At 40.8% G+C, this 137,402-nt stretch overlaps 5 protein-coding genes across 6 annotated transcripts; 4 read left to right on the forward strand and 1 right to left on the reverse strand.

Moving 5' to 3' along the window:
• The first annotated feature begins 4,259 nt into the window (after positions 1–4,259).
• LOC129718531 (uncharacterized) lies at positions 4,260–53,516 on the forward strand. 2 transcript variants are annotated; one of them, XM_055669399.1, is made up of 2 exons: positions 4,260–4,343; positions 52,174–53,285. In XM_055669399.1, the coding sequence occupies exons 1-2, from the start codon at positions 4,329–4,331 to the stop codon at positions 52,765–52,767; spliced, it is 609 nt and encodes a 202-aa protein (XP_055525374.1). In that variant the 5' UTR covers positions 4,260–4,328; the 3' UTR covers positions 52,768–53,285. The 2 variants fall into 2 exon arrangements, with proteins under 2 accessions (XP_055525374.1, XP_055525373.1); XM_055669398.1 differs by lacking the exon at positions 4,260–4,343 and adding an exon at positions 5,000–5,140 and having other exon boundaries at positions 52,174–53,516.
• Positions 53,517–57,244: 3,728 nt separating this feature from the next.
• LOC129717233 (uncharacterized) lies at positions 57,245–61,319 on the forward strand. Its single transcript, XM_055667089.1, has 2 exons — positions 57,245–57,286; positions 60,726–61,319. Exons 1-2 carry the CDS (start codon positions 57,245–57,247, stop codon positions 61,317–61,319), a joined length of 636 nt encoding a protein of 211 aa, XP_055523064.1.
• A 3,303-nt stretch (positions 61,320–64,622) lies between these two features.
• LOC129717234 (uncharacterized) lies at positions 64,623–112,690 on the reverse strand. The gene is made up of 3 exons (XM_055667090.1): positions 112,555–112,690; positions 69,494–69,627; positions 64,623–64,733 (listed from the first exon to the last, which is right to left on the reverse strand). Exons 1-3 carry the CDS (start codon positions 112,688–112,690, stop codon positions 64,623–64,625), a joined length of 381 nt encoding a protein of 126 aa, XP_055523065.1.
• Positions 69,605–105,877, forward strand: LOC129718528 (uncharacterized). Its single transcript, XM_055669388.1, has 7 exons — positions 69,605–69,959; positions 70,035–70,192; positions 78,914–78,982; positions 79,117–79,215; positions 79,281–79,441; positions 79,612–79,717; positions 104,431–105,877. The coding sequence occupies exons 1-7, from the start codon at positions 69,875–69,877 to the stop codon at positions 105,871–105,873; spliced, it is 2,121 nt and encodes a 706-aa protein (XP_055525363.1). The 5' UTR covers positions 69,605–69,874; the 3' UTR covers positions 105,874–105,877.
• A 2,570-nt stretch (positions 112,691–115,260) lies between the features above and the next one.
• Positions 115,261–120,795, forward strand: LOC129718529 (alkaline phosphatase-like). The gene is made up of 3 exons (XM_055669389.1): positions 115,261–115,669; positions 115,885–116,566; positions 120,143–120,795. Exons 1-3 carry the CDS (start codon positions 115,286–115,288, stop codon positions 120,757–120,759), a joined length of 1,683 nt encoding a protein of 560 aa, XP_055525364.1. The 5' UTR covers positions 115,261–115,285; the 3' UTR covers positions 120,760–120,795.
• Positions 120,796–137,402: the final 16,607 nt, after the last annotated feature.

A 137,402-nucleotide genomic window follows, 5' to 3' on the forward strand; every position in this document is an offset into this window, starting at 1 on the left:
TGTATTTTTTCTTAAATTATAAGCAAAAACATTGAAAACTTTGAGTAGAACCGGGATATTCACGATGTCAGAATTGCTAGTTGTTTCTTATAAAAAAAAACTCTAAAAATCGTTCAATGATAATTTTAATGTGATAATTTAAATATTTTTTTCAATCTAAATCGGTTATTTTTGAAGATAAAAAAAAATTCTGCAAAGTTGCTAAAAATTAGCGGAGCTATAACATTGTAGAACAACTTTTGATTCTATCTAAAACGATAAAAAAGTTAGATACCTGATTTCATCGAAAATTTCGGTCACCTCAATTTTTGATAATTTCTTACCAAGCACTTTATTGTATGTTATAACTTTGTAGAAGAAAGTATTTCTCTAAATTATTGCTATTGAGCTCTAAACCCGAATTGTCCCCTAAATTCGGTTTCAAGACCATTGTGCATAGCCCAACAAACGATAGGCACAATGAGTGGTGTTTGGCAAATGTAAATGTACTCAGTGGTATTTTCCGTTACGAGTAAAATGCAGGAACGCGGGAGAAGAAAGCAAGAAAATAACATTGGGAGCAGCACACACTGTTTGATGGTCGACGTTTTGTATGAAAATTTGTGTAGCTCTGTCTGCAGTGGGGTGAATTCCAGTGCTGAATGTTTTTTCTTCGAACAAATCATACAGACTGAATTACTTACATCTCTGAGAAGAGCTCCAATCTAATGAGTTGGCAATGATCGGTGTCTTGTGGGAGAATAATTGGATCGTTCCACGGAAGATCGCGCAAAACAAGTTGTAACTTTTTTTTGTATACACTGTATTATGAAAATCCATGTCACTTATATAAATCAAATAAATCCCAACACAGAAAATGCTTTTGTGGTGAAGATTCCAATGTGTTCAATGAATTTAAGTTTTGAATTAATAGTAACTCCCAGATCGCAGATAAATTGCACTCAGTCGAGACCCTCAAAATGCCAATTTTCAATCGACTCGTTGCAGCGAATGAAGGATATGATTTTGCATGTTAACACGAATGCCATTGTTATGACAGCAAATCATCAGAATGTTCAAATCTTCTTGCAACATCTCATAGTCTGCCAAGGATGAGATGACACAAAAGAGTTTCAACTGATCAGTGAAAGATGATTTGCTCGATGACATCAGAGCGTACAGATCATTAACGAATATATTGAATATATTTGGGCCAAACAAGCTGCTTTGAGGTACGCCGATTGCAATGTGGAAAATGTGAGAATGGGTGGATACGTATGCAGGATGATTGGTTAGATTGGAAAATAGCCATTCCGTGAAGCATTCCAGTATATCATCAAAACATGTGATGCATTTTCAGACCTTTTTGTGGCTCCCAGTTTGAAGCATGTACGTTTGCTAGAGCTGCTGTCTAAATACAGAACGTGGCGCGAATACTGTAGCTGATGGTGCTAGTGTTACTTACGTAAACTACTGTTAACATCCATTAACATTTGCTCAAAGTGTTAGTGTCTGTTAGTCAGTCAGTTAATCGTTTTCATTCAAACAACTTGATATTTTTCAATGATTTTATTCGGAACAGTCGTCTGTTTTCTTGATACCTGTAGTTTTTCACTTCCGAAAACTGCTCTCCGAAACTAAATTTGGATTATTGTATGAGGGGCTCTATTGATATCCTGTTCAACGACGGCCCACAGGAAACAGTCCAGAAGATAAAAGTCAAGATTTTTTTCCATAAACTATTGTTGTTTTCTTAGTTTGTTTCGTCTGTATTACCTGACTGATAAGATCTCGACTAGCTGACAAGATTTATTATTCCATAGCCACATATAGACCATTTCACGAACTGACAGCAGTGATGGAAACGAAACGAATATGATGCAATCATCGTTTAATCTCCACCTGTACTCATCATGAAGTGTTACAGACCGCGACTAAACTTGAATCCTCTCAACACATAATGAAATGATGATATGGTGCGTAGGTTTCTGGGAGAAAATAAACACATGACTAGACTACATCTGCTCTGAGAAGCGGTTCGCTCGTTGCGTTTGTCTCTCCATACAAACAAAGAATAGTAGCAGAAGAATATCATGTCGCTTGAGCAGCAGCAGAGGTGTGGTGCGGTGAGAAGGAAAGTGTGGGGGAAGGGACTACTTCGGCAGCGGTTGACTTGAGCGAGAGTAGGAGAGCATACATTGTCATTTTCTTTCTTTTTCTGCAAAAAAACTTATTCATGGGTAATAACATAACAAAATCTGATCGCTCTGTGTAACAGAGACGAATAACTTCATATACCGAGTTGTGCACATTGAGAGCCATATGTTGTGGTGTACGCTAACGACAAGCAATAGGGCTTATGCTACACATACATGCACAGCATCTGTTGGGCACACATTGCAAATTTACCATTTGTTTCCGTTGTGGCGACTCAAGATTTAATCATCGATTACTTGACGGATTTTTATCTTTTTATACGGTAAAAAATTTCGAATATCTACAATTAGTGAAAATTATCATTTTATTATTTCATTTTGTAAAAAAAATCCCTAGAACGTATGCACTTTTTGGCGATCACGAAACGGCCGAGTCTAGCGAAAAACATCTAATTTTTAGATATTCTAAACTAATAAGATAGAAAGTGAATTACGAATTACCAAGATTAACTACTTTTTGGGCGTAAAAAATCAATATTGATCAATATTTTATCCGAAAGAAAGCAAAACAAAATCCGAACACAACGTTTTTATAAACCAGCATTTTTAAATTCATCTTAACTTTTTAAAACCTTCATACAATTTACAAGGTACGTCTCTTATAGCAATATATTCTGCAACAACGGAAATGTAATAATTTTTGGTAAATGTATTGTTTAATATTCGCGCCACTTCGGTTAGCCTGGGTCACAACTTGAAAATTTCCCAGGTTTACCGCATACCGAATTTAATTACTTATAACAATTTTTCTATGTCATAGGCAAACATGTTAGCTTGTGAAAATAAATTTTCATTGCGTGATTTTCGTGTTGAATATTCTAAAATAATCAATTGAATTAAGTTGCCGGTCCATGCTTATCATATGGAGCTGTCACTTTTGCCTGCCCAACAGATGACTAATACATATGCACTGTGCATATGCCCTATATATCGTAAAAAGGAAAGCAAAGAGAGTGAACCAACACCGATACTTTGTTATTCGCATACTGACGACGATGTCAACGCATCTTAGGCTTCCTTTATATGTATTCAAAATCGCTAGAGGTGATTTTTTTCCATCGCTGACTGAGAGGTGTCACGGACCCTGCTAATGTTGATGATGCTTTTATGAGTGTTATGTCAGCGGTTCCGTGCTTTCCGTCAAAATTAAATGCATTAATTAGGTTTAGAAACGTCTCGAAAAATGGTCTATTCTGGCGCGTAGAAACTTGACAACCGAGAAGCGAATAGTCTCATATATTATCATCTGTTTATATTTGACAGTTGTCTTATATTTCACAGACATCTATAAACATTTGCTTTATAGTGTTACCAAATATGATTATCGTGCTTCGCCAGGATTAAGTATAGCGGTTTGAAATTCACTCCAGATATATCAAACGGACCCTGTACATCAAATAAGTTTGAAGTGGATTTTACAGTTCATCTGAATACCAATACGAGCAAACGCACGGCGATGCTATTATCGTTAAACAACGTGTTATTGAAATAGTTTAAGCAAATCAGAACATCGACACATTAGGATTTTTCGGTTGATTGAAGTTTTGTTATAGCTTCCGTTACATTGAATTCAATGGTTGTCTATATTTCCAGTGGCAAAATTTTTCATCACTGTTGTCGAAAACAATCCCAATGAATTGATAATTTAAATTATCGCAAAAATCTTTTCAGCAAAAAAGCAGTGCTGCCAAAATAAACAAACCGCAGGCCTGCCATGCCCGTAGTGCACAATTGGTCAGGTTTCCCTCCGCATCGCCAATCGATTGTCAACTTCGACATATAATCGTACGTACTCTCATTGATATTCAGGCGCCGTTGAGTTGTATCAGACGATTGGCTGGCTGTTTTTTATTCGTCACTCGCAATTGCATCGAATTTTGGATCCCTCCGTCATCGGAGATTGTCCGGTGGGGGCTTATCAAATGACAATTGTGGTGGTGTTTCTGGCAAATTAATTGGTCGATATAAAAGCAAATTGGTTTCTCAAAAGTGCAGTTACTATTTCCATTGATTCGCGCCGTGTACGATCTGTATCTATTTTGCCGGGTTGTCAGTTGCTTTCTATTCTCGATATTTCCGGACGTGCTTATCCTGTACGAGAGGTTAATTTTTTCGGTCGACTTGTAGAGCACCATGAAATCGCTTTCGGTGAGTTTATTACCCAATCCTGCGGTGTAGTTTTTTATTCATTGGAGGAAAAAAATACCAGATTTTACAGTTCCTCTGAATACCAATACGAGCAAACGCACGGCGATGCTATTTTCGTTAAACAACGTGTTATTGAAATAGTTTAAGCAAATCAGAACATCGACACATTAGGATTTTTCGGTTGATTGAAGTTTTGTTACAGCTTCCGTTACATTGAATTCAATGGTTGTCTATATTTCCAGTGGCAAAATTTTTCATCTCAGTTGTCGAAAACAATCCCAATGAATTGACAATTTAAATTATCGCAAAAATCTTTTCAGCAAAAAAGCAGTGCTGCCAAAATAAACAAACCGCAGGCCTGCCATGCCCGTCGTGCTCAATTGGTCAGGTTTCCCTCCGCATCGCCAATCGATTGTCAACTTCGACATATAATCGTACGTACTCTCATTGATATTCAGGCGCCGTTTAGTTGTATCAGACGATTGGCTGGCTGTTTTTTATTCGTCACTCGCAATTGCATCGAATTTTGGATCCCTCCGTCATCGGAGATTGTCCGGTGGGGGCTTATCAAATGACAATTGTGGGGGTGTTTCTGGCAAATTAATTGGTCGATATAAAAGCAAATTGGTTTCTCAAAAGTGCAGTCACTATTTCCATTGATTCGCGCCGTGTACGATCTGTATCTATTTTGCCGGGTTGTCAGTTGCTTTCTATTCTCGATATTTCCGGACGTGCTTATCCTGTTAGAGAGGTTACTTTTTTCGGTCGACTTGTAGAGCACCATGAAATCGCTTTCGGTGAGTTTATTACCCAATCCTGCGGTGTAGTTTTTTATTCATTGGAGGAAAAAAATACCAGAGCGAGTTCGAGATTAATCCTTAATGGACTCCATCATGCAGTAATACAAACCGTGCATAGTGAAATACGTAGGAAAAACATTATTGAAAATCCTACCTGGGCCAGTGAGATAGTGATGGGAAAATAAAGAGAGATAGAGAAAGAGGGAAAATATTTTCGACCTCATAGAAAAAAAGATGAGTTCAATCAAACCGGAAGCTGGTGCAGAACACCGCAACGAAACAGCAAAAATAGAAAAAAATGCATCTCTCAAAAATTGCTTTCCAACGCGACGAGGCGGCCGGGCCGCCCGCTGTGCAAATATCAAACACAAAAATATCAATATATAAACATGGAATCAATGAAATTTTTAACGTCCTCCGTTATTCCGTCATACGTGCGGGGAGCCGTTGCCGGGTGGACCACGGATAGGCGTTTTGCTCAAGCGTGCGCGTTGGTTCAATAAATCAGAGTGGATTGAAACTGGGCGGTACCTATTAAACTGCTTGGTCCTGCGATTCGGTCGCTTATTTTCCGACCTGGATAGCGGCGAGCGACAGAAAGTTTGTGTTATATTTTCCATGTAAGCGAGAGCGTTGCATTGAAGATTTCACTTTGATGAAATATTTGAACGCAAGAACTAAAATTATGTAGGCTGCTACATGGGGGTACTTGGTACGGTAGCTTACAAAAGGAACCAATAAGCATAGTGAATTGATGCTTTTTTCCATTGAGTTTTTCGCTCTGATTGTCCGACTTTTTTATTTTTGCTGTTACGGTGTTTGGTTGTGATTTAAATTTTAGATGAAAGTTTTTTTTTTACTTTGGGTCCGCTCCAGTTAGGTTTATTGAAAATCCGTTGAAATCTAATCCAATCAAGATATATGATGTGTTTAGGTCGATTGGCGATGAATAATAATCAATTAAAGTACAAGTTTTGTGCACCCTGCATAAGCGACTGCGTATCACGGGATGAAATTCTATATGGTCCAAGATACGCAAAAAACCGTAGCATCTAGTTGGTGGCATATGTCGTACTCCAACCGTCCAACGCCCACAAAAAATAGATTTTAGTTGATGAAGTGTGAGGATCGCATCCATCATCCCGACATCTCTATATAAAGTATGTCTCCCCATTGAATAGTTCTGGACGCAAGAAGGACGGCAACTGTTGTAAAATTGCATAGATTATTCCACAGTTTGCGGCTGATGCAATTTTTCTTCTGTTGTATGTTCGTTGGCGAGTGGTTGCGAATGCATGATGAACAGCAAACTATTTTTTCTCGTTTGAACCTTATTTCGAACAAAGCATATATCGAACTACTTAACATCAGTTGAAGTTCAAGAGTTCAACTAATGAAGGATTATTGCTTTTGAATTATTTTCACCGGGTTCGTCTCTTCTACGTTTGCTAGCCTCCTTTCACGTCCACGATTCATGTCCGTAGAGCGCTACCGGGAGGATCAGGATCTTATAGAGCGCAAATTTCGTACGAATCTGTAGGCTACGGGACCTAATCTGGCTACGAAATTTGTAAAAAGCCCTATTCGCTGTCGCAATCGTCTCTTCATCTCGTTGTCACATGTCACGAAAGTACCAAGATAAACAAATTCGTCGACCAGTACTGGACGTGTTTGGTGATCGGTCCGATAGAGTATAAAACAAAAGACGTGTGAACAAGTGTTGGCATTGTTTGCCTGGTCGAGTGAAATAAATCCGGGTTCAAGGTCGTTCCTTTGTGCAACTGTTTCGCATCGTGACTGCCAGCTGGTGCGTAAGCCGATTTGGCTGCTGGCTGGATTGTGCTACAGCAGTGGACGAGACACAAACGAGGAAAAAGAAGAAGCCATCAGTGTCAGCGAGTCGTATCGCTGTGTGGAGTGATCTCACACCTGGCTCGCTGCTGGTGGCTGTTTGGTGCTGCTGTATTGGTGCTGCTGGCTGTAACGGCTGCTACTTCGAACGATCGGACAACCAACCTTACTGGAAGGGAGAAATAAAAAGGTACGCGTTCTTGTCAGCGCTAGTGCGCTAAACATAGCGCGATGGATGTAGATCCCTCGCCTCCCGCGCCACCATCCCCGAACCCCTCTGACCCTGACCCTTCTGTTACCCCCTCCCCTGTTCATTCTTCAGTCCCCCCTCGCCCCAGGCTTTACCCAGACGGAGCCCAGGGCAGCTATACTGTTTATTTTCGGCCAAAGGCAGGACCGAAATCGAAAAAGTTGAACCTCTTGCAGATTTCTAAAGACCTGACGAAGGAGTACAAGGGCGTGACCGAAATTTCCAAGGTCCGGCCTAACAAGCTCCGTGTCGTGGTCGGTAACCTGAAAGAGGCCAACGATATAGCTTGCTCTGAGCTCTTCACACGCGAGTACCGCGTTTACATACCCGCACGAGACGTGGAGATCGACGGTGTCATAACCGATTCGAGTCTGTCCGTCGAGTGTATACTGCAAAGTGCCAAAGGGTGCTTTAAGAACAAAACGTGTCCCGAAGTAAAGGTGCTCGACTGCAAGCAATTGCGGTCAGCATCGATCATCGGTGGCAAAACAGTATACACTCCGTCAGACTCGTTTCGAGTTACGTTCGCCGGGTCTGCACTACCGAGCCACGTCTCGATCCACCGGGTTCGTCTCCCTGTGAGGCTCTACGTGCCCCGCGTCATGAACTGCCTGAATTGCAAGCAGTTAGGCCATACAGCCGCCTACTGCTGCAATAAGGCACGTTGTGGCAAGTGTGGGGAGTCTCATGCGGAAGATTCTTGCAGTGTTAACGCTGAAAAGTGTATTCACTGCGGAGAAAGTCTGCATGAGCTCTCGACATGTGCGGTGTACATGCAGCGCAGGGATAAAATAAAACGGTCTCTCAAAGAGCGTTCAAAGCGTTCCTACGCTGACATGCTGAAGAAGACCGTTACCACTTCTCCCGTTACTTCGAACCCCTTCGATCTGTTGCCCTCTGAGGAAACCGATTCTGACGATTCACCAGCGGGAGCATCTTACGCCAATCCTGGGGAGTCTAGAAAGAGGAAAAGTGTTTCCTCTCCTAAACTTCCCAGAAAAGGTCCTAAGATTTCTCAAAGTGAAATGAAGGTTACAAACAAACCAAACAGTGCTGCGGAAAAACCGAAGCAAACTCCTCCTGGGCTGGCAAATTTAAAGTCCCAGAAGGAGTTCCCAGCACTGCCAGGAACATCTAAAACCCCAGTTGCTCCTTTTACACTCCCAGTTGATGAAACAAACTCTGGATTAGTGAAATTTTCTGACATTGTGGACTGGATTTTTGAAACTTTCAATGTACCCGATCCAATTAAAATTTTTCTTACAGCATTCCTCCCAACAGTTAGATCATTTTTGAAGCAGTTGACTGCCCAATGGCCTCTCCTTGCAGCGATTGTATCCTTCGATGCCTAATTCAACTGCGTATATGAAGGATTCTATCTCTGTCTTACAGTGGAATTGTAGAAGTATTTTACCAAAAATTGATTCGTTTAAAGTTTTGATAAATAAAAACAAATGCGATGCATTTTCCCTTTGTGAAACTTGGCTTACTTCAAATATTGATCTCAACTTCCATGATTTTAATATTATTCGCCTCGATCGAGACACCCCATATGGAGGAGTACTTTTAGGGATTAAAAAGTGCTATTCTTTCTATCGTATTAACCTCCCCTCGATTCCAGGCATCGAAGTTGTCGCATGTCAAATGACAATACAAGGTAAAGAGCTTTGTATTGCCTCAATATATATTCCCCCCAGAGCACAGGTTGGGCAACGGCTGCTCTTTGATTTAATAGAACTTCTTCCCTCGCCACGTTTGATTTTGGGAGACTTCAACTCTCATGGCGTGGCTTGGGGTTCCCCATACAATGATAACCGCTCCTCTTTAATCTATAACCTTTGCGATGACTTCGACATGACTATTTTAAACAACGGTGAAATGACACGTATCCCGAAACCTCCAGCGCGCCCAAGCGCTTTGGATCTATCCTTATGTTCGACGTCGCTACGGTTGGATTGCACATGGAAGGTAATCCTCGATCCTCACGGTAGCGACCATCTGCCTATTCTTATTTCATTTACTAACGGGTCAACTCGCATGCGACCAATTGACATTCCGTATGACCTCACACGGAATGTCGATTGGAAGTTATACGAGGAAATGATTTCAAAAGCGGTCGAGTCGATTCAACATCATTCACCACTTGAAGAATACAACCTCCTCGCGGGCTTGATTCTCGACGCCGCGTTGCAAGCCCAAACGAAGAAATATCCCGGCGTAACGATCAAAGAACGGCCTCCCACTCCGTGGTGGGACCAAGAGTGCTCCGATGTCTACACGCAAAGATCCGACGCGTTTAAGGCCTACCAGACGGGAGGTATACCTGGCGACTATTTACGGTATTCGGAGCTTGATACCAAGCTTAAAAGCTTGGCTAAAGCAAAGAAACGTGGATATTGGCGTCGGTTCGTGAACGAGACGTCGAGGGAGACATCGATGAGCACTCTTTGGAACACAGCCCGAAGAATGCGGAATCGCGTAACGGTCAACGAAAGCGAGGAGTCTTCAAGTAGGTGGATATTTGATTTTGCCAGGAAAGTATGTCCGGACTCTGTTCCTGAGCAAAATATTGTTCGCGATGCGTCTCCGGGCCACGACGCGATAGAATCACCTTTTACGATGGCAGAATTTTCAGTTGCCCTCCTGTCCTGTAACAATAACGCGCCTGGATTAGATAGAATCAAATTCAACTTGTTGAAGAATCTACCCGGCAATGCCAAGAGGCGCTTGTTGAACTTGTTCAATAAGTTCCTGGAGCAAAACATTGTACCGCAGGATTGGAGGCAAGCGAAGGTGATCGCCATCCAAAAACCAGGGAAACCAGCTTCTAATCACAACTCTTATAGGCCGATTGCAATGCTATCCTGTATCCGGAAATTGATGGAAAAAATGATACTCCGTCGTTTAGACCACTGGGTCGAATCAAATGGTCTACTATCAGAAACTCAATTTGGCTTCCGCCGTGCCAAAGGGACGAATGATTGTCTTGCGTTGCTTTCAACAGATATTCAGCTGGCGTATGCTCGTAAAGAACAAATGGCGTCTGCGTTCTTGGACATTAAGGGGGCTTTTGATTCCGTTTCTATTGACATTCTTTCGGGTAAACTTCACCGACAAGGATTTTCTCCAATTTTGAACAATTTTTTGCACAATTTGTTGTCCGAAAAGCACATGCATTTTACGCATGGCGATTTGGCAACTTTTCGCATTAGCTACATGGGTCTTCCCCAGGGCTCATGTTTAAGCCCCCTTCTTTACAACTTTTATGTAAATGACATCGACGAATGTCTGGCAAATTCATGCACGATAAGACAACTTGCAGACGACAGTGTAATCTCTGTTACAGGAGCCAAAGCTGCCGATTTGCAAGGACCATTGCAAGATACCTTGGACAATTTGTCTGCTTGGGCTTTACAGCTAGGTATCGAATTCTCTCCGGAGAAGACTGAGATTGTAGTTTTTTCTAGGAAGCATGAACCTGCTCAGCTTCAAACACAATTAATGGGTAAAACGATTTCTCAGGTTTTGGTACACAAATATCTTGGTGTCTGGTTCGACTCTAAAGGCACCTGGGGTTGTCACGTGAGGTATCTGATGAAAAAATGTCAACAAAGAGTGAATTTTCTTCGTACAATAACCGGACAATGGTGGGGAGCCCATCCAGGAGACCTTATAAGGCTTTACCAAACAACGATATTGTCTGTTATTGAATACGGGTGTTTCTGCTTCCGCTCCGCAGCAAACACACATTTGATCAAACTGGAGCGAATACAATATCGTTGTTTGCGTATCGCCTTAGGTTGCATGCAGTCGACCCATACGATGAGTTTGGAGGTTTTAGCTGGAGTACTACCATTGAAAAACCGCTTCTGGAGCCTGTCTTCTCGTATTCTAATCAAATGTGAGGTCTTGAACCGTCCCGTGATTGAAAATTTTGAAAGGTTAATCGAACTTAATTCTCAAACCCGTTTTATGACATTGTATTTCAATCACATGTCCCAAAATATTAACCCTTCTTCGAATATTCCAAATCGTGTCGACTTATCAAATACTTCTGATTCTACTGTGTTTTTCGATACATCCATGATAGAAGAAACTCGTGGAATCCCGGATCATTTACGCGTGCAGCAGATCCCTAAAATTTTTTCCAATAAATATCGAAACATCAACTGCGACAATATGTACTACACTGACGGATCACTTCTTGATGGGTCCACTGGCTTCGGTATCTTCAATAACAATTTAACCGTCTCCCATAAGCTCGATAATCCTGCTTCTGTTTACGTCGCAGAATTAGCTGCAATTCAGTACACCCTAGGGATTATCGAAAAAATGCCCACGGACCATTATTTCATCTTTACGGACAGTCTCAGTTCCATTGAGGCTCTCCGATCGATGAAAGATGTTAAGCACTCTCCGTATTTCCTGGGGAAAATACGGGAACATCTGAGTGCTTTATCCGAAAAATCTACTCAGATTACCTTAGCGTGGGTCCCTTCTCACTGCTCGATACCGGGTAATGAGAAAGCGGACTCTTTGGCTAAGGTGGGCGCAACAAACGGTGATATTTATGAAAGACCAATTGCCTTTAATGAATTTTTCGCACTTGTACGTCAGAATACGATCATCAGTTGGCAAAATGCTTGGACCAGAGGGGAATTGGGAAGGTGGTTACATTCCATAATCCCCAAAGTATCGACGAACCCGTGGTTCAAGGGGTTGGATGTAGGTCGGGATTTCATTTGCGTGATGTCCCGGCTTATGTCCAATCACTATAGATTTGACGCGCTCCTCCGTCGTGTTGGGCTCGGGGAAAGTGGTATCTGTGCCTGTGGTGAAGGTTATCACGACATAGAGCATGTGGTTTGGTCATGCCCTGTACACCGTGACGCCAGGTCTAAATTAATAGCTTCCCTGCAGGCCGAGGGTAGACAGCCGGCTGTTCCTGTTCGTGATGTCTTGGCGAGCCGTGACCTATCCTACATGTCCCTTATATACGTTTTCCTGAAATCCATCCACGCCCCAGTTTAGTCCTATCCCCTCCGTCTACACCCAACAAAACGACAAGAACACGTTTGAACCTTAAGCACAAAACCAGCAACCAGACCCCGCACAACAGAACCAGGACCCAAGGACTACGAGCCTCTGTCCCAACTCACGACATCGTGGCTCAGCAGAACGAATCCATACATGCCATTCGACGATTATCAGACGACCATTGAACAACAAAACACTGATTGGAAATCCCATGCTAGTTTTAAGTTAGACTTAATTTCAGCTCGTAGTCGGCAGCGAGGATAAAAAATTTGCTTTAGTTTTTAAGTCATCAGATATAATTGGCGCCGTTAAACATTAAATTGTATTTGTGCCGTGTCAAATAAATGTTATGTGAAGAAAAAAAAATTCGTCGACCACTTCGAAAGTATCCCCATCCATCCCCACTGCAGCACCAACACCCGCAGAATTACCACGCTTTTTGCCAGCCACCATGTACTTCGTTTTGGCAGTGTTTATGGTGAGTCCAATTCTCGCAGCTTCCCTTCTGTGAGCCGTGAAGGCCTCCTCAACTGTTCTACGGCTACCCGCCCTAAAGTCAATGAATGATGTGTATGCAAGTTGTGCTCACGACACTTGTCGAGGATCTGTCTCAAGGTGAACACCTGGTCCGTTTTAGATCGTCCCACTCGAAAACCGCATTGGTATTCTTCAACAAAGGCTTCCTGCAAACGCCCTCAGTCGCTGGAACAGGATACGGGAGAGAATTTTGTAAGCGGAATTGAGGAGGGTTATGCCTTTTTTTTTCAAAGGTGGCGGGGAAATCTGCAAACAGACACCTGAGAAGAGAACTCAGGGTGTGGGGATGAGACTAGGGGAGAGATGCTGGGGTAGTTACACTCTCCCAGACACCTACTGATCCCTGTTCCGACCCACTAAAACCCCTCCAGTCTCCAGCCCTGGTCTTCCCGGAACTACGGTTAAGTATTACGTCGGGAAGTAGCTTTTGTGCATGATGCACCCTCTTTACTCTTATAACCTCCTAGCTGACTACCTAGAGACTGGTAGTTAGCTACTACTGGCGTGTTGGTGATTGACCCGCCACACACGTTGTAGCTCCAGGACAATCTGGGAGGCGGCCGCACAGGCCGCGTTCCAGATGTCCGGGTCGTCGCACATCCTCCGAACAAGATTGTCCGAAGTAGTGCCAGGCCCGCTCACAGCCATCATGTTGCTCCTCGCTCTTACGAAAAGGGGACATACGCAGAAGACATGCTCTGCAGTCTCCTCCTCTTCCACGCACTCGGGACACATGGGGGACCCCGCGTGCCCGAACCTGTGCAGATATTGCCTGAAGCAACCATGGCCTGACAGGATCTGTGTCAGGTGGAAGTTCACCTCGCCATGTTCACCACTTGACCCAGCCGGATATCTCCGGTATAAGTCGGTGCGTCCATCTGCCCTTTGTGGAATTAGACCATTCCCTCTGCCAACGGAGCATCGAGAATGACCATGCCTCGTATGCTTCACGTGTCACGTTGGTCGAAACACTCTCTGTCCTCCTTGATGGCGATGCTGATAGGCATCATGCCGGACAAGACACAGATTGCATCGTATGACACCGTACGATACGCACTCACAACTATCAGGCACATGAGCCTGTAGGTACTTTCCAGTTTACCGCGGTAACTGTTAGTACCTAGCGCTCTGGACCATACTGGCCCACCATACTTAAGTATGGACGAAACCACGCTGGCAAGAAGTCTTCGCTTGCTGCCATAGACCGCTGAGCTATTGGACATCATACGAGATAGTGCTGCAATAGCCGATGAGGCCCTCTTACAGGCATAGTCGACGTGGCTCCCGAACGTGAGCTTGTCGTCGACCATAACTCCCAAGAGCTTCAACGATCGCTTTGAGGTGATGGTGCAGTCTCCGACTCTGACCACCGCCTGTTGCTCTGATTTACGGTTGTTCACAACCGTGACCTCCGTCTTATGGTGCGCGAGCTCCAGTTTCCTGGAGCGCATCCAGTCCTCGACCTTCCTTATGCAATGCGCAGCCGTCAACTCGACCTCTTCGATCGACTCGCCGTGAACCTCTAGCGTTATATCGTCTGCAAAGCCGACGATCACAACCCCTACAGGAAACTTTAGTTTCAACACCCCGTCATACATGACGTTCCACAACACCGGACCCAGGATTGAACCTTGCGGAACCCCGGCGGTGATTGGGACGCACTTCTGACCCTCCTCTGTGTTGTAAACCAGTACTCGATTCTGGAAGTAGTTTTCCAGAATCTTGTACAGCGACACCGGTACGTGGATGCTCCTGAGCGCGAGCGCTATGGAGTCCCAACTGGCGCTATTGAACGCATTCTTCACGTCAAGCGTGATGATTGCGCAATAGCGTATTCCCCTTCTCTTGCACTGGGGCGCTATCTCCGCCGTCTTGGTGACGAAGGCGATGGCATCCAGCGTGGACCTGCCCTTCCGGAAGCCGAACTGGTTGCTTGCCAGACCGCTTACACCCTCTGTGTACCTCACCAGTCTGTTGAGGATAATCCCGTCGTGTCTAGCAGGCAGATAGGCCTATATGCCGATGGGTCACCTGGTGGTTTCCCAGCCTTCGGTAGTCGGACCAATTTCTGCCGCTTCCACCTATCCGGAAAGAGGCAGTCATCCAGGCACCTCTGCATGACTACTCGAAACAGCCCGGGGGCCGTTTTTATCGCCAGCCTGATTGCCAGGTTAGGGATGCCATCCGGTCCCGGTGCCTTGCTCACCTTTAGAGAGTTGGCGATCACAATGAGTTCCTTATTCGTAACCCTTGCCTCCTCCTAAACCTCTACACGGCTGTCGTCGCCCACGGATTGGATGCTCGGTAGGTTGGCCGACCATCCCTGGTCTGTGTCTGAGATACTGGAACGTCGCACGTGGGACTCGACCGCCGGAGGCCAAGGACTTGGCTCGTGGCGCGGAAAGAGTCCCACGATGATTCGCTCCACCATCGCTGGTGATCGCTCTGCAGGTGCCAGCGCGCCTTTGGTCTTGGCCATTACGATCCTGTAGGCGTCACCCCACGGGTTCGTATTGGCACTCGCGCATAGCCTATCGAAACAGGCCCTCTTGCTGGCCTTAATCGCACTCTTCAGCGTCGATCTGGCAGAACTGAATGCTGCGCGGCGCTCTGTCCTCTGTTCGTCTGTTCACGCACGCTGCATCCTCCGTCTCGCACGGAGGCACGCACTGCGAAGGTCCGCTATCTCGTCAGTCCACCAGTAGACCGGTGGCTTCCCATTCCTAGGTTGGCGAGTCCTAGGCATGGTGGCGTCGCACGCCCGAGATAGCATAGCAATTAGTTGGTCAGGCGTCGGGCGAAGCCGACTGCCCCCCTCGCGCTCTCGTCTAATTGCCTCTTCAAATACCTCGGCATCAAAATGCGATGTCTTCCACCCACGGGCGAACGGAGTGTTGGCCCTACTCGTCGCTTGCCACCTCTCGTTGTTGTCTACACTATAACAGACCGCCTGGTGGTCGCTATTAATGTAGCCATCGTCTACCCTCCAGTTCTTGATCAGTCTTGGGCTGGAGAACGTCACGTCGATGATCGACTCCGCGCCATTTCTGCTAAATGTACTTTTGTTTCCAACGTTGGCCAGATCTAGGTTGAGCTTTGCCAAAGCCTTCAACAAGATCTGGCCCCTCTGGTTCGTGAAATGACTTCCCCACTCAACAGCCCAAGCGTTGAAGTCGCCCGCCACCACCAACGGCGTTAGGCCCGTTAGCTCCATGGATAGGAGTTTGACCATCAGAGTGAACCTTTCGGTAGACCAACGTGGCGGAGCATAGCAACTGCAGTAGAACACTCCGTTCACCTTAGCAACTACGTACCCTTCTTCTGAGGTTGAGACAACCTCCTGAACCTGGAACTTGCCCTTCGTACATATGGCCGCCATACTGGACTTATCTGCAACCCAGTTACCGTTTCCGGGAGGGATGCGGTAGGGGTCCGATATGATGGCGATGTCCGACAACGACTCAGTGGCTGCTTAGTGTAGCAGCTGCTGAGCCGCGAAGCAATGGTTCAGGTTCAGTTGCGTCACCCTTACGCCCGTGGTTTCGCAGCCGGCTCACCGGCTGGGCACCTGGGGCCTCCCATAAAGTGTTTGGCGTCCCGTTTCCCGGAACATACCTTACACTTGGGAGACTCCCCACAGTCCTTCGCTTTATGGCCTGCACCTCCACATCGCCTGCACAACTGGCTCCTATCGGGACCCTTGCAGGTCCAGGACTTATGTCCACCATCAAAGCACCGGAAGCAAATGTCTATGCAAATGTATGCCCAGAGGACATACAGACCAGCCGACCTTCAACTTGCCTTCTTTCAGGGCCAGGTTAGCAACCGCCGACGGTAGTCGGAAGGTAGCTATCTGGGTCCCCGCCAGACCTTTGCGGAGGCGGATTGACTCCTTAGCCACCTCCACCCCGCACTTCGCTTTGAGGGCTTGTGCAATTTCGCTCCTCTCGGTGATTTCGTCCAGGTTTTTAAGCTGGAGTCACCTCTGAGGTGAGTGCCCGCACTTGCACCTCCTTCCCTAGGACCTTTTCAGCCACCGTTTTATAGGTAGCCCCCTTGTTCTTGGCGTCCTTCCGGAGCTCAAGTATCATCTCGCCAGTGCGAGATCGGCGGATACTCCGCACATCCGCCCCCAGATCCTTGAGCTGGGTTTCCCCCTCATCTTCTTCAAGACTTCTGAGCATTTCGACCCGTCCGTCTTGAGTATGAGGGCATCACCCCTACTCCGCACCTTTTTGACCTTTTTCGGTCCTCTGGCCACTCCGCCGTCTTGGCGCGTCGCACCTTCCCGACGCCTCCTACCCTCTACAGTAGTCCAAGGGTTGCCCGTAGCCTCCACTTGTGCTATGCCTCGATAATTACTACAGTCGAGTCTATGTCCCCTCTTGTAGAGAGGGCATATGAGTCCTTCTAACCAGTCCGTAGGTAGTTGTTCTTCGGACTATACGCTTAGGATAATCTGGCGAATTGCGCTACACAGCCGCTTTTCAGCGGCTTTGTTCTTCAGCTCTTTGCAAGCATTCTCCACCTCATCCAATGTTGGTGGGTCCGCAGCTCATTCGTCTTCCCAAATTTCTATCCTGTTTCTCTCGACGGTTCTTCATCCTTACCGTTCAACACCACTTCAAAATATTGCTTCCAACACCTGGCCACCTTCGATTTCTTGGTAATCAGGTACCCCTTCCTTTCATTACACATGGCAGATACTGGCATGGTCCGGTTCGTGATTCCATTGATCGTTCTATTCAAGTTTCTCGTGTCGTGCCTGGTGAAGTATGATGATGTGTCCGCGAGGACGCGATCGTAGTGCTCACGTTTCTTACGGCGATGAAGCCTCCAGCTCCTGCCTCCTGGTATTTCTCCCACATCTGACGCGTCACAAGATTACCTGACCATAAATGTGCTTCCGCTGCTCGTTCAGGTCCACCCCAGCCGGTATACCGAGTCGTCTATTAACTTTCCGGGTATACTCTGCAGTAACTCCTTCCTCTGATAACTGATAAGCCGGGCGCGAATCTTGCCTAACACGAGATAGTGATCCGCGTCAATGTTTGGCCCTCGGAAGGACCGCACTTCTTTGACATCTGAAAAGTGCCGGCCGTCGATCAGCATGTGGTCGATCTGGGAGCAGGCCTCTCTATTGGCTGCTCTCCAGGTGTGCTTTCGAATGATCAGACGTCCGAAACGGGTACTACAGATGGCCATTCCTCCAGCAGCGGTGAAGTTTACCTACCTCAAGCCATTGTCGTTGGTGGTAGAGTGAAGGTTTTTCCTACCAATAACGGGGCGAAAAAACTCCTTTCGCCCGACTTGTGCGTTCATATCTCCGATGAAAATCTTTTTGTCGTGTTGTGAGCACTCTCCATAAGTTTTCTCGAAGAGCTCATAAAACTCCTCCTTTACGTCATCGGTTTTCTCGTTTATCGACACGTTAGTTGATAAGGCTGCAATTGAAAAATTTGTCCTTGATTCTCAATACGCATAGACGGTCATTAATAGGCCTCGACCTAATGACACGCTTCATTTGGTTTCCTAGTACATAGCACAAAACCGCTGCCCCGTTCCGCTCTGTCTCCGGCACTGTAGTGGTTGTGGTACTTGAAAGAAGTGCCCGCGGCCAGATTAACCGCCCGGAATTCACGTTTTCCTAGAAGCAACGCACCCGGAAAGCAATTACTCTGCGGACTTTTGGCGAACTTCCGAGCTGGTTAGGGGCGCCAAAACTGCCACCAATTCATTTACTCAGTAAAATCCTTCAGAGCCTTCTTCAAACAGCTTTTTATCGAAAAAATAACTTGTTTGAATAATACAAAAAAAAATTTTTTTTTTCATTTGACTCATTCTGTATTTAAGATATTAAGTTTGATTTAAGTGAAAAAATTTGTGTTTTTAGAGTGAAAAAGGTGTTCCTTTTAAAGTTGGTAGTCTCTTCTATTAAGTACCTTATGAATCTCTTTCATGAAAGCTTCAACGGGTTTCCATGGAACATCATTTGAAGACATTTTCCTGCGAAAGCAGCGGGAAGGTGTAGCATATGAATGAATAGAATAAGAATTCGATACGTGATGGTACAGCCCTTTGCAACCGATCACAGCCTAAGCTTCCCACTTATACAAAAGAAACGAGCCATCGATTCGAATAACCGTGAACAGGAGGCAACCGATTGGATAAAATATTGTCAGAGTCATTCTGCGCTCTGTTGCAATCGAAAAAGATGACCGAGAATCCACATATACCTGCTCTATATCGACGACAACATCCAATACGTTAAATGATGATGACGTTGCTGCTGTTCAGGAAAGCTGCCACAAACGGGCCAGAGTTCGGACGGCAGAACGGCTCAATTTACCGGATGTCGACGGGTGTGGGCTCGCTGCTCGGTCGCTAGTAAATCCGTTCGGGATTTAGTCGGTGAGAGGTGCGCTAGTGGAGACGTTTTTCTTTCATTTTGTTTGTGCCCACCGAGCTGTGTGGTTTACAGTTTTTTGGATGGCATTTTCTTTTAGCTTTATCCATGGCGAACTAACCAACAACGAAACGATAACGACAACGTTGGCGATGGCAATGGTTGCGGTTTGGCTAGTTGGAACGTGAATCATGCTGGCATAGTTTGTTTTGCCATTTTGTTCCAAAAAATAATTTTTCTCAATGAAAAACATTCGACAGTTTCGTATGGAAAACCCTGCTATGTTACCATTACTGTTTCTATAATCGATATGAGCGACAATAGATATAGAGTGCAGCACAAAGCAGTAGTTTCAATAACTGACATTGTGTAGTTTGGTTCATTTCTTAAAGCTCTGCTAAACAGAGTATACACCGGCTTCTCCTCACTATCGTCTTGACGAAGTCAACTGTCAAACTATATCTACCAACCATCTTCCCACAACCTTATAATCTTTACATGAGACCGGTAGAGCAATCTTTAAAGGAGACAACTCAATGTTTTCTCAGAATTCTATTATTGGCGATAAACCGCCAAATTAAAAAAAAAATCTGAACCGAAGAGGTCTGAGCCAATTAGCCACAGACAAAGGTTCAAAAATTGAACTGTGGCACCCACATCTAAAATTTTTTGTTCGAATCCATTTCAACCCCCGCTTGTCAGTGAACCCCAACCAAAATACGTATCCCACTCGAGGTATATCGAGCACGAAATGTATCGGTTTCCATCAAACCGGTTTCCAATCGAAAATACCATCATTGAGCTTACGCTAGCAAGACTAGCAAAAGAATACCAAGGTTGCAGTTCATCACTGCTGATGAAAAGCTGCAATCTGCAACCACCGACCGAATTCAAAGGCTCGTTCCGATGCTCTGCACTGGAAAAATACCAACGAAGCAAAACTTTTCATTCGCATTCTATGCTTGCGGAAAGAGAAAACCAATCACTGTATAAATTCAAGACGAACGTATTCTGGCTCCACTGCTCAATCATCCGTCTTCACACAGGGCTGCTGTCTAGATTCGTTATTGGAAAGTGTACTATCAAGACCGACCCCAGTAGCTGGGTTCCAATTCTGGCAGAAAACGGCGGAAAAACATGCCACTTTAAGATTTCGATTGCTCGACACGATTTTTCACTTTTGGTTAAATTTAAAGCAATTCAAACAATTAGTTTTAACACTGGTATCTATACTATTTGTTTTCATTAAATTCAGATGACTATCAAATTACTGAAATTTCTATAGTTTGAGAACACACTTCAAAATATTAACAATATTCTCTGATCAATTCTTAGTTACTTAGCAACTTTTTTTTCGGTTAAATCGAATCCATGCTACAATTTGAAATCAGCAATAGTCAGGACAGAAAATACGTGACATCCGATTTATTGTTTTTCCTCATAACTGCTCTTATTACAACTACAAGCCAAAGCTCAAGCGTATACACATATGAGAATGTGAAAGGCATATATCTACCGGCTTCCGAAGAAATAATAACCTGATAGAGTCTACCATCGGGAGCTGATGTGGATTCTGAAATGAATCATTCGATTTGTAACTTTATAACTCTTAGAGTTTCAGTATCAGTAGCAGACGAGCAAACGTCATCGTTAGTTATGTTCCTCTCAGAAATATGCCATAAATTTCTTCGGAAGTGGAATGAAAATTTCAATTATCTTTGCAGTAATAAGAGCCATGAGAATTTGACACACTTATTCATTTCACAGTAATTGCTTTTCAAAAGGTTGTTCGAGATGATATTCGTGTTTACTGTTGTGCTAAATTTTACAGTAACGTCTTTCATGCACAGTTTTCCAATATAACAAAGTTTTACTGACTTAAAATGAATTGAAAAACTTTATATAATTATATACCATGATATTCTAGTAGTAAGTTCCAGAGTTTAAGTAAAATTTTATTTTCCACAAGCTTTCTGAAACGCTCAGAAAATATGTTTCATAGGCGGATGCTTTTAGCTGCATTTGAAAGGTATTGTTGATAGCTACTAGATATTCTTGGACGGCTTCACCGTCCAACAAAATATAAATGACAATATGAAAAATAGGTATGACTTCAACTATAATAGTTCACATTAATTCCCAGATGGCTTTGAGAAACAATACCATCTTGGACAAGACTGCTAGTCCCGGTTGAATCGTAAGCTAGTCGTGCAATTGTCCTGTACTAATAATACTTAGCTGCTAGGTCTCTTCCAGATAATCTGGATAACAGGAGTCACTTCTAGTTTGAAATAATGGTAGCAGTGGATCCAGTCTCTTTCAACAACAAAAAATAGCTAACGGCAATCCTAAAAATTCAATTGGGGTGAGGAATCAGATACATTCAACAGTTTTTTCACAGATGTTGTTGATGTGCCTATGTTGGGTATGGGACTACTTCGACAGGTTTTTGCATTAGAATGCTGCAGAAAATCCCTACTGAAGTATGTTCTTCATCTATGCCCTACTGAAGTAGTCCCGTACCTAATGTGAACCCGAGGCTGTTTTGAAAAACATTAAATAAGCAAAGCCCGGGATACCGTATTCGGGCTTCGGGATTTGACCTTTCCCGCATTCAAAACAGGCTTTGCAGTCAACCGTTAGTTGTATACAGAACAATTGCGGCGCTAGGGTAATTGAGTGTGTTATTTCATACAAATACGTCCTTCGGAGAAAGACGGATTCCAACGCAAAAAATCAACCGCTTTGAAATACCATTGCATTGAACGATATTTGTGCTTAGATTGCGTCATAATTCTGAAAAATATTTAAAAGAGTCTCCTCATGAGTGGCTTCAAAATAAAATGGGTTTCTTAATTTAACACCTATCACACACAATAAAATTATTTTTATATTCGAAAAGATCTTCCGCATAGGGGAATTGTTCCATTATTCATCTCAGCCTATACATTCATCTCATACAACATGGGAACTCAATTGAATAATCGTTAAAAATCTGTCCACGTGGTATGTGGATGGCCCCTAAGTGGATTTTGTTTATCTATTGCGTGAAAGTTTCATGTTTAATCCGTGCATTCTTCGTTAACGTCAGCCTAATGAGATAAATAATAGAACAAATACCCTTTAATCATGCACTTTGGTGAAAAACAGTAAAAAAAAACACAAAAAATATTGAGATTGTTTAAGGTCAGCCATATTATTTTGGTTCTTATATTTTTTTCTTTCATATTTACTTTTAAATAAACACAAAGTTGTTTCTCTGTGATGCCTTTATCACTTTGACCACAACTTACAAAAAAAATCCTTTCGACTGATGAGGAATCGTTATGCTCGGAACCGTGTAAAGCGACCAACAAAATGTAGCAGAGCTACATTGCTAATATGATTTTTTCACCTCCTGGCAAAAAAAAAAACAGAAAACCAAAATAACTTATAAGGCTGACAGTGTTTAGTATTCATTCAACAACTACTTTTGCCGTTAGCCCGGGTAAGTTTATCAACGGACAGGAAATCGCGTGCCAATCGGTGAGTGTTTACTACACACGAATGCAAAACACGAACGTTACGCATAAAGTCGTACCACGTAATTTCATTGCGAATGTTTTCTGTTGAAACTAAACAACATTACACAATCTGTACTCAAACAACATTTTAATGGATGTTATTCAATCGCCGAAGCCATGTTCGGTGTTGTTGGTGTTATCCTTTGAATGATATTTGGCAAGCATACACATTTCGTGCGTGCATGTGCGCGCCATATATTTGGTGCTAAACATTACACTTTGTATTCGGAATCAATTTATCCAATTGAGCCTCTCCCAAATCGGCCCTCCCATTGTTTGAAAGTTACCCGGTTTGCTGGCAACGTTTTTGGATATTGTGTGTAAAAGGAATACTTTGTTATATTTTTTTTTATCGGTTGCTGTTGCTTGTCTAACCTTTGGATGAGTGTCAATCCACAATGGCAAAGCAGTAAATGTATATTACCAGCCGAGTACATATTTGTTCCGGAGGTGAATTTATTACAATTGATCTGTTGTATTTTTTCCATTCTGCTTTTCGTTTTCTTTTGATTTGCCTTCCTTTTTAGTTATAAGACGGATTATACTATTATTGGTTTTTTATTGGGAGTAATTGGTTATTTTGTTGGGAGTAATTCAGGGTTGTTGAGGAAAAACTCTTCTACGTATATGCCCTAACATCAATCTACTCAGAGTTATTAAACTTTTTTTTCTTGAATGCTTTTCCTTAGAGTTGCTCTAAATTTAAATGTGGTATACAGTATGTATAGGGCATTTCAAAGTATATAAAATTTATATTCGTTTAATTTGAAATTTCAAAAAAAAATCCTGCTAGACACAGCCCTAACATACCTGAATAAATGTGAAAATAACATTTTGAAAGCCGAAATGTTCAAAAGCAGTACAATTTTAAACGTATTTTGATGTAATTAGCCATGATGGTTTGTTTAGTTTGCACTTGTAATGACGTTGTGCTATTTTTTTTTTATTCTCGCTTATTTTCCGTCGGTCTATTTCCGCCACTGTTGTGGCCAATTACCGACGCCCAGGGAGGCGACTCCACACCCAGGTCCCTAACTCAAGACCCGTTTATTAAAGGACCGGCGCCAACGGCTTTACTTCCTAAGCGATGGAAGGCGTGATCCCAGAGATTTTTCGCCTCAGAAAATCTCCCGGTGTCGGCTAGGATTGAATCTAGACCAGTTGGGTTGGTTGTGAGTGGATCACGCCACCTCACAACCATCGACACCTATGTCGGCGGTGGGATTCTAACCCAGGCGTCGAGCGTGGTTGTTCAAGTTCGCTATGTTAGTATTTATAATGAAGACAATGCTTCAAGGCGGCGGGCGGGTTTTTTGTGTCGTATAAAATTTAAATCCTATAAAACGCAAAATTATGTTATATATGAAGCCATTCAACGTATCATATAAAATCGTAAAATGCGTCAATCCTCTAAGTCGTATAGAATGCAATTAAAAGTTGAATGAGGCCATTTGAATTATCATGAGAAGTTATACAAAATCGCAACAATTTTTTTTACAATGTACGTAAATGGCCTACAGATTTGTACACATAAGCGCATTCCATACATCATATATGGTCATTTTTACCAAATAAGAGTTCACTTAGGGGAACTTCGTAGCCGCAAGGTTACAGAGTCCGCTTTGATATGCGAGTGGTCGTGGGTTCGAATCTTAGTAGAATCAGGCCAATTGGTTGTCAAAGGACTTTAACATGGGTTTATTCTCAGGCTGTCCACTACATACCCTTCCCTCAAGCTGAATTCTATAGTACCCTTGCTGCCTTTCTTCTTAGCAAAAAAAAGTCCCTCTTATAATAAAACTGTTCTGAGTAACGTATAATAGTTCTCTTCAGAGAATTGTAATTATGGCGCGGTCTTGGCTGGAGGAACGAGATTTCGATAAGACTCCTTCCTTTTGACAAAAATATGAGTCCTACTTATAATAAAACTGACCAGAGGTGTGGCATTGAGTGCCTCTTCAGGGAATTGATTGTGACGCGGTATTGGTAGGAGGAACGAGGTTTCGATAACACTCCTTCCTCCTGACAAAATAAAGTCCTTCTTATAATAAAACTGATCTCAGGAATATTTATCCTCTACAGGGAATTGTAATTGGCGATATTGGCACGAGGAACGAGGTTTCTATAAGACTCCTTCCTCTTGACATAATAAGTCCCTCTTAGAATAAACCCGGCCAGAGAGGAACGTTAGGTGTAGCCTCAGTTCAGGAAATTGAAATTTGGCGATATTGGTACACTCTGCAAAAAATGCACGTAAAATTTACCGGGGAAAGTGACTGATTCTTATCCACCTTCTTTTCACGTAACTTTTGCCGATTTCTCGAAAGCAGACCATGTGTCTGTGTGTTGGTGTCAATCAACCAGGTGTTGGTCAGGTAATTGTTACCTGATTTTCACTTAACCTTTTTACGTGATATTTAGGTGAAACCATAAATTAAGCGCATAAACCCCACATGGTTTTCACGTACTTTTTACGTGTTATTCAGATGGAATCCACGTGATCTTTAGGTAAATAGAATACACGGCGCATATGACAAACAAAATTTATTTCCAAATATCAAAAAATAATAAGTTGCTCCGAATCGACATTTCCGACAGGAGAGAAACAGGACTGGCCGGAACGATTGTCAACTGTTCATCCGCAGCTGGTACCGGAGGTGTTCTGCTCGAAACTGACTGTTGACGATTGCAATCGTTCCGGAAAGAATTCACCAACTGAAAATTCAAAAGATTTATATGTTTTGCCTTTCGCCTAGAAAGGTATAGCAATCACTGGAAAAACCAAAGGTATAAAAGTGGTCCCAATGGCCGAATGTCATATACCACTCGACCCCTTTCGACGAACTGAGCATTTTCTGTATGTATGTGTGTGTGTGTGTGTGTGTGTATGTATGTGCAACTTTTTTTTCTCACTCACTTTTCTTAGAGATGGCTGGACCGATTTTCATAAAATTAATTGCAAATGAAAGGTCTAGTTGCGCCATAGGTTGCTATTGAATTTCATTGTAATCGGATTTTTAGCTTAGAGGTTATGTATCAAAATGTAAAAATCACGAAACATCAATATCTCAGAAACCACACAACCGATTTTAATAAAATTGGTTTCAAACACTTAACTTTTGAATTTCGTAATGATTGAACATATGGTTCAAAAGTTATGTAAAAAAAAGTTATCCTGAGGTTGTTTAAACTCACTCATTTTTCTCAGAGATGGCTGAACCGATTTTCAAAAAATTAGTGTCAAATGAAAGGTCTAGTTGCCCCATAGGTTGCTATTGAATTTCATTGCAATCGGATTGTAACTTTGTCCGTTGTTCATGAAAATGTGAAACCACATAATGAAAGTAAACATATTGACTTTCTCCTAACGATCACTGGCTAATTAAAAGGTACAAAAATGATTGAAATGGCCGAATGTCATATACTACTCGACTCAGTTAGACGAATCGAGCATTTTCTGCATATAAGCATGTATAGGTGTATATGTTTGTGTGTGGGTGTGTACGTGTGTATGTGCACCTTTTTTCGCACTCACTATTCTCAGAGATGGTCTGACCGAACAGATTTCAATGAAATTAATTGCAAATGAAAAGTCTAGTTGCCCTATAAGACCCTATTGAATTTTATTGTAATCTGATTTCTAGTTTAGAGGTTATGTATCAAAGTGTAAAAATCACGAAACATCAATATCTCAGAAACCACACATCTGATTTGATTAAAATTAGTTTCAAATGAACGGGCTACCTTAAAAACCCTTAACTTTTGAATTTTATGAAGATGGAACATGTGGAAAGAAACGTGTTCTGGAGACTATTTAATCTCACTCATGTTTCTCAGAGATGGCTGGCCCGATTTTTATAAAATTAGTGTCATATGAAAGGTCTTGTTGCCCCATAAGACCCTAATGATTTTTTTTTACAAACGGATTATTACTTTGCCTGTTATGTTTAAAAATGTGAAATCCAGCTATGAAAAGAAACATATTCCAAGACAACTTACTTGGACTTACTCATATTTCTCAGACCCGATTTCCACAGAATTAGTATCAAATAAAAGGTCTACCTACCTCATAACACCCTATTGAATTTTGCAGTAATCGGACTGTAACTTCGTCTGTAATGTACCGAAATGTGAAAATCACGAAACTTCATTATCTTAGAAACTACACAACCGATTTGAACAATATTGATATCAGATGAACGGGCTAGTTGAGGGTTAACTGATGAATTATGATTGAATACGTGGTTTCAAAGTTTGGCTGCCCCATACGTTACCTTTTCATTTGATTGTAATCGAACTTAAGCAAGCGTTATGTTTTAATTTGTAAAACAACGAAAGTCTATTATCTCAAGTATTACACGACTTATTTGAACACAACCAGTGTCATACAAATGAGTCATCTCTCAAACTTACAAATAACAAACTTCATAACAATTTGATATGCTGTTTAAAAGTTTTAGAAAGAAAAGAAATTCAAAGACTATTCAACACTTTACCTGCTTCGATCAATATATATGGCCTCAACATGATTTAAATGTGGTATCGTACTATCTGAACGTTCCCGGTATCGCTCGTGATTAAATTGTTCGAAATTAAGAGTCATTGCTTTTATTTCGCTATTTCTTAAGTACTAACATAACGTCAAATTTCATATTTTATACTTTAATTACAACATCAATATTTTAGAACCCAAAGAGTGGATAAACATTTATTGGATTTAAGCATACATGTAAATTTATTTTTACAAATAATATGTTTGAATGAGAAAGGCTGAGTCTGACCGCTAGGTGGATTAATTTAGGTTTTTTTGTTAATATGAATTTTATTCTGGCTACTTACATTGCGTGTTTTACAATATTGATTTAGCTGGAGCAGCTCAGGAGTCCTTTGTCCGCCATATTGACTTTTTTGCATACTAAAAATTCACGTAAATAACGTTGTCGGAAACGTCAAACCACTAACACTAACTGAGTTAAAAAAATACAAATACCAACGCGCTGAAACCATCTACCGGTTGTACGTGAGTTGACAGTGAATCATACGTGAAATTTAGGTGAAAATTATTAACGTCACGTAAAATGGCAGATTTTCTTAGGGTCAGTCACTTACGTGATTTTTCAGGTGGATTTTACGTGCGTATTTTTCAGAGTGTAGGATAGAAGGAGGCTCGGTATAGTAGAGCAGTAAGCTTGAAACGAAAGGGTAAACTTTCACACACAAGCACGGATATGAATGAAAAAAGCGTATCATTCACTTCAATAGTGATATTGCCAATAATATGAAGTGCAGAGTACAGAAAACACCTGGGCAATATCACAATAGATCAAAATGTCTCTGGTCGCAGTGATGAGTCCACACAGAGGAAAAAAAGGGTTCACTTTACAGAGTTGAGCGCGACTTATATGAACCAATTTGTTTGCTGGGTATGCTAGAGATGCAAGATTAATATGTTCAGCAAAGTGTACAGTTCGTAATTTAACTTTTCCAGCAACAGCTGCAGTATATAGAGACTTTCGTTTTTTGTGTATACTGGAGAAACGGTTATGTATTATGAGTAATATCTCTTTTCTGTTAAATGTCTGTGGAAAATCTGTAAGCTCATGCGTGTCTGTATCGCTATACAGAAAATCTGTATAATACAGATTTGTCTGTATATCTGGCATCCCTGATGATGGATCACGGTAGTTCGAATTTTGCCGCATATGTGTCAGCGAGCGTAGATGCTCAATACTTAAATGAGCGTAGTAGCTAGTGAGCAAGATCGCGCCAAATCACCGATGGTCGAATATCGACCATTTTTTATTTGAATGAAACTTTGCACACGTTTTTGGCTCAGCAAACTGAGCATTTTCCACAGATGGAGCGATTTTTTACACCCATGAGTTACATTCTAAAAGGGCGTATGCCTTTTGGCATAGGTTTTATTCGAAGCATTGTGGCCCAGAAACCGTTCGTTGTATAGAAAAACTGTCTGCGAATGAGTTGCAGGGAATACAAAATGCATCATACAAAAAATATACACTGTACAAAAAAAATTTTTTTTGACCAAAAAAAATTAAAAATAAATATTAAATTTCAATTAAAAAAAAAGAGTTGAATTTTTTTTTTTTTAAAGAAACTTGACGTTAAAACGCAACTTTTAAAAAAAGTCCAGGATGGAGAAATGAAAAATATTTTTTTATGGTAGATTAATTTTTTTAATAAAAATTCTAATTCAAACATTTTTCAGAATATTTGTATTCTGATGATTTTAAAAGATGCAGAAAGTTGTTTGAGATCAAAAAGCTCTTGGTAGTTAACATTCTAAAGGCATCGGTTTTCGAGTTATTCTAAATTAGAGTTCGAAAAATTATTAATATTTATGAAAATACACGTTTTTCTTAATTTGTCCGTGGTTCTCCAGCAAAAAATATGCGTTCATTGGAAAGCTTGATAAAAAATATACAGTTCATTCTTTGACAACAAAACGATTGGATAAATAACTCAGGCGCTGTACCTTAGCTTACCTACACGTATGTTTGTCGTGCAACACTACCTACTAGTTTACTAATAACAACTGTTTGTAAAGTAAGCTACCTACCTCCTGGGTAACCCATAATATCTGTTTCCGTATATAAATACGAATGCACTTCTCCAGAAGTGTTAGTAACAGTTTGCATTTTGTGAAGACGAATAAAGTGAAAATGGAATACACCAAGCCCAAGTGCTGTAAACCCTTTCCTGATCATCGGTGCTCATCAAGCTTACGCAAATTAAACGAAAACGTTATTGCAAAATTAAAAATATTGAACAGTCAAGCTCATTTTAACACGTCTTTATCAATTTGTGATTCGTGTAGTTATTGGAATGATAGTCAAGCCACCATTCATCCCTTCGTTGTTTACTATTCAGAATCTGGAAAACTTAAGAATATCAGCTTCATCATAATATCGGAAGTACTCCATCATGATACTGTTGCGGTTCAGGTGTTCATTGCCAAATTAATGAGTTTTTTGAAAACAAAAATACAGTTGAAAAAAGCGATATTTATGTCTGATGGAGCTGCCTCACAATATAAAAATAGAAAAAACTTTGCAAGTCTTTGAAAGTTCAAAACAAGATATAACGTCGATGCAGAGTGGCAGAGTGCGATGCAATTGGTGGCACATTAAAACGAATGGCAAGAAATGCAAGTTTAGCTAAAGAACATGAACATCCCATTACAAGCGCAAAAGAATTGTATGATTGGGCTAATCAGAAAAGTAATGAAAATTCATCAAAAATGTCATTTAGTTGGGTATCATATGAAGAATATGAACAAGGAGTAACAGAATTGAGCAATATTTAAAAAAAATCTGTAATAATAGCTGGCACACAAAAGTATTACTCTTTTGTTCCGATTTCAGTAAATAAGATACAAACGAAGCTGTTTTCAATAGATGACGAATCATTTACTTATGATGTATATAAAATATAAGGTGTAACTAGTTCTGTAAAGTATCTATGTCATAAAAAAATATGTTCCTAAGATAATGAAACTCGAATATAAATATTTGATTCTTATATCTCTTATATCACTTAGAACATTTAACTCTTTTCTTGAGAACCGTTCGCCCAATCGTTTTGTTGTCAAAGAATGAATTGTATATTTTTGATCAAGCATTCCAATGAATGTATGGTTTTTGCTGGAGAACCATGGACAAATTAAGAAAAACGTGTATTTTCCTAAATTTTAATAATTGTTCGAGCTTAAATTAGAAATAACTCGAAAACTAATGCCTTTAGAATGTTAACTACCAAGAGCTTTTTGATTTAAAATGACTCTCTGCATCTTTTAAAATCATCAGAATACAAATATTTTGAAAAATGTTTGAATTAGAATTTTCATAAAAAAATTAATCTACCATAGAAAAAGATTTTTCATTTCTCCATCCTGGACTTTTTTTTAAAAGTTGCGTATTAACGTCAAGTTTCTTTAACCCTTAAATGCGCAATGTTGTTTTAAAACAACACTACTAAAAACGTTTTAAAATATACGTTTTCTAGTATTTTTTAGAAATATAATTCATTAGAACAGCTCTCTAGACTCTAACGAAGAAAACTTAACAGCTGGAAGTACTGTATATAAATGTTTTGTTTTTATTTTTGCTGTCAAAATCTCGGAAACGAAAAAAAACATGGCGAGATTCCCGACTGGTGCTGACTGTCTTTAAAAACAAATTTTAAAATAAGGTTAGTGGTTAGTGAAAATGTCTGAATTATCCGTAATTATACTAACAAAAGGTCAATTTTAAAGTTACTGTTAACGAAAGTAATTGTTTCGACTTTATTTTGCGATAAAGTCACAGTGTTGTTTAAAAACAACATGGTATTATTTGCACATTAAAAAGTAAATCTTCCAATTTTTTTATGCATATTGGTTAGTCTTAGAGCAGTAAACATGTTAAACAAAGATTTTATGTTTTTAGATGATTTTTTAACGTCGTGCGCATTTAAGGGTTAAAACAAAAATTAAAAAAATTCAACTCTTTTTTTTTAAATTGAAATTTAATATTCATTTTTAATTTTTTTTGGTCAAAAAAAATTTTTTTTGTACAGTGTATATTTTTTTATGATGCATTTTTAATTCCCTGCAACTCATTCTCAGACAGTTTTTCTATATAACCAACGGTTTCTGGGCTCATTCTGTGCCAAACACGCATCAGTATCGGATGTGTTTGGTGATCGCTCCGATAGAATATAAAACAAGAGACGCGCGAGCAAGTGTTGGCATTGTTTGCCTGGTCGAGTGAAGGTTCAAGGTCGCCCGCCTTTGTGCAACTGTTTCGCATCGTGGCTGTTTGCTGGTGCGTAAGCCGATTTGGCTGCTAAGTGATTTGTGCTACAGCAGTGGACGAGAATCTCAACACAAAGGAGGAAAAAGAAGAAGCCAACAGTTGACAGCGAGTTGTGTCGCTGTGCTGAGTGATCACACACCCGGCTCGTTGCTGGTGGCTGTTTGGAGTTGCTGTATTGGTGCGTCTGGCTGTAACGGCTGCAGCTTCGACCGTTCGGACAACCAACCCTGCTGAAAGGAGAAGTAAAGAGGTACGTGTTCTGTCGGCGCGAGTGCGCTAGATTTAGCGCGATGGATGTAGATCCCTCGCCTCCCGTGCCACCATCTCCGAACCCCTCCGACCCCGTCCCTCCTGCCAACCCTTCCTCTGTTAATTCTCCAGTCCCCCCTCGCCCCAGGCTTTACCCGGACGGATCTCGGGGCAGCTTTACTGTTTTCTTTCGGCCAAAAGCAGGACCGAAATCGAAACCGTTAAACATCCTGCAGATTTCGAAAGACCTGACGGAGGGGTACAAGGCCGTGACCGAAATCTCCAAAGTCAGACCCAACAAGCTCCGTGTCGTGGTCAGCGACCTGGAACAGGCCAACGCTATTGCTCGCTCCGAGCTTTTCACACGCGAGTATCGCGTTTATATACCCGCACGAGACGTGGAGATCGACGGTGTCATAACCGATTCGAGTCTGTCGGTCGAGTGTATCTTGGCAAGCGGTTTTGGCTGCTTCAGAAATGCTTTGTGTCACGACGCAAAAGTAAAGATAGTAGATTGCAAGCAATTGCGGTCTGTGTCTCTTGTCAACGGCACAAAAGTGTACACTCCGTCAGACTCGTTTCGTGTTACGTTTGCCGGATCTGCTCTCCCTAGCCACGTCTCGATCGATCGGGTTTGTCTGCCTGTGCGATTGTATGTACCCCGTGTTATGAATTGCACCAATTGCAAGCAGCTAGGCCACACAGCCGCCTACTGCTGCAATAAGGCACGATGTAGCAAGTGTGGAGAAACTCATGCGGACGATGCAGTGTAAATGCTGAAAAATGTATTCACTGCGGGGAAAATCAGCATGAGCTCTCCACATGCCCGGTGTACATGCAGCGCAGAGATAAAATCAAGCGGTCACTTAAGGAGCGTTCAAAGCGATCTTACGCTGAGATGCTGAAGAAGACCGTGACCACTTCTACCATAACATCGAACCCCTTTGATCTGTTGTCCTCTGATGAAACCGATTCTGACGATTTACCAGCGGAAACAACTTATGCCAATCCTGGGGCGTCTAGAAAGAGGAAAAACATTTCCTCTCCTAAACTTCCCCGAAAAGGTCCTAAGATTTCCCAAAGTGAAATGAAAGTTACAAACAAACCAAACAGTGCTGCGGAAAAACCGAAGCAAACTCCTCCTGGGCTTGCAAATTTAAAGTCCCAGAAGGAGTTCCCAGCACTGCCAGGAACATCTAAAACCCCAGTTGTTCCTTTTGCACTCCCAGTTGATGAAACAAACTCTGGACTTGTGAAATTTTTTGACATTGTGGACTGGATTTTTGAAACTTTCAATGTACCCGATCCAATTAAAATTTTTCTTACAGCATTCCTCCCAACAGTTAAATCATTTTTGAAGCAGTTGACTGCCCAATGGCCCCTCCTTGCAGCGATTGTATCCTTCGATGCCTAATTCATCTGCGTATACGAAGGATTCTATCGCTGTCTTACAGTGGAATTGTAGTAGTATTTTACCAAAAATGGATTCATTTAAACTTTTAATAAATAGAAACAAATGCGATGCATTTTCCCTTTGTGAAACTTGGCTTACTTCAAATATTGATCTCAACTTCCATGATTTTATTATTATTCGCCTTGATCGAGACACCCCATATGGAGGAGTACTTTTAGGGATTAAAAAGTGATTCCAGGCATCGAAGTTGTCGCATGTCAAATGACAATACAAGGTAAAGAGCTTTGTATTGCCTCAATATATATTCCTCCCAGAGCACAGGTTGGGCAACGGTTGCTCTTTGATTCAATAGAACTTCTTCCCTCGTCACGTTTGATTTTGGGAGACTTCAACTCTCATGGTGTGGCTTGGGGTTCCCCCTACAATGATAACCGCTCCTCTTTAGTCTATAACCTTTGCGATGACTTCGACATGACTATTTTGAACAACGGTGAAATGAAACGTATCCCGAAACCTCCAGCGCGCCCAAGCGCTTTGGATCTATCCTTATGTTCGACGTCGCTACGGTTGGATTGCACATGGAAGGTAATCCTCGATCCTCACGGTAGCGACCAACTGCCTATTCTTATTTCAATTACTAACGGTTCAACTCGCATGCGACCAATTGACATTCCGTATGACCTCACACGGAATGTCGATTGGAAGTTATACGAGGAAATGATTTCAAAAGCGGTCGAGTCGATTCAACATCATCCACCACTTGAAGAATACAACCTCCTCGCGGGCTTAATCCTCGACGCCGCGTTGCAAGCCCAAACGAAGAAATATCCCGGCGTAACGATCAAAGAGCGGCCTCCAACTCCGTGGTGGGACAAAGAGTGCTCCGATGTCTACACGTAAAGATCCGACGCGTTTTTGGCCTTCCAGAAAGGAGGTATACCCGACGACTATATACGGTATTCGGAGCTTAATACCAAGCTTAAAAGCCTGGCTAAAGCAAAAAAACGCGGATATTGGCGTCGGTTCGTGAACGAGACGTCGAGGGAGACATCGATGAGCACTCTTTGGAACACAGCTCGAAGAATGCGGAATCGCGTAACGGTCAACGAAAGCGAGGAGTCTTCAAGTCGGTGGATATTTGATTTTGCCAGGAAAGTATGTCCGGACTCTGTTCCTGCGCAAAACTTTGTTCGCGATACGTCTCCGGGTCACGACGCGATAGAATCACCTTTTACGATGGCAGAATTTTAAGTTGCCCTCCTGTCCTGTAACAATAACGCACCTGGGTTAGATAGAATCAAATTCAACTTGTTGAAGAATCTACCCGGCAATGCCAAGAGGCGCTTGTTGAACTTGTTCAATAAGTTCCTGGAGCAAAACATTGTACCGCAGGATTGGAGGCAAGTGAAGGTGATCGCCATCCAAAAACCAGGGAAACCAGCTTCTGATCACAACTCTTATAGGCCGATTGCAATGCTATCCTGTATCCGGAAATTGATGGAAAAAATGATACTCCGTCGTTTAGACCACTGGGTCGAATCAAATGGTCTACTATCAGATACTCAATTTGGCTTCCGCCGTGCCAAAGGGACGAATGATTGTCTTGCGTTGCTTTCAACAGATATTCAGCTGGCGTATGCTCGCAAAGAACAAATGGCGTCTGCGTTCTTGGACATTAAGGGGGCTTTTGATTCCGTTTCTATTGACATTCTTTCGGGTAAACTTCACCGACAAGGATTTTCTCCAATTTTGAACAATTTTTTGCACAATTTGCTGTCCGAAAAGCACATGCATTTTACGCACGGCGATTTGGCAACTTTTCGCATTAGCTACATGGGTCTTCCCCAGGGCTCATGTTTAAGCCCCCTTCTTTACAACTTTTATGTAAATGACATCGACGAATGTCTGGCAAATTCATGCACGATAAGACAACTTGCAGACGACAGTGTAATCTCTGTTACAGGAGCCAAAGCTGCCGATTTGCAAGGACCATTGCAAGATACCTTGGACAATTTGTCTGCTTGGGCTTCACAGCTAGGTATCGAATTCTCTCCGGAGAAGACTGAGATAGTAGTTTTTTCTTGGAAGCATGAACCTGCTCAGCTTCAAACACAATTAATGGGTAAAACGATTTCTCAGGTTCTGGTACACAAATATCTTGGTGTCTGGTTCTACTCTAAAGGCACCTGGGGTTGTCACGTTAGGTATCTGATGAAAAAATGTTAACAAAGAGTGAATTTTCTTCGTACAATAACCGGACAATGGTGGGGAGCCCACCCAGGAGACCTTATAAGGCTTTACCAAACAACGATATTGTCTGTCATTGAGTACGGGTGTTTCTGCTTCCGCTCCGCAGCAAACACACATTTGATCAAACTGGAGCGAATACAATATCGTTGTTTGCGTATCGCCTTGGGTTGCATGCAGTCGACCCATACGATGAGTTTGGAGGTCTTAGCTGGAGTACTACCATTGAAAAACCGCTTCTGGAGCCTGTCTTCTCGCATTCTTATCAAATGTGAGGTCTTGAACCGTCCTGTGATTGAAAATTTTGGAAGGTTAATCGAACTTAATTCTCAAACCCGTTTTATGACATTGTATTTCAATCACATGTCCCATAATATTAACCCTTCTTCGAATATTCCAAATCGTGTCGACTTATCAAATACTTCTGATTCTACTGTGTTCCTCGATACATCCGTGATAGAAGAAACTCGTGAAATCCCGGATCATTTACGCGTGCAGCAGATCCCTAAAATTTTTTCCAATAAATATCGAAACATCAACTGCGACAATATGTTCTACACTGACGGATCACTTCTTGATGGGTCCACTGGCTTCGGTATTTTCAATAACAATTTAACCGTCTCCCATAAGCTTGATAATCCTGCTTCTGTTTACGTCGCAGAATTAGCTGGAATTCAGTACACCCTAGGGATTATCGAAAAAATGCCCACGGACCATTATTTCATCTTTACGGACAGTCTCAGTTCCATTGAGGCTCTCCGATCGATGAAAGATGTTAAGCACTCTCCGTATTTCCTGGGGAAAATACACATCTGAGTGCTTGATCTGAAAAATCGTATCAGATTACCTTAGCGTGGGTCCCTTCTCACTGCTCGATACTGGGCAATGAGAAAGCGGACTCTTTGGCTAAGGTGGGCGCAACAAACGGTGGAATTTATGAAAGACCAATTGCCTTTAATGAATTTTTCTCATTTGTACGTCAGAATACGATCATCAGTTGGCAAAATGCTTGGACCAGAGGGGAACTGGGAAGGTGGTTACATTCCATAATCCCCAAGGTGTCGACGAACCCGTGGTTCAAGGGGTTGGATGTAGGTCGGGATTTCATTTGCGTGATGTCCCGGCTTATGTCCAATCACTATAGATTTGACGCGCATCTCCGTCGTGTTGGGCTCAGGGAAAGTGGTATTGGTGAAGGTTATCACGACATAGAGCACGTTGTTTGGTCATGCCCTGTACACCGTGACGCCAGGTCTAAATTAATAGCTTCCCTGCAGGCCGAAGGTAGGCAGTCGGCTGTTCCTGTTCGTGATGTCTTGGCGAGCCGTGACCTATCCTACATGTCCCTTATATACGTTTTCCTGAAATCCATCCACGCCCCAGTTTAGTCCTACCCCCTTCCGCCTACATCCAGCCTAACGACAAGAACACGTTAAGACCCCGGATCCGGAAACAGCAATCAGACCCGCACGATACTCTCAAGGCCCGAGGGAGACAACCCAATATGCCAGTCCGTAATATCTTGGCCTAGCAGCGGAACATGTGCTTACCTATGGCAATGAAAACCATCATACAGTAAACCAGTGCTTTTAATGCAAAATATTAAAGCTTTAAGTTACATTTAGTTTCAGCTCGTAGTCGGCAGCGAGGATAAAAAATTTGCTTTTAGCTATTAAGATACTTTAGAAAGTAAGCTACCAGATATAATTGGCGCCGTTAAACATTAAATTATATTTGTGCCGTGTCAAATAAATTATAGATGAACAAAAAAAAAAACGGTTTCTGGGCTACAAAGCTTCGAATAAAACCTATGCCAAAAGGCATACGCCCTTTTAGAATGTAACTCATGGGTGTAAAAAATGCTAAGTTTGCTAAGCCAAATACGTGTGCAAAGTTTCATTCAAATCAAAAATGGTCGATTAAATTTTCGCGTATTTCCAGGCGATTTGAAATGATTTTGCTCTAGTACAGTTTCCATACAGTCGGGTATCGGTCCACCATATTGGTTTAAAAAGTCAGTAATAAATTAGCCTTGAAAGAAGTAACAGCCTTTTCCTAAGACGCAGTGAATAGTTATTTAGTGCATATTGGAAGCTACAATAAATTCTCGATCATATCGAACATCGTTCACGTGTTCCGCTATAACTGTCCTGTGTTTCCGGTAAAGCTGCGATCACTCTCATTGGCCACAACATATTGGTACGTACAGCGCAACTCTGCTCTTTTGGAGGTTATTTACGGAAGCTTCAATCAATTGGGTATTAAGCTTCTTTGAACCTATGAAGTCTCCAGGACAAAACGGCTTTCTACCCATCTTTATACAAAAATCAAATGGGATCATAGTGCTCACATCGTTTTCGCGCAACGTTTAGCCTGGGATAGCTGGCAGAGAGCCAAGATGATTTTCATACTGAAGGTAGGAAAAGAAAAAACCAAGCACTACCTAAGACCTTCAGGCCCATAAGCGTTACTCCTACGCTCCTAGCGTTAGTGGAGAAAATTTCAGATAATTATATCCGCAAAGAGTTCAAGGACTCGCCACTGTACAAAGATCAGCACGCTTACCAACTTGGTGAATTGACGAAATTGCTCTCCATGGCATAGTGATTCTTACCGAATGAGTTATGAGCTTTTTTTGATTTGAAGGCGCTTTTGACAATACATCCTGTGCTTCGATCAATACAGCTCTCCTGAAGAGGAGAGTCGATAAAACTACAATGAGCTTCATTTAGAATGTACTCTCGAGCAGAGAAATCACAGCTAAATTGTGAGATGTTTCAATCACTGTCTCAGCGACAAAAATCTGTCCACAAGCGGGAATTTTTTCCCTTCTGCTTTGGTCGCTGGTGGTCGATGCACTGTTAAGCAAGATAACCCAGCTTGGCTATGAGATTGTTGGCTATGCCGACCGATGACGTAGTCCTCATAATTAGCGGAAAATGTGACGCAACAATTTCGATCCCCCCTCCGAAGTTTACAGGTTACGGTGTTAAGAAATCTATTTCAGTGGGTATATGGCCCACCGTTTTTTTAAGCATAAGGGTACGCTATACTCATCTGCGCCAAGATATGTCCGAAACATAACTACAGGCATGCGAAAATCGGCATTTTCTCGGACAGCCAAGCTGCACTATTGGCCCTTAAGTCTTCAAAATGTGCATTCAAATTAGTTTGGGAGTGTAACGCAGCACTACAGGATTTATCCCGACAGAACCAAGTTCTGTTGTGCTGGGTACCCGGACGGTCGAGAGGTGGTATCGAGAGTAATGAAACGGCTGACTACCTCGCAAGACAAGAATCAGCACAGCAATTGGCGAGCACGAACTAAAAACATGAGAAACGCTAGAAATAGCTAATCAATGGAACAACACACTGGGCTGCAGACAAGCTGAACAATTTAGGCTTCCCGGTCTCAAGAGTAGTGAATAACGTCTCTACATAGGAGTTATTACCGGACACTAATACGATAACTGCCATTTCTGCAACGTCAGCTTACCTGCCTCGTCAGTGTGGAGCCCTTGCGTTTGCTATGTATTACTTCTTCGGACGTTACCCTTTATATAACTCCATATCAAGTATGGAATTCCAATTCCAAAAAGGTCGTTTGTCTATTTAACTATGGGATACTAAATAGGAGCACAGCAAAACTACCAACCAGCCCTGCTCCATTAATGAGTATGGGTACCTCGTTATCTGTGTATAGCAACCGGGGCCAGCCACAAAAGATAATCAACAAGACGGTCGCAGTGGCTCTCTTTGTCCCAATGCCCTTCAGGCATACAAAAAATATGCACGATTTCCTGTCAAAACACGCCAATAAATATCTCGGCTGGTATCGTTGTCAGCGGTGAACCCAAATAAATGAACTTGTTGACCACCTCCAACTTGAACTCGAGCACTATCTTCTTTTGAACCTCTTCCCTTCATGTACTTCGTCATGCATTGTATGCATCCACCATTTTTACAGAGGTCCGAGCCACAATGTCGGTATCGTCGGCGAAGCCAAATAGTTGAATCATCTTTTGAATATCGTGCCGCTCGTTTTAATCCCTGTTCTTCCAATCACACCAAGCTATATTGAACGGTAGGCACGTGAGAACTTTTTCTCGCCTCAAACTTCTTCAAGTTTCGAAGGAGCTCGAGATTGCCCTCGGTACTCGTGACATACACATTACTCGAGCCATCGTGGTTTTAGCTAAAGGAGTTAGTTTATCCAGAAATCCATAATCATGCATAATCTGCCATTACTGGTGATTGCTTGTGTCCCATGCCGATTTGACATCGTCGAACGGATTGTCGTGGGATTTCTGCATAACCAGTTGAATCGCGAATATTTGATCCGTTGTGGCGCAGGCACCCAGGAATCCCGTCTGGTAGTGCCCCACGAACTGCTTCGCAAATGGTGATAGTCGTCGGCAAACTATTTGGGAGTGTAGCTTGTAACTCAGTAGATTGATTGATTGCCCGGTGATTGCAGCACTCCAGCTTGTTACAGTTTTTGTAAATGGGATACGCAATATCTTCCAACAACTCCTCCGGTATTCGTTCGGTATACGTGTTTCAACAGCTCGCTTTTTTGGTTTTCAGCCGGTCTATCTCCTTCACCACTATCAGGAGAGGGACCCAGGGACTGAAATCCTGTTGTCTTGTGCTTGTGCTGGTCTGGTTTTAAATCTTGTAATTCGTCACGTTGTTCTCGTCCGTTGAAAGCAGCTGTTGCTGTTATAGTGAAATTTTTCAAGAGCCACAGCGCTTCTATCGGGCGTTATGAAGCTTTGCAGCTGAAAGGTCACACAGTTCGCTCGAATAGCAGTTAATCGTGGATTTCAATCTTAGTAGAATGCAATGCACAAGCACGGAGCAAAAGTATACAGACAATAGCGGTATTGCTAGTAAGGTGAAGTACGGATTACAGAAAACTCCTGGGATATATCACAATAGATCAATGTTTCTTACCTTACCAAACAGTCCTAAGCCGTGGCGTGGTTTTTGCTGTTCGTAAGAGTCGTCTCCATTCCACTCGGTCCATGGCTGCAGTTCGCCAGATCTGCAGTCTGCGTAGGGTCCGTAGGTCGTCTTCCACCTGATCGATTCACCTTGCCCGCTGTGCACCTCTCCGTCTAATCCGTAACGGGTTGGTTTCAAAAACCATCTTAACCGGGCAGTCGTCCGACATCCTTACAACATGCCCAGCCCACCGCAACCTGCCAATCTTAGCGGTGTGGACGATAGATGGCTCCCCAAGCAGCTCCTGCAGTTCGTGGTTCACTCGCTTTCTCCTCGTTCCGTTCTCCATCTGCAGTCCACCGAAGATGGTACGGTGTTGACCCTCCGCTCGAAGAGCGCTAGGGCGCGTTGATCCTCCACAAGCATTGTCCGTGTCTCATGCCCGTAGAGGACTACAGGTCTGATAAGCGTCTTGTAGATGGTTAACTTGGTGCGGCGACGAATTCTACTCGATCGGAGCGTCCTCCGGAGACCAAAGTATGCACGATTTCCTACCATAATGCGTCGATGGATTTCTTTGCTGAGCGCATGCACACAGCTACTAGGTAGTGGTCAATTTTTCAAGCAAAACCCTGATGCTACATTCCTGTTCAGAACTTAACCTTCTGTTTATTATACACAGCCTTAGCAGCCAAATGTTTTAGTTTACAGAACAATTGCAGGCACTAACAATCGTACCTCTTGTGAAGAAAAAAAAAACAATCGTACCTCGAGAAAACTAGGATTAATTTCAACGATGATAGGTCATTTGTCATGGAAACGCTCTCAAGGTTGTAGTGTGTGGCTACTGCGTGGCTGACTGCGAATTTTCAAAAGCACAAGGTTTGGAGATAGTTATTGCGTTAACTATGAAAACATTCATGTCTAATGTTTTTTTTTACCATAACAATTACCGAATGGTATGCCTTTGAAAATTCGAAGTCGACCACGTGGTGGCTCGAAGTCGGTCATTTGTATCTTCAACACACTTCCACGTTAAGCATAAACTCTACGTGGAATGCATTTCTCTCATTATATGACTTGATAATGCCAGTAGCACCATCCTAATCAGAATTCAGTCCTATTTTTTCTGTGCGAGTAGCCCGTCATCGGAATTAGCTTATCTCTCACGCCGAATCGCGCAACCTGCTCTATATTGCAAATTTGTTTCCGTCAAAAGTCATGAGATGGATTGAATTTAAGCTGCTTAGCGGGGAACGCACAGGGGATTACGAGGCACCACCGTTGATGTGCCAGACTAGAGGGAAAGTGAAAGCACCAGCTATTCGGTGCGACCCACTTTGTGCACTTTATTTACTCTGTTGGTCGATCTTTTTCTATGGTACGCATCGTTAGTGCGTATTTTATTTGACTTCTCGTCTGTTCTTCCCGAACGATGGAAAATCACGAACAATGAGATTAACTGCGATTCGACGGGATTTTTTACCCCGAAGCGCATGAAGTGGATTTGAATAAAATGCTCCTGTATTACTACACAAATTAGCTGAATAAATATAATTTCAAATTTTAGTAGTCAATATTTCCTCTGATAGACATTCATTATATAAAAAAATCCATCGAGAAGTCTGGACACTCTATTTCTTGTGAGTCGTGACTATTGCATTTGTGTGAATATAAAACCTCAGCTCTCATTTAGGAGAATTCAAAATAAATTCCTGTCAAACAGTAGTCCTATTCTAGATATTTGCTACGACGAATCAGCAATAAGTACGTCAAAATATATTTAAGCCATTCATCATGTAGAGAAATAGGTTTTTCACTTAAAAACAGTTATTCTGATTTCTATTGTGTTTCGTTGATCCGAACTATGCTTTGATTTTAGACAACCATTAACAAATAAACTTAGCAACGCTGAAAAGAGCAAATGTGCAATGCGTGCTGCACAGTAGCAATCAGTAGCAGAATAAATATTATGCTGATATAGGATGAGGAACGGCTTAAGCAGTGCCGCCTATTTTAATCATTCGAAGAAAACCACTCTCAAACACCTGAATTTTGATCATTATCGACAATTTCAATTCGTTCACTAGAATGAATACTCCGATTAACCAGCTGCCTTACAAATACATAAAATCCCGTTCAATACAGAAAAATCTTTGAATAAACATCAATCGAGAAAAAAAATCATCAAAATTGCAGCCATTCAGGCGTTACTTCGGGTGCTGAAGAAAATCCCCTGCAAAACAGATGCAAACTGGTTAGAATAGGCTCAGGATAATGGGAATGGTGTCCCTCGATTGCAAACTTTAATAGATTATTGTTAAAGTTTGCAAAATCACTTTTACAATCTGAAAAGAAGTGCTGACAGAGCAAAAGATAATAAACAAATTGATATATTCATGTTTGTATTTCGCCTTACACATTTCGAGTATTTCGTCCCAACACACAGGTGGCTCCTAAAGCAGCCTAAAATATATTTCCTACCCTACCTACGTTATTGAAATAAAAATTCGCGTTTATAATAAATATGTACTTCGTGAAAACAATCTTTGGTAGTTAAATATATATCGTTGAACCAAACAATTTATGAACGAGGCACCAATTTATGTAAGGGGAGTTGATCGAAAGATCACGGAATAAAATTTTTAGATAGTGAAACAATATTGAATAAACCCATTTTTTTAAACGAGCGAAATGGTTTTTCGTAGCCATAATGTATTGTGGAACTGAGGTTGCTACTCGTGGTTTTATTTGTAAATCTGCCACTGGCAGTCGATTTTACGGTAGAGAAATATTATTTGAGATAGAATCCATAAAACCCCAGAACATGAGTTTCAATTCGAATGCATTCCACTCTAAGTTCAACGGTTTGGAACTAATTTTCGATTCAGCGAATCGGTGCAAAGAAATCTACCTCTCCGCGTGCTACCAAAACGTGTATTAAACGTATTCGGTTGTAGCTAAACAGAAGAAAATCTGTTTACTTCCAACCGAACACGTTAAATATATTGAGCAGTTGACTTGCTATTAGACACAAGTGTGAAATTTGAGCAACACTATATCATCAAAACCATCGTACCTTTAATATGAGAAAAACCTAAACTAATCCACCTAGCGGTCAGACCCAGCCTTTCTCATTCAAATTTTTATTTGTAAAAATAGATTTACATGAACGCTTCAATCCAATGAATGTATATTCACTCTTATGGGTTCTAAAATATTGATGTTGCAATTGAAGTATAAAATATGAAATTTGACGTTATGTTAGTGCTTAAGGAATAGCGAAATAGAAGAAATGACTCTTAATTTCGATCAATTTAACCACGTGCGATACCGGGAACGTTCAAATAGTACGGTACCATATTTAAATTATGTTGAGGCCACATATATCGATCAAAGCAGGTGTAGTTTCAAATAGTCTTTGAATTTCGTTTCTTTCCATAACTTTTGAGCCACATATCAAATTGTTATGAGGTTTGTTACTTGTAACTTTGAGAGAAGACTCGTTCGTATGACACTAGTAATGTTTAATTAAGTCGTGTAATCTTTAAAATAATAGACTTTCGTTGTTTTATCAACAATTTAATACATAACGGTGGCTTAAGTTCAATTATAATCTATTGAAATGCGAACGTATAAGGCACCCTCATCTGATAATAATTTTGATCAAATCGATTGTGTAGTTTCTGAGATAATGAAGTTTCGTGATTTTCACATTTCGGTACATTACAGACGAAGTTACAGTTCGATCATAGTAAAATTTTATAGGGTGTTATGAGGCAGCTAGACTTTTCATTTGAAATTGGGTCAACAATTTCTGAGAAAAGTGAATGAGTTTAAGTAGTATTTGGAATACGTTCCTTTTCTCAGCTGGATTTCACATTTTTAAACATAGGAGGGAAAGTAATAGTCCGATTGCAAAGCAAATCATTAGAGTCTTATGGGGCAACTAGACCTTCCATTTGACATTGATTTCATCAAAATCGGTCCAGCCATGTCTGAGAAAAATGAGTGAGAATAAAAATCTGCACATACACACACACAAAAACACACACATACACATACAGAAAATGCTCAGCTCGTCGAGCTGAGTCGAGTGATATATGCCATTCCACCCTTTGGAGCACTTTTATATTTTCGGTTTTGCAAGTGATTGCTATACCTTTCTAGGAAAAAGGCAAAACTGTACCAGTTATGGCATGAACTATTTATGGCCTATGGAGTTTACATGGAGGTGGGCCATAACTGGTACCATTGCGCTTATGCGATATAACCATAACTGATGCACTTGCCATAACTGGCTCACCCACCCTAGTTATGTTCAAATAAGTCGTGTAATACTTGAGATAATAGACTTTCGTTGTTTTAACAATTAAATACATAACGGTTACTCAAACTTTGAAACCACGTGTTCAATCATAATTCATTAGTTAACCCTCAACTAGCCCGTTCATCTGATATCAATATTGTTCAAATCAGTTGTGTAGTTTCTGAGAAAATGAAGCTTCGTGATTTTCACATTTCGATACATTACAGACGAAGTTACAGTCCGATTACAGTAAAACTAAATATGGTCTTATGAGGCAGCTAGACCTTTTATTTGACACAAATTTTGTGGAAAGCGGTTCAACCACCTCTGAGAAAAGCGAGTGAGTTTATGTAGCCTTTGGAATATGTTTCTTTTCATAGCTGGATTTCACATTTTTAAACATAACAGGCAAAGTAAAAATCCGTTTGCAAAAAAAATCAATCGGGTCTTATAGGGCAATAAGACCTTCCATATGACACTGATATTATGAAAATCGGTCCAGCAATCTCTGAGAAACATGAGTGAGTTTAAATAGTCTCCAGAACACGTTTCTTTCCTTAACTTCTGAACCACAAGTTCAATCTACATAAAATTCAAAAGTTAAGGGTTTTTTAGGTAGCCCGTTCATTTGAAATTAGTTTTGTTCAAATCGGTTCTGTAGTTTCTGAGATATTGATGTTTCGTGATTTTTACATTTTGATACATAACCTCTAAACTAGAAATCCGATTACAAAAAAATTCAATAAGATCTTATGGGACAATTAGACCTTTCATTTGCAATTAATTTCATTGAAATCGGTCCAGCCATCTCTGAGAAAATCGAGTGAGATTGGGAGAGCGTTACACACACACACATGCAGAAAATGCTCAGCTCGTCGAACTAAGTCGATTGATATACGAGATTCGACCCTTTGGAGCACTTTCATACCTTTGGTTTTTTCAGTGATTGCTATACCTTTCTAGGAGAAAGGCAATAAAAGTTACATACATCGTGCCATCCAACGTGAATCATCGTTTGATGAATCAACTGAGAAGATGAGAGATTTCGACGGAACAACGGTACTGATTAAGCGAAGTCTGTCTTAGCGAGAGGCACGTATTTGATTAGTAAAATTGATCACGTCGGCAGATGGGAAAAATTGAGCGCGATTCTTCTCCAGGGGCCCATCATCATTAAAATTCATCATACTCCAGAAGGTAAAAAGCCAGCATTGATTACATCCCATTATACGTGCTATTCATTGCTGTCACTCGCGGGAGCACAATCCCTGCTCGATTGATATCCCCGTTCTTTGCCTCTCCGTACCGGCGGAAGGTGCTAGACACTGATTGTGATTTTTCCGCAACCCGCTTGCCCCATCAGTCTCTGATTAATTTCCTCTCGTTCATTGTGCATTTAATCAGCACCTTTCCGAACGATCGATCTTCTCCAGGCTGGCTACGTAAAATGCATGCTAGCACAATTGCATTCTTAATCTCGCTTTTTCTGTTTTTCTGCCATTCAGAAAATTCCTGTGTCCTGCTGCGAGAGCCGCCAAGTAGAGAAAATGCTCCACTTGTTCCAAAATTGCAATCAGATGAGATTTATTGGTGTCGGTGGAGCAGTCGCTACACCTTTCCTCGTTTGGCTGAAATTGGGTCGTCACTTTCGGTGCACGAAAGGATATGCCCACAGTCAGGTCAGATCCTGGGAGGAATCACGCTCTTTTGCATAACAATTGCAACACAAATCAAGTAACTTTTATATTTGCGCTTTCGGTACTTCTGAGAACCGACGCTGCATCGGTACACGCCCGAGGAAACGGATACGATGAGATTTGATTTCCGCCACCGCTTCGACTGGAAGCATGACAATATGGAAGGAAGCAGCATGTGTGATTAGAGTCGAACCAAGGTGCAAGTGACGAGTTTTTGTCATACTTTGCTTCGAAGTAACGCCTTTTATGGTGGTACTGTACACTTGAACCCATTTGTTATTTCATTTCCGACGCCACCGAAGTTGGCGCTTACTGCTTCCGCAAAGGAAATCAAAATACAGGCGAATAGAAATAAATTAGATTAAGTGTGAAATCTGATTAGATTAGCTGATATCTTCTTTCACCAGCTCACAGAATATGTTTTACAAAATTATTCATCACCTGCTTTCCTGTTTTTTGCTGTATCTACTCCGGATTCTGCCCAAATGTGATAGCTTTCCTTTGCTACAACATTGGTTGTAACGTTACGTGCGGCAACATGATTGAGTTCTCCCAAGAGTCGAAAGCACCGCGTTGTGAGTTTCAACAGGAAACGTCTCATATAAATTTTCCACCACATTTTCCCACCTAATTGAGCCTTCGTCACCGTCATCGCCGCAACCGTTTCCGCTACTTTCGGCCAAAGCTAACTAAATAATCGCTAAAGCCCCTTGTTTCGTTGATTGATTTATTCGAGCCAATTTGGACTGTCAATTTGGCCACTCGACCGTTTACTCGTTGTTGTCATTGCCACTGGTGTTGCTGAACGCGTGAGTAGGCAGAGAAATTTCCGACCGTCGAATCGAAAAAACGAAATGTTGCTGAACCGGATGGTCGATTGGTACTGCAGTGACCTTCGTCAAATCATGGCCCCATTAGAATGGTTCGCTTGATTGATAAAATTTGCTTAAATGAACCTTTCAGTTTCACGAATAATAATAGCCACAACCGGATGGGATGAGAGAACTGATGCCGGTACCGAACGGTCTGAAAAGATGTCTCATTAAACGTACCAAACACCGGGCAGCTCCACCAAAATAAGCGCTTGCAAAGTTCAGAGTAATAACGGGCGGAATTCTATTTTTTCCCTTTCATCAAACGCCTTAGAGAACACTTTGGTTTTAAATTGATTTTCAAAGGTTTACTTCCTGAAGCGTGTACTCCTGTGCCAACAACTTTCCAATAAATCCGCTTGAACGCAGACAATTTCTACAAATTATTTACCTTCAAGCCTTCTCATCGTTGGGTAACATTTCATTTCTTTTCCGGCTCAAATGCCTGGACTTCTCGGCGTGTTTGTCTAACAATATAGAAAATCCGTCCCACTTTAGTCCCAAGGGGGGCATACCGATAAAGATGGGGGAATCGAAGTACACTCTCCGTTTGCGGAAGCTTGAACCGCCCTTCTAAACGAGAATTTATTGTGATTGCTTTAGTACGTCGTTCTCGTACCGTCGTCGGTTGGGCTGTCCTGTACTTGCTTTTATCCCGATTGTCCATCGCTTTCGCCGAAACCGGAAAACTTAGGACGACGTGCTGCTAAGAGCACTCGCCAGAGCAGCCAAATAAAGAGCACACTTAAAATGACGATAAAGCTAACACGTGATGAAATTTTCGTTACATCCTCCGCAGCCTAGCGGTTTGCCAATCGGTCGAAGTAAAAATAAAACGAACGCGATAATTCGATATCGAATGAATTTTATTTGGCGTGTGGCGGCGATAGCCATGAGTCCAACCTTGCAAGTTTTGGACCTGCAAATTGTTTTTATTTCAGAACCCGGAATAACCCAAAAATGTTGGCTAAAGGTTTTCTTTAACTCCCATATTTTACCTAGGCGTGTTTGTACGGACGACATGTTTCGGAATTAAAGTTATTTACTACCTATAAACTACAAAAATGATTCTAATATTTTAAATAGGCGTCATATTGAGTTCTATTATTTCAGTTTTACTGTCGTGCCTTAAAAATTCACGTTACTTAAATTATGGTGCAAACAAAAAGCTTCTATGTGACTTTCCAATATCCGGTGGGTGGTATATCAAGGCTCATACATACGCGCAAAATTTCGGTGTTAATACTTGTGTTGGTTAAACAATTCCAGAAATTTTCAATTATCCGTACTGTTTTTTATGATTTTTGTGCGAAATCAGATTAAAACTTATGCGAGTTATAAAAACGTGATATTTGATCGTACTTCCACATAGTAATCAGATGTTTGTAAGGATGGACTAATAAAACAAGTGATAAGATTCCTCTAGCAGTAATTGATGCAACAAAAAATTCACAAAAATATATTTCATCAAGCAGGAATGTCATACCAATGAATAGATTTCGATCAAACTTAGAAATATAATGCAAAAAAATTTTAGCTTCAATTGTATCGATAAAAAAAATTGTATACTCACCCACTAGCTCACCCGAATAACTTCGTCCCGCACATTTTTTTCCCTTAATTAAAATAATTTTGAGCATTCCAAATTTATTGATTCCTTGCGATTTATTTATAGTCTGCGAATGCATGACGAACCGAATATTGGATACGATCAAAGTCAAAAGATGAATCGTTTGTAATGATTGATTTTATCGAAATGACAACATTCTCACCTTTGGACTTCTGTACATCACCTCGATTCTGGAAATATCCATATTCGGTCAGTGTTGAGAAGTCACCATTTGTGATTGGACACACATACCCATTACTCACTAATTTTTATCATAAATACTTAAGCTACTAACAAATCCCCCCCTATAAAAAAAATCCATATTCGGTATTCGGTCATTTTAGGCTGTTTTTCAGAAACCGGAAGTCGTTATTTTAGCTTCCGAAATGGTGTCTAAGGTCGATTTTAGACTCCTGTGCATCATTACGATTACGGAAATATTGGGTAGTTTTTGGTCACTTTAGACTGTTTTCCAAAAACCGGGTGTCGTCATCTTGGACTTCAAAATGGCATGTGAGGTTGATTTCTGGCCTCTGGGCGTCATTATGGATCCGAAAATATTCAGTTTGGACGGTATTTGGCCATTTTTGACTGTTTTCCAGACATCGGAAGTCGCCGTCTTGGAATTATAAATAGTGATCGATTTTTAGCTTCTGTACATCCTTTTGATTCCGGATATTGGGTGGAAATTGGCCATTTTCGGTTGTTTTCCACAACCCGGAAATCTCCATTTCATAATTCAAATTGTTGTCGATTTGTGGTTTTAGTGCATCATTACGTTTTCGGAAATTCTCGCGTTGGGTGGTTTTTGGTCACTTTCGGCTATTTTTCAGAAACCGGAAATCGCCATCTTAAATTTTAGAATGGCATTTGGAGACAATTTTTGGCCTCTAAGCGTCATTCTTGTTTTTTTTTTTCAGCTGTTTTTGCTACGAGGGAGGGGTGTCGAACCACTATGAACATTTTCCTTGCTCCCAAAAACCTTAGCATGCCGTATTTGGTTGTATTTGCTTGATTGGTTCTCGAGTTGTGAAAAATTTGCGTTCCATTTGTATGGGACCCCTCCATTCCAGAAGAGAAAGGGTCTCGACCCATCATGAAAATGTTATTAGAAATTTGTGTTTCATTTGTATGGGATCCCTCCCTTATGGAAGAGGGAGGGGTGTCGAACCAGTATGGACATATTTGTTACCCCAAAAATATTCACGTGCCAAATTTGGTAGTATTTGCTTGATTGTTTATCGAGCTGAGCGAAATTTCTCTTTCATTTTTATGGGACCCCTTCCTTCTGGAAGGAAGGAGGGAGGTATCTAACCACCTTTAAAATATTTTTTGCCCTTATAAACTTTTGCATGCCAAATTTGGCTTTATCTACTTGATTGTATTTCTTTGAGTGGGTTCCTCCCTTACGGAAGAGGGAGGGGTGCCGAACCACTATGGACATATTTGTTATCCCTACAAAACATTCTTCTGCCAAATTTGGTTCTATTTGCTTGATTGGTACTAGAGTTGTGAGAAATTTGTCTTTCATTTGTATGGGACTTCTTCCTTCCAGACGAGGAAGGGGTCTCGAACCACCATGAAAATATTTTTTGGCTTTAAAAACTTTTACATGCCAAATTTGGTTCTATTTACTTGATTAGTTCTCGATATGTGAAAAAATTTATGTTCCATTTGTATGGAACCTCTCCCTTACAAAATAGGGAGGGGTCTCGAGTTATCTTAGTAACCATTGCCGGCCGCTACAAACCCTATATATAAAATTTCACACCGATCGGTGCTTTAGTTTCCGAGTCTATATGGATCAGACAGACAGACAGACAGGACTGCATGTTTAGATACACCTTTTAAATTCATGGAATTATATTTCTACGTCTTGGTTTACTTTACTTTGTTGGTTGGTTTGACGGACCATTTATTACCAGTCTTGGGCAGCCGTTCTCCAGTCACTTCGTACACTAGCAGATCGTGCATTTTCTTGCACCGCGCACATCCGCTGAGTGCGAGGCTTACCGCGGAGTCGACGGCTCCTTACTGGTTCTCTATTAATTGCTGGAAGTGATTTTTTACTGTTGCTGACCTTGAGTTAAATTGTTTCAACAAGTAAAGATAATTATGTCGCCGTTTTTACGATCAAATGGCAGATCAACGATGAACAAGGAATGATGTCAACCAATGTTGTGAATTGTCAACACAATATTTTTGGTGAAGATAAAACTGTCCATTCCAAATAAATTACTTTTTATCCGATCACTAAACATTTGGCTTTCATTCTTCAACAAAAAATGAATAGCAAAAATTGAATTTATCAGAAAATTCAAAACAAAATTTATAAAACTTTATTTTTCAACTATTGGCACAACTAGAGAAAAATAAACGCATTTTATTCTTTTTATAATTTTTGTTGAATTACTTTTAATGATTCTTTCAATCCAGTATTCCAGTAGCATTGGCTCCATGAAACGCTAAAGCTAGTGCAACTGTAACCCATGAACATAAACAAATTGAATGTGCACAATTTAGAACAAAACTATTAACTATAGTATGAGATGTTCAACCCCTTTTAGCATAAATTTATTCCATTTTTGTTGAACCTGTATTGACAGTGCTGCTCGGAATTCCACTGCATTAAATCTGATATCCTTCGAAAGATCTCACTCGATTCGACATTCCTGCAGCGCGTTCGCACCATGTTCAGATCGCTCCACTGCATGCCTCTCCAGTACAATCGGGAATCGGGTGAATCCGGACCCAACTTAATTTCGTTTTCATGAAATTCACGACTAATTCACTTTTCGCAGCTTTCCAAACGGCAGCCAACTGTGCGAGCAGTAGCTGATTTCAATTACGAATTCATTGCTTGTTTAAGTTTAAAACAGGGATTTCTCCACTGTTCCGGGTAACAGCATCTGCACTCTCAGTCTGCTCGCAACTGCTGCTGTCAGCCGGCCGTTGGAGTGCAATTGAATGTATAAATTAACGTTAAGCTTTTGAATTTCAGTCATAGTTACACAGCGAGAGAACCACTTGCCACTTTGATGAAAAGCTTTTACTGGATGAGATGGTAGACAGTGGGTTTTGAAATGTAATCGAGTGAAGGAAATGTGTTCATTTGGAACAAGCCGTTATTCTTTGAAGTTTTTTAAATGCTCGTTGTAAAAATATGTTATCAATGCAATGTCATGTAACTCAATAATAACCATGCTTTATTTTATGACTATTTTAGATCCTCCTGACTTGCGCTGTATGCGCATTTGCTTTCCCGGAGCCCCCTCGCGGTCGCATTGCTCTGCCGGCCAAGCAGTTGCAGCTACCGGAACATGAGTACGGAGCCCCGAAGACCGAATACGGTCCACCAGCGCAAGAGTACGGACCACCGACTCCTGTCTATGGACCCCCAGCAGCCGAATACGGTCCTCCACCGAAGCTGGTAACTAAGAATGTCTACGTCCACGTTCCACCGGAGGAACCCACCGAGATCATTCGAAGCCCGGTGCTGGAAACTCCCATTCCCAAGAAACACTACAAGATTATCTTTATCAAAGCTCCGGCTCCTCCTGCACCAATCCAGCAACAAATTCCGCCCCAACCACTAGACGAACACAAGACCTTGGTGTATGTGTTGGTGAAGAAACCCGAGGAACCTGCACCGTTGGAAATTCCGCAACCAGAGCCTACCGAACCTAGCAAGCCGGAAGTCTACTTCATTAAGTATAAAACCAACGAAAACAAAGAGCCAGCCAAAACTTACGGCCCTCCTGCCAACGCCTACGGCCCTCCATCGCCCCCATCCGGACCTGCTAGATACCAGCAATTCTAAATCAACCTCAAATGGTCTCAGATTTGATTGTAGGCTATTGTTATTTGTTACTTGTTGTTTATTAGATTCCATTTTTAGTTAAGGTAGTAAGGTTATTTGTATTAGGTGAAACTACGCTGTTTTGATTGGATTCCTTCCACAAGCCCATTCCAATCCTCTCCATAATTTTGTAAATAAGGACTGCCCCATCTCCTGAAACAACAGGAAGGAATTTCCACAAATCAAACGTAACCCGACCTACTTCTGTACCTTGTCGTTTCACTTCCTACTGTAGAGACAATAGTAAACTAGTAGCAAAATCGTGAAAGAAGCACAGTGTTATGCCGTCATTCCCAGCATTCCTTACTGTCTATTCGCTAGAATCAATTGGAGGAAAAAGCTTGACTGTGTAAATATTGCTATCGATAGAAGGTCGGTGTACCCAACTAGAATTAAACCGAGTCGAGTGTCCTGATGGACGAGAGAAGAAACGAAAATCAGATGAAATAACGATTTGTCGAAACTAAATACATGGCTTACTATGATATCTGTGTTTTTTTCCTGGTTTAGTTTGCCGGTTCGTAACCGGTCACAGGTTCTGAGAGCTTGGCAAGGATGGAGTGCTACTACACACCGAAGGCAATCTGATTTAAAAAAGTCGGTCGGACATTTGGTTGGCTGGAAGAGTCCCTGGTATTTGATTATTTTTTATGGTCGATTCAACGACTGTTACGGGCGGCAGAAGCACTATTGGAGACGAACATTCGAAATTGACTGGTGAAAAGGTACTCCATGTGCTATAGACCTTAGCATCATCTCTTGTAAACTTCATAAGTCGTCCACATTGAATGCATGCTGTTAACGCATAGGACATATCACAACTTACGCACAGACATATCAAGAATGTAACTGTAGTTGGTCACCCTGTCTTAAGATAGAAAAATCAATAGACATCAGATGAAACTCCCAGGCCTTCTCTAAAACATGTCTCGTTTTTTCAGATGTTCAATTTATACTGCTCGTGTCTTTTTTTCTATTCGTTGTATCGTTGTAAAGTCGAATTTCGCTTTTTGTTTATTGTTCATTAGGCTGTCCCAAAAAATCGATGTAGCAAAAGTCGAAGTGCTCGATCCTGAATTGAAAGAAAATGTTGTTTATAGTGTTTTTGTAGAACATTTCGATTCGAAAAAATATTTTCAGATTGCCCAAACGTGATTTATGAAAAATGGCTTTTAAAGCTACTAAACCACTTTTTTGCACGTTTCGCAATTTCGCAACTTTTCGATTCTGACATTTTTACATATATTTTTTTTTTTATTTTTATAGGGTTAATTATGAATATTTTACATGGTTTGGTTCAGCATCCCATTCAGTTATTTGACTCACAGAGCCCATTAAATAGTGTGACAAAGTGTTTTTTTCCCAAAGGTTTTAGAAAAAAACCCTTAAAAATAAACAAAAAAATTCAGTCAGAAACTGACGCTTTTACTGATAAGCGAGATTCATGACGAAAATTCATAAATATCGCATTCTTTTTTCTGAAGTAGACATTGAAACATGTTTCCACCATTTCGAAAAAATAAAAATTCTGCAAAAAAGACTAACTAATCCATCTATCGATGTGATTTTTTGTGATCAACTGTGTAACTGTACCAAGTTCACAGTCAGAGCCGGATTTACGATTGTGGAGGCCCGGGGCCCAGTTTACAGTGGGAGCCCCAGAATAAAACAAACCCGTTTTTTTATCGTACGAGTTAAAAACACTTATTTGTCATTGGAAAGTTACCAAAAATTTGCTAGAATTTTTTCTTACGAGATTTTTTTTTGCAGAGAACTTATTGATTGAATAATCAACATCCAGCTCCCTCAGAATATTGTACTCTCAACTTAACAATGCTAAGTTTGACAGCATTTCACTCTTCATAGTCGTACGCAACCTATTTTCAATCAGTTTCATCTTCGATAAAGACCTTTCTTCAGTTGCGTTCGAGATCATTAGGCTCAAATAAATAAATGTATGCAACTGCTCGAAATCCGGAATTTTTTTCTTGATATCTGAAAAATAAAAACCTACCGCAATTCGAAAAAAAATGCGATCCGCAAGCAAAAATTTGCACAAAATTTGAGAAAGACTGCGCAAATATAAGGCTACGCTGGCAATAATCTATAGAAACTAGGAAAAACTACACACTTCTGTAGGTCAATAAAATCTGCACACGGACTCTGAAAATCTGCATTTTGCAACGCAAATCTAGTATCTCTGATTCGGACAGATTGAAATGGTCTGTTCAAATTTTCTTACTGAAAATTGAACTTTTGATTGAACCTCATTTTTGATAGAGAAAAGAACTTTTTCTCGTTTTGTGGGGGCCCCAAAAATGTGGGGGCCCGGGGCCCGGGCCCCCTGGGCCCCCCCTTAAATCCGGCTCTGTTCACAGTAGTTAAAGGATTGAAAGATATTCTGTTCATTTAGAACTTATTTTGTTCCAGTTGGTCGCAAAATTTCTCAAATACCGAAGTTTGGGTATTTTCATATTTTGATACGTAATAGATTAACTGTAAGCCTAAATATAATAAGCTTCAGTAGAAAATTATGGGCCAACTTTATACGTCAGTAACAAGGTTGTTGATCGATAACCTATCGTAATCTGTCTGTTGTCCGATGACAATATTGTCTGTTATCGTTATCGACGATGACGCTTACGTCTACAGACATTATCTTCATTGTCGAAAACGATAGCTACTGGACGGTATCGAATCAATAACATTTGTTTATGAGCACTGCCATGCCAATTTTTGCATTATTGAATATATCATCCAAATGCATTTGAATTGTAAAGATGACAATGTCACATACCTTTCTATTCATATTCGAGCTTCACGAAGGTACCTACGAGTTAAAACAATTAAAATTGAGACATTTCTTGTCCTGATGAGAAAGGAAACCTAAAACAAACGAAGAAGTTTTGTTTCCTGTTGCCTGGCAGGGATGTGACGGATGTGCAGATGCGGATGCGAATATGTGATTACGAATGCAGATGTAGATGCGGATGTCAAACTTCATGCGGATGTTCTGCATTGACGGATGCGGATGCGGATATCCGTATCATCCTCTATGTTTTATTTTGCTTATTTTGCATGAGCATGGCCTTTCCCGGTGCAATAGTTATTTAAGCGAGCAGCAAAAACACCAGAAAATTTTTGTTTTTACAAAATTATACAAAGTGATATTTGCTCTTAATATCCGCATGGTAAAATGCGGATGTGGATGCGAATGCGGATGTTCCGCATTTACGGATGCGGATATCCGTAACATCTCTTTTGCCTAGTGATGCTTCGTCTTCAACACTCCGAAGTGGGAAAACGCTTCCTCATTCCGTGCCTGTTTTTTGATCAAGTCGTTACACCTAAAGCGCTTGTATACAGAGTGACGACACTGTCAAAATGCGAACAAAAATTATGTTATATTATCTGTCAGTGTCATTTCAATCGAGCAAACAACCAATAAATTCATGCGGAGAAAACAGGCAGGATGTTAAGTGTTACCACCGTTACCTTGGATGGTATACAGGCACTCTAGAAACACCATTCACAACCACAACAGACAAAACGGACATGAGACGTTAGTAAGCTGAATACGTCTGGTGACTATCGTCGCTGGGCAAAAGTGAAACTGCGACTGGATTGTTTGTCTTTTGTGGCTGGCCCCGATTCCGTTACACAGTTGATGCTCGAGCTTATTGACTCATCCATACCTCATCCATACCCGGCGATAGCCGACCATTCGCAGTGCGTGCCTCCGTGCAAGACGGAGGATGCAGCGTGCGCGAAACGAAGAAGAGAGGACAGAGCGCCGCGCAGCATTCGGTTCTGCAAGATCGATTCTAAAGAGTGCGATAAAGGCTAGCAAGAGAGCCTGCTTCGATAGGCTATGTGCGAGTGCCCACACGAATCCGTGGGGTGACGCCTACAGGATCGTAATGGCCAAGACTAGAGGCGCGCTGGCGCCTACCGAGCGATCACCACCGATACTGAAGCGTATCATCCAGGGCAGTCTTTCCGCGCCACGAGCCAAGCCCTTGGCCTCAGGCGGTCGAGTCTCACGTCCGATGTTCCAGTATCTCAGACATAGACCAGGGATGATCGGCCAGCCTGCTGAACACCCAATCCGTGAGCGTGATCGCCAAATCTCTGTGTGATCGCCAAATCTCTGAGCAAGGCACCGGAATCGGATGGTAACCTGGCAATCAGGCTGGCGATGAAAATGACCTCCGGGCTGTTCATGGCAGTTATGCAGAGGTGCCTGACTGTGGATGACTGTCTCTTTCCGGACAGGTGGAAGCAGCAGAGACTGGTCGTACTGCCGAATGCTGGGATACCGCCAGGGGACCCATCGACATATAGGCCATCTGCCTGCTGAACACTGCGGGCAAGGTGCTTGAAAGGATTATCCTCAAGGTACAGGGAGGTACAGGGGGTACAGGGAGGTACACGGAGGATGTACACGGGCTGGGAAGTAACCAGTTTGGCTTCCGGAAGGGTAGGTCCACGCTGGATGCCATCTCTTCCGTTGCCAAGACGGTGGAGGCAGCACTCAAGCGCAAGAGAAGGGGAATACGCTATTGCGCAATCGTCACGCTCGACGTGAAGAATGCGTTCAATAGCGCCAGTTGGGACTCCATAATGCTCGCGCTCAGGAGCATCCATGTACCGATGTCGTTGTACAAGCTTCTGGAAAATTACTTCCAGAATCGAGTACTCCTTAATTAAAATAATTTTGAGCATTCCAAATTTATTGATTCCTTGCGATTTATTTATAGTCTGCGAATGCATGACGAACCGAATATTGGATACGATCAAAGTCAAAAGATGAATCGTTTGTAATGATTGATTTTATCGAAATGACAACATTCTCACCTTTGGACTTCTGTACATCACCTCGATTCTGGAAATATCCATATTCGGTCAGTGTTGAGAAGTCACCATTTGTGATTGGACACACATACCCATTACTCACTAATTTTTATCATAAATACTTAAGCTACTAACAAATCCCCCCCTATAAAAAAAATCCATATTCGGTATTCGGTCATTTTAGGCTGTTTTTCAGAAACCGGAAGTCGTTATTTTAGCTTCCGAAATGGTGTCTAAGGTCGATTTTAGACTCCTGTGCATCATTACGATTACGGAAATATTGGGTAGTTTTTGGTCACTTTAGACTGTTTTCCAAAAACCGGGTGTCGTCATCTTGGACTTCAAAATGGCATGTGAGGTTGATTTCTGGCCTCTGGGCGTCATTATGGATCCGAAAATATTCAGTTTGGACGGTATTTGGCCATTTTTGACTGTTTTCCAGACATCGGAAGTCGCCGTCTTGGAATTATAAATAGTGATCGATTTTTAGCTTCTGTACATCCTTTTGATTCCGGATATTGGGTGGAAATTGGCCATTTTCGGTTGTTTTCCACAACCCGGAAATCTCCATTTCATAATTCAAATTGTTGTCGATTTGTGGTTTTAGTGCATCATTACGTTTTCGGAAATTCTCGCGTTGGGTGGTTTTTGGTCACTTTCGGCTATTTTTCAGAAACCGGAAATCGCCATCTTAAATTTTAGAATGGCATTTGGAGACAATTTTTGGCCTCTAAGCGTCATTCTTGTTTTTTTTTTCAGCTGTTTTTGCTACGAGGGAGGGGTGTCGAACCACTATGAACATTTTCCTTGCTCCCAAAAACCTTAGCATGCCGTATTTGGTTGTATTTGCTTGATTGGTTCTCGAGTTGTGAAAAATTTGCGTTCCATTTGTATGGGACCCCTCCATTCCAGAAGAGAAAGGGTCTCGACCCATCATGAAAATGTTATTAGAAATTTGTGTTTCATTTGTATGGGATCCCTCCCTTATGGAAGAGGGAGGGGTGTCGAACCAGTATGGACATATTTGTTACCCCAAAAATATTCACGTGCCAAATTTGGTAGTATTTGCTTGATTGTTTATCGAGCTGAGCGAAATTTCTCTTTCATTTTTATGGGACCCCTTCCTTCTGGAAGGAAGGAGGGAGGTATCTAACCACCTTTAAAATATTTTTTGCCCTTATAAACTTTTGCATGCCAAATTTGGCTTTATCTACTTGATTGTATTTCTTTGAGTGGGTTCCTCCCTTACGGAAGAGGGAGGGGTGCCGAACCACTATGGACATATTTGTTATCCCTACAAAACATTCTTCTGCCAAATTTGGTTCTATTTGCTTGATTGGTACTAGAGTTGTGAGAAATTTGTCTTTCATTTGTATGGGACTTCTTCCTTCCAGACGAGGAAGGGGTCTCGAACCACCATGAAAATATTTTTTGGCTTTAAAAACTTTTACATGCCAAATTTGGTTCTATTTACTTGATTAGTTCTCGATATGTGAAAAAATTTATGTTCCATTTGTATGGAACCTCTCCCTTACAAAATAGGGAGGGGTCTCGAGTTATCTTAGTAACCATTGCCGGCCGCTACAAACCCTATATATAAAATTTCACACCGATCGGTGCTTTAGTTTCCGAGTCTATATGGATCAGACAGACAGACAGACAGGACTGCATGTTTAGATACACCTTTTAAATTCATGGAATTATATTTCTACGTCTTGGTTTACTTTACTTTGTTGGTTGGTTTGACGGACCATTTATTACCAGTCTTGGGCAGCCGTTCTCCAGTCACTTCGTACACTAGCAGATCGTGCATTTTCTTGCACCGCGCACATCCGCTGAGTGCGAGGCTTACCGCGGAGTCGACGGCTCCTTACTGGTTCTCTATTAATTGCTGGAAGTGATTTTTTACTGTTGCTGACCTTGAGTTAAATTGTTTCAACAAGTAAAGATAATTATGTCGCCGTTATTACGATCAAATGGCAGATCAACGATGAACAAGGAATGATGTCAACCAATGTTGTGAATTGTCAACACAATATTTTTGGTGAAGATAAAACTGTCCATTCCAAATAAATTACTTTTTATCCGATCACTAAACATTTGGCTTTCATTCTTCAACAAAAAATGAATAGCAAAAATTGAATTTATCAGAAAATTCAAAACAAAATTTATAAAACTTTATTTTTCAACTATTGGCACAACTAGAGAAAAATAAACGCATTTTATTCTTTTTATAATTTTTGTTGAATTACTTTTAATGATTCTTTCAATCCAGTATTCCAGTAGCATTGGCTCCATGAAACGCTAAAGCTAGTGCAACTGTAACCCATGAACATAAACAAATTGAATGTGCACAATTTAGAACAAAACTATTAACTATAGTATGAGATGTTCAACCCCTTTTAGCATAAATTTATTCCATTTTTGTTGAACCTGTATTGACAGTGCTGCTCGGAATTCCACTGCATTAAATCTGATATCCTTCGAAAGATCTCACTCGATTCGACATTCCTGCAGCGCGTTCGCACCATGCTCAGATCGCTCCACTGCATGCCTCTCCAGTACAATCGGGAATCGGGTGAATCCGGACCCAACTTAATTTCGTTTTCATGAAATTCACGACTAATTCACTTTTCGCAGCTTTCCAAACGGCAGCCAACTGTGCGAGCAGTAGCTGATTTCAATTACGAATTCATTGCTTGTTTAAGTTTAAAACAGGGATTTCTCCACTGTTCCGGGTAACAGCATCTGCACTCTCAGTCTGCTCGCAACTGCTGCTGTCAGCCGGCCGTTGGAGTGCAATTGAATGTATAAATTAACGTTAAGCTTTTGAATTTCAGTCATAGTTACACAGCGAGAGAACCACTTGCCACTTTGATGAAAAGCTTTTACTGGATGAGATGGTAGACAGTGGGTTTTGAAATGTAATCGAGTGAAGGAAATGTGTTCATTTGGAACAAGCCGTTATTCTTTGAAGTTTTTTAAATGCTCGTTGTAAAAATATGTTATCAATGCAATGTCATGTAACTCAATAATAACCATGCTTTATTTTATGACTATTTTAGATCCTCCTGACTTGCGCTGTATGCGCATTTGCTTTCCCGGAGCCCCCTCGCGGTCGCATTGCTCTGCCGGCCAAGCAGTTGCAGCTACCGGAACATGAGTACGGAGCCCCGAAGACCGAATACGGTCCACCAGCGCAAGAGTACGGACCACCGACTCCTGTCTATGGACCCCCAGCAGCCGAATACGGTCCTCCACCGAAGCTGGTAACTAAGAATGTCTACGTCCACGTTCCACCGGAGGAACCCACCGAGATCATTCGAAGCCCGGTGCTGGAAACTCCCATTCCCAAGAAACACTACAAGATTATCTTTATCAAAGCTCCGGCTCCTCCTGCACCAATCCAGCAACAAATTCCGCCCCAACCACTAGACGAACACAAGACCTTGGTGTATGTGTTGGTGAAGAAACCCGAGGAACCTGCACCGTTGGAAATTCCGCAACCAGAGCCTACCGAACCTAGCAAGCCGGAAGTCTACTTCATTAAGTATAAAACCAACGAAAACAAAGAGCCAGCCAAAACTTACGGCCCTCCTGCCAACGCCTACGGCCCTCCATCGCCCCCATCCGGACCTGCTAGATACCAGCAATTCTAAATCAACCTCAAATGGTCTCAGATTTGATTGTAGGCTATTGTTATTTGTTACTTGTTGTTTATTAGATTCCATTTTTAGTTAAGGTAGTAAGGTTATTTGTATTAGGTGAAACTACGCTGTTTTGATTGGATTCCTTCCACAAGCCCATTCCAATCCTCTCCATAATTTTGTAAATAAGGACTGCCCCATCTCCTGAAACAACAGGAAGGAATTTCCACAAATCAAACGTAACCCGACCTACTTCTGTACCTTGTCGTTTCACTTCCTACTGTAGAGACAATAGTAAACTAGTAGCAAAATCGTGAAAGAAGCACAGTGTTATGCCGTCATTCCCAGCATTCCTTACTGTCTATTCGCTAGAATCAATTGGAGGAAAAAGCTTGACTGTGTAAATATTGCTATCGATAGAAGGTCGGTGTACCCAACTAGAATTAAACCGAGTCGAGTGTCCTGATGGACGAGAGAAGAAACGAAAATCAGATGAAATAACGATTTGTCGAAACTAAATACATGGCTTACTATGATATCTGTGTTTTTTTCCTGGTTTAGTTTGCCGGTTCGTAACCGGTCACAGGTTCTGAGAGCTTGGCAAGGATGGAGTGCTACTACACACCGAAGGCAATCTGATTTAAAAAAGTCGGTCGGACATTTGGTTGGCTGGAAGAGTCCCTGGTATTTGATTATTTTTTATGGTCGATTCAACGACTGTTACGGGCGGCAGAAGCACTATTGGAGACGAACATTCGAAATTGACTGGTGAAAAGGTACTCCATGTGCTATAGACCTTAGCATCATCTCTTGTAAACTTCATAAGTCGTCCACATTGAATGCATGCTGTTAACGCATAGGACATATCACAACTTACGCACAGACATATCAAGAATGTAACTGTAGTTGGTCACCCTGTCTTAAGATAGAAAAATCAATAGACATCAGATGAAACTCCCAGGCCTTCTCTAAAACATGTCTCGTTTTTTCAGATGTTCAATTTATACTGCTCGTGTCTTTTTTTCTATTCGTTGTATCGTTGTAAAGTCGAATTTCGCTTTTTGTTTATTGTTCATTAGGCTGTCCCAAAAAATCGATGTAGCAAAAGTCGAAGTGCTCGATCCTGAATTGAAAGAAAATGTTGTTTATAGTGTTTTTGTAGAACATTTCGATTCGAAAAAATATTTTCAGATTGCCCAAACGTGATTTATGAAAAATGGCTTTTAAAGCTACTAAACCACTTTTTTGCACGTTTCGCAATTTCGCAACTTTTCGATTCTGACATTTTTACATATATTTTTTTTTTATTTTTATAGGGTTAATTATGAATATTTTACATGGTTTGGTTCAGCATCCCATTCAGTTATTTGACTCACAGAGCCCATTAAATAGTGTGACAAAGTGTTTTTTTCCCAAAGGTTTTAGAAAAAAACCCTTAAAAATAAACAAAAAAATTCAGTCAGAAACTGACGCTTTTACTGATAAGCGAGATTCATGACGAAAATTCATAAATATCGCATTCTTTTTTCTGAAGTAGACATTGAAACATGTTTCCACCATTTCGAAAAAATAAAAATTCTGCAAAAAAGACTAACTAATCCATCTATCGATGTGATTTTTTGTGATCAACTGTGTAACTGTACCAAGTTCACAGTCAGAGCCGGATTTACGATTGTGGAGGCCCGGGGCCCAGTTTACAGTGGGAGCCCCAGAATAAAACAAACCCGTTTTTTTATCGTACGAGTTAAAAACACTTATTTGTCATTGGAAAGTTACCAAAAATTTGCTAGAATTTTTTCTTACGAGATTTTTTTTTGCAGAGAACTTATTGATTGAATAATCAACATCCAGCTCCCTCAGAATATTGTACTCTCAACTTAACAATGCTAAGTTTGACAGCATTTCACTCTTCATAGTCGTACGCAACCTATTTTCAATCAGTTTCATCTTCGATAAAGACCTTTCTTCAGTTGCGTTCGAGATCATTAGGCTCAAATAAATAAATGTATGCAACTGCTCGAAATCCGGAATTTTTTTCTTGATATCTGAAAAATAAAAACCTACCGCAATTCGAAAAAAAATGCGATCCGCAAGCAAAAATTTGCACAAAATTTGAGAAAGACTGCGCAAATATAAGGCTACGCTGGCAATAATCTATAGAAACTAGGAAAAACTACACACTTCTGTAGGTCAATAAAATCTGCACACGGACTCTGAAAATCTGCATTTTGCAACGCAAATCTAGTATCTCTGATTCGGACAGATTGAAATGGTCTGTTCAAATTTTCTTACTGAAAATTGAACTTTTGATTGAACCTCATTTTTGATAGAGAAAAGAACTTTTTCTCGTTTTGTGGGGGCCCCAAAAATGTGGGGGCCCGGGGCCCGGGCCCCCTGGGCCCCCCCTTAAATCCGGCTCTGTTCACAGTAGTTAAAGGATTGAAAGATATTCTGTTCATTTAGAACTTATTTTGTTCCAGTTGGTCGCAAAATTTCTCAAATACCGAAGTTTGGGTATTTTCATATTTTGATACGTAATAGATTAACTGTAAGCCTAAATATAATAAGCTTCAGTAGAAAATTATGGGCCAACTTTATACGTCAGTAACAAGGTTGTTGATCGATAACCTATCGTAATCTGTCTGTTGTCCGATGACAATATTGTCTGTTATCGTTATCGACGATGACGCTTACGTCTACAGACATTATCTTCATTGTCGAAAACGATAGCTACTGGACGGTATCGAATCAATAACATTTGTTTATGAGCACTGCCATGCCAATTTTTGCATTATTGAATATATCATCCAAATGCATTTGAATTGTAAAGATGACAATGTCACATACCTTTCTATTCATATTCGAGCTTCACGAAGGTACCTACGAGTTAAAACAATTAAAATTGAGACATTTCTTGTCCTGATGAGAAAGGAAACCTAAAACAAACGAAGAAGTTTTGTTTCCTGTTGCCTGGCAGGGATGTGACGGATGTGCAGATGCGGATGCGAATATGTGATTACGAATGCAGATGTAGATGCGGATGTCAAACTTCATGCGGATGTTCTGCATTGACGGATGCGGATGCGGATATCCGTATCATCCTCTATGTTTTATTTTGCTTATTTCGCATGAGCATGGCCTTTCCCGGTGCAATAGTTATTTAAGCGAGCAGCAAAAACACCAGAAAATTTTTGTTTTTACAAAATTATACAAAGTGATATTTGCTCTTAATATCCGCATGGTAAAATGCGGATGTGGATGCGAATGCGGATGTTCCGCATTTACGGATGCGGATATCCGTAACATCTCTTTTGCCTAGTGATGCTTCGTCTTCAACACTCCGAAGTGGGAAAACGCTTCCTCATTCCGTGCCTGTTTTTTGATCAAGTCGTTACACCTAAAGCGCTTGTATACAGAGTGACGACACTGTCAAAATGCGAACAAAAATTATGTTATATTATCTGTCAGTGTCATTTCAATCGAGCAAACAACCAATAAATTCATGCGGAGAAAACAGGCAGGATGTTAAGTGTTACCACCGTTACCTTGGATGGTATACAGGCACTCTAGAAACACCATTCACAACCACAACAGACAAAACGGACATGAGACGTTAGTAAGCTGAATACGTCTGGTGACTATCGTCGCTGGGCAAAAGTGAAACTGCGACTGGATTGTTTGTCTTTTGTGGCTGGCCCCGATTCCGTTACACAGTTGATGCTCGAGCTTATTGACTCATCCATACCTCATCCATACCCGGCGATAGCCGACCATTCGCAGTGCGTGCCTCCGTGCAAGACGGAGGATGCAGCGTGCGCGAAACGAAGAAGAGAGGACAGAGCGCCGCGCAGCATTCGGTTCTGCAAGATCGATTCTAAAGAGTGCGATAAAGGCTAGCAAGAGAGCCTGCTTCGATAGGCTATGTGCGAGTGCCCACACGAATCCGTGGGGTGACGCCTACAGGATCGTAATGGCCAAGACTAGAGGCGCGCTGGCGCCTACCGAGCGATCACCACCGATACTGAAGCGTATCATCCAGGGCAGTCTTTCCGCGCCACGAGCCAAGCCCTTGGCCTCAGGCGGTCGAGTCTCACGTCCGATGTTCCAGTATCTCAGACATAGACCAGGGATGATCGGCCAGCCTGCTGAACACCCAATCCGTGAGCGTGATCGCCAAATCTCTGTGTGATCGCCAAATCTCTGAGCAAGGCACCGGAATCGGATGGTAACCTGGCAATCAGGCTGGCGATGAAAATGACCTCCGGGCTGTTCATGGCAGTTATGCAGAGGTGCCTGACTGTGGATGACTGTCTCTTTCCGGACAGGTGGAAGCAGCAGAGACTGGTCGTACTGCCGAATGCTGGGATACCGCCAGGGGACCCATCGACATATAGGCCATCTGCCTGCTGAACACTGCGGGCAAGGTGCTTGAAAGGATTATCCTCAAGGTACAGGGAGGTACAGGGGGTACAGGGAGGTACACGGAGGATGTACACGGGCTGGGAAGTAACCAGTTTGGCTTCCGGAAGGGTAGGTCCACGCTGGATGCCATCTCTTCCGTTGCCAAGACGGTGGAGGCAGCACTCAAGCGCAAGAGAAGGGGAATACGCTATTGCGCAATCGTCACGCTCGACGTGAAGAATGCGTTCAATAGCGCCAGTTGGGACTCCATAATGCTCGCGCTCAGGAGCATCCATGTACCGATGTCGTTGTACAAGCTTCTGGAAAATTACTTCCAGAATCGAGTACTTGTTTACAACACGGAGGAGGATCAGAAATGCATCCCAATCACCGCAGGAGTTTCACAAGGTTGTATCCTGGGTCCGGTGTTGTGGAATGTCATGTATGACGGAGTATTGAAACTCCAGTTCCCTGTGGAGCTTGCGCATCATAAGACGGAGGTCACGGTTGTGAACAACCGTAAATCGGAGCAACAGGCGGTGGTCAGAGTCGGAGACTGCACAATCCTCTCAAAGCGATCTTTGTAGCTCTTGGGGGTTATGGTGGACGATAAGCTCACGTTCGGTAGTCACGTCGACTATGCCTATAAGAGGGCCTGATTGGCTATTGCAGCACTATCTCGTATGATGTCCATTAGCTCAGCGGTTTATGACAGCAAGCGAAAACTGCTTGCCAGTGTGGTTTCGTCCATACTTAGGTATGGTGGGCCAGTGTGGTTCAGAGCGCTAGGTTCTAACAGGTATCGCGGTAAACTGGAAAGTACCTACAGGCTCATGTGCCTGAGAGTTGCGAGTGCGTATCGTACGGAGTAATCTGTGTCTTGTCCGGTATGATGCCTATCACCATTGCCATCAAGGAGGATAGAGAGTGTTTCGACCAACGTGACACAAGGGGCATACCTGGTACCTACCAGAAGGTCATTCTCGATGCTCCGCTGGCAGCGGGAATGGTCTAATTCCACAAAGGGCAGATGGATGCACCGACTTATACCGGAGATATCCGGTTGGGTCGGGAGGCACCATGGTGAAGTGAACTTCCACCTGAAAAAGATCCTGTCAGGCCATGGTTGCTTCAGGCAATATCTGCACAGGTTCGGACACGCGGGGTCCCCCATGTGTCCTGAGTGCGTGGAGGAGGAGACTGCTGAGCATGTATTCTTCGTATGCTCCCGTTTGGTAAGAGCGAGGAGCGGCATGAGGGCTGTGAACGGGCCTCGCACTACTCCGGACAATCTAGTCCGGAGGATGTGCGACGACCCAGACATCTGGAGCGCGGCCAGTGCGGCCGCCTTCTAGTTGGCCTGGAGCTGCAACGTGTATGGCGGGTCAACCACCAACACGCCAGTGGTAGCTAACTACCAGTTTCCATGTAGTTAGCCAGGAGGTTATAAGAGTAAAGAGGGAGCATCGCGCACAAAAGCCACTCCCCGACGTAATACTTATCCGTCGTTCCGGGAAGAACAGAGCTAGAGAGGGGTTTCAATGGGTCGGGACAGGGATCAGTAGGTGTTTGGGGGAGTGTAACTACCCCAGCATCTCTCTCCTAGTCTCATCCCCACACACTGAGTTCTTTTCTCAGGTGTCTGTTCGCATATTTCCCCGCCACTTTAAAAAATTACCTGGTATGGAGTTGAGAGGTAACTTCCGAAGAAGTTAAGCCTCGACGAAGCAAGAGCCCCACGAAAGTAAAGTAGATGCGCAGCCCTTAGGTTCAGCGTTGCAAAAGCGGCAATTGTCGATTGGGAGTTAGCCAATTTTCTTTGAATGATAAAGAGCCGGACAGTATCCAGTAAGGAGTCCCGTGATGATCACTACGAGTTCACTACGAGTCAAAGTATCCTTTTGGTAACCGCAAGGTTAGGGTAGATAAACTGTTTAGCTTGTCTACAACCCTGCACACGTTGCCAATGAGATGCCCATGTATTTAGTTCGCCTTCATTGGCTGGTATGGAGGTACCCAGAAACGGTTCCGGCCCAATAAATTACTGAGCAGATCCTTGTCTTGCTAGGCTGTCGGCATGTTCATTCTCCTCGACTCCTCAATGCCCGGGCACCCAAAGTAGCATAACTTTGTTGAGGCGGGAAAGTTCTCTGAGTTTTGCAATGCATGTCAGTAGTGCAGCCTGAATAGATTCCGATTTTGGCATGACTATAGTTGCGCTTTAGACATATCGCAGCACAGATGTTTATTGCGTATACCTCTGCTTGAAAGACGGTTGGCCTTTTTACCAGGTCCGTAGATCTCTGATCCAGTCTGGGATCTAGTTTTTGAGCCATTCGTATAGAAACGAATGGTGCCCGATGGAAGACTCGGCCCTTCATTGTTCCACATTGAGCGATCTGTGTCAATCACCCTATATGGAACGTCCATGTTTGGCTTCGCTTTCATCCAGTCCGAGAGTGTTGTTAATAAATATGCGGTCGTCAAGCTCAAGCACAAGCATTGTTTTAGTTTAGTTAAAACTTTTTAGTTTAATTAGTTTATAATTGGCTGATATGTGGTTTTGACTAGACGGTGACACATGCTACACAGCACCCAAAACAACGGACATTTTAAGGAATGAATTTAATGAGCAATTTATTTCTCGTTTTCTAATTTATCGATTTATCAATAAAGGCTTTGTATACAAAATTCCTTTTTTAAATGTTTTATCGGTTTTCTAAAGAAGGCTCGAAAACATCACCCGTGTCATTAAGCTAATGAATTTCACACGTGCTCACTTTGGTCATCTTACTGCATGGTGAAAAACTTCGTGGCGATCATGCATTTCAGTAGAAAGACAGAGCTGATAATCAACTTCAGGTGATGCAGTACTGATTTGCGTTGTAAAATATTCAAGATGCACGACACCATACTTTGCACTTTACATGGTAAATCATCCCTCTTGCCTCGCAAAAGGATGGCGGACTAGCGGCGATTCGTGCGGTAATTGCAATTAATTTATAGCTATCAAACCGAAACCACCGCAAGTAACCACTGCTTCGAGGCAACCATTAAGCACTCTTGGAAATAAGTTACAATTAATCACGACTTGATGACTACCAACCTCCCTGTGCCTACGAATCTAGGCACTGGTCAGCTGAATTCAGCGCAGTTCAGCCTACAAGGCTTTCGAACACTGTGTCTAATGTATCCTGCTACATTATATAAAGCCAGCCATTTCCGTCATCATGTAAAGAGAAGAATCTTTTCCGAAGAAGCTTCCCTCATGCCTCAAACTTCGCCGTAAAGCTCTTGAAAACAGGCAAAGATCTGCTCAAGAGCATGGCTTGTTAATTTTCACCCAACACGCTGCTGGCACTGGTGCCAATCTGTTAATTAAAAAGGAATTATGTCCGGTACTAATGATACTCATAAATAACATCACATGCCGAGATTGTACCTTACACGAAGCAGACCGGATGTGCTTTATACACTATACGATGGCGAAAGAAACACTCAAAGCAAAGTTCTGACGCCACCGAAATGGCGGTGCTATGATTGTACATCGGACCGGTTTCATTTAATAAACATCAACATATATAGCTAAGAAAAAAGTGTCTGGCTAGAACGCCTTGAAGGTCGAAATTTTCATATAACGCCAGTCATAATGGCTGCCCTCTGGTAAACGATGCCCGTTTAGAGCAATTTTCACTTTCACGCTATCCAACTACGTAGGTACCAAATGTTTACACACAATCTCCCTGTGTCTAGTAGAGTTTATATCCATATAGTATTACACTTACCGTCATACTGTTCAGCAAGAAAGTTATGGTGGCTCCCGGTTTCGATGGCGGTGTTGAACAGTTCGCCCGCAAGATATCACCCGGGTCGTACTTTGTGTGCTCCGTCCATAAGGTTGGCGCCGAGTGTGGTAGTTCTGTAAGAAAAAAAAAAAAACAAAGAGCATTTTTAGTTTCATTTCCATGGTGACGTACCCGGCAAACGCCTACACCGGCGCAGGTCTTGGTCGAGGAAGACGAAACCAGCAACAATCACCTAAGTAGGCTAGACGTTTTATCAATACACCTGGAACGTGCGGCTCCTGTTTGCAATTTTTCACACTTTCTTGACGTGCTTTACAACCCAAATAAAAAAGAGTCCGGGATATTTCATTCTTTCTCAACATGGTTTTGCTAGCAGAAATCTACTGCCCAGAGCAGATTGTGATACCGGAAAACTTCAACAACGTGCTCAAAGCGTACGCCAAAGGTAAGTTAAACTTTTCTTGCGAAAAAAGCTTTTCCCAATTTACCAACTACTTTCGTTCCGCTGGGTTCCACGAAGCTGCCATCCGTACACAACCGTTTGATTTATTGCGCTGGTCAGCCGCCTACTTTCGCTGCTTAGCTCTTGAGCGGCCGCCCCCGGTGAAGCCCCGCTATGAGCCGGAGGCATGCCACGGGCGACTCACAGCCGGTGCCCTGCGAGCGCTAATTGATCAGGTAATTGAGTTTTGTTGTTATTACTGCTGTTTCGTGATGATGCCGCTTTCTTCCGCTCCCCGCGGCGTTCGGTCGATTAGAAGAATGGCTTACGAGTTCTGATCAATTGGGCACGGGAAATCGAGTTACATACAAACCGATCCGGATATTGTTCGAAATCGATTGATTGGCTGTAATTAGTTCAATGAAGAAGTATAAAATTTGCTAGAGCGGTATGCTTTCAAGAATTTCTCTTCCAAATAACTATGCCACATGTTTGAATATGGAGGTAGAAGCACTATATCCGATACGATAGTGTAGCAAGGAGAGACCTGATATATAACCCATGGATACGGAGGACTTAGGATAAGGCACCATTACGCACATAAGACGGTCCCTATACAAAACAGTGGTCAAAATTACCAAAATGCGAATTACATATTCAGGATGTTTTGAGCACATCATTTTGTAGTATTTTATCTATATTTTCATAATTTTTGAATGAAATCTTGATACAAAAAACGGTTCATGTTGAAAAAATGCCTTAAAAGTTACCTATTTCAGAAACAGAGAAAAATAGTTTTTCTGAATATTTTGGAATATATAAAAACCTACTAAAGCTATCATAATATGTTCACATATGATTGAAAGCATATTAAATTAGTTTCCTAAAACAGAATGGGTAATGGATTTCATCCCTACAGAGTCAGTCGCAGGCCACATTGAAAATATGCGTAATTTTCCCAATTTTGACCATCAAAAACATTAAATGTAAGCACGTGTAAGCACAGCACCTGATAGTGTGTCTTGGAGCCCTACTTGTGCCCTTCAAGAATATGTGTTAAAAGTTTGCGGAAAATTTGCGTTTTGGTAGAAAAAGATGATCAAAAATTTTCCATTTTTTTGCAATTTTTGAATTTTTGGGTGATTTATCACTAAAGTTTTTCGTATATTATAGCAATTTGGTTCAGAATACAATATAAAACCTAAATTAATCCACCTAGTGGTCAGACTCAGCCTTTCTCATTCAAACTTATAATTTGTAAAAATAAATTTACATGAATGCTAAAATCCATTAAAGGTATATTCACTCTTTGGGTTCTAAAATATTGATGTTGTTATTGAAGTATAAAATATGAAATTTGACGTAATGTTAGTGCTTTAGAAATAGCGAAATAAGAGAAATGACTCTTAATTCGAACAATTTAATCACGAGCGATACCAGAAACGTTCAAATAGTACGATACCACATTTTACTAGCCCGTTCATCTGATATCAATATTGTTCAAAACGGTTGTGTTGTTTCTAAGATAATGAAGTTTCGCGATTTTTACATTTCGATACATTACAGACAAAGTTACAGTCCGATTTCAGCAAAATTCAATAGGGTGTTATGAGGCTGCTAGACCTTTCATTTGACACTAATTTTGTGGAAATCGGTTCAACCATCTCAGAGAAAAGCGAGTGAGTTTATGTAGTCTTCGGAATATGTTTCTTTTCATAGCTGGATTTCACATTTTTAAACATAACAGGCAAAGTAATAATCCGGTTGCAAAAAAAACCATAGGGTCTTGTGGGGCGTCAAGACCTTCCATATGACATTGATTTTATAAAAATCGGTCCAGCCATCTCTGAGAAACATTAGTGAGATTAAATAGTCTCCAGAACACGTTTTTTTCCATAACTTTTGAACCACAAGTTCAATCTTCATAAAATTCGAAAGTTAAGGGTTTTTTAGGTAGCCCGTTCATTTGAAATTAGTTTTGTTCAAAACGGTTGTGTAGTTTCTAAGATATTGATGTTTCGTGATTTTTACATTTTGACACATAACCTCTAAACTAGAAATCCGATTGCAATAAAATTCAATAGGGTCTTATGGGGCAACTAGACCTTCAATTTGACACCGATTTTATGAAAATCGGTCCAGCCATCTCTGAGAAAATCGAGTGAGATTGGGAGAGCGTTACACACACACATACACACACACACACACACATACAGAAAATGCTCAGCTCGTCGAACTGAGTCGATTGATATACTAGATTCGACCCTCTGGAGCACTTTTATACCTTTGGTTTTTGCAGTGATTGCTATACCTTTCTAGGAGAAAGGCAAAACGTGAAATTTTTGGATTAATTGGTTTATTAGAATATAGACTCATCAACGTATGTCATAACAATTAGGTTCAAAAATATACTGGAAAAACTTAAAACTAGTATGATTATTCAGTTGTATACACTCAAGTAAAAAAATATTTTTTTCATTTTATTCGAAAAAAAGGGTTAATATTAGCAATAAATTGATTTTCGCGTGTATCTTTGTTATTTTCAAACGATGTTTTTTTTATCAACTAAAAAATTTTTTCTGAGATTTATTTTGTTACCCCATTACAACATCGTTCAGAGACTTAGCGATTATTCATGTGAAATCATACTAAACCGTATAAAATATGAATTTTTATCCCAAAAATGATTCCCAGTGTTTATTTTATGAAAACACGGCCATGGAACACCACACGCAAACTTCTCTCACCAAACACAAATATCACTGCCAGAGTTAAACAAATGGTTCGAGTTTGCATTTGGGAATTTACTCGTCAGTTACAGCCAAAGTAGAAGCTGGGTGCCGGATATGTGGACATACATTTTTCGTTTATTCGAAAACACAAGACATTTGCCTCAGTTTACGTGGTTTATAGACAGCCTCTTGTCAGTACAAAACTTTTATTATATGTCATAATCATCTGCAGTGGAAAACCAACAATTTGGCACAAAAAATGAATTTTGGCCGGAAATTTAAATTTTCCGACCATTGTGTTACGGTAGGAATCATTATAACTCACTGTAGTAGGTAAATAAGATTTACAGTAACTTAGGCGCGTGTTAAACAGACGTATGCATGCTGAACTGTTCTTTAGTTTAAAAATTAACTTTAGATTGGATGCTACATTACTTATAGAACATTGCGAAGGAGGTAATTTCTTTTTGCTTGATTTAATAGACTCCTCGGTCGTCAAGTAATTTTTGGATAATTTGATTTTCTGGCTATTCTCGATGTTATAATCAGTAAAGCCCAGTTATTAAGAACACTTAGTGAGGAAAATGGTTAAAAATTTGAAATTGAAATAACTGGTTGCTGAACTACTAAAAATATTTATACTTCATCAGAGAGCAAACAATTAGAACTGCCACAGATTATCGAAAATTCGAAATGATATCATGAAGCTGAAAAAAATCAGAGAGATACGAATATGTCAGTGCATTGATAGTCCAAAAGCTTCAAATAATTAGCTAAATTTCAGTAGCTAAATTATCTAAAATTATCATACTTGAACTGGGGTTAACATAGCACTAACAATCAGAAAACATTAGTTATTACGTTTATTAGAGCTCGATTTTTTGCCTTTCTCCTAGAAAGGTATAGCAATCACTGAAAAAACCAAAAGTATAAAAGTGCCCCAAAGGGTCGAATCTTGTATATCAATCGACTTAGTTCGACGAACTGAGCATTTTCTGTATGTGTGTGTGTGTATGTGCGTGTGTATGTGTGTGTGTGTGTGTGTGTGTGTGTGTGTGTGTGTGTATCTGTGTGTGTATGTGTGTGCTCTCTCAATCTCACTTGATTTTCTCAGAGATGGCTGGACCGATTTTCCATGGAATTAATTGCAATTGAAAGGTCTAGTTGTCCCATAAGACCTCATTAAATTTTATTGTAATCGGATTTTTAGTCTCGAGGTTATGTATCAAAATGTGAAAATCACAAAACTTTATTATCTCAGAAACTACACAACTGATTTGAACTAAATTGGTATCAAAAGAACGGGCTTGTTTTTTTAACTATTTGTAAAATAATTTTGTAATGATTAGACATGTAGTTCAAAAGTTATGCAAAGAAAAAAGCAAAGCAAAGCCTTGGTGCTACATTCCGATTCGGAACTTGACCTTCTGTTTACTATACACAGACTTCGCAGCCTACCGTTAAGTGTACAGGACAATTGCGGGGCTAGCGCTACGATCCTACTGACACTAACAGTCTCTCCCGTGTCAGGACTCGAACCTACTACGACTGGCTTGTTAGGCCAGCATCGTACCTCGAGACCAGCTGGGGAGGCGTTATGCAAAGAAATGTGTTTCAAACACTGTTTAAACTCACTCACTTTTCTCAGAGATGGCTGGACCGATTTTCACAAAATTAATGTCATATGGAAGGTCTTATTGCCCCATGAGACCCTATTGAATTTTATTGTTATTAGATTGTAACTTTGTCTGTTATGTATCAAAATAGGAAATCAGGCTATGAAAAAAACATGTTTCTAAGACTGCTTAAACTCACCCACTTTTCTCAGAGATGGATGGACTGATTTTCACAAAATAAGTTGCAATAGAAAGGTCTAGTTGCCTGATAAGACCCTATTGAATTTCATTATAATCAGACGGTAACTTTGTTTGTTATGTATCAAAATGTAAAAGTTATGAAACTCCATCATCTCAGAAACTACACAACAGATTTGAACAAAATAGGTATCAAATGAACGGAATTTTTTCAAAACCCCTAAATAATCAATTTCATGATGATTGAACATGTAGTTAGAAACTTATGAAAAGAAACGTGTTCAGAAAACTTTTTTTAATTCAAAGCCATGCCAGACTGATTTCAACAATTTTAGTTTTAAATTGAAGGTTTAGATTTAGTAGCAAGGGTGCAGTTTGCCTCGATTGACGACTTTTATAAATTACTAGCTGAATGTACCCAGCCTTGCTCGTGTAAAAATTTCTGCTTTTCTATAATTTTCTATATTTCCATATAGGTATTTTTTCCAACCCATCATTGCAAATAATATTTCTATTTTAGTAATAAACTTGCTTCTATACAGCCTTTTTCGTTGATTAACAATCGATGCGAAGGCATTCCAGCTGGGTCAAGTGAATTCAAAAACTCCGTTGGAAAATGGATGGCCTCATCAGAATTAATTAACAATTTGGAGATACGGGGACTATCTCCACATTTTCCTCAAGTTTTGAATAACTTCCAATGCAGAAAAACAACCCTCACTATACCAAACGTTCGGACACCAATTTTCGGTTTTGGGGAGTCAGCTCTGACCTATGAACCTAATATCAGAGAGTATTTGAAAATTTTTCTTCTTGAATTTGAAAATAGCGTTGGACGCCCGTTGACATTTTCTAAACATAGTTCTCTTTCCAGAAATATTAACATTATTTAACCAATTTACTCATTTTTTCACAGCTTGACAGAAAGCAGAAATCGCGTAATTGATTTTAAAACAACGTTTCAATATTACGTCCAAGCCTTCTTCTGTATTCTAGTAACCTTTCCAGAAAATGTAATCCGCCATGTACGCTTTAAAAATTGGCGCCGGACATGAATATTTGGATTCTGGACGTCATCTTGGTATCGAAAATATACATATTGCAGACCATATATTCTTTTTCTCAAAATTTTGATGCCGGAAGTCGCCATATTGAATTTAAAAAATGTCGTTGGGCTTTTATTTCTGGTTTCTAAAAGTCATTATGGTTGCGGAAATACCAATGTTTGGAGGTTTGTATACGTTTTCTACAGTTGTACACAGCTTCCCAGAAACCAAAAGTCGCCATATTTGTTTTAGAAAAACATTGGACATCATATTCCGGCCCCTAGACATCAACTTCTGGCCAGGAGGGCATGAAAGTTATCGTACCTTTTCAAAAAGTTCCCATAGGGCACTAAAAGACCTAACTTTCTTATAAATTAAGACTCCCTTCCTCTTTGATAGCTGCCCCTTTCTCTTTTCGACATCATGTTCCGGTCTCTGAAAATCAATTTCCGGTCTCCAGATATGACCAAAGGCCTAAAAACTTATCGCATTCATTCAGAAAGTTCCCATAATGCATGAAAAAACTTGATTTTCTGATCAAATAAGACCCCCTTAGAGCGGGGGCCTAGTGTGGTTGGTAACGTCTCTGCCAACCACGCTCGACGCCTGGATTCGAATCCCACCGCCGACATAGGTGTTGATGGTTGTGAGGTGGCGTGATCCACTCACAACCAACCCAACTGGTCTAGATTCTATCCTAGCCGACACCGGGAGATTTTCTTAGGCGAAAAATCTCTGGGATCACGCCTTCCATCGCATGAGGAAGTAAAGCCGTTGGCGCCGGTCCGTTAATAAACGGGTCGTGAGTTAGGGTCCTGGGTGTGGAGTCGCCTCCCTGGGCGTCGGTGATTGGCCACAACAGTGGCGGAACTAGACCGACGGAAAATAAGCGAGAATAAAAAAAAAAAGACCCCCTTCTCCTTTCCTTTTCCCAATATTTCTATGACCACTTCCTCTGTACAAAGAACACGTATGCCAAGTTTGGTTGAAATCGGTACAGTCATTCGAAAGTTATGCTGGAACATACATACATACATACAAAACATTTTTTTAAATAAATAGCTGGATTTTAGGAACTCTTATCTTATTTGATCGAAGTCAAGAATACAGTTTTTGCATTTTAGAAGTATAAAATGTACCAAGTCAAGAATCCAGTTTTTGCATTTTAGAAGTATAAAATGTACTGAAAGTTTAATAATATAAATGTAAAAATTTAAGTGAATTACTGGCACTTGACAATTGAAAAGACTACATAGTTAAAGTCGCAAGGGGAGGGGGGTTGGCCAAAAGACCACGAAAGATTACGGAAGGGTACGGGGGGTCTAAAAAATGATCAGAACATGACCACGTGGTTTAGGAATGGCCCAAAAGTATCGTCAGACACTGATAACCGATTCTTAAGATTCATTTTTGCTCCGAAAATATCAACATGGGGGAGTTTGTGAGCGTTTTCCACCGGAAGCCGCCATCTTGGATTGGAAATGGCATCGAACATCATGTTTCGGTCTCTGGACATTAACTTCCGGACTTCAAATATGACCGAGAACCCGAAAATCATCAAATTTCAATGAAAGGTTTCCATTATATATGAAAATTTATTACTTTTGACCCCCTCCATTTTTAAGAGTGACCCCTCTTCCTAGTCAATATTTCTATGACCACTTCTTTTGTACAAAGAACACGTATGCCAAGTTTGGTTGAAATCGGTTCAGGCCTTCGAGAGTTATGCTGGAACATACATACATACATACATACAAAACTTCTCTTTTATATAAATAGATTACAATCACTTAAAAATTTTTTTTATTATATTATATTTATTTTTTTTTTTTCTTCACATAACATTTATTTGACACGGCACAAATACAATTTAATGTTTAACGGCGCCAATTATATCTGATGACTTAAAAACTAAAGCAAATTTTTTATCCTCGCTGCCGACTACGAGCTGAAATTAAGTCTAACTTAAAACTAGCATGGGATTTCCAATCAGTGTTTTGTTGTTCAATGGTCGTCTGATAATCGTCGAATGGCATGTATGGATTCGTTCTGCTGAGCCACGATGTCGTGAGTTGGGACAGAGGCTCGTAGTCCTTGGGTCCTGGTTCTATTGTGCGGGGTCTGGTTGCTGGTTTTGTGCTTAAGGTTCAAACGTGTTCTTGTCGTTTTGTTGGGTGTAGACGGAGGGGAACGGGACTAGACTGGGGCGTGGATGGATTTCAGGAAAACGTATATAAGGGACATGTAGGATAGGTCACGGCTCGCCAAGACATCACGAACAGGAACAGCCGGCTGTCTACCCTCGGCCTGCAGGGAAGCTATTAATTTAGACCTGGCGTCACGGTGTACAGGGCATGACCAAACCACATGCTCTATGTCGTGATAACCTTCACCACAGGCACAGATACCACTTTCCCCGAGCCCAACACGACGGAGGAGCGCGTCAAATCTATAGTGATTGGACATAAGCCGGGACATCACGCAAATGAAATCCCGACCTACATCCAACCCCTTGAACCACGGGTTCGTCGATACTTTGGGGATTATGGAATGTAACCACCTTCCCAATTCCCCTCTGGTCCAAGCATTTTGCCAACTGATGATCGTATTCTGACGTACAAGTGCGAAAAATTCATTAAAGGCAATTGGTCTTTCATAAATATCACCGTTTGTTGCGCCCACCTTAGCCAAAGAGTCCGCTTTCTCATTACCCGGTATCGAGCAGTGAGAAGGGACCCACGCTAAGGTAATCTGAGTAGATTTTTCGGATAAAGCACTCAGATGTTCCCGTATTTTCCCCAGGAAATACGGAGAGTGCTTAACATCTTTCATCGATCGGAGAGCCTCAATGGAACTGAGACTGTCCGTAAAGATGAAATAATGGTCCGTGGGCATTTTTTCGATAATCCCTAGGGTGTACTGAATTGCAGCTAATTCTGCGACGTAAACAGAAGCAGGATTATCGTATATTATATATATATATATATATATATATATATATATATATATATATATATATATATATATATATATATATATATATATATATATATATATATATATATATATATATATATATATATATATATATATATATATATATATATATATATATATATATATATATATATATATATATATATATATATATATTATATTTTTATATTTAACTAATAATAAAAGTGTTGTTTTATGTTCACAATTTCATGTATAAATTTTTATTAGTTTTTGGTCAAATAACACTGTTGAACATGTTATTTTCCAAACAATCATAATAACAGAAATATATAATAATATTTACATGATATACAGTATTGTGCCTAGATAACACGGAGCCAGCAAATAACCTATTCTTTCAATTCCAGCTGGGCAAGGGCTATTTCGTGCAAAAACGCCTGCTGCTGGAAAAATGGCAAGGATTGTGTCTCCCGGAAGTAAGTGGCATTTTCGACATAGACATCTTTCTACCATATTTGCACAATCAGGCATGCTCAACCAGCCATCGCCAAACTAATTTTCTACGTTAACTTTTTGCCAACTCATACGGTCGATAAAACCACTGCAACAGGACGACCTATCTAACATCCTGTCCCTGCTACGTATGCTTGATTGGACTCATTTGCACTGGCTGAAGATTGTGGCCATCTTCATTGGCCTGTTGAGTGACGTGAGTGCTTCGTGCGGTGTCAATTTGCTACCGTTCACTGAATATGACTCCCCCATTCGTTGCAGAGTTTGGCCCGAACGGCTGAAATGATTTGCGAGCTGCTGACCGAAGAGCCGGACGGTGGTTCCTCGCCAGTTCCGCTGTGGATGTTCAAAGAATGCTTTTTGACCGTAGCCCGGCTGGACTGTGACTCGGTGCAGACGTTCGTCGATGGGCGAAAAGTTTTGTGAGTTGCTTGTTTTCTTATCTTCGTTTTACCTTCAGTTTTAAACTCTATCCTTGGCCATTCCCGGGGGCTTGCCCGGGATGCACTCGACGAACCCGACTCAAGGGATCGCGGGAGGAGTAGTTCTATCGTTCACTCAGCTCACGAGAAACCCCATTCTTTGTCGACAGGGACGATGGCCAACTGGAGCAGAAACAGCCGATGACAGAGATGCCAAAAGTTTTATCAACAATTTCATTTAAAAACGCCATCATCGACAAGTACAAGAGTGTCATGGTAAGTGGAGTCGATAATCAAGTTTGTTGGAGGATCGGGTATTTTGTCCTGAGGATTGATGAAGCTTTGTTGAAAATAGTTACAGAGGAAGAAGTTTGTTGTTCAGGAATTGTGTACAAATTTTGTGCCTCAAAGGAATGTTTGTTGTGCATTCGTCCGTAACGGGCAATCTTTTCTCCGCTTGGTTTGGTTTACCATCCAATGAGATATTCATTCACCAATCGAATGATTTTAATGTGAAACAGAGTTTTTTTTCGTCTTCGTCGTTTTGTACCTGAACCGAATTACGTTCTGTTTTTGGGAGGCAATCTGTTCAGTTTACCAGGTAGCGATAATTCCTATTAAAGAGGTTAATAAGCATAACTGTCTAATCAGAATAAGTGTCAAATGCTTATTAAATCTCTGATGACAATATGATGAAAACACTGCTTCATCAAATCCAATTCAAGAAAATAACTCAAAACTGAAGTAAACGTATTAATAGGAGATTAAGTTGTCGGAACACACAAACACTAATAAGGAAAAAACAAATAGTCACGGTAACACCTAAAATATGTGCCATGAACCAGGAAGCCTAACTCCAATAAGACGTCGACAAACGAGAATAGATATTCTACATAACAGCGCCCTAGAATATTTTGGGGGTCTGGGTGAAATAAATATAGCCTGTTATTATCATTCGAACATTTTCAAAAAATCGAAAAATAATCAAGAAGCTGAAAAAAAGAAGGGCCAAATTACAGTAACAATCTGGATTAAGTGAGTTAGTTTTTTTCATTAACTTTGAAAAAAAAAACATATTTTTGGACCGTTGAACTGATTATTGAAATTTTGACTGTAAATGAAAGGTACTGGATTGGTTTTCTTCTAGAAACCTTAAATTACAGTGTAAACTTATGCATGCATGTAAAACAATATAAATTTAAGTTTTTTGGCAGCAAAAAAAAAACATTTACTGATTTTATATTTTTAAAGAGTGATCAACCACGTGTTTTAACCATTTTTTTTTATTTGTAAGCATTTCCCTCTGTCAAGAATACTCATACGCTAGAGGAAGAGGATTCAAACGTTTTAGAGTTGTGGTAAAATAAACATGACTCACATGAACTTTGCACAGGATACAAGAAATTAAAAAAATAGAGCCACCATTTTGATCTGGTTGAAACTTTGCACAGATGTTCCTATGGAAAAATTTCACGCCTACTCGACCAGATGTTGACAGCACCCCTTTCAGAATCTAAGGGAACTTTGGGGTAATGTAGGGCTTACTAGCCTAAGCAGCTTTGCATATGTTTTTTCTCGAAAATTTATCTGTACTAATATTTGAAAAGGGCTGAAGTTATTTTCATAAATCGATATATCTAATAGACGAAAGTTGTCATAGAACGGCTTTTAAAGAATTATCAGAACTTTTATTTAAATATGTAATAAAAAAAATCAAATTGCAGTCGCACTCTGAGAAAACTTAATTCTAAAAACAAAAAGTAATTTTAAAAATTTCGGTCATCTCAGATTATTACTCCAAATAAGTTTTTTAGATAAAAAATTTGTTTTTATGTTCATGTTTTTTTTTTGTTTCTTTAAGAGTGCCGATTTTTTTTTTTATTTTTCAGAAGAATTTTAGGCAAATGATTCGTCTATTTCAACAACTTATTTTGAAGAAAAGTTTGAGATGACCAGTTTTTTAAAATCACTTTTTGTTTTTTTGACTAAATGGTTTTAGTGAAGGTTTTCAAATTCAATTGCTTCAATGATTTTCAAATGAGAGGCCAGACAATTCCCAAAAAGTCATTCCTTGACAACTTTTCTCTATCTCTTGTCGTTATTCAAATAAATCGATTTATAAAAATAACTTCAACCCGTTTTGAATGTTAGTAAAGTAAATTTTTGAAAAAATATAATGTTGCTTAGGGTAGTAAGGCCCATACACCCACAAAGTTTCGTTGAATTCTGAGAGGGAGCTTCCAGTCCCTCTGTCGAATTGGTGCGAAATCCTGCTATAGGCTGACTTTTTTTGGATCATGATTATTTTTTTTAGCTTAATGTAAAAATGGCATTGAAGTCGTTCCAAAAACAATACACAATAAAAAAGTAAAAAATGAAATAATTATGAATTGAACATCGTAAATAACTCACTTTTTAAAGATTTAATTTTTTTTTACAAAAACTACACATTGTTAGCTTAACATCGATACTTGATCGAACTTTAAGAAATAAAAGCTTAGCTTGGCTTTCTTCTGACTATACATATCAATGGCTGCTACTCTGTGATGGGTCCAAGCCACTCAAGATGCACAATGAATCAACTAAAAGAACGACTGGGAGTGGTAATTCCTTCCCACTGTGCATAATTCAATGACCTGATTTTTATAGATCAACTTGCCGTTCCAAGCAAACCTAGTTTCGCCCATTTTTTTATTTTAATGATTTCAAACACTCTAAATTGATTCCACCTGCATCCAAATATTTAACTTCCAATTTGTTTATAGTCTGCAAATGCATAACGAATCAGGTATTGGATACGTTCAAATTTAAAAGAAAAATCGTTCGAAATAATTGGTTCTATCGGAACGAAAACATCCTTGGCTTTCAGCTTTTGTACATCACCTCGATTCTAAAAATACCCATACTTGATGACATTCGGTTATTTTTGGCTGTTTTCCAGAAACCGGAAGTCACGATTCCAGCATTCAAACGGGCGTCTGAGATAGATTTTTAGTATTTGTGCATCATCATGGTTACGGAACTACCAGGCTTTGTCACTTTCGGCTGTTTTCCAGACACCGGAAGTCGTCATTTTGAATTTCAAAATAACACACGCTATGTTTAAAGAAGGTTTTTATACAAAATGAATGTACCTAAAATGTTTCTCCGTAGGATCATAGTTTTAGCCCTCTAGTTTCAAAATATGAGCTCCCGAAAATATTTCATCGGTGAAAATTTGTTTTTTCCTCGATTTTTCATTTCATTTTTAACAAAATTACACATTCTGGTTTTTAAAAAATCTAGAAACAAGGTATCCAAAATCTGAAAACAACATTTCCGCTTAAAATTACTGAAGCTGGATTAACGTAGAAAGGATGTTTTCATACGAAAATTTCAGTAATTTAGGCGGAAAAAAAAGTTGTTTTCAAATTTTGGATACCTTGTTCCTAGATTTTTTTTAAAAATCAATGTGTAATTTTGTTAAATAAAAAATGAAAAATCGAGGAAAAAAAATTTTTCACCGATGAAATATTTTCCGGTGTTCATATTTTGAAACTAGAGGCCTGAAACTATAATTTTACGGAGAAACATTTTAGGTACATTTACTTTGTATAAAAACCTTCTTTAACCCTCTCCCGCTCACAAGGTTATTATTAAAATTTATAGCTTCGCGAGAAAATTCAAACTGAACACTTTGTAGACTAACTAAAATTACTGTCAATTTGAAGAAAATGCCCAGTGATGCTCTGAGGCAGCATATAAAAGTTTATGAAACAATCGTAAGCACAACAAACTATTTTATGTCAAGATATGATGATTATAATTCTTGTTGCTTTAGAGTCACCATGAGCGGGAAAGGGTTAAACATAGCGTGTGACATGTGATTAATTTCTGACCTCTTAATAGTATTTTGCCATTTTTTTAGAAACCGTTTAGTTTGTTTTTTAGAAACCGGAAATCGCCATTTTGGAATTTAAAATTATGTCTGTGGTCGATTTTTGGCTTCTATGCATCATAGTGATTACGCAAATACCCATATTGGATGACCAAATAACTTTTGGCTGTTTTACAGCCCCCCTGCTTCCAAAGTAGGGAGGGGTGCAAACCATCATAGACACATTTTTTGCCCCCAAGAACCTCCAAATGCCAAATTTGCTCGATAAGTCCTCGAGTTGTGTAGAAATTTGTGTTTTATATGTATGGTACCCCTTTCTTTTTGAAGAGGAAGGAGGGTCGAACCATCATGAAAGTATTTTTTGCCCCAAACATTTTCTCATGCCAAATTTGGTTCCATTTGCATGATTAGTTCCTCAGTTGGGCAGAAATTTGTGTGTTATTTGTATGGTATCTCTCCCTTCCAGAAGATAATGAGGTGACAAACTACCATGGAAATATCTTTCGCCCCCAAAAATTTTCACATGCCAAATTTGGTTCCATTTGCTTGATTAATTTTAGAGTCATGCAAAAATGTGTGTTTCGCCCCTACCCAAAGGATGGCGGATCGTACTATAGAAACATTTCTTACCCCCAAAAACTTCCACGTGCCAAATTTGGTTCCATTTACTTGATTAGTTTATGAGTTATGTAGAAATTTGTGTCTCGTTTGTATGGGGACCCTCCCTTTCAGAGTCCCAAAAACTTTTACATACAAATTTACATGTCGATCGGTTCAGTAGTTTCCAAGTCTATATGGATCATACAGACAGACAGACAATTTTTGCCTTTCTCCGCGAAAGGTATAGCAATCACTGCAAAAACCAAAAGTATAAAAGTGCTCCAGAGGGTCGTATCTCGTATATCAATTGACTCAGTTCGACGAGCTGAGCATTTTCTGTATGTGTGTGTGTATGTGTGTGTGTATGTGTGTGTGTGTGTATGTGTGTGTGTGTGTGTGTGTGTATGTGTGTGTGTAACGCTCTCCCAATCTCACTCGATTTTCTCAGAGATGGCTGGACCGATTTCCATGGAATTAATTGCAAAAGAAAGGTCTAGTTGTCTCATAAAACTCTATTGAATTTAATTGTAATCGGATTTCTAGTTTAGAGGTTATGTAGCAAAATGTAAAAATTACAAAACAACAATATCTCAGAAGCTACACAACCGATTTGACTAAAATTGATTTCAAATGAATGGACTACCTAAAAAACCCTTAACTTTTAAATTTCATAAAGATTGGACATGTGGTTCAAAAGTTATGGAAAGAAACGTGTTCTCGAGACTATTTAATCTCACTCATGTTTCTCAGAGATGGCTGAACCGATTTTCATGAAATCGAAGTCAAATGGAAGGTCTAGTTGCCACATAAGATCCTCTTGATTTTTTTCGCAATCGGACTTTTACTTTGCCTGTTATGTTTAAAAATGTGAAATCCAGCTATGAAAAGTAAAATATTCACAAGACTATTTAAACACACTCACTTTTCTCAGAGATGGCTAAACCGATTTTCACTAAATTAGTGTCAAATGAAAGTTCCAGCTGCCTCATAACACCCTATTGAATTTAACTGTAATCGGACTACAACTTCGTCTGTAATGTATCGAAACGTGAAAATTACGAAACATCATTATCTCAGTAACTATACAACCGATTTGAACAATATTGATATCAGATGAACGGGCTAGTTAAGGATTAACTGATGAATTATGATTGAACAAGTGGTTTCATAATTCGGCTGCTCTATACGTTTCCATTTCATTCGATTATAGTCGAACTCAAGCAACCGTTATGTATTGAATTGTAATATCAAACGAAAGTCTATTACCTCAAAGATTACACGACTTATTTAACATAACTAGTGTCATACGAACGAGTTATCTCTTAAACTTACAAGTAACTAACTTCATAACAACTTGATATGTGGTTCAAAAGTCATGGAACGAAGAGAAATTCAAAGACTACTAACTACTAACTATACCTGCTTCGATCGATATATATGGGCTCAAAATAATTTAAATGTGGTATCGTACTATTTGAACGTTCCCGGTATCGCTCGTGATGAAATTGTTCGATATTAAAAGTCATTTCTTTTTGCCTTTCTCCTAGAGAGGTATAGCAATCACTGCAAAAACTAAAGGTATAAAAGTGCTCAAAAGGGCCGAATGTCGTATATCACTCGACTCAGTTCGACGAGCTGAGCATTTTTTGTATGTGTGTGTGTATGTGTGTGTGTGTGTGTGTAACGCTCTCCCAATCTCACTCGATGTTCTCAGAGATGGCTGGACCGCTTTCAATAAAATTAATTGCAAATGAAAGGTATAATTGCCTCATAAGACCTTTATGAATTTTATTGTAATCGGGTTTCTAGATTAAAGGATATGTATCAAAATGTAAAAATCACGAAACATCAATATCTCAGAAACTACACAACCGATTTGAACGAAATTAATTTCAAATGAACGAGCTGAATTTTGCTGTAATCGGACTGTAACTTCGTCTGTAATGTATCGAAATGTGAAAATCACGAAACTTCATTATCTTAGAAACTACATAACCGATTTGAACAATATTGATATCAGATGAACGGGCTAGTTAGGGGTTAACTGATGAATTATGATTGAGCACGGGGTTTCAATATTTGGCTGCCCTATACCTTCCCTTTTCATTTGATTATAATCGAACTTAAGCAACCGTTATGTATTAAATTGTAATAACAACGAAAGTCTATTATCACTAAGATTACACGACTTATTTGAACATAACTAGTGTCATACGAACGAGTCATCTCTCAAACTTACAAATAACAAACTTCATAACAATTTGATATGTGGTTCAAAAGTTTTGGAAAGAAAAGAAATTCACAGACTTTTTAAAACTATACCTGCTTTATATTGCCTCAACATGATTTAAATGTGGTATCGTACTATTGAACGTTCCTGGTATCGCTCGTGATTAAATTGTTCAAAATTAAGAGTCATTTCTTTTATTTCGCTATTTCTTAAGCACTAACATTACGTCAGATTTTCATTCGTTGTTTTGCTTTCGCTTCGAAAAGACGCATATTGTTTTCACTCCTCTTGATTCGACGAGTTGTCGTACGATGGGTATTGTTTTATCGGTTCGTCCTTGTGCTCTGTGCACTGTGCGACAACAATAGCCTGCAGTTTATCAGCCGAAGCATCTTTTGCGCACTGGCAGGCTACCCTGCCAGTGGCCGGCCCGGTCACGCAACTGGGATTATAACTGTAAAAATATTTCCTCGCCCCGCTGGTACCCCGCTAGCAGCACGGATCTCCATACGGCTGAGTGAGTGGATTCAATAGAAGTGGCATCTATTAGGTTGCATGTGAGATACAGCCACTGTGATACAACACGAAATTGGATCTTTTGGTGTCACCATTGTTTGTTCTGCTGAGACACTATTCCCGATTAATCCTACTAGCAGCCACGAGGTCGTGTAGACAACAGACCTAGACGTTCGGTGAAGTATTTACTTTAAAATTATTTTTATTAGAATTATTATTATTGTTATTAGTATAATTATTATTAGTATTATTTTTCGTCCCCAATACGATTGTCTTATTTTCATTTGATCCATCGTAGTTTGAAAAATTGTTGACGTTGGACTAACGTCTATATCGAAGTTAGGCGCCTGAATTTGAAAATCTAGTAATTCAACCAGGGAAAACCAGGAAAAAGTGGTCAGGTTTTAAGCGCTTATATATCAGTCATTTCTTTTCAGAATTTCGAGGCATCAACCGACCGGAATTTGGCATCAACCGATCAGAAATTCTTTCACGGTTAAATTTATGTAACAAAAATAACCTATTGTTCGAGATACACTATTGAAAAATTGATAAATCACATCGATTGTCTAAATCATACCGAGCAACCAATCACCACCTCTCTTCACAAGCACAGGCGACACTAACGGATACAACCGATCTGACTTTGTGAACAGTCTCGCAGCTTTCAACCAATAACGAGCTCGCTTTCGGTAGCTGCAACAGGTGTTTCAACACCGTTTTAAAATGCTTCTTTTATCATTACCACTGAACAGATTCTAAACACCAATGGCTTGATTGATAGGGGAAATACTGCGCAAGATTGGCATATAATAATTTAAATATGTTTTCGATACTAAACTAGTTGAAGGTTGTGTTTAAAGTCGTGCACATTCAACCAATCACAAGCTCGCTTCTCTTTTGCTCGCGAATGGATTTTTGCTTTGGGCTATATAATAGCCTGCGTCGTCTCATAGCAGTCATAGGGACGAATGGCCGTTTGGGGTTGAAGTCCCTTAAAAAGAAATCAATCAATTATAGCAGTCATCAGTTAACAAGTGGAAGGCCACTAGAACGGTCTTGAATAATCAGCAGCGGTGACTGATTCCAGTGGCGAAACTCAGCTGCAGCAGAACCAGAGCGGTGGTATCAGACAACAGCGGCGGAGGTAGTGGTAGGGATACCATCCGTCTTGATTTAGCAGGACATGTCCTGATTTTGAGCCCCATTTGGAGCGTCCTGATTTATTTTTCATACTAGAGCATTTGTCCTGATTTTTCTGAATGATGCCGGATATTCAAAAAAGGAGCAAACTGTTCAGTACTTTCATCTTGACTCTGGGAAGAAAATTTCGAACGAATTTTTTCTTTGGTTGAATCTTGACGAGAGAAATTGTTTAGTCGTTAACCGTTAAACGTTTTTTGACAATTATTAAGTTTATTTCAAACAGTTGACTAGTGTTGCATATTTTAAGGTATCTACTAACGCTTGAAAAAATCAAATTTGCAAAATTGAATCGTTAGAGAAATACGTTAAATATGAGTCTTTTAGCGTATTTTCAAAAGCAGATCTCAAATTACCTGTTTTATTTATTGTAACCACATAAAAATGACAATAGCTTCGATAAATTTTTTGCTGGAAAAAATTTGTCCTGATTTTTGTCTCCGACCAAATGGTAACCCTAGGTAGTGGGCAGCTGCATTTCTTCATTCAGTTCGGTTCCTCTTCGATCTGAGTTGGACCCCACCAGCGGTAATCCAATTCAGATATCGTTGGGTAAAAACAGCCAGAAACTGCACGAGCCAGCACCGCCACTGGAAAAGCTACCGCCATTTAGTGTGTGTGCAGTGTGCACATATAGCGTATGTGCATCTACATAGCTATGACATTTGCAATGATGGAATGATAGCTAACCAACCCATGTGTGTCGATAGCTAAAGCTGTTGCGTGTGTATGGCTAGCTTTAGCGTGTGTAAGACATAGCATGTGTAGCATATTATGGCTATTGCGTGTATATCTCCAGCGTGTGTACGGAAAGTTATAGCGTGTGCAGCGATGCCAACCTTTTTTTATAAAAAGCTGGAAGAACTCAAAATAAAAAACTGGAGAAAACTGGATATATAAATTGAAAGCTTTTATATAAATTTATTTGATTTTCGGTTCGAAAATTCTGCACCGTATTATTGCATGTAACCAAAAAGGCTGAGAGAAAATTGGTTACACATGGAGATCATTGTCACTGGCGTACTTGAAATTGAGTAGATTTCGAATAAAATCTTACAACCGAGGCGCATGAATGCACAAAACCCTGAAAAGACCATACATGTAATGGGAATGAGTTCAAAAAATGTGGTGATGAACAGAAAACTGGATAAAACTGGAACAATTTTCAAAAAACTAGAAATATTCAACCTTCAGCTGTTTTGCTGGAGATATCCAGGAAAACCTGGAGGGTTGACAACGCTGAGCGTGTGTGTGGATAGCTGCTGCGTGTGCAATGATTAGTTATAGCGTATGTATGGATAGTAATAGCACATGGTTGGATAGCTTATGCGTGTGTTTAGATAGTTGCATCGGATGTATGGATAGGAATAGCGTGTGTATGAATAGTAGCTACAGCGTGTGTATGAATAGTTTTATCGTGTGTATAGATAGTTATAGCATGTGTGGGGATAACTATAGCGGGTGTTTATCTCAGATTATTATTGTCATTAAAAATACTAAAACGTCTTAACGAACACAGTTGTGAATTTGATTTTACAGCAGCGATTTTAACTTCTTCAGCCAGTCTTTATCCATCGAGGAAAAATTACTGCCTATGAATGATCAACACTTATTTACTAGAAATTCCATTTAGATCAAAACAGGTTCTTTTGAGTATCATAAATTATTGGTAAAAAGAGTTGCAAGTTTTCTCAATGAGCATTCATTTAATTTTCGTTTTTGTGTCTTGGTGCGCAGTTTTGATTTTGTTCCTCGCACACAAAGAAAGAAACAAGCTTGTCGCTATCGTGAAAAATAAAAAAAACAATTAGAAATGTTCTAGATCACAATTGAAGAAGTTAAGATATTTTCCTGTCACTCGCCAAAACCTTGATAACAACTACCGAAAAACGTGTAATGGAGCTCTTGCTATATTAATTTATTGAAATAAACGTTTTTTTAAAATACATGAAGTTATATGCTGAGCTGGAGCTAACCTAGCATGAGTTTTATCGATTTAATGTTAAACAATTTTTAAATTTAAAATTTTCGTTTGAATCGTTCTGAGCTCCAATTTCAGATAGTTTCGTTAAGTTTGCTTTTTGCTTAGATAGGAAAATTTTACGAATTCGCTCAATTAAATGATTGTCTTGGTAGTGCAGCTACAAACAAAGGTTTGATTCGAATATGTATGAAATGACAGCGATTAAATAACAGATATCCATTCTTTTAGTATATATTATTATTTATAACGTTTTAACGTCTCAGCATTCAGAAATGCACTGCTAGATAAAATTGCAGCAAATACAAGAGTTTTTTTTTTTTTTTTTTCTTCACATAACATTTATTTGACACGGCACAAATACAATTTAATGTTTAACGGCGCCAATTATATCTGATGACTTAAAAACTAAAGCAAATTTTTTATCCTCGCTGCCGACTACGAGCTGAAATTAAGTCTAACTTAAAACTAGCATGGGATTTCCAATCAGTGTTTTGTTGTTCAATGGTCGTCTGATAATCGTCGAATGGCATGTATGGATTCGTTCTGCTGAGCCACGATGTCGTGAGTTGGGACAGAGGCTCGTAGTCCTTGGGTCCTGGTTCTGTTGTGCGGGGTCTGGTTGCTGGTTTTGTGCCTAAGGTTCAAACGTGTTCTTGTCGTTTTGTTGGGTGTAGACGGAGGGGAACGGGACTAGACTGGGGCGTGGATGGATTTCAGGAAAACGTATATAAGGGACATGTAGGATAGGTCACGGCTCGCCAAGACATCACGAACAGGAACAGCCGGCTGTCTACCCTCGGCCTGCAGGGAAGCTATTAATTTAGACCTGGCGTCACGGTGTACAGGGCATGACCAAACCACATGCTCTATGTCGTGATAACCTTCACCACAGGCACAGATACCACTTTCCCCGAGCCCAACACGACGGAGGAGCGCGTCAAATCTATAGTGATTGGACATAAGCCGGGACATCACGCAAATGAAATCCCGACCTACATCCAACCCCTTGAACCACGGGTTCGTCGATACTTTGGGGATTATGGAATGTAACCACCTTCCCAATTCCCCTCTGGTCCAAGCATTTTGCCAACTGATGATCGTATTCTGACGTACAAGTGCGAAAAATTCATTAAAGGCAATTGGTCTTTCATAAATATCACCGTTTGTTGCGCCCACCTTAGCCAAAGAGTCCGCTTTCTCATTACCCGGTATCGAGCAGTGAGAAGGGACCCACGCTAAGGTAATCTGAGTAGATTTTTCGGATAAAGCACTCAGATGTTCCCGTATTTTCCCCAGGAAATACGGAGAGTGCTTAACATCTTTCATCGATCGGAGAGCCTCAATGGAACTGAGACTGTCCGTAAAGATGAAATAATGGTCCGTGGGCATTTTTTCGATAATCCCTAGGGTGTACTGAATTGCAGCTAATTCTGCGACGTAAACAGAAGCAGGATTATCGAGCTTATGGGAGACGGTTAAATTGTTATTGAAGATACCGAAGCCAGTGGACCCATCAAGAAGTGATCCGTCAGTGTAGTACATATTGTCGCAGTTGATGTTTCGATATTTATTGGAAAAAATTTTAGGGATCTGCTGCACGCGTAAATGATCCGGGACTCCACGAGTTTCTTCTATCATGGATGTATCGAAAAACACAGTAGAATCAGAAGTATTTGATAAGTCAACACGATTTGGAATATTCGAAGAAGGGTTAATATTTTGGGACATGTGATTGAAATACAATGTCATAAAACGGGTTTGAGAATTAAGTTCGATTAACCTTTCAAAATTTTCAATCACGGGACGGTTCAAGACCTCACATTTGATTAGAATACGAGAAGACAGGCTCCAGAAGCGGTTTTTCAATGGTAGTACTCCAGCTAAAACCTCCAAACTCATCGTATGGGTCGACTGCATGCAACCTAAGGCGATACGCAAACAACGATATTGTATTCGCTCCAGTTTGATCAAATGTGTGTTTGCTGCGGAGCGGAAGCAGAAACACCCGTATTCAATAACAGACAATATCGTTGTTTGGTAAAGCCTTATAAGGTCTCCTGGATGGGCTCCCCACCATTGTCCGGTTATTGTACGAAGAAAATTCACTCTTTGTTGACATTTTTTCATCAGATACCTCACGTGACAACCCCAGGTGCCTTTAGAGTCGAACCAGACACCAAGATATTTGTGTACCAAAACCTGAGAAATCGTTTTACCCATTAATTGTGTTTGAAGCTGAGCAGGTTCATGCTTCCTAGAAAAAACTACTATCTCAGTCTTCTCCGGAGAGAATTCGATACCTAGCTGTAAAGCCCAAGCAGACAAATTGTCCAAGGTATCTTGCAATGGTCCTTGCAAATCGGCAGCTTTGGCTCCTGTAACAGAGATTACACTGTCGTCTGCAAGTTGTCTTATCGTGCATGAATTTGCCAGACATTCGTCGATGTCATTTACATAAAAGTTGTAAAGAAGGGGGCTTAAACATGAGCCCTGGGGAAGACCCATGTAGCTAATGCGAAAAGTTGCCAAATCGCCATGCGTAAAATGCATGTGCTTTTCGGACAACAAGTTGTGCAAAAAATTGTTCAAAATTGGAGAAAATCCTTGTCGGTGAAGTTTACCCGAAAGAATGTCAATAGAAACGGAATCAAAAGCCCCCTTAATGTCCAAGAACGCAGACGCCATTTGTTCTTTACGAGCATACGCCAGCTGAATATCTGTTGAAAGCAACGCAAGACAATCATTCGTCCCTTTGGCACGGCGGAAGCCAAATTGAGTTTCTGATAGTAGACCATTTGATTCGACCCAGTGGTCTAAACGACGGAGTATCATTTTTTCCATCAATTTCCGGATACAGGATAGCATTGCAATCGGCCTATAAGAGTTGTGATTAGAAGCTGGTTTCCCTGGTTTTTGGATGGCGATCACCTTCACTTGCCTCCAAACCTGCGGTACAATGTTTTGCTCCAGGAACTTATTGAACAAGTTCAACAAGCGCCTCTTGGCATTGCCGGGTAGATTCTTCAACAAGTTGAATTTGATTCTATCTAATCCAGGCGCGTTATTGTTACAGGACAGGAGGGCAACTGAAAGTTCTGCCATCGTAAAAGGTGATTCTATCGCGTCGTGGCCCGGAGACGCATCGCGAACAATATTTTGCTCAGGAACAGAGTCCGGACATACTTTCCTGGCAAAATCAAATATCCACCTACTTGAAGACTCCTCGCTTTCGTTGACCGTTACGCGATTCCGCATTCTTCGGGCTGTGTTCCAAAGAGTGCTCATCGATGTCTCCCTCGACGTCTCGTTCACGAACCGACGCCAATATCCACGTTTCTTTGCTTTAGCCAAGCTTTTAAGCTTGGTATCAAGCTCCGAATACCGTAAATAGTCGCCAGGTATACCTCCCGTCTGGTAGGCCTTAAACGCGTCGGATCTTTGCGTGTAGACATCGGAGCACTCTTGGTCCCACCACGGAGTGGGAGGCCGTTCTTTGATCGTTACGCCGGGATATTTCTTCGTTTGGGCTTGCAACGCGGCGTCGAGAATCAAGCCCGCGAGGAGGTTGTATTCTTCAAGTGGTGAATGATGTTGAATCGACTCGACCGCTTTTGAAATCATTTCCTCGTATAACTTCCAATCGACATTTCGTGTGAGGTCATACGGAATGTCAATTGGTCGCATGCGAGTTGACCCGTTAGTAATTGAAATAAGAATAGGCAGATGGTCGCTACCGTGAGGATCGAGGATTACCTTCCATGTGCAATCCAACCGTAGCGACGTCGAACATAAGGATAGATCCAAAGCGCTTGGGCGCGCTGGAGGTTTCGGGATACGTGTCATTTCACCGTTGTTTAAAATAGTCATGTCGAAGTCATCGCAAAGGTTATAGATTAAAGAGGAGCGGTTATCATTGTATGGGGAACCCCAAGCCACGCCATGAGAGTTGAAGTCTCCCAAAATCAAACGTGGCGAGGGAAGAAGTTCTATTAAATCAAAGAGCAGCCGTTGCCCAACCTGTGCTCTGGGGGGAATATATATTGAGGCAATACAAAGCTCTTTACCTTGTATTGTCATTTGACATGCGACAACTTCGATGCCTGGAATCGAGGGGAGGTTAATACGATAGAAAGAATAGCACTTTTTAATCCCTAAAAGTACTCCTCCATATGGGGTGTCTCGATCAAGGCGAATAATATTAAAATCATGGAAGTTGAGATCAATATTTGAAGTAAGCCAAGTTTCACAAAGGGAAAATGCATCGCATTTGTTTTTATTTATCAAAACTTTAAACGAATCAATTTTTGGTAAAATACTTCTACAATTCCACTGTAAGACAGAGATAGAATCCTTCATATACGCAGTTGAATTAGGCATCGAAGGATACAATCGCTGCAAGGAGAGGCCATTGGGCAGTCAACTGCTTCAAAAATGATCTAACTGTTGGGAGGAATGCTGTAAGAAAAATTTTAATTGGATCGGGTACATTGAAAGTTTCAAAAATCCAGTCCACAATGTCAGAAAATTTCACTAATCCAGAGTTTGTTTCATCAACTGGGAGTGTAAAAGGAGCAACTGGGGTTTTAGATGTTCCTGGCAGTGCTGGGAACTCCTTCTGGGACTTTAAATTTGCCAGCCCAGGAGGAGTTTGCTTCGGTTTTTCCGCAGCACTGTTTGGTTTGTTTGTAACCTTCATTTCACTTTGAGAAATCTTAGGACCTTTTCTGGGAAGTTTAGGAGAGGAAACACTTTTCCTCTTTCTAGACTCCCCAGGATTGGCGTAAGATGCTCCCGCTGGTGAATCGTCAGAATCGGTTTCCTCAGAGGGCAACAGATCGAAGGGGTTCGAAGTAACGGGAGAAGTGGTAACGGTCTTCTTCAGCATGTCAGCGTAGGAACGCTTTGAACGCTCTTTGAGAGACCGTTTTATTTTATCCCTGCGCTGCATGTACACCGCACATGTCGAGAGCTCATGCAGATTTTCTCCGCAGTGAATACACTTTTCAGCGTTAACACTGCAAGAATCTTCCGCATGAGACTCCCCACACTTGCCACAACGTGCCTTATTGCAGCAGTAGGCGGCTGTATGGCCTAACTGCTTGCAATTCAGGCAGTTCATGACGCGGGGCACGTAGAGCCTCACAGGGAGACGAACCCGGTGGATCGAGACGTGGCTTGGTAGTGCAGACCCGGCGAACGTAACTCGAAACGAGTCTGACGGAGTGTATACTGTTTTGCCACCGATGATCGATGCTGACCGCAATTGCTTGCAGTCGAGCACCTTTACTTCGGGACACGTTTTGTTCTTAAAGCACCCTTTGGCACTTTGCAGTATACACTCGACGGACAGACTCGAATCGGTTATGACACCGTCGATCTCCACGTCTCGTGCGGGTATGTAAACGCGATACTCGCGTGTGAAGAGCTCAGAGCAAGCTATATCGTTGGCCTCTTTCAGGTTACCGACCACGACACGGAGCTTGTTAGGCCGGACCTTGGAAATTTCGGTCACGCCCTTGTACTCCTTCGTCAGGTCTTTAGAAATCTGCAAGAGGTTCAACTTTTTCGATTTCGGTCCTGCCTTTGGCCGAAAATAAACAGTATAGCTGCCCTGGGCTCCGTCTGGGTAAAGCCTGGGGCGAGGGGGGACTGAAGAATGAACAGGGGAGGGGGTAACAGAAGGGTCAGGGTCAGAGGGGTTCGGGGATGGTGGCGCGGGAGGCGAGGGATCTACATCCATCGCGCTATGTTTAGCGCACTAGCGCTGACAAGAACACGTACCTTTTTATTTCTCCCTTCCAGTAAGGTTGGTTGTCCGATCGTTCGAAGTAGCAGCCGTTACAGCCAGCAGCACCAATACAGCAGCACCAAACAGCCACCAGCAGCGAGCCAGGTGTGAGATCACTCCACACAGCGATACGACTCGCTGACACTGATGGCTTCTTCTTTTTCCTCGTTTGTGTCTCGTCCACTGCTGTAGCACAATCCAGCCAGCAGCCAAATCGGCTTACGCACCAGCTGGCAGTCACGATGCGAAACAGTTGCACAAAGGAACGACCTTGAACCCGGATTTATTTCACTCGACCAGGCAAACAATGCCAACACTTGTTCACACGTCTTTTGTTTTATACTCTATCGGACCGATCACCAAACACGTCCAGTACTGATGCGTGTTCGGCACAGAATGAAATACAAGAGTTGCAATTCTCTCTATTATTTGTATTAATGGAATATAAGAATACCGTAGTCCAACGTCATGCGGTCGTGTCTTGAATACCACCCTCCTACTTTTTTATATTTAATACCAATTATTTGATCCCCCTTATATTCGAATATTTATCGTTTGTGTGCGGTAGAGCGTAACGCTCCCGCAAAAATGGACAACGTGGAACTTTTCCTAGAGGTGGAAACAAATGGGGAGGAGATTGAAATATCCCCCATCAATTCCCCTCTACCTTTCCCTGTACCATCCCCGCTACCTAGCCCTGTGCCAAGGGTACCGGAAATACGGGTAAAAGCTTACCCAGATGCCGCTAGCGGTTCCTACGTTGTTTAATTCCGACCCATAAAAAAAACCTTTGAATATCATCCAAATTGGCAAGGACCTGGCAAAACAGTTTTCGGCCGTAACCGAGATTACGAAGGTGAGGCCGAACAAACTGCGAGTTGTCGTGAGTAGCTTGAAGCAAGCAAATGAAATTGCTAGCTACGAGCTCTTTACAAGAGAGTACCGCGTGTACATCCCTGCCAAGGACGTGGAGATCGACGGTGTGGTTACCGGAGGAAGCCTCACGGTCGATGACATTTTGCGTCACGGGGTTGGCTGCTTCAAGATTCAAGATGTAAAGATACTGGATGTCAAGCAATTGCATTCAGTATTCATCGAAGAAGGGAAGAAGAAATTCCTCCCTTCGGATTCCTTCCGTGTAACATTCGCCGGATCTGCACTGCCGAACTACATCTCTTTGGACAGGGTTCGTCTGCCTGTACAGGTCATTCATTGCCAAAACTGCAAGCAGTTAGATCATACAGCCACCTACTGCTGCAACAAGGCACGCTGCAGCAAGTGCGGAGGCAATCATGCTGAGACCGCTTGCAGTGAGGTAACTGAAAACTGTCTACTGCGAGGGAACTCGGCATGAGCTTTCGGCGTGTCCCGCGTACAAACAGCGCGAGGAAAAAATTAAGCGTTTCCTCAAGGAACGATCAAAGCGCTCTTTTGCAGAAATGCTTAAGAGGGCTGAGCCACCCTCGACAGGAAACATCTTTTCCTTTTTGCCAACCGATGAGGGCACATCTGACGATCCCGTCGAAGGGTGTTCTTATGCCATGCCAGAAGATGTATTGGAGACAAACTTGAATGAGGTGCGAACGATTCTCAAAAAATTCAAAAACATGAAAGCACCAGGAGATGATGGGATTTTCTATATCCTCATCAAAAGACTTCCCGAAAACTCTTTAAATTTCATGGTAAAAATTTTTAACATATGCTTTTCACTAGCACATTTTCCTACGAAATGGAAAAATGCCAAAATCACTCCAATTTTAAAACCAGAAAAGAATCCAGCTGAGGCATCAAGTTATCGACCAATTAGTTTACTTTCCTCTATTAGCAAACTTTTTGAAAGAATAATTCTTAATAGAATGATAACACATATTAATGAGAACTCAATTTTTGCATATGAGCAGTTTGGTTTTCGCCATGGGCATTCCACTACTCATCAGTTACTTAGAGTAACAAATATGATTCGAACTAATAAATCTGAAGGCTATTCGACTGGAGCTGCTCTTCTAGATATAGAAAAGGCATTCGACAGTGTTTGGCATAAAGGTTTAATAGCTAAAATGTCAAATTTCAGTTTTCCGCTTTACCTCACAAAAATGATACAAAGTTATTTAACTGACCGCACTCTCCAGGTTAACTATCTAAATGGTAAATCTAATAGATTGCCTGTTAGAGCTGGTGTGCCTCAGGGGAGTATCTTGGGCCCAATCTTATATGACATTTTTACTTCTGATCTTCCTGATTTACCACCAGGTTGTGAGAAATCTCTGTTTTGTGACGATACAAGCATTTCCGCAAAAGGAAAAAGCCTTCGTGTTATATGCAGTCGGCTTCAAAAGAGTTTAGATATATTTTCTTCATACTTACAAAAATGGAAGATTTCCCTTAATGCTTCTAAAACACAGTTAATTATTTTTCCTCATAAGCCAAGAGTTTCATTTCTCAAACCCACCCATAAACACGTTATTAAGATGAACGGTGTAGTCTTAAATTGGTCTGATCAAGTTAAATACTTAGGGCTAATTTATGATAAGAATCTTACTTTCAAGGAGCACATTGAAAATATCCAGTCAAAGTGCAATAAGTATATCAAATGTTTATATCCTCTTATCAACAGGAATTCTAGACTTTGTCTCAAGAATAAACTGTTAATTTACAAACAAATATTTAGACCAGCAATGTTATATGCAGTTCCCATCTGGACAAGTTGTTGTGCAACCAGGAAGAAGACACTTCAAAGGATTCAGAATAAACTTTTGAAAATGATTCTGAAGCGTCCTCCTTGGTTTAGCACGAACGAGCTACATAGGCTCACTAATGTAGAAAATATGTCAAGCCAAATTATCAACAAATTCCGACAAAAATGCAATCCTCAATTGCAACGATTAGCTCACTTTATAATCAGTAAAATAGTTTCAAGTTTATTTAAAGTTTAATTTAAGTTTCGTTTTATTCCTTTTATTCCTTTTTTTTCTTGACAAGTAGGTTTGATAATTTTCCTACAATTACATTATCTTAACTGCGAAAGCTAATAACATTCAATAATACTAAAAAGCGTACAAATATATATAATAGTGTTGAAATGTCACCATTTGTGGCAGAACACACAATACTAGTTCTGAATAGATATTTTAGTACATAAATAAATCATTACAAACTCACCCCCCCCCCCCCTATAAAAAAAATCATTTTACATCATTTTCAATTCAAATCAAACCAGGAGTACCCACCGCTTCCTGGGGCACTATCAGAAGATAGAAAAGAAACAGGGTTCATAAAATTTTCTGATATTGTGGACTGGATATTTAAAACATTCAACATACCAGATCCCCTACAAAATATTCTTCTTGCCCTTCTTCCCACAGTGAAAACCTTTTTGATGCAACTAGCAGCAACCTGGCCCCTCATTTCAGCTATCATATCTTTCAATGACTAATACGGCGAAAGAGGTTAGGAATTTTATCACTGTATTGCAGTGGAATTGCAGAAGTATTATCCCCAAATTCGATCTATTTTCTCATTTGATAAATACATACAATCGTGACGCATATGCGCTCTGTGAAACTTTTCTCAATTCAAACGATCAACTCAATTTCCACGATTTTATCATAATTCGTCGAGATCGAGACTCACACGGTGGAGGGGTACTTTTTGGGATCAAAAAGTGCTATTCTTTTTTCAGAATCTTCCTCCCCTCGATCTCCAATATTGAAGTCGTTGCCATTCAAACGAATATGAATGGAAAAGACCTATGCCTTGTTTCGTTATATATCCCTCCATCCGCGCGGATTGAACAGAGGCATCTCACTGATATAGCAGAGTTGCTTCCCGCGCCTTTTCTGATATTGGGAGATTTTAATTCTCACTGTTCGCTATGGGGCTCGCTGTACGACGACAACCGATCTTCTTCAATCTGTAACTTAATCGACGACTTCAATATGACACTTTTGAATACTGGGAAAGCGACACGTGTACCTAATCCTCCAGCACGTGAAAGCGTGCTTGACCTATCCCTTTGCTCGACATCACTAGCGTTAGATTGCCGGTGGAAAGTAATCAATGATCCTCCCGGTAGTGATTATCTTCCAATCGTTATTTCAATTGCTAATGGGTCAACTCCAACGGATCCAATCAATATTGCGTATGACCTTACACGTAACATTGATTGGAAGACTTATGAGACCATAATATCGCAAAGAATCGAGTCATACGTGGAACTTCCTCCGGAGGAAGAATACGCGTTCCTTTCTGGCTTGATCATCGACGCCGCGACTCAAGCTCAGACGAAACCGATACCCGGGGTAATGATTAGACAGCGCCCTCCCTCCAAGTGGTGGGTCAAAGAGTGCTCAGACCGCGAAGGTCCTTTGCTCTTCATTTTATTTGTTAATGACGTTACCCTTGTGTTGAATCGACTTAAAGTATTGATATATGCCGATGACATGAAACTGTACATGGAAATAAAACACAAATCAGACATCCAACAATTCCAACAAGAGGTTGACATTTTTTACATTTGGTGTAAAAAAAGTCTTCTTGATCTCAACGTAAAAAAATCTAATATTATATCCTACACAAGAAAAAGAAATCCTGAACATGCCAGTTGCACTCTTGGACATCAAGTTGTAGAAAGGTGTTATCAAATTAGAGATTTAGGAGTAATTATGGATTCTCAGTTAACGTTCATTGATCACTACAATACGATCATCAATAGAGCCAACAGTATGCTAAGTTTTATAAAAAGGTTCAGTTATCATTTCGTAGACCCGTACACTATAAAAACTCTCTTTGTTACATATGTTAGATCTATTTTAGAATACTGTAGTGTTGTTTGGTCGCCTTATCAAGACGTCCATTCCAATAGAATCGAATCCGTACAAAAACAGTTTTTGTTATATGCACTAAGAAAACTAGGTTGGAATTCATTTCCTCTCCCTTGTTATGAATCGCGTTGCATGCTTATTAATATAGAAACGCTTGGAAAAAGGAAGAGAAATTGCTTGGTAACTCTTGTCAACGATTTAGTTTCACAACGCATAAGTTCGGAAAATTTGCTTGGAAAACTTAACTTTTATGCTCCTACACGCTCATTAAGAACGCGAAAAAATTTTGTATTAAATTCTTATAGAACAGAATATGCCATGGCCGGGCCAGTTAATAGTATGATGAGTCTTTTCAATAATTATTGTGAAGTTATTGATTTAACGATGTCACGAAATGCTCTTAGTAAAATATTGAACACTAGAATTACATAACTATATTTGTGATGTTAGCAATAGTTTTTACGATGTAGTCTACTATGATTGACGAAATAAAAAAATTCAAGTATTTGGCCTTTCGAGAACAAGGCACTACCGATTTACTCCGAAAGTACGATGTACTGGATAGACAGATGAAGAGTTTGATAAAAGCAAAAAAACGCGGATACTGGCGGCGGTTTGTAAACGCGTTGTCGAGGGAAACAGCGATGAGCACTCTTTGGGATACCGCCAGACGCATGCGGAATCGTAACGTTTCGAATGAGTCCGAGGAGTATTCAGATCGCAAAAAGGTCTGTCTGGACTCTGTCCCCAAACAGAAGACCTTTTTATCTTGTAGAAGACTGAACCACTGCGACCATTGTTTGATCTATTGTGGTAGAGCCTCCATTTTCGATGTTGGAATTTTCAATGGCCCTCCTCTCGTGCAACAAAAAAGCTTCAGGGTTGGATAGAATTAAATTTAACTTGTTGAAGAATCTATTCGACTCTGCAAAAAAAAAAAACGCTTGTTGAACCTGTTCAACAAGTTTCTTGAGCAAAACATTGTTCCGCACGACTGGAGGGAGGTAAAAGTCATTGCTATTCAAAAACCCGGAAAACCTGCATCTGATCACAATTCTTATAGGTCGACTGCTATGCTCTCTTGCCTCCGGAAATTAATGGAGAAAATGATCCTCTTACGGTTAGACAAATGGGTCAAAACAAATGGTTTACTTTCAGATACTCAATTTAGTTTCCGCCGGGGCAAAGGAACGAACGATTGTCTAGCGTTTCTTTCTACTGAAATTCAACTAGCCTTTGCTCGAAAAGAGCAAATGGCTTCTGCATTCTTGGACAAAACGGGGGCATTTGACTCTGTCTTCATTTGCAGGGACTTTCACCAAGTTTAAATAATTTTTTGCTCAATTTGTTGTCAGAAAAGCATATGTATTTCTCACATGGTGATTGACAACTTCCCGAATTAGTTACATGGGTCTTCCCCAGGACTCATGTTTAAGCCCTCTCTTATATAATTTTTACGTTAATGACATCGATGAATGTCTTGCCAATTCATGCACGTTAAGGCAACTTGCAGACGACAGCGTTGTATCCATTACCGGAAGCAAAGCTAACGACCTGCAAGGACCATTGCAAGATACCTTAGATAATTTGTCTGAATGGGCTCTCAAGCTGAGTATCGAATTCTCTCCGGAGAAAACTGAGCTGGTCGTTTTTTCTAGGAAGCATAACTCAGCCCAGCTGAAACTCCTACTAACGGGTAAAACGATCACTCAGGTTTTAGTCGCTAAATATCTCGGGGTCTGGTTCGACTCTAAATGCACCTGGGCTTGTCATATTAAATATCTGACACAAAAATGCCAACAGAGGATCAATTTTCTTCGTACGATTACCGTAACCTGGTGGGGTGCCCACCCAGGAGACCTTCTAAGGTTATACCAAACAACGATACTGTCAGTTCTTGAATACGGTTGTTTCTGCTTTCGCTCCGCTGCGAAAACACACATTATAAAACTAGAAAGAATACAATATCGTTGTTTGCGTATTGTCTTAGGTTGCATGCAGTCGACCCATACGATGAGTCTTGAAGTGCTAGCGGGTATTCTTCCGTTGAAACATCGTTTTTGGAATCTCTCTTACCGTTTGCTGCACAGTTATGAACTCGATGCACAGTTATGAACCCATTAGTAATTGAAAATTTCGAGAGGTTGGTCGACCTTCAATCTCAATCCAAATTTATGACTTTATATTTTGACTATATGGCTCAAGATATTAACCCTTCTTCATACGTTCCTTTCAATGTCGCACTTTTAGATACTTCTGATAATGCTATAATCTTCGACACCACTATGAAAGAAGACATTACTGGTATCCCGGATCGATTGCGACCCCAAGAGATCCCTAAGATTTTTTCCAATAGGTTCAAACATGTTAGTTATGATAAAAGGTTTTTACTGACGGATCTAATCTAGATGAGTCCACTGGCTTCGGTGTTTTTCACGAAAACACGAAACCCTGCTTCCGTGTACGTCGCAGAACTAGCTGCTATTCAGTACTCCCTTGGGATCATCAAAACCCTACCAATAGACCACTACTTCATCTTCACAGACAGTCTCAGTGCCATTGAGGTTCTGCGATCGATGAAGCGTGTTAAGCACACCCCGTATTTCCTGGGGAAAATACGGCGGTTTTTAAGTGCTTTAACAGACAAAAATTACCGGGTTACCTTAGCATTCCGGGCAATGAAAAGGCTGACGCTTTAGCTAAGGTGGGTGCTATTGATGGCGATATTTATAGTAGACCAATTGCTTATGATGAATTTTATAGCATTTTGCGTCAGAGAACACTCAACAGTTGGCAATCATTATGGAACTCGGATGAACTGGGACGGTGGCTACATTCCATTTTTCCTAAGGTATCGACGAAAGCATGGTTCAAGGGGTTGGATGTAGGTCGGGACTTCATTCGCGTGATGTCCAGACTTATGTCCAATCACTACACGTTAAATACGCATCCCTTTCGTATAGGGTATCACTGCATTTGTGGCGATGACTACCATGACATCGAGCATGTTGTTTGGTCGTGTACCGAATACTGTGGTGTTAGGTCCGAGCTTATAGATTCCCTTCGGGCCCGAGGAAAACAACCGAACGCACCCGTTAGAGACATTCTGGGAAGCGGTGATCTCCAGTACATGACACAGCTATACTGCTTTCTGAAAAACGCTGACATTAAAATTGAAAATTTTCTTTGTCTATTTGTCAGATTAAGGATACAAATATACTATGCTGAAGACACGGAAACGAAGAGCCTGCATCTATGCTTACACAAATATTTTGAACCCACAACAAACAAGAATACAATTGCTCTACCAGTTGAAAAACAAAGTTCTAAGGTAGTTTTAAGTCAAAATTGTATTTCCCCTCCTCTCTCCTCAAATCCCCACTAGCTCGTAGTCGGCTGCGAGAATAAAAAAAAGGCCTCCTTCTTTTCCCTGCTAACGTAGAATTGATACGAATTGTACTTGGCTCAGTAAAACAGAAAATGTATCGTGCCGTGTCAAATAAACTAATTTTAAACCTAATTACGTCAAATTTTAAATTTTATACTTCAATTACATCAATATTTTAGAACCCAAAGAGTGAATGTACCTTTGTTGGATTTAAGCATTCATGTAAATTTATTTTTACAAATAATAAGTTTGAATGAGAAAGGCTGAGTCTGATCGCTAGGTGGATTAATTTAGGTTTTTTTTTACAAATTAGTCGTACCTCAAAATAAATTCAGCCAGATCAAAAATGAGGTAAATAAATATCCAAATTGGATTTTTTAAATGCGCATACATCTAACTATCCTGAATGAGATTACTAAGTGTGAATCACGTAGTTTTTTGTCTGCAAGTTTGTTACCAAGATCAGAACAGCATGCTTATGCACTCCAACAATTCTTTTCTTATCGTTTTTTTTTGCCAAAAATCTAAAAAAGCAATAAAAGAGTAAGCGATGATAAACATTTTTGATTATTTTCAATTCTAGGGATTGGAGCAGAAATCAACCATTGATTCGGAGTTGGTCTCAGGTGACGATCGTTTTTCGGAAATTTCTGAAATTCCATCCAAGTTGGATTCCGACTTTAAATTTATTGGCGATGAAACCGACCCATACGGCGTCCTCCGTCGAGCACCGGATTTCAATAGTGTGATAATCTTGTTGGCCGATCTGAAGGAGGATAATTTGAAACAGCGCTTGAGCTCGGTGACTATCGCCGAAGACAGCCTACAACGGGCTAAGGAACGAACTCAGCGTTTGAATGATTTGAAGGAGAGCTTGCCAGAGTATGACTATGGCAAACTGATGGAAGCCGAACGTCAGCAGCTGCTCAAGGATATGGGTCCTCCTTGGTTGTTGCTATATCTATTCTCCAGAGATGCAAGCCGTCGTCAATCTCATAATTATATTGAGGAGACTTCTCTCGACGATGACGAGTCTGCAAGTGCTTATTCGAACGACAGTTTTCAAATCAGAGCCGACGGCGAAAAAAGTTCAGAACACGAGGAGCACGGTTCCGAGCAATATAATACTTTGGCACATAGACGTTCTAGCTATTCAATTCCTGCTTCCGTGCGATCGCGAATGAGCTCCATACATTCGTCGGCCACACGAATTGCAAACGAAGTTCTATCGAGAGTTATCTGCATGGTAGATGAAGCAATTATCGATGGAGAGTGTGAACTGTCCGTTAAATCGATAAGCAGTTTCATCGAGAGAAGAAGTCATGAACAAAGCAGTATCAGTGAACATGACTTTCAAACATTACGTGACTTTTTAGAGGAGGCAGAGAGAAAAGAGCTTGAAGTCAAAGACCTTAACGAATTGTATCACTTTTTTGTGGGGGAAAGTTTCAAGAAGGCAGATGCTAGTGATAGTAATCGCGATCGCAGCAAGGAAATTACCTCAATTTTTGAAGCTAGCGGTATCGATGTTGATAATAATTTACTTGACGCTGAGATATCAGATAATATGATTCTCGGGCTTGTTGCAAAGGACTCAAAGACATCGGAAAAGGCAAAACAATCGGATACTAGTCCTGAATCCGAGCAGATATCAGCACTCCACGAAGCGCTAATCCATTCAACCGGCAACTTGCAAGTTGTTCAAGAGGAAGAAGAGGAAGAATTAGTTGAGAATGAAGAGCAGGCTTCCATTCAACCAGATCTTGCACCGGAAGCAGCAACTCAAACTGATGCACTCAATGCCAAATGTACTGAATTGTTTCGTCGACAAACATTGCTAAAAGCGTCGGATTTCACGATGGAAGAATACAGCTGCAGGATTCCCAGTATTGCCGGTATAGGAAAATCGCTTCCAGATCATTTCATAGAAGCATTCCTAAACTACCTTGCCAAGCGAGCCATACATCAGCAGGGTCTTATTTATCCAAGAAACTTCCGAGAACCATCTTGTCCCAAATTGCCCTGAATAATGTGACATTCACAGATTATGTATAATAAATAAACGATTTACAATTTGAAGTAGATTGTAATCAATCATTTGAATATACTTTGCCAACGGAAAATTCTCTGAAATGGTAGATTTATGTGTAGGTTTTTTTTTGCTCCCCGTGCTTCAACAGCTGTCAACAATTATTCACATGGACCGATCTTCAGCTTGCCATAGCAACTGTCTACCCATTTCGAAGAACGACATTCATCACCTTCAGTATCATTATGCTTTGTGTGCCACGTTATGGCACACTGCTATTAAAATAATGAATAGCTGGCAGAAATAAATAGATATTTTGTTAGCGTAATAGCATTGAAAACATAGAAAACAAGGAATAAAATGCTTCACTCGTTTCAGGAATTTTAACAATTAAATTGCACGACTAGGTTAGAGTTGCCAAAAATATCCCTTCCTGGCGGCCATTTTTGGCTGCTCAGTTTCAATGTGTGCCGCCATCCGCAAACCCGGTAACCTATATTGAAGGAACCCATAAATAGCAAACAGCTCATATGGAATTGACGCGGGCTTCCAAACCTGTCACAACGCGCTGCAGGCCAGCGCTGTTATTATAGTGATGATAAATCTTACAGCCGTTTTCATATGCTGGTGATGCCTTTGCGCTCACGGAATCGCCTATCATTCGACAACGTTTCTGTCAATTCACAGATTGGTATCAATTTGTACGCCTTCCAGCAGAACAATCAACTACTTCGAGCATCAGGGCTCACAAAGGTTGTATGGAGTTGTTCATTACTTTACAAACTCTACTGAGTTTGAGTATTTTCAATTATGTTATTTTATAATTATCAATGCAATTGAATCTTTGCAAAAATGATTTTTTGTTAAAGATGATATACCTTACCCCAAATGCCTCATTTCATCCATCAAGTACAGTCAATTGGTGTCCTTTCCATTTCGGAAAGCGGATGATACGTTATTACGCGTGCCTCTCTATAGAAATTCATTAAATTGTTACAGAAAGGCCGTATTTCGCCTCAATTCATCCATCTCTCGATGGGTGCGCTGCCGCCCAAACATTGACAATGAAAGGAACCGTAAGCATCCGGCGCTGAAAATGATAAATTATGCCATGGTTGATAGATTGAAGGCGCTTTCTCTTGCTCAATCCTCGTTCATCCTTCTACTGTGGATTCGCAAAATATCCAGAAACATAAGGCGATTTAATATACATCTTTCGCATTAAATGTTGGATTAATGATGCTGACAGTTTAGAGAGTGCACGCACAAACACACGCCTGTAAACACTTTGGCAAGAGCATTACGACAAAACCGCTGGAGTACCACTAAGTGGTTCTTCATGACACTAAGTTTCATTTGAATTGGTATTTTCTTAGTTGAGGGTGGAAATAAATAGCGTAGGAGTGGAAAAAAGTAAGAATTCTGAACACAAGACACACCAACATAACAACGAAAGCAGTTGCGCCAAAAATGACATGAACAACATTGTTTGATAATTCTACGCAAAAAGTACGAGTCTAGAAGGGTTATTTATCATGCGATTAAATTAATGAAATGCGAAACTCCTTCTTAGAGGACCAGCCATTGCTGCTGCCCAGAAGCAAAGATATACAGCTATGCATCATCGAAATTATGTTGTCCAAATAGCATTGTAATTATATCCATGTGGAAACTACCAATCTGTTGTTTTCATTCGTTGGTACTTGGCAGAACCGAGAGAATTGTTATTTCTATCTGGATTGGATGGTTTTTACATCACACTCCGCTGTGAAACAGATAGTTTAACAGACTCCCCAAACGTGTGTAAATGGTACATGGATAGCAAAAGGGACACAAGCAAAATTTACCTTTGAAAATTTAATCTATGCAGAAATGGAATATATCAGAAAACAAACACATGTTATTACCATCTGAAAACGTTCACTTTGTTTGAGTTTCGGAATCATGTACGGTCGGACTTTTCGGAAATTTGAAACGTGTCAGATCGCAGCTTTGGCGACATCCATAAGTTACGTAACGCAAAAATTCATTTTTTGCACCCCCACTCTCATATGTAACGAAACGTAACGCCAACGCCTACCCCCCATAAAAAATACGTAACACTGTAGAAGAATTTGCTTAACAAAAAAGCTATTTTTTGATGAGTCTCTCCAGAGATTTTTTGTTACGTAACGCTGATCTTACTTCCCCCTTCCCCCTATGAGCGTTACGTAATTTATGGATGCCGCCTTTCGAAAATTATTTGTATATCACTAGCATACCGGATTGACGGACACATCACTGTTGCTCGCGGCGATTCTGACATTTTTGATCTGATATACGCTTGGGTTAAATAATTATTTTCGATATGTCAAATCAGAATATGATTGTTATGTTATTAAAATCACAAACGAATTTAAGGGAATTAAGTGAAAACGACAAATACATATTTTTTCAGGAGCAACTTGTCCATAACTAGGTGCATCTAGTGCAATGCACATGGAGACGCCAAACAAAAAATAAATTCCTAATTAAAATTTATATTTATATATTATTTTTTTTAGTTTTACTTTACGTTACGTTACGAATAATGACTTGCGTTTTATTCGCGGACATTATTGTGATTACTGCGCGGACATTATTGTGATAGGTAAGGGTAAATTATATTCAATGTTGCTTCTGTCTAAATGTATTGATTATATACACCGGCATGTGATTTCTAACGTCTACCTAAGTGGATATCATTTATTAGCCTTACAATAATTTATGAATATTGTGACAAGTTTTTTTCTTTAGTTTTAAGAAAAACACCGAAAATACCAGTTTTTTCGCCTCTACAATACCGGTATTTCGGTATCGGTAAAAATCGGTTTTACTAGTTTTACCGGTTTTTGTTTTACCGATAAGCCACCCTACATGGGAGCTAATTACGTTAGCCCACTCGTTAAAAAATTCTACGACTTCGCGTCCGGCTTCCCGGCAGTTCAACGGAACATTGACCATGCCGGACGAAAACATGCGTGTAGGCATGTTTTTTAATTCTTTCTTCGTTCTATTTATCAATTCCTCTTCAGTTATCGCGAAAAAATTGTTGGAATAGATGTTGCGCTTCAAGTTTGCCCAGAAATTCTCGATGGGACGCAGCTGGGGGACGTTGGGCGGATTTTCCGACTTCGGTACCACATCGATATTCAGCCGCTCCATCTCCTCCAACGATCGCTTGGAGTAGTGGGCCGACGCCAAATCTGGAACACCGTGTCTTCGCCCTCATGGTATTTCTTGGTGAACGACGCAACTTCTGGCAGGCACTTCATACTATAAATTTCCCCGTTCACGCCCAGCCTGGAGCGAAAGAAGAGCGGCTTTGACTTCCCCTCCCGCTGATTGTCAGCCACAGAAGCACCTTCCCGGGGAACTTGGTGTGTGGAATAAATTTCGCCTCGGAGCTCACTTCCTTCGTGGGAGAAGTGAAATACGAAGTACCCTGCCAGTCGTTGCCATCCAGGGTGAGATAGGTCTCATCGTTCATCACCACTGCCACGTCGCGATTTGCCGGGAAAATCGACTTGACCATCTTATTCAACCGCTGTCGCTGCGTCATTGCCTGCAGCTCCGAGACCAGCGGCAGCTTCCTGACATGTATGTCCATTTTCTCCAAATACTTTTTCACTGTTTCACCGCATGCACCAACTTCCCGGCCAAGTGCACGCAGCGATGTAGCCACTTTTCCCTCGGTCTTCCTCTCATCATCCCTTTGAAGCTTCTTGTCGCTCAGGGTCGTTGGCCGTCCGGAACCTTCTTCTTTCGATGCTCTGATCGTTGTCCAATAGTGTCAATATGTTGTAGATGCCGGAACGGGCATACCCGGTGTCCACAAAGTGCCGCACGATGTACGTTTTTGACGCGGCGAGGTACCGTTCTTCGAACGCGCACACTTCTAAACGGAGTATCTTCACTTTTTTCGCCATCACAGTTAAAGTTTGCCTGGTAGAGCTGTCAAATTTTTTTGCTAACTCATTGGTTACTATGATTGATGACGCATGAATAGTTTCGTCATTGCGATTAAAGGTAAACACATGAAAGTTCGGCCATTTTTGTCCATTTTTACCGCAAACGTTATATACTAACCTGAAAACTGCTTTTGACCGTGTTGACCGCGAAATTCTGCTAGCTCATCTCGATAAGTTGGGTGTATCAGCAGATTTAATATTTTCTTATATTTACAACATCGAAGAATAACAGTGAAATTAGGAGCGTCAATGTCTGTTTAGTTCCGGAATAATTCAGGCGTAGCTCAGGGAAGCGTTATTGGACAGCTGTTGTTTTCACTATTGATAAATGACTTTTCTCTTTTGTTACCGATCAAAACAAGATTATTTATGCAGATGATGTGAAAATCTACATGATAATTCGCAACGATACTACCTGCCTGAGACTACAACAACTGCTTAACCTTCTGGGGAGTGGTGTGGTTGCAACAATATAGCCAGCAGTATTTTTAAAATGTACAATTGTCAGCTTTTCTCGAGAAAAACATGTAGTGATGCACGACTACTGCATGTATGATCAGCTCTTGCAATGTTGTGAGGCCTATACTCAGAAAAATGCACCATTTTTATCCGTATGTAAATTTTTTGACCGTGAGTTAAAATTATTGAAAAGCTGGGTATAACTAGATAGGAGTTTATTATTCACATTTGCAAAATTTCAGAACAATCGGTTCAGTGGTTATTGAGATGTCATCAAAACAAGAGAAAAATCGCCATCGTTCAAAATCGTTAAAAATCTGTCCACGTGGTATGTGGATGGCCCCTAACGCTGCCGCTAGAGGAAGTGCCGCTGCACCTATCGCTGACGTTGCTGCCACTACCGCTGGTGATATCCGCTGCTACTCAATTGGGACCATCCTAGTCGCCATCTAACAGTAAAATAATCGGTTTGAACAGAGACAGTCTTTTATACAACTCAAAGAGTGTATTCTTTGCTTATTAGGTATATGATTCTGTTGACCTTGCTAGGGAAAACAGGAAACAAGTATCAAATGATCAATCAGATAGCACAGTAGTTCGAATGATAAAATTACAATTTTCAGCATTTGGGCAGATGCATAGATAATTTTCCGAATGGTGAAAATCTATTAAAAAAAAAACAAATTGAACATATTTTCCCTCTTTCCGTTTTTAGATTTTTATTTTACAACCCTATGTAGCCGAATTTCCTGAGAGACGTAGCTCTACGTCGAAAATCAACAAAAATCGCAGCTATTCAGGCGCCACTTCGGGTGCTGAAGAAAATCCTTTACAAAACAGATGCTTAAAATAGGTTCGGGGTGATTGGAATAGTGTCACTCGATTGGGAACTTTAATTGGTTATTGTTAAAGTATGCTAAAGTTGTTTCATAATCTGAAAACGAGTGCTGACAGAGAGAAAGATAGTAAACAAATTGATATACTTATGTTTGTATTTCATATTGCGCATCTCGAGTATTTCGTCTCAATACACCGACGGCTTCATAAACTGCTTAAAATAGGTTCCCCATCCTAAATCACCCGGCACAGATGGAATAATCTGTTGTACTGCAAACCGGATTCGAACATTATGGGAATAGTGAATATAAGCTGAATTGCCACTAAATACATCCCAAGCCACTGGGGTGGAGTAACCATAGGACTTGACGCGTCATTCAAGAAAGCCAGAAGCCTTGCATTATTTAGTCTAATTTCTTCCTTCTTAAATCACTTATTATCATAAAAGCGGAACAAGTTCATTGGAAATCCTTTATAACCACTTTGAGGCTAATAAATCGAATTTTATTTTGTTGAAATCTTTTGGAATCGAGCCAACACAATAAGGTGAAATGAAGAATGCATATTGTATGTTTTATTCGTCGTTATACGTTATGATAATTAGGAAACAATCCTTTCTTCTTTAGAATTTTGTTGCGGATAACTTATGAAGAATCCAATTGCAACCCTCAAGATTTTCAAATCTTTTGAATTGAGTAGTAAGAAAAGCGAAATCAATTACGAAGCTCAATGACAGGTGCTATTGCTTATTTTTTTTCTGGAAATATGTAACGCGAAGTGCCCTACCTACCTTGAATACGATGATTGGTATTTCCACATCCCTGCACAACTCGACAAGTAGGGTATGACAGCAAATCCTGTCATACAACTGAAGATCACTTCAGTAGATTTAGTATGAAAAGTAAAATTTGTGAATCTATACTTCATGATTTTTAAATGCTAAAATTAGAAAAGTAAGAACCTACAACTGATAAAAACAGTTCGGTGTAATACATGTACCTTAATTTTTATTATTGTACCTATAAAAATTTGTATCATTGCACCTATAACCTTGCACAGCAATAAATGCTTTACTTTGTTTGCGCTGAAGATTCAGGGGCAAAGAATTTATTTCCGCCTATATCTCGCCTCAGCTTGTAGCGGGTTGATTTTCCAATGACATTGTTTTGGTGCGAAAGCATAACAGGTAGACGGCGTGTAAAAAATTAAAATTAATTAATGGCCCTTCTGCACAAAAGTAGGAAAAAGTAGAAGAGCATCCCCTGCATGTTTGCCTGCACGAGATAAAGCACAGTTGAAAAGATTTTGTTCTCGGAGCACAACCACCAGCAACCCACATTTCTATGGCGGACAGCCTTTTTTGTCGTACTCTGGCAGCAACACAAATACTCACCAACAACCGTGAGTACGTTGGTTGCAACACCGGTGTAAAAGGACGGAGCATCCGCCGTCACTTCACAGGTGAAATTTCCGGACAGGTTGAAGCCGACGTTTCGCAACGTAACGTGCGTTGCGTTTGAGACCGTCATCTGAAAGTAAGGAAAAGGTTGGATGTGGTATTTAGTGTAATGAAAGTTACAACGGTCGCGAAAAAATCGTAACATCCAAACAAAGACAAATTTGTATGTCTGCATCCAGATATTACATCATCTATTGTTTGAGACACAAAATAATGAGCTCTTTGTTCAATATGAAGGAACTGAAACAAAATTCAGAAAATATTGGTTATGATGTTGAAATTGGAACATTATGACAACATAAGTTAACCAAATAGTGATTCAAATTTTTGTTCTCACATCTTCTTATTCCTTCGCTGTTTTAATTATTTTGTCATAATCCAGCATGTATTCTCCAGTAATTTCGATTTTCTTTTGTATATTAACAGAAGGACAGCTTGTTCATTTGACATTAATTTTGGTAAAATTAGTCCTGCAATCTAGTAGATAATGTAATTATTTTCAAGTTTTTATACATTATAATTGGCTCCGAAAAACATTAACTTGTATTGTGCCGTGTCAAATAAACGTTAATTGAACAAAAAAAAGTTTTTATACATAAATGCTAAAACGAAAAGTGCGATTTTGGAGTTATACAGCGACCCATGGAGCAATTTTACACTAATGGGTGCACGGGTTAAAATTTGCTCTTTCTTTTAATCAATTGAGTAGAGTAAATTGAAATTTCGAGTAAAGATAGTTTAGCGTGCATTTTTGACACTACATGGGATGGCTTCATCAGGTCAGTAACATGTCGAAGTTCTCCAAGAATAAAAATCTGTTGCATCATGATCGTCATAAAACGGTCCGGGGACCGTCTGACTGCCAGAGGTCAAGATCCGGACAAAAACAGTCGTTCCTAGTAACAAGGAGCACAAGCGGGTAATTGGGGCCTTTAACTGGAAACCGAACGCATCCATTCGAGATATGGCAAAAACTGCATCTGAGCAGGATGCTAAAACTCGAATTGGATTACGTACGTTTTAGGCCTCAAACTGTGCCGAAATGCAGAATACGGTCGAAGAATGCCGTGCCCGAAAGTTTCACGACCAACACCTGACGAAATCATACTGCTTTTAATGAGACTTATGTTAAGACGTACTTCAAAAAGATTCCAGCAAACCTACATTCCACTGTAAAGGATGAAATTGATGATCCAGAGTACCTTCGAACATAGAAGATGTTCAGGTTTGCTAAAAATTCATGATTTGGTAAGCAATTTGCTCCTGCGGAAAGCAAAGTATACATTTCACTACCTCAAACATCATGAATAGACTTAGGCTCACAACTGGCCAACGCTTTTCTGGCCGGATTTGACATCATTCTACTACACGACTAACGTGAATAAAGTGAATAATATCAATATCGTGCCAAAGCGTGGGCATTTGGATATTCCTAAAGGCGAAAAAACCCATGTTGGCAAAACTAACTTTAATTGTTTCTTTCTGCACCCTAAAAATTGGTGAACATAGGATAAAAACCCGAATTTTTTGAATAATATTGTGTGTGGAGAGGCTGGTGGAGAGCGAACCAAATTAGGCTCTCGAATGTCCCAACGAACTGCGACAAAATTTTACTTCAATATAAGCTTTTTACAATGAATATAAAAAATGAGAAAAATCGCAAGATGTCCATATTATTTGCGATAAAACAAAAAAGAAGTTGAGCAAATAATTTAAAAATTCACATCGGAAATCAAAATCAAATTTCTTCAATGGTATATAAACAATATTTTTTTATCATTGAATATTCAATATATTAAAATAAACCATAATTTTGAACAGTTTTGAACAGAATATCGTTTCTTAACATAACTACGAATCACGTACATAATCATTACGGAAACTAATTAGTTAACCCTCTTTCCGCGGAGAGAAATAAGTTTTTGCCTCGTAAAATGACTTTCAACTTAATACTCATCAACTCCTTGCACAATCGGCGCACACTGTCATTTCATATGAATGATTGATCTGTTCTCTAACCGAATTTAACAGCTTCATTGTTCAAAATTTCCAGTAACGGTGTTATGCTGTAATCATAGTTTAGATGTCAGGTGATGCCGCTAAAAATATTAATTTATTGGTTCGTTTTTTTCTTTCCATCTTAAGTTCATAGTTGGCCTCGAGAGACACTACTAAATAGTCTAATAAGTCAATTGTCGTATGTCCGAATCCAGGTTTTGCCATGACTGTTAGTGTCAGTAGTATTGGTTTGATCCACAATCGTACCTTCAATCCAAACATATGGCAAATTTATTGCCGGTGAACGTTTCAGTGGTGTTTAGAAAATGTAAAATTCATAAAATTGTCAGGCTTAAGGAACTTCCGTTTAACCGATACTGTATCTACACTAGATAACAACTTGCAGCGTTATCAGCAACCCAAGTTTCATTCATACAATTGAGAACTGCACCGCTTACCTTAATCAGCTTAAAATATTAATTAATCCATTATCGGATGTTGCTAAGCCAGATATCTGCTTCGAAACAGTTATTAGACCTTGCATCCCATTGGATATCAACCAAATCGATAGATAGGACACAAATAAATTGGCAAGCGAGCACTGAAAAGCTTCACGAATCGAAGTCAGTCAATCATGGATTACCGAGTGAAACGGTTTAGTTCTAAAATGGAAGCTGCATTAAGTGTTATTTTGTTTACTGGTTTAATAATCCTCACAAATCCCATTGATGCAAAATTCCTCGAGCGTATAACCCCTTCTTTGACCCCTCCACCAATTCCCTACCCTACGCACCCTATGGACGATCCAGAATGGCAACCACCGCAAGGTCCTCCGGCCGAAGTAGAGAAACAATACTGGATTGATAATGGACAACAGTTGCTACAAGAGCAGCTGTCCAAAAACCATCTGAACCTGGGCGTCGCAAGGAATCTGATCATATTCATTGCCGATGGTATGTCCATTACAACCCAAACGGCTACTCGAGTATTCATGGGCGGTGAACAAATGCAACTGTCATTCGAACAGTTTCCGTACGCTGGATTAGCAAAGGTAGGAAACGGGTGTAGCCACTGGCATGGGGAGAACTCTTGGCGAAATCGGGTAACAAATTTTATCGACATATTCTGTTACTTTGGATGTTCAGATCCAGAACTTAAGACCATTCATTCGGAATACTGGTAAGCTTCATTCTGAGCATGCCATTGGCTACAGAAAAAAATACGTTGCAACATTGTAAGGTAATACAATGATTGTTTTGCAAACAGACCTATTGTATAAACTATCAAGTCTCCGATTCGGGTTGTACAGCATCGGCAATCCTGACCGGTGTTAAAAACAATTATGGAACGATTGCGGTCAGTGGAAACGTACCGTTAATGAACTGTGAACTAAGTTTGGTGGAGGGAAATCGTCTTACATCGATCCTGAGGTACGCACAAGAAGATGGTCGTTCAACGGGTATCGTGACAAACACACGTTTAACACATGCTACTCCTGCTGTGGCTTATGCTGTTTCCGGGGCTCGTTACTGGGAGGACGACGGGGAAACTCCGTCAGGTTGTGTGGACATCGCCAAGCAGCTGGTTCACGGTGAGATTGGAACGAACCTGACAGTAGCAATGGGAGGTGGCACACGTCATTTTTATCCTGCTGAAATGATCGATGTCCATGGGCAACCCGGCAGACGACAGGATGGACGAATTTTGCCGGACGAATGGCTACAGGAAATGTCACGACGAGGAGAGCGGGCTATGTACGTGTACGACCGGCATCAGCTTTTGAATACCGATGCACGCGACGTAGATCGGCTGTTGGGATTATTCGCAGCGAATCATCTGAGCTATCAGCTGGAGAATGTCGATCAACAGCCGACACTAGAGGAAATGACTGCAAAGGCTTTGGACATACTAACAAAAAATGAGCGAGGGTACGTGTTGGTGGTGGAAGGTAAGCTATTATTTTCCAATATTTTCGTATTCTTTGGGTTTCGGATATTAAAAATTAGACAATAAGCGCTTTATTGTTTGAATATCGAAATCGGTTTGTTTCTGGCGTTCGTATCATGGTGTCTATCTTGTCGTTTGATAAAAAAACAATTACACAATATATGAAATGCTCTTATAGATTGATGAAGTGGAGCTTAAGTTATGCAATTCTGAGTTTCAGTTTGGAACAACATACATAACACATAAATGAAATGATAAAAATTTTCGTTTCTTCAGAATTGTTCAGTAGTTGATGAAGGTTTTATTTAATAGCTTTAATTTTTGGGAATATAAAAAGCAAAGCAAAGCCTTGGTGCTACATTCCGATTCGGAACTTGTCCTTCTGTTTATTCATACACAGACTTCGCAGCCGACTATTTAGTGGACAATTGCGGGGCTAGCTGCTTCCACCAACTCTTGCAGATATCGGCCTGCGGCACCTAGCCTTTACGGAAGTTGGGTAACGCTACCTCCAGCTGCTGCGCGTATTCCTGTGCAACCCCGGCGTCCCATAGTTGCTCAATACATAGTATTGAGCGATGCACACAGCTACTAGATAGTGGTCTGAGTTTACATTCGCGCATTCTGTCTGTTGGTAAGGTGATCTCCAGGTGGATTTGTGGATATTTTTGCGGAGGGAAGTTGCTTCGGACTACCATACCACAAAAGGCCGCAAAATTTACGCACCAATGGCCGATATCATTAGAAACGGCGTGCAGGTTATCTGGCCCGATTACCGATCTGCACATTGCCTCCTATCCTGCCTCAGCATGTATCTCCTCAATGACGAGTTTCACGTCCCGTCGCGGGCAGCTATCATAGACCTGCTCCAGCTACGCATAAAACGCTTCCTTCTCGTCATCGGGTCTTCCTTCATGTGGGCGGTGCACGTTGATGATGCTGAAGTTAAAGAACAGGCCCTTCATTTTCAACTTGCACATCCTTGCGTTGGTCGGCTGCCACCCCATCATGCGTTGGCGCATCTTGACCAGTATTATGAAGCCGTTTTCCAGCTCGCCGGTGCACCACGGTAGTGCCACAACTCTGGTAGAAAGTAACCGCCCGGTGCCCGCAAAGTTCCTGCAGCGCTATGACTTCGAAGTTGCGTGGATGTAGCCCGTCGTAGATAATCCTGTCGCATTCTGGAAAGCTGAGCAATTTTCAGTTTCATGTCCCAAGTTTTCAACTGTAGTCCCTATTTCGTCGCCTAAGTCCGTACCGATTGTTCTGATTCGTATTATCTCTTACGTTGTTTGTAGCATTTTTTCCGAGGCGGCTCGTTAGGCCTTCCTCAACCCCCTGTCTCGCCGGGGGACCATCGTGCCAGCTCTTTTGCCAGGACGTTGAACAACCGCTTCTATCATGAAGATCAGACGCTGTTTTGAGACGCCCTATCTTGGTGAACAGACCCTAGGGTGTATGAAGCTTTTCCTCTACCGCCAGAACATGCATTACGAACCAATGACCGCTTCGTACCTTTTCACTTTGCTAATGTCGGGTGTCAACATTGCCCGGGCAACACCAACCAGTTGTGTCCATGTTTGAACCGGTGGTTTAGTGTAATCATATGACTCGTGGAGTTGTAAGATAGGTACTTCTGAGGGCCGGAGTTATGCTTGACGCTCCTTCCAGGTTGTCAACTCACCATTTGAAGCCCAGCTGGCGAGACACCGCATTGGCTGAATCAGGAAATGCGGTAAAGCTGGCGAGACACCGCATTTCATGATTCAGGCACCCGCTCCGGGTCAGACGTTGTTGTCCACCGCCCCTAACATGGGGACACAGCCACGTACGGGATGGTCAGTTCCAATTTATTAGGTAAACAAAAGAAAATAAACTATGCGCTAATCCTATATTCAGAGTTCATTGGAGTGAAACAATTGTTTTAAAATTTTACATGTTTCGTTTTATTTTGAAATATCAAAATTTAATATAAGCATTCAAGTCGGAGTTTTCTGCCCAACACTTTCGGCAAACCTAAATGTAATTTTTACTTTCCATCGAATCTTCCCATCTCGTCACTTCAATTCATCTTCCCAAACAAACTTCATTCCGAGTGTTTTGTTCCATTGTGTAGAGATAATCTACAACCATAACAGCTCAATCCATTGATAAATCGTTCAGAAATTTGGAGAACCATCTGTCCCGCCATGGAGTTATTATTCGCCTTTCCTTTCGAGTGGTGCTAGAATAAATTATCATAAACGGTGTGGAATAGATTGAATACGGTTCACCGCTTTTCACATTCTCAGCTAGTTTATAAAACGATATCTGTAGGGTAGGGACACCGATTATAGCACCGTTTCATAAACGCTTCCAAACAAATTGCGACTAAATTTTAATCTGTTTAATAATGTGTTTTTAATGTTCATATTACTTAACGCATTCTTTGTTATAACTATATGCTATACTGAAGAAAAAAATACTTCCGTTGACCGTCCTAATCCCATAGTCTACCCATTATTTCATTCATGGCGGATTTCATTCCGCTCTTTTCCCGGATTCCCTCCTTCTCAAGCTCGCTTCGTGCTAGAGATGATTGATGCTGACCAACCCGACTATAGCTATGAACTTACTGCTGTGTGTTATTATTATAGTGAGCAACTGTTACGTATACTTTGCGTTGGTATGAGTCATTTGAGCAAATTGTAAAAAGAATTTGGGGAGACAAGGGTGTTGAGTTGACGAAACTGCTCATAATGGCCAAACTTAAATCAACTGAAATTAAAATGGCTTTGGGGTCATCCACATACCACGTGGACAGATTTTTGAAGATTTTAAACACCCCCTCCCCTGGACAACTACCCATATAAATTCTTTTTTTTTTTTCCTGTCCACGTGGTATGTGGATGGCCCTCTCGCATGTCACATGAATAAGTCAGAAATCTCAATCTTGAAGAAACGTCAAACTGTACGAGATATAACATTCCGAAGTGCCTCCGCTACTGACGGACCGCTTTATGACCAACAAACTGGGAATCGTAACATCTGCAGCTGCTATGCCTGACAGCTGTTTCCATTTTACTCAAGCTATTGTCGTCTGCGAATCTGGGGATGAGTGGATTGCAGGCGGTAAGGAGGGACTCGGCGAAACGAAGAATAAAATTCATTTCCTATTGATTTGCTTTGCCGGTCGTCTGCGTTGTGCATTTGCTGTGTCGTCCTGGCAGTCTGCCGGCACCACATCCGGAGGATGCTTTCCACCGGGCAACCGTTTCCGGTTGAATGCAAGGACGAATCAATTTCTTTTCAGCGGCACACCGACCGAGCCGCATCGTGTGGATGTGAGCGTAGATGAAATTGATATCCGTTCATTCGGTTTCATTGAACCATCTGTTCGGGTGTTGAATGGCAGTGAGAGAAGCTCTTTACGTTTAATTTCACTACATGTCAAACTGAAGTGATTCTTGCAATTTTCTCCTTGATTGAATTCTAATGCAAAAAGAAAGTGAACCTACTCAAATGTCACCTACAGGCGTGACAGAGTTGTTTTTGCTTGTGCTTTTCGAAACGATAAGATTTCTGTTGATACTTCCAGGTGGTCTAATTGATCCGGCCCATCATGCTAATCAGGCGCGCAGGGCTCTAGACGAGACGGTCGAGTTCCACCGAGCGGTCCAGAAGGCTGCTCGCAGCACAGACACCAGAGATACTCTCATTGTGGTAACAGCAGATCACTCGCACACTCTGACCATGGGAGGCTATCCGGTACGGGGCAATGATATCCTATGGACAGGTGACTTCTCCCGGCTGGATCAAATGCCGTTCTTCACGCTTACCTACGCCAATGGGCCAAGTTTTTTCGATCATTTTCCACCCGATCGCAGTGGCCGTGTGAATCCTTTGCTAATGAACTGGCAGAATCCGGAATTTGCATATCCCGGAGCGGTACCATATGAGGACGAAACACACGGCGGCGACGATGTGGCCGTTTTTGCTAGAGGACCTTATGCTCATTTGTTTACTGGGTCATACGAGCAGCACCTTATTGGACATGCTATGCTTTATGCTTCATGTTTGGGAACAGAACAAATGCAAAGGTCAGAAGCATGCTGGAATCGCTTACGGGGATCTGCAGAATTTACCGATAAATCGTTGCTTTTAATAAGTGTCAATTTGATGGTTCTATTTTGGATTAATAAAAACAAACAATAAAATAAAATAAATGAATAAATACAAACTGCAATTTCAGTAAACAGATATAGTAACTAATCGACAGAGTAATCAATTTGTTAGAACCGAGCAGAAAATAAACTTAACCTTATCCAGTTGACCGTTATCCTGATCAATCGTTTGTTGCCTCAATCCGTTTTCTCAATCCCACCAAATTTCTTTAACCGAGCCAAAGGTAATGTTCAATTTATTTTTTTGCTTCTTAAGATTTTACCCCTTTTCGCCTTAGAAATAATTTCTGGTTACGCCACTGCATCATACAAGTGAAATAAAAAAAAAGAAAATATTTATTTTATGTTCGTTAATCGCAAATTCGAATATTTTTACTGTGATTCGATTATCCGGAATGATTTTTTTTTTTGACATTCCGAATAATCAAGTCCGACCTGTATTGTAGAAAAAAAAACAAATTTTCATTTGATTTATAATTAATGTTTCAAAAAAAAAATTAAAAGTACTTATTCAGTGGTTCAATAACAACTTATCACTTTAAATTTGACAAGAACAACACTTTAAGAAGTCAAGTAAAATTTCACTGAAAAACTCATTTTTTTTTTCATCATCATCTATAGTTTATTTGACACGGCACAAATACAATTCAATGTTTAACGGCGCCAATTATATCTGGTAGCTTACTTTCTAAAGTATCTTAATAACTAAAAGCAAATTTTTTATCCTCGCTGCCGACTACGAGCTGAAACTAAATCTAACTTAAAGCTAGAATATTTTGCATTAAAAGCACAGGTTTGCTGTTTGATGGTTTTCATTGCCATAGGTAAGCAACATATTAAATTTGTTCCGCTGCTGGGCCAAGATATTACGGACTGGCCTATTGGGTTGTTTCCATCGGGCGAGTATCGTGCGGGTCTGATTGCCGTTTCCGGATCCGGGGTCTTAACGTGTTCTTGTCGTTTGGTTGGATGTAGGCGGAAGGGGATAGGACTAAACTGGGGCGTGGATGGATTTCAGGAAAACGTATATAAGGGACATGTAGGATAGGTCACGGCTCGCCAAGACATCACGAACAGGAACAGCCGGCTGCCTACCTTCGGCCTGCAGGGAAGCTATTAATCTAGACCTGGCGTCACGGTGTACAGGGCATGACCAAACAACGTGCTCTATGTCGTGATAACCTTCACCACAGGCACAGATACCACTCTCCCCGAGCCCAACACGACGGAGATGCGCGTCAAATCTATAGTGATTGGACATAAGCCGGGACATCACGCAAATGAAATCCCGACCTACATCCAACCCCTTGAACCACGGGTTCGTCGATACCTTGGGGATTATGGAATGTAACCACCTTCCCAGTTCCCCCTTGGTCCAAGAATTTTGCCAACTGATGATCGTATTCTGACGTACAAATGCGAAAAATTCATTAAAGGCAATTGGTCTTTCATAAATATCACCGTTTGTTGCGCCCACCTTAGCCAAAGAGTCCGCTTTCTCATTGCCCGGTATCGAGCAGTGAGAAGGGACCCACGCTAAGGTAATCTGAGTAGATTTTTCGGATAAAGCACTCAGATGTTCCCGTATTTTCCCCAGGAAATACGGAGAGTGCTTAACATCTTTCATCGATCGGAGAGCCTCAATGAAGCTGAGACTGTCCGTAAAGATGAAATAATGGTCCGTGGGCATTTTTTCGATAATCCCTAGGGTGTACTGAATTGCAGCTAATTCTGCGACGTAAACAGAAGCAGGATTATCGAGCTTATGGGAGACGGTTAAATTGTTATTGAAGATACCGAAGCCAGTGGACCCATCAAGAAGTGATCCGTCAGTGTAGTACATATTGTCGCAGTTGATGTTTCGATATTTATTGGAAAAAATTTCAGGGATCTGCTGCACGCGTAAATGATCCGGGATTCCACGAGTTTCTTCTATCATGGATGTATCGAAAAACACAGTAGAATCAGAAGTATTTGATAAGTCGACACGATTTGGAATATTCGAAGAAGGGTTAATATTTTGGGACATGTGATTGAAATACAATGTCATAAAACGGGTTTGAGAATTAAGTTCGATTAACCTTTCAAAATTTTCAATCACGGGACGGTTCAAGACCTCACATTTGATAAGAATACGAGAAGACAGGCTCCAGAAGCGGGTTTTCAACGGTAGAACTCCGGCTAAGACCTCCAAACTCATCGTATGGGTCGACTGCATGCAACCCAAGGCGATACGCAAACAACGATATTGTATTCGCTCCAGTTTGATCAAATGTGTGTTTGCTGCGGAGCGGAAGCAGAAACACCCGTACTCAATGACAGACAATATCGTTGTTTGGTAAAGCCTTATAAGGTCTCCTGGGTGGGCTCCCCACCATTGTCCGGTTATTGTACGAAGAAAATTCACTCTTTGTTGACATTTTTTCATCAGATACCTAACGTGACAATCCCAGGTGCCTTTAGAGTCGAACCAGACACCAAGATATTTGTGTACCAAAACCTGAGAAATCGTTTTACCCATTAATTGTGTTTGAAGCTGAGCAGGTTCATGCTTCCTAGAAAAAACTACTATCTCAGTCTTCTCCGGAGAGAATTCGATACCTAGCTGTAAAGCCCAAGCAGACAAATTGTCCAAGGTATCTTGCAATGGTCCTTGCAAATCGGCAGCTTTGGCTCCTGTAACAGAGATTACACTGTCGTCTGCAAGTTGTCTTATCGTGCATGAATTTGCCAGACATTCGTCGATGTCATTTACATAAAAGTTGTAAAGAAGGGGGCTTAAACATGAGCCCTGGGGAAGACCCATGTAGCTAATGCGAAAAGTTGCCAAATCGCCGTGCGTAAAATGCATGTGCTTTTCGGACAACAAATTGTGCAAAAAATTGTTCAAAATTGGAGAAAATCCTTGTCGGTGAAGTTTACCCGAAAGAATGTCAATAGAAACGGAATCAAAAGCCCCCTTAATGTCCAAGAACGCAGACGCCATTTGTTCTTTGCGAGCATACGCCAGCTGAATATCTGTTGAAAGCAACGCAAGACAATCATTCGTCCCTTTGGCACGGCGGACGCCAAATTGAGTATCTGATAGTAGACCATTTGATTCGACCCAATGGTCTAAACGACGGAGTATCATTTTTTCCATCAATTTCCGGATACAGGATAGCATTGCAATCGGCCTATAAGAGTTGTGATCAGAAGCTGGTTTTCCCGGTTTTTGGATGGCGATCACCTTCACTTGCCTCCAAACCTGCGGTACAATGTTTTGCTCCAGGACCTTATTGAACAAGTTCAACAAGCGCCTCTTGGCATTGCCGGGTGGATTCTTCAACAAGTTGAATTTGATTCTATCTAACCCAGGCGCGTTATTGTTACAGGACAGGAGGGCAACTGAAAATTCTGCCATCGTAAAAGGTGATTCTATCGCGTCGTGGCCCGGAGACGCATCGCGAACAATGTTTTGCTCAGGAACAGAGTCCGGACATACTTTCCTGGCAAAATCAAATATCCACCGACTTGAAGACTCCTCGCTTTCGTTGACCGTTACGCGATTCCGCATTCTTCGGGCTGTGTTCCAAAGAGTGCTCATCGATGTCTCCCTCGACGTCTCGTTCACGAACCGACGCCAATATCCGCGTTTCTTTGCTTTAGCCAAACTTTTAAGCTTGGTATTAAGCTCCGAATACCGTAAATAGTCGTCAGGTATACCTCCCTTCTGGTAGGCCTTAAACGCGTCGGATCTTTGCGTGTAGACATCGGAGCACTCTTGGTCCCACCACGGAGTGGGAGGCCGTTCTTTGATCGTTACGCCGGGATATTTCTTCGTTTGGGCTTGCAACGCGGCGTCGAGAATCAAGCCCGCGAGGAGGTTGTATTCTTCAAGTGGTGGATGATGTTGAATCGACTCGACCGCTTTTGAAATCATTTCCTCGTATAACTTCCAATCGACATTCCGTGTGAGGTCATACGGGATGTCAATTGGTCGCATGCGAGTTGACCCGTTATTAATTGAAATAAGAATAGGCAAATGGTCGCTACCGTGAGGATCAAGGATTACCTTCCATGTGCAATCCAACCGTAGCGACGTCGAACATAAGGATAGATCCAAAGCGCTTGGGCGCGCTGGAGGTTTCGGGATACGTGTCATTTCACCGTTGTTTAAAATAGTCATGTCGAAGTCATCGCAAAGGTTATAGATTAAAGAGGAGCGGTTATCATTGTATGAGGAACCCCAAGCCACGCCATGAGAGTTGAAGTCTCCCAAAATCAAACGTGGCGAGGGAAGAAGTTCTATTAAATCAAAGAGCAGCCGTTGCCCAACCTGTGCTCTGGGAGGAATATATATTGAGGCAATACAAAGCTCTTTACCTTGTATTGTCATTTGACATGCGACAACTTCGATGCCTGGAATCGAGGGGAGGTTAATACGATAGAAAGAATAGCACTTTTTAATCCCTAAAAGTACTCCTCCATATGGGGTGTCTCGATCAAGGCGAATAATATTAAAATTATGGAAGTTGAGATCCATATTTGAAGTATGCCAAGTTTCACAAAGGGAAAATGCATCGCATTTGTTTCTATTTATCAAAACTTTAAACGAATCAATTTTTGGTAAAATACTTCTACAATTCCACTGTAACACAGAGATAGAATCCTTCATATACGCAGTTGAATTAGGCATCGAAGGATACAATCGCTGCAAGGAGGGGCCATTGGGCAGTCAACTGCTTCAAAAATGATCTAACTGTTGGGAGGAATGCTGTAAGAAAAATTTTAATTGGATCGGGTACATTGAAATTTTCAAAAATCCAGTCCACAATGTCAGAAAATTTCACAAATCCAGAGTTTGTTTGATCAACTGGATGTGCAAAAGGAACAACTGGGGTTTTAGATGTTCCTGGCAGTGCTGGGAACTCCTTCTGGGACTTTAAATTTGCAAGCCCAGGAGGAGTTTGCTTCGGTTTTTCCGCAGCACTGTTTGGTTTGTTCGTACTTTTCATTACACTTTGGGAAATCTTAGGACCTTTACGGGGAAGTTTAGGAGAAGAAACATTTTTCCTCTTTCTAGACTCCCCAGGATTGGCATAAGATGTTCCCGCTGATGAATCGTCAGAATCGGTTTCATCAGAGGGCAACAGATCAAAGGGGTTCGATGTTATGGTAGAAGTGGTCACGGTCTTCTTCAGCATCTCAGCGTAAGAACGCTTTGAACGCTCCCTAAGTGACCGCTTGATTTTATCTCTGCGCTGCATGTACACCGGGCATGTGGAGAGCTCATGCTGGTTTTCCCCACAGTGAATACATTTTTCAGCATTAACACTGCAAGAATCTTCCTCATGAGTCTCCCCACACTTGCTACATCGTGCCTTATTGCAGCAGTAGGCGGCTGTGTGGCCTAACTGCTTGCAATTGGTGCAATTCATAACACGGGGTACATACAATCGCACAGGCAGACGAACCCGGTCGATCGAGACGTGGCTAGGGAGTGCAGATCCGGCAAACGTAACGCGAAACGAGTCTGACGGAGTGTAAACTTTTTTACCGCCGACGAGAGACATGGACCGCAATTGCTTACAATCCAAAATCTTCGCCTGTGTTTCGGTATTTTTGAAGCAACGTGGGACGAAAGACGTGCAAAGTGGTCGTTCTATTACAATCCGGTCCGTGTGTACGAATAGCCTAACAAAAGAGTGTATTATTCAAGGCCATCAGTTGACAGTCGAGTCCGTGTCGCTGTGCTGAGTGATCTCACACCCGGCTCACTGCTGGTGGCTGTATTGGTGCTGCTGGCTGCTTTGGGTGCAGCTTCGAACGATCGGACAACCACTGCTGGAAGGAAGAAGTAAAGAGGTCCGTGTTCTTGTCGGCGCTAGTTCGCTAGTGCGCTACATTTAGCGCGATGGATATAGATCCCTCGCCTCCCGTGCCACCATCCCCGAACCCCCCTGACCCTGACCCTTCTGTTACCCCCTCCCCTGTTCATTCTCCAGTCCCCCCTCGCCCCAGGCTTTACCCGGACGGATCTCAACAGGGCAGCTATACTGTTTATTTTCGTCCAAAGGCAGGAGTGAATTCAAAGCGATTAAACATACTGCAAATTTCAAAAGACCTGACGAAGGGGTACAAGGCCGTGACCGAAATTTCCAAGGTCCGACCTAACAAGCTCCGTGTCGTGGTCAGTGATCTGGCACAGGCCAATGCTATCGCTTGCTCTGAGCTCTTCACACGCGAGTATCGCGTTTACATACCCGCACGAGACGTGGAGATCGACGGTGTCATAACCAATTCGAGTCTGTCTGTCGAGTGTATCCTAAAAAGCGCAACCGGTTGCTTCAAAAATATCGAAACACAGGCGAAGATTTTGGATTGTAAGCAATTGCGGTCCATGTCTCTCGTCGGCGGTAAAAAAGTTTACACTCCGTCAGACTCGTTTCGCGTTACGTTTGCCGGATCTGCACTCCCTAGCCACGTCTCGATCGACCGGGTTCGTCTGCCTGTGCGATTGTATGTACCCCGTGTTATGAATTGCACCAATTGCAAGCAGTTAGGCCACACAGCCGCCTACTGCTGCAATAAGGCACGATGTAGCAAGTGTGGGGAGACTCATGAGGAAGATTCTTGCAGTGTTAATGCTGAAAAATGTATTCACTGTGGGGAAAACCAGCATGAGCTCTCCACATGCCCGGTGTACATGCAGCGCAGAGATAAAATCAAGCGGTCACTTAAGGAGCGTTCAAAGCGTTCTTACGCTGAGATGCTGAAGAAGACCGTGACCACTTCTACCATAACATCGAACCCCTTTGATCTGTTGCCCTCTGATGAAACCGATTCTGACGATTCATCAGCGGGAACATCTTATGCCAATCCTGGGGAGTCTAGAAAGAGGAAAAATGTTTCTTCTCCTAAACTTCCCCGTAAAGGTCCTAAGATTTCCCAAAGTGTAATGAAAAGTACGAACAAACCAAACAGTGCTGCGGAAAAACCGAAGCAAACTCCTCCTGGGCTTGCAAATTTAAAGTCCCAGAAGGAGTTCCCAGCACTGCCAGGAACATCTAAAACCCCAGTTGTTCCTTTTGCACATCCAGTTGATGAAACAAACTCTGGATTTGTGAAATTTTCTGACATTGTGGACTGGATTTTTGAAAAATTCAATATACCCGATCCAATTAAAATTTTTCTTACAGCATTCCTCCCAACAGTTAGATCATTTTTGAAGCAGTTGACTGCCCAATGGCCCCTCCTTGCAGCGATTGTATCCTTCGATGCCTAATTCAACTGCGTATATGAAGGATTCTATCTCTGTCTTACAGTGGAATTGTAGAAGTATTTTACCAAAAATTGATTCGTTTAAAGTTTTGATAAATAAAAACAAATGCGATGCATTTTCCCTTTGTGAAACTTGGCTTACTTCAAATATTGATCTCAACTTCCATGATTTTAATATTATTCGCCTTGATCGAGACACCCCATATGGAGGAGTACTTTTAGGGATTAAAAAGTGCTATTCTTTCTATCGTATTAACCTCCCCTCGATTCCAGGCATCGAAGTTGTCGCATGTCAAATGACAATACAAGGTAAAGAGCTAGGATTGCCTCAATATATATTCCTCCCAGAGCACAGGTTGGGCAACGGCTGCTCTTTGATTCAATAGAACTTCTTCCCTCGCCACGTTTGATTTTGGGAGACTTCAACTCTCATGGCGTGGCTTGGGGTTCCTCATACAATGATAACCGCTCCTCTTTAATCAATAACCTTTGCGATGACTTCGACATGACTATTTTAACAACGGTGAAATGACACGTATCCCGAAACCTCCAGCGCGCCCAAGCGCTTTGGATCTATCCTTATGTTCGACGTCGCTACGGTTGGATTGCACATGGAAGGTAATCCTTGATCCTCACGGTAGCGACCATTTGCCTATTCTTATTTCAATTAATAACGGGTCGACTCGCATGCGACCAATTGACATTCCGTATGACCTCACACGGAATGTCGATTGGAAGTTATATGAGGAAATGATTTCAAAAGCGGTCGAGTCGATTCAACATCATCCACCACTTGAAGAATACAACCTCCTCGCGGGCTTGATTCTCGACGCCGCGTTGCAAGCCCAAACGAAGAAATATCCCGGCGTAACGATCAAAGAACGGCCTCCCACTCCGTGGTGGGACCAAGAGTGCTCCGATGTCTACACGCAAAGATCCGACGCGTTTAAAGCCTACCAGAAGGGAGGTATACCTGGCGACTATTTACGGTATTCGGAGCTTAATACCAAACTTAAAAGTTTGGCTAAAGCAAAGAAACGCGGATATTGGCGTCGGTTCGTGAACGAGACGTCGAGGGAGACATCGATGAGCACTCTTTGGAACACAGCCCGAAGAATGCGGAATCGCGTAACGGTCAACGAAAGCGAGGAGTCTTCAAGTCGGTGGATATTTGATTTTGCCAGGAAAGTATGTCCGGACTCTGTTCCTGAGCAAAACATTGTTCGCGATGCGTCTCCGGGCCACGACGCGATAGAATCAGCTTTTACGATGGCAGAATTTTCAGTTGCCCTCCTGTCCTGTAACAATAACGCGCCTGGGTTAGATAGAATCAAATTCAACTTGTTGAAGAATCTACCCGGCAATGCCAAGAGGCGCTTGTTGAACTTGTTCAATAAGTTCCTGGAGCAAAACATTGTACCGCAGAATTGGAGGCAAGTGAAGGTGATCGCCATCCAAAAACCAGGGAAACCAGCTTCTGATCACAACTCTTATAGGCCGATTGCAATGCTATCCTGTATCCGGAAATTGATGGAAAAAATTATACTCCGTCGTTTAGACCATTGGGTCGAATCAAATGGTCTACTATCAGATACTCAATTTGGCTTCCGCCGTGCCAAAGGGACGAATGATTGTCTTGCGTTGCTTTCAACAGATATTCAGCTGACGTATGCTCGCAAAGAACAAATGGCGTCTGCGTTCTTGGACATTAAGGGGGCTTTTGATTCCGTTTCTATTGACATTCTTTCGGGTAAACTTCACCGACAAGGATTTTCTCCAATTTTGAACAATTTTTTGCACAATTTGTTGTCCGAAAAGCACATGCATTTTACGCACGGCGATTTGGCAACTTTTCGCATTAGCTACATGGGTCTTCCCCAGGGCTCATGTTTAAGCCCCCTTCTTTACAACTTTTATGTAAATGACATCGACGAATGTCTGGCAAATTCATGCACGATAAGACAACTTGCAGACGACAGTGTAATCTCTGTTACAGGAGCCAAAGCTGCCGATTTGCAAGGACCATTGCAAGATACCTTGGACAATTTGTCTGCTTGGGCTTTACAGCTAGGTATCGAATTCTCTCCGGAGAAGACTGAGATAGTAGTTTTTTCTAGGAAGCATGAACCTGCTCAGCTTCAAACACAATTAATGGGTAAAACGATTTCTCAGGTTTTGGTACACAAATATCTTGGTGTCTGGTTCGACTCTAAAGGCACCTGGGATTGTCACGTTAGGTATCTGATGAAAAAATGTCAACAAAGAGTGAATTTTCTTCGTACAATAACCGGACAATGGTGGGGAGCCCACCCAGGAGACCTTATAAGGCTTTACCAAACAACGATATTGTCTGTCATTGAGTACGGGTGTTTCTGCTTCCGCTCCGCAGCAAACACACATTTGATCAAACTGGAGCGAATACAATATCGTTGTTTGCGTATCGCCTTGGGTTGCATGCAGTCGACCCATACGATGAGTTTGGAGATCTTGCAGAATTAGCTGCAATTCAGTACACCCTAGGGATTATCGAAAAAATGCCCACGGACCATTATTTCATCTTTACGGACAGTCTCAGTTCCATTGAGGCTCTCCGATCGATGAAAGATGTTAAGCACTCTCCGTATTTCCTGGGGAAAATACGGGAACATCTGAGTGCTTTATCCGAAAAATCTACTCAGATTACCTTAGCGTGGGTCCCTTCTCACTGCTCGATACCGGGTAATGAGAAAGCGGACTCTTTGGCTAAGGTGGGCGCAACAAACGGTGATATTTATGAAAGACCAATTGCCTTTAATGAATTTTTCGCATTTGTACGTCAGAATACGATCATCAGTTGGCAAAATTCTAGGACCAAGGGGGAACTGGGAAGGTGGTTACATTCCATAATCCCCAAGGTATCGACGAACCCGTGGTTCAAGGGGTTGGATGTAGGTCGGGATTTCATTTGCGTGATGTCCCGGCTTATGTCCAATCACTATAGATTTGACGCGCATCTCCGTCGTGTTGGGCTCGGGGAGAGTGGTATCTGTGCCTGTGGTGAAGGTTATCACGACATAGAGCACGTTGTTTGGTCATGCCCTGTACACCGTGACGCCAGGTCTAGATTAATAGCTTCCCTGCAGGCCGAAGGTAGGCAGCCGGCTGTTCCTGTTCGTGATGTCTTGGCGAGCCTACACCCTATGACCTATCCTACATGTCCCTTATATACGTTTTCCTGAAATCCATCCACGCCCCAGTTTAGTCCTATCCCCTTCCGCCTACATCCAACCAAACGACAAGAACACGTTAAGACCCCGGATCCGGAAACAGCAATCAGACCCGCACGATACTCTCAAGGCCCGATGGAAACAACCCAATATGCCAGTCCGTAATATCTTGGCCCAGCAGCGGAACAAATTTAATATGCTGCTTACCTATGGCAATGGAAACCTTCAAACAGCAAACCTGTGCTTTTAATGCAAAATATTCTAGCTTTAAGTTAGATTTAGTTTCAGCTCGTAGTCGGCAGCGAGGATAAAAAATTTGCTTTTAGTTATTAAGATACTTTAGAAAGTAAGCTACCAGATATAATTGGCGCCGTTAAACATTGAATTGTATTTGTGCCGCGTCAAATAAACTATAGATGATGATGAAAAAAAAATGAGTTTTTCAGTGAAATTTTACTTGACTTCTTAAAGTGTTGTTCTTGTCAAATTTAAAGTGATACGTTGTTATTGAACCACTGAATAAGTACTTTTAATTTTTTTTTTTAAACATTAATTATAAATCAAATGAAAATTCGTTTTTTTTTTATACAATACAGGTCGGACTTGATTATTCGGAATGTCAAAAAAAAAAAAATCATTCCGGATAATCGAATCACAGTAAAAATATTCGAATTTGCGATTAACGAACATAAAATAAATATTTTCTTTTTTTTTATTTCACTTGTATGATGCAGTGGCGTAACCAGAAATTATTTCTAAGGCGAAAAGGGGTAAAATCTTAAGAAGCAAAAAAATAAATTGAACATTGATTATTTTCACTTAATTTGAACATGTCCAAAAAATGCTAGAAGTGACACAAATGGTAACATATATTCCAGAAGGGATGGTAAAGGTAAGATTTCGAAATAAAAATTAAAAACCAACAGCAAAAAAATTAAATTTTTACTATAAGTTTTACACAATAGCACTTGGGGAAAACGCCAATTGTCAACAGACCATGCTAAGTTCTAGTGATGTTCAAAACTGATTACAGCTAATATCATGTTGGCATGAGCTTGTCGGCGTTCTAGAAAATTACCAAAATTTTAGACTGATTTGTCATTATGAGATTTCTGTTTTGCTTGTTTATTGATGCTTAGTTTTTCAAACAAACATTACATATTTTGTCTTTTCAACCACAGTATAATTGAAAAAATTAAAAACACTTAAATAAAAACATAATTTACGTTTTTATAAATTATTAAATTATTAAATTGAAAAGTTTAATTGATAAGCTTTCTAAACTATACTGCCGCGCATTTGCACTTTCACGAAAATTGAGTTAATACGCGGAAATGGTAGCTAACTATGCATAGTCTCGTAACAATAGATGGACTCAACAACTTTGTTCTGAAAAACATCGGGAAAACATCCAAACATATTGTCTCATCACATAAGATGCAATGGCATGAAATCATATAAAAACGAGTTTTTCTCGGCTTGCTGAAAATGCAAATGGGACCAACATGCTATGCGCGGCAGTATAGGGAAGCTTAAAAATGTGAAAACTTTGGACAAATAAAATATTACTTTCTAGCACGCTGTCCTTCGATTGGTTACATATTTATTTTGGTTACTTACAAACCAACCTAATGAAAAACAAGTTTAAGATACCTAATGTACATTAAAATAATTTACATCTGGTTTGGAACGATTTTTGCAGATGACCAGAAGCCAATTTTGGAATATTCCATTATAAGCCCTCGGTTGCCCAAAAAACTCCCAGAAAGTCGACGTTTTAAGTATTTTGAAGTAGAATACTTCTCTCAGGAAGTTGGGCTACATAGGGATGTGAAATGAAAATCTAAAACCGAAAAAAGTGAAAAATATGTCCAATTTCAAATGTTAATAAATCGGTCAGTATTCGATGGATTTTCTTCATTCTTGCAGTAATAGATTGGAAAATCTTCTAAGATTCTTCCCAAAAGAAGATAATTGTAATTTTATTATTCACACTATTGTACTATTGAAAATAGTCAAGCCTTGTCAAACCGAAAAATTCGACCTCTGATTGGTCGTTATATGATTGCTTCCCAAGCACGGTCGACAGAATCATATACCTTGCAATTTAAAACATGCTATTTGGCCTATATAAGAGCCTGTTTCAGCCGAAGCCGCTCATAATAGTTCTAGACAGTCGTCCTCCCTTAGCAGCAGCACTAACAGTGCAGTGGATACCAGCGATGGCGGAAAGCGGCCACAGCTGTGGCGTAGCAATGGATAGCGCACTAGTTGCAGCGGATTCCAGCAACGATAGCAGCTGGGTCAGCTGATGCAGGGACAGTGAATACCAATGGCAGCCTATAGCGGCCATAACTGTGGCATGGCTATGGATAGCGAACTAGTTGCAGCGGATCTCAGCATCGATAGCGGCTGATGTAGTGAGGCACTTTAGTGAAATGCAGTCTCTGAGCGATAATGGGCACTAGTAAATGCATTCAATGAAAAGTTGAATCATTTTGACAACACGTGGGCCGTCTAGTTTTGAGTGTTAAATCAGCTTTTCACTGTTTATTTTATCACAAGGAATATTTTATTCACACTGTCAGTGATAACGCAAAAATGTGATCGGCATCTTATCCGATACTAAAATGAACAACAAATTGTCCTTTTCAGGATGAAATAAAAACTTGATTGAAGAGTTAAAATTTTCTAATGAGTTAATTCACATTTTTAAATTTGTAAAAGTTATAAATTTTACTTTATCTCCGTGTCTTAGAACGTACTGAATTATCTTTTCGTTTAGTCATGAGCACGACATCCGAAAAAATTTCATCTCAAAACTTAAGAATTGTCAAGCCTCAACCATGACAAGCAACTTGCTATATTATTGAAAATGGTCAATCCTTGTTGAAGCGCAAAATTCTGATTAGTCAACGTTTATTTACTAGAAAAAATGACTGACACGCAGCCGGGTTATCTTTCTTGTAAAAGTATTCTACTTCAAACTTGCGGTCGTGGCTTTGCACACAACCCTCCTGTTTTTTAAGACATTTGGTATCGAAAAAAAGGATTTTTGAATTAACGCTGTTTTTTTTTTTAAATTATTGTGTTTTTTTACGCGAATTTTTGATTAACCGCGGTTGTTTTTACGCGATACCGCGCTAATTAAAAAAAAATCACGGGTTTTCGAACTAACGCGGGTTTGGAACCAAAAATTTCTGAGTATTTATTGAGTAAAAGACCTAATTAAAAAAAAACTCCGCCCTCCGAAAGATCAGAAATAACCGCCAAAGAGGACAATTTTGAATACTGGTCGTAGAGCGTCTCGGTTTCCTTTTCTGAAACCTTTCTTGGTGGGTAACTTTACGCGGATTTGTGAATCAACGCGGTTTTTTTTACACGTTTTTTTTAGGTGTCTCCCCCGCGTAAAAAAAACTGACTGTAAACAAAAAAACGAAGGGGGGCGTCAAATTAAGTTTTCTCCTGCAGCTCAAATCAGTTTTCGTCCGCCCATGATCACGTGTGACGTGTGACATGTAATAGGTTGCAGATGCAATTTAGTGCAATATATCACATGTGATTTATAACATGTTGCATATGATATAACACCATGTAACACGTAAAACGTGAAATAACATGTGCTCCGTTTTTCGGGAAGATGAGATGTTCGAGGGCATGCGCAAAATTTTACGAACGTCCTTGCATAAGTTTTAGCGTAAGTTCGTTTATTTCGGAAATATTGATTTATTTCAGAAAGACCATGAATTTTAAACTAAAAAACCATAAACAATCCCCATATAAACGAACGATCTTTCAAAGTCTGAATCAATCAAGCAACGGTGTTTGCTTCCATTGATTTCTTCTACTTCTTCCCTTGCATCCAAAAATTTTTGCTTTAGATCTCCTCTTCCACTCGGCGGGCTCATTGCTACGGCCAGTTGCATTCACTACGAATTTTTTACTAAGCTTCAACATGAACGCTCGTCGATTCCACTCCTTGCAGACGATGGCTTCGCTTCGGGAAGAGTGAACAACAACGAGCAAAACGAAATAGCAGAGAACACGAACACTCTCTGCTTATAAACAGCATGCGGTGATTCAAAACGAAGGCATTGTTCGGTTCGCTCAAGAACAGATACAAAGAGAGTTTTTTCCGAACTAGCTTGGCCAAGATAAGTGCTAATGAATGGTATGAGGCGAATATCAGCAACACTGGTGTCAAATCTTTTTTTTTTTTCATTTCTATAGGAGATTAAGCCTACTTTATGGTCAAAAGAGTTGGAAAATGTTCAATGGAAATTTGAAGTTTAAATATTTTATTTTATAACGAAACTCAATTATGTGATATTCATCCTAACAAATTTTTTTTCAGCAGTGAAATACAAAATCCTGCACTTACCTAATCAGGAATAATAATCACAAAGTTTTCCAAAGCAAATGCAATTGAACGGAAAATGAACTCTGTGCTAACAAACTGCATTGTTGAAACACAAGCTTCTTCAAAGTTATGTGTGTTATGATTGAGAATTGAGAACATGTTAACCTTTTTCTTAAGACCCATTTGCCCAATCGTCTTGTTGCCAAAGAATGAATTGTATAATATTGACCAAACATTTAATTCACCTTATAGCTTTTGCTGCAGAACCACGGACAAATTGATAAAAACGTGTATATTCCTAATTATTTTTTTTTTTCGAAATTTGAATGTTAACCACCAAGAGCTTTTTGATTTCAAATGACTATCTTAATCTTACAAAACACAGTGCAACGATTTTTTTGTCTTGGCTCCTATGTATTATTTTTTGATATAGTTTGATGCAAAAAAAAACTCCCCGAGTTTGAACACATTTCATCTTAGGGGGCAACAATGGCGCCATTTTGAATTTTTGAGAAATCGAATTTTTCAATGTTTTTTCAACGCCATTTTATTTTGAAGCCAAATATCAAAATTTTAAGAATTTGTCCATATATTAGCATCTTTTTAGCCATCTTTAAAAAAAACTGATCCAAAATCGGACAAAAACTGAGCTCAAAACGGTCATTCTAGGGTTTTGGCATAGTTTTAGTATATTTCACAAAGCAAAATAATATCGAGTATGTAGAGCATCATTGGTAATGCGCTATTATCTAAAAGTGGTAGTCAAAATATGTTTTATATTGAGTAAAAAAAAACCTTAGAAATCGATTAGTAGGTGTCTAATCCACGTAAACTGTCAGCAAAATGTTAATTTTGCCCCAATTCCCCTACAATACTAAAACTGGTCTATCTCGACGTTAGATTAACTCATTTGAAATCTGTTTAATTTAATATCAAGAGTGTACGTGATACTGTGAGATACAATAATAATTTGTCTTCACATGATCCTCCCTCTTTTGCTGGGAGGATGGACCAAACAACTTTGGTGATAAAACCACGTGATGGATTGACTCCCTGCAGAAATGGCTTATGGACAACCTTACGATTAATGACAAATGAAATATCCGAAATACTTCTCAAATGAGTCAACTTTATCGATGACGCGATGATTCTGTTTTGTAACTGAAGCAAGATTTTTAGTCTTTAAAAATAAGATGGCAAGCATCTTATTTTTGCATAAAAATATTTGAAAAAATCATGCATAGGAGCCAAGGCAGCAAAAAAAGTGAATTTTTGTTGCACTGTGTTATTTAAGCTACATATAACAAGCTAAAGCAGATTGAAAGTATAAAATGTCCAAACGAATTCGTTTAGAAAGTAGTGGGATTACTAAAAGTTAGACACATAGAATACTAAATTACTAATCTCAAGTAATATTACCCGATAACAGGAGTTGAGAAATCTGAATAATTTCCGTATTTGTATTTTTTCCTGAGTCTTTCATAACGAACATCAATTAAAAATTTAAAAATGATTAGGAATGCTGATTTGCACGTGTTCAAAAGATTTTCGTTTTCATTCTACAAATGTTTGCCTTTTTTCTATTTCACCTGGTTATAAAATTGGCATACCAGTAGCAGAAATTAACACGAGTTTGATGTTATTCGAATCACTTTTGTTAACCTAATCGCGACTCGAATTTAAGCTGCTAGTCATCAATCGCCTTTGATACAGCTGCTGGCAAGCTTACGAACGGGAGTTCTAACATATATCATGGCACATTAATTTCTGCTACTGGCATGTCAATTTTATCCTATGCCGGGACTTTTACCGAATATAGTATTTACCGTGGGTCTATGCGACTTG

Source organism: Wyeomyia smithii, chromosome 1, assembly GCF_029784165.1.
Source record: "Wyeomyia smithii strain HCP4-BCI-WySm-NY-G18 chromosome 1, ASM2978416v1, whole genome shotgun sequence".
Classification (NCBI taxonomy): domain Eukaryota; kingdom Metazoa; phylum Arthropoda; class Insecta; order Diptera; family Culicidae; genus Wyeomyia; species Wyeomyia smithii.

Bases quoted from the DNA above. Each gene is read 5' to 3' on its own strand.
- LOC129717233 (XM_055667089.1), top strand. From the start codon at position 57,245: ATGTACACGGGCTGGGAAGTAACCAGTTTGGCTTCCGGAAGG. The intron at 57,287-60,725 runs GTAGGTCCACGC...TGACTATTTTAG, and splicing joins CCAGTTTGGCTTCCGGAAGG to ATCCTCCTGACTTGCGCTGT.
- LOC129718529 (XM_055669389.1), top strand. From the start codon at position 115,286: ATGGAAGCTGCATTAAGTGTTATTTTGTTTACTGGTTTAATAATCCTC. The intron at 115,670-115,884 runs GTAGGAAACGGG...TTTTGCAAACAG, and splicing joins CGTACGCTGGATTAGCAAAG to ACCTATTGTATAAACTATCA. The intron at 116,567-120,142 runs GTAAGCTATTAT...TGATACTTCCAG, and splicing joins GTACGTGTTGGTGGTGGAAG to GTGGTCTAATTGATCCGGCC.
- LOC129718528 (XM_055669388.1), top strand. From the start codon at position 69,875: ATGGTTTTGCTAGCAGAAATCTACTGCCCAGAGCAGATTGTGATACCG. The intron at 79,216-79,280 runs GTGAGTGCTTCG...CATTCGTTGCAG, and splicing joins TCATTGGCCTGTTGAGTGAC to AGTTTGGCCCGAACGGCTGA. The intron at 79,442-79,611 runs GTGAGTTGCTTG...CTTTGTCGACAG, and splicing joins GTCGATGGGCGAAAAGTTTT to GGACGATGGCCAACTGGAGC.
- LOC129717234 (XM_055667090.1), bottom strand. From the start codon at position 112,690: ATGACGGTCTCAAACGCAACGCACGTTACGTTGCGAAACGTCGGCTTC. The intron at 69,628-112,554 runs GTGAGTATTTGT...TTTTTCTTACAG, and splicing joins CAACGTACTCACGGTTGTTG to AACTACCACACTCGGCGCCA. The intron at 64,734-69,493 runs GTAAGTGTAATA...GCATTTTGACAG, and splicing joins TCTTGCTGAACAGTATGACG to TGTCGTCACTCTGTATACAA.